Here is a 131,290-nt window from a genome sequence, read left to right as displayed (position 1 = left end):
CTTTGCCATGATGACAGTAAATAATATTTTACTAGATATTTTATAACACTTCTATACAGCTTAAAGTGACATTTAAAGGCTTAACTAGGTTAATTAGGTTAACTAGGCAAGTTAGGGTAATTACGCAGGATAATGTATAACAATAGTTTGTTCTGTAGACCATCGAAAATTACCATGCTCCGTTAAACATCATTTGGAAAATATTTTAAAAAGAAAAAAAAATCAAAAGGGGCTAATAATCCTGACTTTAATTGTATAATATACCTAAAACTGGTCAATCAAACCCAGAACAAATGTAACGATTATGTAAAAAAAAAACCACACAAAACACAAACCCATGCCAAATAAACCCATTGAAATGAAATCCATAAGGTGTCAAACGGTACTTCAATTAACTGTTTAAAGAAACATGATCTTAAAAGTTCTGAAAATAGCTTTCAAATAATTTAAATACCAATGAGGAATTCAGATATTTTGAGGTAAACAAGTTAAATTAGGCTTAGGTTTTTTAAGGTAAGACACCTTGAGAAGCATATTTGATCTTTTATCAAACATTATGATATAATAAATGATTGATTAGCTTATGTTATTATTTTACATTCTGAAATTGCCTAATGGTGACATCTGACTACATTTGTTGTGCCTAATACTCTTTTTTTTATCTTATCACTCTTTTCTGTTTCTTACAATATAACAATATATAAAAACAATTGAATGATTTTCATACTAACCTACTAAAATGTCAGTTAGTATAACAATAATTTATACCATTCATTCATTGATTCATTCATTTTCTTTTCGGCTTAGTCCCTTTATTAATCAGGGGTTGCCACAGGTGAATGAACCGCCAACTTATCCAGCATATGTTTTACACAGCAGATGCCCTTCCAGCTGAAACCCATTGCTGGGAAACACCATACACTCTCATTCACACACTTACACTACGGACAATTTAGCTTACCCAATTCACCTATAGCACATGTCTTTTGACTTGTGGGGGACGCTGGAGCACCCGGAGGAAACCCACGCGAACACAGGGAGAACATGCAAACTCTACACAGAAATGCCAACTGACCCAGCCAGGGCTTCTTGCTGTGAGGCAATCATGCTACCCACTGCACCTCCATGATGCCCTATATATATATATATTCACACACACACCAAATTCACATGTTTATATATAAATGAAGAGTTCAGATGCAAACCTGAAATTTTCATCTAATTTTAGCATTTTTCTCAGGCTCCTGTTTAGGTTTAGGTAAGAATAGGTTATTTGAATCTCTTTTAATGTGAAATAAGTGAACATTAACATAAGGGGCAAGAAAAAATGCTCATTGTAGAAGAAAATTCCACATGCCACTTAGAGGCGTTTGCATCTGAACTCTCTGTCTCTCTCTCTCTCTCTCTCTCTCTCTCTCTCTCTCTCTCTCTCTCTCTCTCTCTCTCTCTCTCTCTCTCTCTCTCTCTCTCTCTATATATATATATATATATATATATATATATATATATATATAAGATTTAAACATTTCAACCAAATATCAAAGTTTACAAATTTATTGTCAATCTGTCATCTTTGTATTCATGGGTACAGTCATCCCATTGGTATCCTATCATTTCCTCACTATGCAAATTAAAGCATGATGCAAGTATTTATGCTGCTAAATCAAGTGATGCTGTAGAGGCTCATCATTGCTCACAAGATGAGGAAAATAACTTTATTAATGCTTTTGTTCAATCTTAATGGTGAGTTCTTAAAGTAAAATTATAAACAAAATATGTAAGTGTAAAACAAAGCAAAAATCATCCGGCTTCTCTTTTGCAGGCTTATACTGTCAAAGTATGGAGTCGATTGAAAGCTCAGTTCAGAAAAAGCCTGGAGAAACTCTGACTCTGTCCTGTAGAGGATCCGGGTTCAACTTCGGCTGCTGTAGCATGCACTGGATCAGACAACAAGCTGGAAAACCTCTTGTGTGGATGGGTCTGGGCTACAGTGATGGAACTGGGCATAAGGCAGAATCCTTTAAGAGGAGGCTGGAAATCAGCAGAGATGATTCGAAAAGCATGATGTATATGAAACTGTCTGGACTGACAGAGGAGGACTCAGCTGTGTATTTCTGTGCAAAACAAGCACAGTGACACAGATGTGTGCAGCAATGATACTAAAACTGGTCTATAAAGATCTGGCCGACAGTGTAAAGCTGCAGTTCCCCTTATATGTCAGTAGGGTGTATATGGGAATACAAGTAAAGTTGTCCACTAAACAGTCCACCTACACAAAAACTAAAAAAAAATTAATTTTCAATCAATACTTTGTCACTGTCCTCCAAACAACTAGTCTAAGTGGAACATTTAAATGACATTACATTTATACCTAGCATGTGAAGCGGCAACAGCAATAAGAATTATGGTGACAATAGTGACAAGGACGGCACTAATATTGGCAGTCAAAGCTAAACAGCTGAATTTCTTTGCTCCTTTGATATCTCTCTTTAACTTTCTGTTCAGTGCCTGGAAAGTATAACACACACACACGCACGCACGCACGCACACACACACACACACATTAAATATTTATCTTTTCACAATAATTCAACAAATAACATACATTTTTTAACATTATTGATTGTTACATATTTCTTACCTTTAAGGAGAAACACATTGCAGCTGTACCCAGAAACAGGCAGTTGAACAAGGTGACGCTCAGCACAGAGAAGCGCAAGTAGTCCTTTACATTTACTTTGCGAGGACTTTGACTTTTGTGCTGGATTTTTTGGTTTTTATTGCGAGCTGTTTGACGAGAATGTTCTTTATTCTCAAATTCTACTTCAATGCCCTCCATCTCACAGTCCACGTCCATTTCCTCACAAAATTCCACTTCTGGAACTTCAATTTCTGGAATTTCAATTTCTGGAACTTCAATCTGAAAATCCATTGTCTGACTTTAAGGAGCAGAATTGTTCTTCGGGTTTAGGGACAAGTGGCTCATATAATACCATAAATCACTTTGTATGGTATACATGACTTATATAGAGCCCAAACAGCAGGAGACCTATTTTAGAGCCAATAGGACGAAAAGACACAGTTGTGGTACAATGAAATGCATTGTTAACACAACTAAAACAGGGATGTTATATTTTCATGACATGTCTGTTATAAGTTCTTTTAAACCAATTTTACTAATACTAATACTAATACTGAAATTGTACTTAATGCAAAAAAAGAAGATCATTTCAAAAATGTCTTATATTTTTTGTTTGTTCAGGTGTCCGTAATTATTGTGGGTATTTTGGTTTTCAATATGTTGATGAAAACATCTGAAGTATTCTTAACAAACTGTTTTACTTATGGCTAAAAGAAATTTGAAAAAAAGTTGAAGTTGAAGTTGAAACCAAGCTGACAAGAAGAATGGACTGAATGGTTGCATGTCAAGGTTGACCATTGCCCCTTCCAGAAACACAGACACTCTGCCAAGGGGGGAGGGGGGCTATCTTTTACTACTGACCTGTATTGTTGTTAAACAGAGAATACATTTACAAGTAACTTATTTTATGAAAAGGTGTGAAGCACCAAAAGCAGCCCATATTAAAGCTAATTTTAATACTAATCAGGCTATTGTTATCCATGAATTTTTAATGTAACTTATTAAGAAGAGAAAAATCTAGAAAAATTGTGAAGCTAAAATAAATTATTCTTATTATTGTTTATCTATTTGTTTATTTTTTATTAAAATTGCCAAGGATTCAAGGGAAAGTTAAATGTGCTGGCCAGATTGTTATTTTCTTAATAAAGAAAAATAAGCTGCAAAAAAAAAAAAAAGTAAAAATTAATAAATAATTTAAAATTAATAATAAATCATGCAATAAATTAGTGTTTTAAAGTTTGTTTTTTCAAAATCTTTAAGCAAATGTTTTGGTACATCAAAAAGTTTGGCTCTGATGACCAGCCGACAACCTATCTAAACAAAAAAGTGCTTAAAATGTCATTACAATGCAAAGCTCATTATTAAATAGAAAATGAGGCAAATAACTGCAAAAATGTCCACTTTTTTGAGAAAAAAGAACCACCCAATTCACCAGGCTGGCTACGGGCCTGTGTAATATTTATTTTTCATAGTCCACATTATTCTACATCCACATTATATTTATGTAATTAAACTGAACAATAGTTATTATGAGAAAGTATGTCATGCTCCTAATGTGGTAAAACATTGTGTGCTTGTTTTTATTCCTGTCCCAATTAAAGACAAAAGGGAAAACCTATAAAACCTCAACCTTGTTCTAACCTCACATCTATGGTGTATGTAGAGTTTCAAACATGCGGTATGGTTTATAGTTTAATAAGTTAAGCCTATTATAGTGTAAGCAGGAAATGATTGGCAGTCATCAGAATAACTCTCAAACAATGTACTGCAGTACATACAAAGTTGTGGAATATCTAAATTTAATATTACTTTAATAAATCAAATAATAATCAAGAATCTCATCAAAAATCTTTAACTATGACGTGAAGAGTTCAAATGCAAAAATCTCTAAGTGCCATCTAAAAAAGTCTACTAAAATGAACATATTGTTCTCAGACTCATGTGTGCAGATTCAGTAATTTCACTTTTATGGTAAAGAATAGGGTATTTTCATTGTTTTTATTGTAAAATATCTGAACCTAAATTATGGAGACTGAGAAAAATGCTCATTTTAGAAGAAATTTTCAGATGACACTGAGGTTTTTGCATCTGAACACTTCATGTCATATATTCCTGTGTGAATCCTCCCTCAAAGTGTTAATTAATGCATTAAAAACAAACAAACATGAAGATGATCATTATTCACACATGAATAATGTGTATTAGTCATAAAAATCTATACTCTGAATTTTATGTAAAAAAACACTAATCACAGAAAAGGCTTACACGCATTTAACCTGTTGTTGAGCTGATAGAATGGAGTGCTACATTGGTAATATATTTAATACACTGTTAAAACAAGTGGCACGGTGGCTCAGTGGTTAGTACCTCACAGCAAGAAGGTTGCTGGTCCTGGAATAGCTGGTTCATGTGGGATTCCCCTGGGTGCTCCAGTTTCCCCCACATCCAAAGACAGGTATCAGTGAATTAGATCCACTTAGATGCCCATAGTGAATGAGAAAGTTTGTGGGTGTTTCCCAGTACTGGGTTACAGCTGGAAGGGCATCCGCTGCATAAAATAAATGGTTCATTCCACTGTGTTGATAGATAAACCAGTGACTAAGGAAAATTTATGAATTTAATTAAATACTCTGCAATTCCGTCATAACCGCACTTTTAAACCATCAAAATGCAAATCTAATCAACCCTGCTCATCAGTTCAGTATTTATGTGCTTCTGATTGGGTCAGAGTCATTTACATCACCAGCTTCAAGATGAAGAATGCTCTCTGCTTACTGCTGCTCTTATTCAGCTTACAGCGTGAGTATTTGTATGTAACACACATCTATTATTAGTTCTAGGATAAACTAATTACAAATTAATTTTGTCTTTTCTTTTGTAGATATAAATTGTGAAAGTATGGAATCGATTGAAAGCTCAGTTCAGAAAAAGCCTGGAGAAACTCTGACTCTATCCTGTAGAGGATCCGGGTTCACCTTTAGCTTCTATAGCATGCACTGGATCAGACAACAAGCTGGGAAACCTCTTGTGTGGATTGGATATGCTTCTGGTAGTGGTAGCCAAAACTATGCTGAATCCTTCAAAGGAAGAGCTGAAATCACCAGAGATAATTCAAAGAGTATGACATATCTGAAACTATCAGGCCTGACAGCAGAAGACTCAGCTGTCTATTACTGTGCAAGAGAATCACAGTGATACAAAGATCTTGAAGAGCTGAACAAAAACCACTGTGAGTGTTTCATCTCTCGTCACTGGGGCTCAACAGGTGGCAGCAGAAAATAAAAAATACATAAACCACAACCCAATGAGAAGATACACCAACACTGGCCCTTTCACTACATCACGAACCTATAGCATTACTTTTAAAAATACAGTGTACAGGGCAACACTATAAAAGATAAAATTGTACACAACACAAAAACATACTGCATGAACTACAACATGACTACTAACTATGCATTATATGTAGATTACAGTGGTCTATAGACATTTTACATATATTTGAAGCAAGCAAAACATGATGATAAAGTGATGATGAATAACACAACAGTCTTATTGTGCATGAGAATGAGGTTGTGTTCATTTTGTGTATCAATTCTCCATACACAAAACTGCTTAATCTTGCTGTTAAATGTTGTTCATCAATGTATTAGACATACCAACACCTGAAAAAGTATAAGAATGTGAGGAAAACAGTAAAAAAAAGTTGAGTAAGATTGAATTGTGTGTAGAGTTCTTATTTCTCTAATAATATAAAAACATGATATGACACAACACATTTTTTAATCATGTAGAGTTGATTTAGCAGCTGTGTGTTTATGTAAATCATCTGTTGCATATTTATACACTGATCTGATCACTGGAGGAAGAGAAGATTCACTTCAGTTCAGTCAAACTGTGCTGTGAAACACCATGATCTCTTCATCTCTAGTGCTATTTCTGGCAGTAGTTTCCTGTGAGTTTTGGTCGCTAAAACATGTTAACAGTCTTTAAACTTGACACTGTCTGCCTAACTGTATTCTTTCATTTGATACAGGTGTTGATTCATATGAACTCACTCAGCCTGAGTCTCTGACTGTCCGTCCTGATGATTCTCTCACTATCAGCTGCAGAGTCTCATATTCAGTCACAGGCTACAGCACAGGCTGGATTCGTCAGCCTGCAGGAAAAGCTCTGGAGAGGATTGGAGTTATCTTTTATGATGGAGACTTAGTCTACAAGGATTGTCTGAAAAGCGAGTTCAGCATTAGCAGAGACACTTCCAGTAACACTGCAAGGAAAAATTATGAAAGCTGAGGACGTCGCTGTGTATTTTTGTGACAAACGTACCCAGTGATAGAGGACAACAGCCTCCCTTTGCAAAAACATCATATCATTGTACATATAAATTAGAGAATATAATGTTTTTCTTTGTTTTAAAATGGCCTTTTAGATATAAAGTATTATTTGTGTCAACAGAAAGTCAATAAAGGCATTCATCTGTCATGATATTGACCTTCCTTTAAGTGTGTGTCAGGCTCAAAAGTGTTGTTTGAATTGCTGTGCCTGATGTTCAATAGAGTTGTTTTTTTCCACTTTTGATCTTGTTACTGTTGCCTCACAAGTGAGTCAATGAGAGACTCATTTGCAGATCTGTGTCAATCAATGAACTAAAGCGCTTTCAGTCAAGGGATGTTCTATGTGAGTTAGCTACAACAGTATTGCACAAACAACAATAGATGGCAATAATGCACCATTTAAAATGTTTTATATTTCATTCTTCAACATTTCAGAATTTTATTCTATGCATATTTTAATATTTTATGATTAAAACAATTAATATCCATTCAAAAAGTAAAACAATTCACTAAGATATATTTTATTTCCTAATAGAAATGTAAAAAAAAGTTATCCTCATTCATGCAGATCTCAAATATTATCCATAAGAAAAAAATAATCTGGACCAAACACACATCAGCCTATCATACTGTATCACCAGTTCTCTGATTTTAATATATGCAAATCAACCTTCCTTCTTTAAATGTCTCATAGATTCTTCCTGAACAGACATTCTGGAGACAAAGTCAATCTTTCAGGTTTAAAATGTTTCGTATATTTGTGATTCTGAGCATTTTATCATGTAAGTTTCTGCATAAAATATTCATTAAGAGTGCAAACAATGTCATATTATAATATGTTCATTGATGCTGCTGTTTTTATCTACAGGTATTGAATGTCAGACATTCACTCAGTCTGAAGCCGTGGTTAAAAAACCAGGAGAGTCTCATAAACTTACATGTTCAATAACAGGATTTACATTCAGTGGCCTTTATTTACACTGGATCAGACAGAGCCCTGGAAAAGCACTAGAGTGGATTGCATACATCAGCACATACAGTAATCCCATCCGCTATTCTCAGTCAGTCCAGGGAAGGTTCACAGTGTCCAGAGATGATTCCAGCAGTCAACTGTACCTGCAGATGAACAACCTCAAGGCTGAAGACACTGCTGTCTATTACTGTGCCAGAGAGACACTGTGAATGAGTTCAAGCTCAAAGCAGTACAAAAACCACTTCCTCATTTACATAATCAAGACAAACAGGCTGAAGGAAAATTTATGAATGAATGAATGAATGAATATAAACTGAGAAATGCTGTTCTGGTCCCAGAAATTATTTAATTTCTCCAGCAAATGCTCAAGACTGAGCTCCATAATACTAAACACAAAGACACTCAATCTCACTTAAGCTCTCCAATGGGGATAAATGCACTTTAAAGAGCAATGATTATATGCTTGCGACACTGAAAAGTCATTCAAAACCAACGTGATCAAAGCTGCTCACTTCACAACTAACAGAAACTTTTCAGAGACTAGTGGCAATATTTGAAAGAATATGAATAATGGATGAGATCAGCTTCATTTTCACCTATTTCTTGAGTAAATCTTATTAATGCAACACCATTGTTTCTATTTAATTATGAATACAATTTAGCATCCCACTCCTGGACAACCAAACATTTACCATGTTATAGATAGTAAACTTGCTGATGATTCCGGGATTTTAGTCAAATACAAGCTATTTTTTACGACGTATAAAAGTGATCTATACTCTAATGATTATTCATATGTACTGTAAATATACACAAAGTTTACACTGAGATTATGTAGCGGTTGTGAACAAAACAAATAAAGAAAACCAGTCATGACAGCAATAATATTCTCCAGTCTGCCATGTTTAAGGCTTGTGGCTTAATAAACTAATGTATTTTTTCTTGTAATTTAAGCATATTTAAGTCATTATGGCTCTGATGAGCTAATGAGGTACTGAGATATGCAAAAATTAATATGCAAATATTTCTTCTCCTCTATATATCAGTAGTGTATTTGAGTTAAGATGGAAAGAAGCAGTTGGTTCTCACTTAACACCTCTAACCATGGTCTCCTCATCCTTTTGTCTATATCTGTTGATGGCTGCTGGCTCTTGTAAGTCTTAATATTTTTTATTATGAAGATACTTAAATGATAAAAAAGGCTTTTCATTAAAGTCATTAAAGTCCCTTTAAACATGCAATTTCCCCCCAGATGTCCACTGTGTTGAACTGACCAAGACAGGTCAGGTTTTGACACTGTCCTGTAAAATCTCTGGATATTCAGTGACTGACAGAAGCTACTGGACCCACTGGATACGACAGGCTGCAGGAAAAGCTCTAGAATGGATTGGAGAGATTGGTGCTGACAGCACCACATATTATAGTGATAAACTGAAAAGTAGATTTAAAATTACTAAAGACACTTCCAGCAACACAGTGACTCTGAGTGGACAGAATATGCGGACTGAGGACACAGCTGTGTATTACTGCGCCAGAGAGAAATCCCACAGGGATACAAAACACAAGAAGATCTGTTCAACAACAGAACATCCTCAAGATAAACTGCACTACTGGAATACGAACACTCATCTTCAACTCATTCCTATTATTATTATTAAACTTTTTTATACAAGTCTGTATGTGTTCATTAATATTGCAAATTTGTAACATTAAGTAACAAATAAGAAACTGACATATGATGAGAAATGACTTATGGACCTAATTGTGTGTATATTTGGTGTAATCGAATAGTACAATGAAGAGCTGTAATCTTTTGCAATGTGCAAAGTAAGTCAAGTTAGTCAAGCATTAATTTCACATAAAACATCAATAACAGGTGACGCGGTAGCGCAGTAGGTAGTGCTGTCGCCTCACAGCAAGAGGGTCGCTGGTTCGAGCCTCGGCTGGGTCAGTTGGCGTTTCTGTGTGGAGTTTGCATGTTCTTTCAGCGTTTGTGTTGGTTTCCTCCAGGTGCTCCGGTTTCCTCCACAGTCCAGTTTGTGTGTGTCCTGCAAACTTCGTAACAACATTTGTGTGTGGCTCATTGTTGCAGAAAGGCTTGAATAAACTCCATCACAAATACATCAAATAAACTGACTTGGTATTTTTGACTAATGAGTTGGATTTCTGCTTCATCTGTCTCTGTCTCTGACTGCTGTTTGAGGTAATGCAGTAAAAGCAGACGCACATGTGGGAACGGGATGGAGAGAAGCAGCTCATTTGTATTTAAAGGCACAGGTTACAATAACAGCTACACATTGATTTGAGCTCAAAATGGGCATAATCTGCATCTTATAATAATAATCTGAAAGCTTAAGAGCTGAAACTTTATAGACATGCTCTGGAGACAACAAAGACTTATCTTACATCTTGTAAAAGGGATAAAATAGGAGCCCTTTAATATAAGTTTGTGCCTGTGTTCAGTCCCTATGCACAGCACAATCTAGTAACTGTGATGCAGAAAACAAAAAAGCAGCTGCAATCATTCTATAAAATGCACATATTCTCCTTTGTGCAAGAGACATTTTAAGGATGTTTTAAGCATTTTTAATTCCTGTGGAAAATAGAAAAACAACATTAGAGTTTAACAGACACAGGATGCACTTGTTCTCACATGAGGCCTCTATTTTCTGTTTGTTTTTTATTACTGTTATCTAAACTGTTTGATTCAGTTATCAGAATACGCATCACTTTTCATAGCTGACACTGCAAACAATTTGAGAACACGTGGAGGCAATATCTACAAATAATAAAAGTGCCAATAACACATTTCTTAATTTGCATCTAATTTTCATAGAATTCTGTATTAATCATACAAGTCAACAGAGGGTCAACAAAAAGACTGAAATTTGTTTACTCAAACTCGTACTGGCCCTTTAAATACTTTGTCCTTTAGTCATGACTGCACTTTGTGATGCTCCCAATGCAAATTCAATCAACCCTTCTCATCAGTTCAGTATTTATGTGCTTCTGATTGGATCAGGATCATTTACTTCAGCTTCAAGATGAAGAATGCTCTCTGCTTACTGCTGCTCTCATTCAGTCTACATCGTGAGTTTTAAACACACATCTATTATCAGTTCTAGTATAAACATTACAAATGAATTTTGCATTTTCTTTTTAGGTATAAAATGTGAAAGTATGGAGTCGATTGAAAGCTCAGTTCAGAAAAAGCCTGGAGAAACTCTGACTCTGTCCTGTAGAGGATCCGGGTTCACCTTTAGCTCCTATTTCATGCACTGGATCAGACAACAAGCTGGAAAACCTCTTGTGTGGATTGGAGGCACTGGCTATGGCTATGCTGAATCTTTTAAAGGAAGAGCTGAAATCACCATAGATAATTCAAAGAGTATGACATATCTGAAACTATCAGGCCTGACAGCAGAAGACTCAGCCGTGTATTACTGTGCAAGACAATCACAGTGATACAAAGATCTTGAAGAGCTGAACAAAAACCACTGTGAGTGTTTCATCTCTCGTCACTGGAGCTCAACAGGTGGCAGCAGAGAATAAAAAATCCTTGTTCTGTCACAGTGAACCGTTGAAGTTACAGAGAATAATAACACAAAAGATCAAATATTAAAAAAATGTCAAAAGCAAATCTGTATACTTTTCTTTAACTCTATTGTCTAATGTGTAGATTTGCAGTTCCAGGTAAACATTATTCAGTGTGTTTATACTTTATAAGCAACAGCAGTGACTAAAAGTACAGAATATGATGACAATTTTGAAAGGATGAAAATTATCTCATGCATTTGTTTCTGTTGCAAACCATGTCTTTTTTCTTTAAAAGGGCCCAGGCAAATACCAAATGCACAGAAGTGTTTATAAAAAATGGCTGAAATGTTTGTGGATTTTTTGGGGGGAGGGGTTTGCAGCGTGGTTACATATTGATGAAGCTCTTTCTTGATTGGTCAGTTTGAGTGTCTCATTTTTTTTTGAGATTTGGTCACATGGTCAAATTGGATTCTTACGTTTATGTCTATATGTTGATGTGGTTATGATGATCAATAAAACAGGAATGGGAAGTGGAGTTACTGAAATGCTCAGTCATCTTCAAAATAATAATGAAAAAAAAACATTGAAGCTTCGAAAGTTCTCATTCCAGGATGATTTATAAAATTGCTGCAATGAACATTAAATATTCCAAAAATGTAGAAGGGATTGTGTTTTAACCCAGTGTTTCCCAACCCTGTTCCTGAAGGCACACCAACAGTACACATTTTCAACCTCTCCCTAATCAAACACACCTGAATCACCTAATTAGAACATAAGAAGAGACTCCAAAACCTGAAGTTAATTAGTCAGGTAAGGGAGACATCCAAAATATGTACTGTTGGTGTGCCTCCAGGAAAAGGGTTGGGAAACACTGTTTTAACCCACAGTGCTGTAAGATCTTAATATTGGACTTTGAAGCTCAACCCAAATGTAAATGAGACTATATACAGTATTTCTACCAGCAGCATTCACTGACATTGTATCAGTTTGTTTTCCTGCATCATTTGCAATGGCAAACATTTCTCTTTTCTTTTTTCTCCTGCTGTGCTTTACTAGTATGTATAGACAGTCTATTTTATATATTAATATTTCATTCTGGCCACAGATTTCTGTAATAAATGTACTGTATATGATTATGCTGACAGGTCATTGTAATTTTCAGTTGTTGTAGGTGTAAGTGGTCAGAGTCTGGAGTCCATCCCGTCAAGTTCTGTGACTAAAAAGCCTGCAGAAACTTTAAATCTCTCTTGTAAAGGATCTGGATTTGATTTTGGACAGTATGGCATGCACTGGATCAGACAGTCTACAGGGAAAGCACTGGACTAGATTGGGGCTATCTGGTATGATGCCAGTAAAACAGTGTATGCGAAAAGTGTTGAGGGACGAATAGAGATCACCAGAGACAACTTAAACAACATGGTGTATCTGAATCTCTCTGGTCTGAAAACTGAAGATTCTGTAACAGAGAAAAAAAACTCCCTCAAAACCAGCTGATGATGCTTGAGCACAACTTTTATATTAAAAAGAAAGACCTGCTGCTGAAATATTGTATTTAAAAAAGAAAAGCTATTTGAAGGGATAGTTCACCTCAAAATAATAATTAAAAAAATGACTATTTACTGTCATCTCATGTGATTATAAACCTTTTCTTTTGGACACAAAAGAAGATTTTTTGAGGAATGTTGGAAACCAGTAGCCATTGATGTCAATAAAGGGCAAAGGAAATTATGGAAGTCACAGTTTTCACCATCTAAAAAAAGTATATCATTTTTTTGTGATTAACGGAAGAAAAAACAAGTGAAGGATGAATAAACAATGAGAGATTTTTTTTGTGTTAACTGTCTCTTTAAATGCTACTTAATTAAAAGCCAATAAACATGCCCTCATTTTGTCTTCATAAACAATCCACCCATATAATCATGTCAACTTCATCATATGAAGAGTGTAAAACGAGAACAAAGCCCACAATGTACATACTTAAAATGATACTGTGGATGTTTATTTACTGTTTTGCATATGCATAACTGTATGCAAATCTTCCTCTTCCTCTTTCATTGAGTGTTATAATGGAATGCAGCATCTTGTTCTCAAACGTCTGAAACCATGACCTCCTCATCTCTCTGCTTGTTTCTGCTTCTTGCAGCTGTCTCCCGTAAGTCTTCAGTGTCTATAGAAACTGTTAAATTATACAAAATGTTTTCACGTCTCAGGACATATTTCTTCCTCAGGTGTCCATTGTGTTGAACTGATCCAGAATGATTCTATTGTCTTGAGGCCTGGTCAGGTTTTGACTCTGTCCTGTAAAATCTCTGGATATTCAGTGACTGAGACCTACTGCACAAATTTCATACGACAAGCTGCAGGAAAAGCTCTGGAATGGATTGGAATTATCTGCTATGATGGAAGCTTAGCCTACAAGGATTCTCTAAAAAGCAAGTTCAGCATCACCAGAGACACTTCCAGTAACACAATAACACTGCAAGGAAATAATATGAAAGCTGAAGACACAGCTGTGTATTATTGTGCCAGACGTACACAGTGACAGATGACAGCAGCCTCCCTGTGCAAAAACACTATTGTACATATAAATTAACAAATATAGGGGGTTTTCTTCTGCTTTTAGATATATAGTATTATTTGTGTCAACAAAGTCAATAAAGGCATTCATCTGCATGGTATTGACTTAGCTTTAAGTTCATGTCAGGCTCAAAATTAGTTGTAAATTGTCAGAGTTACTGTGTCTGATAGTCAATAGTTTTTTTTTCACTTTTGATGTTGTTACTGTTAATTGGAGTCAATGAGAGTCTCATTTGCAGATGTGAGTCAGTTAATGAACAAGTGTTGAACAGTATTGCACAAACACCAATAGATGGCAATAATGCACCACAAAAAAATAGTTTTATATTTCATTCTTCAGCATTTCATAATTTTATTCTATTCATATTTGAATATTACGTGATTAAAAACATTAATTAATATCCATGAAAGAAAGTAAAAGCAAAACAATTCACAAAGATTCATTTTATTTCTTAACATAATTTTTTTTTAAAGTCATCCTCATTCGTGCAGATCTAAAATATTAACCATAAGAAAAACCTAATCTGGACCAAACACACATCAGCCTATCATATCACCAGTTCTCGGATTTTAATATATGCAAATCACCTCCCTTCTTTAAATGTCTTGGAGATTCTTCCTGAACAGACATTTTGGAGATAAAGTTAATCTTTCTGGATTAAACACACGCAGGTTTAAAATGTTTCGTATATTTGTGATTCTGAGCATTTTATCATGTAAGTTTCTGCACAGAATATTCATTAAGAGTGCAAACAATGTCATATTATAATATCTTCATTGATGCTGCTGTTTTTATCTACAGGTATTGAATGTCAGACATTCACTCAGTCTGAAGCTGTGGTTAAAAAACCAGGAGAGTCTCATAAACTTACATGTTCAATAACAGGATTTACATTCAGTGATCTTCGTTTGAGCTGGATCAGACAGAGCCCTGGAAAAGCACTGGAGTGTATTGCATACATCAGCACATACAGTTTTCCTATTTACTATTCTCAGTCAGTCCAGGGAAGGTTCACAGTGTCCAGAGATGATTCCAGCAGTCAATTGTACCTGCAGATGAACAACCTCAAGGCTGAAGACACTGCTGTCTATTACTGTGCCAGAGAAACACTGTGAATGAGTTCAAGCTCAAAGCAATACAAAAACCACTTCCTCACTCACATAATGTACACTCAAGTTGAAATCTGATTTGTCACCTGTATTATTTCTCCCAAAATATTTTATGTTTGCAAAATTAAATTTATGTATGCAGTTTTTAAGTTCTCCCGTTTTCCTCTGGGAGCTCAGGTTTCCTTCACAGTCCAAAGACATGCGCTAGATGAATTGAATAAACTAAATTGGCCATAGTGTAAAAGAGTGTGTGTGAGTGTGAGTGTGAGTGTGTGTGTGTGTGTGTGTGTGTGTGTGTGTGTGTGTGTGTGTGTGTGTGTGTGTGTGTTTCCCATACTGGGTTGCAGCTGGAAGGGCATCTGCTCTTGTGGTGGAGTGGGGTGAACTCTCAGCAGTGGGTCTCAAAGCCCCTGAGACAGGCGCTATGTCTGTTACAACACACATACCTGACAGTGGGGCAGTCAGTTGTCCAATCAGTCCAAACATTGACGGAAACACACACACAAACCAGGCAGGCTGGAATGCAACACAGGATCAGCATTCACCCTCAGCCACGAAACAATTAGCAAACCGCTATGCTAACGGCACCTTACCTGGAAGCCACTGCCGGCGCACACACACACCCACACAGGAAGTGGAATTCAGAGCATGCCTCATGACAGGCTACAGCCCTTAACACTAAAGGGAGTACCCTGCACTGATTGGTCATTGCAGACATCAATCACCATCACTTACCTCATGCATTTTATCACACTCTGTAAAACATTTGCAGGAATAGTTGCAAGTTCATTCTGCTGTGGTGACCTCTGATAAATAAGGGACTAAGCTGAAGGAAATTTTATGAATGAATGAATATAAACTCAAGACTGAGCTCCATATTACTAAACACAAGACTCTCAATCTCACACAAGCTCTCCAATGGCAACAAATGCACTTTAAAGAGCAATGATTATATGCTTGCAACACAACTTACTAATAAAAATGATATGATTACTCTAATAATTACTCTATACTCTAATGATTATTCAAATTTACTGTAAATATTCACGAAGTTTACACTGAGATTATGTAGCGGTTGTGAACAAAACAAATAAAGAAAACCAGTCATGACAGCAATAATATTCTCCAGTCTGCCATGTTTAAGGCTTATAGCTTAATAAACTAATGTATTTTTTCTTGTAATTTAAGCATATTTAAGTCATTATGGCTGTGATGATTTAATGAGGTACTGAGATATGCAAAAATTAATATGCAAATATTTCTTCTCCTCTATATGTCAGTAGTGTATTTGAGTTAAGATGGAAAGAAGCAGTTGGTTCTCACTCAACACCTCTAACCATGGTCTCCTCATCCTTTTGTCTATATCTGTTGCTGGCTGCTGGCTCTTGTAAGTCTTCATATTTTATACTATGAAGATACTTAAATGATTTTAAAAAAAGGCTTCACTAAATTTCATAATCTCTTTAAACATGCAATTTCCCCCCAGATGTCCACTGTGTTGAACTGACCCAGACTGATTCTATTGTCTTGAGGCCTGGTCAGGTTTTGACACTGTCCTGTAAAATCTCTGGATATTCAGTGACTGACAGCAGCTACTGGACCCACTGGATACGACAGGCTGCAGGAAAAGCTCTAGAATGGATTGGAGAGATTGGTGCTGACAGCACCACATATTATAGTGATAAACTGAAAAGTAGATTTAAAATTACTAAAGACACTTCCAGCAACACAGTGACTCTGAGTAGACAGAATATGCGGACTGAGGACACAGCTGTGTATTACTGCGCCAGAGAGAAATCCCACAGGGATACAAAACACAAGAAGATCTGTTCAACAACAGAACATCCTCAAGATAAACTGCACTACGGGAATACGAACACTCATCTTCAACTCATTCCTATTATTATTATTAAACTTTTTTTTTATGCAAGTCTGTATGCGTTCATTAATATTGCAAATTTGTAACATTAAGTAACAAATAAGAAACTGACATATGATGAGAAATGACTTATGGACCTAATTGTGTGTATATTTGGTGTAATTGAAAAGTACAATGAAGAGCTGTAATCTTTTGCAGTGTGCAATCAGTAAAACTAATAATGAAATAAACTAATAATGATTTAGTAAAACATTTATAAAGACATTAAAACATAATAAGTGTTTACATAACTAAAACAAAATAATAAAAAATAAATCTAAATATTTTACTGAGCAGATTAAAAAAAAAGAGCAGGATGATTGATTTTTACATTAATTGGATGCTTGATACTTTTTGAACTGAGAAATTGGGTGATTCTTACGTCTATGTCATTATGATGATGTGGGTATGATGATCGATAAAACAGGAATGGGATGTGGAGTTACTGAAATGCTCAGTCATCTCCAAAATAATAATGAAAAAAAAAACATTGAAGCTTTGAATGTTCTCATTTCAGGATGACTTCTAAAATTGCTGCAACGAACATTAAATATTCCAAAAATGTAGAAGGGATTGTGTTTTAACCCACAGTGCTGTAAGATCTTAATATTAGACTTTGAAGCTCCACCCAAATGTAAATGAGACTATATACAGTATTTCTACCAGCAGCATTCACTGACATTGTATCAGTTTGTTTTCCTGCATCATTTGCAATGGCAAACATTTCTCTTTTCTTTTTTCTCCTGCTGTGCTTAACTAGTATGTATAGACAGTCTATTTTATATATTAATATTTCATTCTGGTCACAGATTTCTGTAATGAATGTACTGTATATGACTATGCTGACAGGTCATTGTAATTTTCAGTTGTTGTAGGTGTAAATGGTCAGAGTCTGAAGTCCATCCCGTCAAGTTCTGTGACTAAAAAGCCTGCAGAAACTTTAAATCTCTCTTGTAAAGGATCTGGATTTAATTTTGGACAGTATGGAATGCACTGGATCAGACAGTCTACAGGGAAAGCACTGGACTGGATTGGGGTTATCTGGTATGATGCCAGTAAAACAGTGTATGCGAAAAGTGTTGAGGGACGAATAGAGATCACCAGAGACAACTCAAACAACATGGTGTATCTCAAACTCTCTAATCTAAAAACTGAAGATTCAGCTGTTTATTACTGTGCAGGAGCACAATGACCCAAAATAAGCACCCAACTGTACAAAAACATGCCACAGAAAAATAAAACAGAGAAAAACACCCTCAAAACCAGCAGATGACGCTGGAGCACAAGCTCTTAAAAGGGTTGTTCACCTCAAAATTATAATACAAAGTCGCCATTTACTGTCACCTCATGTGATTATAAACATTTTCTGTTGGACACAAAAGAAGATATTTTCTGGAATGTTTCTAACCAGTAGCCATTGACGTCAATAGTAGCATAAATAAAAAATATCTTCTTTTGTGTTAAACGGATGAAAAGACTCAAACATGTTTGAAACAAGTGGAGGATGAATAAACACTGACATAATTTTCATCTTTTGGAGACATTGAACTGTCTTTTTAATTGCTACTTCATTAAAGGCCATTACATGTATACTGTTTATATAACAGGCATTAATAAAATTGGTCTCAAGTTGTCTTAATAAACAATCCACCATCTAATCATGCCAACTTCATCTTTAAAAAAAAAAAGTAAAATGAGAACAAAGCCAATCATGCTAAATTTGATATACTTAAAATGATATGCTTATTTACTGTGGTAAATACTGTATGAATAACATATGCAAATCTTCCTCTTCCTCTTTCATTGAGTGTTATAATGGAATGCAGCATCTTGTTCTCAAACGTCTGAAACCATGATCTCCTCATCTCTCTGCTTGTTTCTGCTTCTTGCAGCTGTCTCCCGTAAGTCTTCAGTGTCTATAGAAACCGTTAAATTATACAAAATGTTTTCACATTTCTAACCTTTCAGGACATATTTCTTCCTCAGGTGTTCACTGTATTGAACTGACCCAGCCTGATTCTATTGTCTTGAGGCCTGGTCATGTGTTGACTCTGTCCTGTAAAATCTCTGGATATTCAGTGACTGACAGCAGCTACTGTACTAACTTTATACGACAGGCTGCAGGAAAAGCTCTGGAATGGGTTGGAGCAATATGTGGTGATGGTAACACATATTACAGCGATAAACTGAAAAGTAGATTCACAGTTAGCAGAGACTCTTCCAGCAGCAGCGTGACTCTGAATGGACGGAATATGCAGACTGAGGACACGGCTGTGTATTACTGCGCCAGAGAGACACAGTAACACAGAGCACTTTCTGCCCTGTTCAAAAACCACACTAACACTGATCCAGATTTTATTCAGTGTTCACAAACAATAAATAAACGAGTCCTGTAAAACTGTACATTTAGAAATTTGAATAAAATTAAAGAGGTTTTACACATGAAATGAATTGTTTCTTTGGTCCCACTTTATGTTAGGTGGCCTTAAAAAATATGCAGTGGAATAAAAAAATACAATCTACACACAGTGTTCATAATGTATTGCAGAACACTTCGAGTGCTTTTGAGGTAGGATACGGGTAGGGTTTGAGAAGGGATCAGTGGGTTTAGATCTAAGGTAGGTTTAAGGGTGGGTTAAGGTGTAAGAAATGGTCAACAGTGTAATTAAAAATGTTTACAGAAATGAATCACAGATGTAGTTACTTGCAGATATTTCATCATCCATAAGTACAATGTAAAACACGTATTACACAATAAATACTACATTGTAACAAATGATTAGTTTCAGTGTAAGTACACATTAAGAGCACTTAATATAGAGTGGAGCTGTTTATTTCATGGGATAAAATTGTAGGCTCCTCATGATTTTCTTTCAAAATAGTATGAATTATTCATTTTGTTGAGACTCTCTGAATCTTTTCTGATACCCAAACTTGCAGTCTGTTGACATGACTTACATTACATTACTCCACTTACATGATACATTTCCACAAATTGGCCCAAGTGTTCATGAACTTAAGTGTGAATAATTTCACAACTACAACAGAACACATTTACAACAAGGTAAAGGTTACTAAGCCTTTTAATTTGTAGTGCTTTGCACATTCAATATAAGCTAATAGTGTCTGTGTGTTCAGTCCCTATATAATACACAGCACCATCTAGAAACTGTGATGCTCCAAACAAAATGGAGCTAAGGTGAAATATACCATCAATTTTTGTTTTTCTAAATCGATTTCTTTTTACCTGAACAAAACAATAAGCAATAAAAACAAAGCATGTGAATATTTCTTTAATCCTGTGGAAAATAGGAAAACAGTTTAACAGACACAGGATGCACTTGTTCTCACATGAGACCTTTATTTTTTATTATTGTTATCTATTCTGTTTGATTAAGTTATCAGCATCATGTTTTCTAGCTGACACTGCAAACAGCTTCAGCACAAGTGGAGGCAACATAAAACTACAAATAATAAAAATGCAGAGAACACATTTATTAATTTGCATCCGATTTACTGAACATTCTGAAATAGAATTCAAACTAGCACTGGCTCTTCAAATACTTTGCCCTTAAGCATGACTGCACTTTGTGATGCTCCCAATGCAAATCCAATCAACCCTGCTTATCAGTTCAGTATTTATGTGCTTCTGACGGGATCAGGTTCATTTACATCATTAGCTTCAAGATGAAGAATGCTCTCTGCTTACTGCTGCTCTCATTCAGTCTACAGCGTGAGTTTTACACAAAGATCTATTGACAGTTCTGGAAAAAACATACTGAAAATTAAATCAGTCTTTTATTTTTAGGTATAAAATGTCAAAGTATGGAGTCGATTGAAAGCTTAGTTCAGAAAAAGCCTGGAGAAACTCTGACTCTGTCCTGTAGAGGGTCCGGGTTCAGCTTTGACTGCTGTAGCATGCATTGGATCAGACAACAAGCTGGAAAACCTCTTGTGTGGATTGGACGTGTTTCTAGCAGTGGTGGTAGCCAAAACTATGCTGAATCTTTTAGAGGCCGAACTGAAATCACCAGAGATAATTCAAAGAGTATGACATATCTGAAACTATCAGGCCTGACAGCAGAAGACTCAGCTGTGTATTACTGTGCAAAACAATCACAGTGACACAAAGATCTTAAAGAGCTGAACAAAAACCACTGTGAGTGTTTTATCTCTCGTCACTGGAGCTCAACAGGTGGCAGCAGAGAATAAAAAATACTTACTGTCACAGTGAACAGTTGAAATTACAGTGAATTACACCATAAAATATCAAATATTAAAGAGGACAAAAGCAAATCTGAGTATTTCAACTCTGTTGATTGATTTTACCATGTACATATTTACACTGAGGTTATACTTTATTTCAGCAGATACTTTATCTCCAGCAGTGACTAAAAGTAATGAATATGGTGAAAATGTGAAGATGAAGAACACAGCATTGTCTCATGGTGCATGAGAGTGAAGTTGCATTCATCTTAAATGGAAAATTAAAAGAAGTCATCTTACACAAAACTTTTTGCTGTTAAATGTTAATTAATACATTATTAGACTCAAATCAACTCTGGAAGAGATTGGAAAAGACTTAAAAATAATTATAATAGTTATTAGAAAAATAATACAGTACTCAGATCTAGTAGAGAAATGGACTTTAAGTGTAAAGTTTTGAATCATGATACAAATATTTTTTTCACAGTTGATTTAGCTGAGGTGTGTGTTTATGTAAATCATCTTTACGTATTTAAACAGTCAGTTTGATCACTGATCTGACCACTGGAGGAAGAGAAGACTGACTTCAGTTCAGTCAAACTGTGCTGTGAAACACCATGATCTCTTCATCTCTTGTGCTGTTTCTGGCAGTAGTTTCCTGTGAGTTTAATCTATTTCTCTTTGTGATACATTTATCTGCTGTTTATTCACAGTCTTTAAACTTGACACTGTTTTAATAACTGTATTATTTTATTTGATGCAGGTGTTGATTCATATGAACTCACTCAGCCTGAGTCTCTGACTGTCCGTCCTGATGATTCTCTCACTATCAGCTGCAGAGTCTCATATTCAGTCTCTAGTGAACACACAGCCTGGATTCGTCAGCCTGCAGGAAAAGCTCTGGAGTGGATTGGAGTGATCTACTATAATGGAGACTTAGCCTACAAGGATTCTCTGAAAAGCAAGTTCAGCATCACCAGAGACACCTCCAGTAACACAATAACTCTGCAAGGAAAGAATATGAAAGCTGAAGACACAGCTGTGTATTATTGTGCCAGACGTACACAGTGATAGACGACTGCAGCCCCCATGTACAAAAACACTACTGTATATATATATTTTTTCACTTTAAAACTGCATGAATCACTTAACTCTGTAATGAAAATCAAATAAATGCATATAGTATAGTATAGTATGTAGTATAGTATATTCATATTCTGTTGTTTGAAAAGAGTCCATTGTGCTCCATACAAACACCATATTATTGATGTAACAATGTAATGATCAGAAGAATGTCAGGATGCAGGACTAAAAAAATATTTATAAATATTTATAAATATTTAGCACTGAATAGCAAAGAATTCTCTTGTCACCTGCACAACGCCAACAGAACAGAACATGAGCACACACTCCGGACCTCTCTTGATGAGTACACAGACTTGCTGTAAAAACTTCTTCTCACATCGCACTCCATCTTAACACAGGAACAATACATAATGTTCAGGCATGCTACACTTTACAAAAAAATAAATAAATCAAATGTTGAAAATGCATTTATTAATTTGCATCCTATTTACATAATATTTTATAAAATAACAGTCAACAAAAATGATGATGATTCTGAATTGTACATAATTGAATTGATTTTGATTAACTTGATTATTTTTAATGATCACTTACACTGGAAATAGTTTATCATTTTTTTGTGTTAAATTCTTTGCTCCTCAGTCATGACTGCACTTTAAGACCATCACAATGCAAATTCAATCAACCCTTCTCATCAGTTCAGTATTTATGCGCTTCTGATTGGATCAGGATCATTTACATCACCAGCCTCAAGATGAAGAATGCTCTCTGCTTACTGCTGCTCTCATTCAGTATACAGCGTGAGTTTTTGTATGTAACACACATCTATTATCAGTTCTAGTATAAAATAGTTACAAATTAAATCAGTCTTTTCTTTTTAGGTATAAAATGTGAAAGTATGGAGTCGATTGAAAGCTCAGTTCAGAAAAAGCCTGGAGAAACTCTGACTCTGTCCTGTAGAGGATCCGGGTTCACCTTTAGCTCCTATAACATGCACTGGATCAGACAACAAGCTGGAAAACCTCTTGTGTGGATTGGAGGCACTGGCTATGGCTATGCTGAATCTTTCAAAGGAAGAGCTGAAATCACCAGAGATAATTCAAAGAGTATGACATATCTGAAACTATCAGACCTGACAGCAGAAGACTCAGCCGTGTATTACTGTGCAAAAGAATCACAGTGACACAAAGATCTTGAAGAGCTGAACAAAAACCACTGTGAGTGTTTCATCTCTCGTCACTGGAGCTCAACAGGTGGCAGCAGAGAATAAAAAATACATAAAAAACAACCCTATGAGAGGATATACTATCCTTAGCAATAAATTGCCTAATAACATTTTATATTAAAGGGCACCTATGGTGAAAAATCTACTTTTCAAGCTGTTTGGACAGACATACTGTATGTGCATGTATGGTGTATAGACCGCCATATTGGGGTGATATAAACACACCCAGTCCTTTTTTTCAATTTTGCAACATAGAAACAGTGGACCAATTGGAGCGGTTTTCAGACCGACCGCAACTTTACGTAGAAGTGCGGTCCCCCCGCCCACCTAATTGATTGACAGCTGCGTGTATTAACATGTCCCTGTAGTCACGTGTATAATCATATAAACAAGACCAGACGTGTACAAAGCAGCCGGGATTAAAAGGTGTATTCAGTTCGCTAGGATCCTCAATCATCATCAAATGTGATCAAGAGTAAGTTTCACATGTTTAAAATGTTTTAAAACAGAGCATGTGTGTAATGAATTACAGCAATTTAGCTTAGCTTTACTTCATCAGCACAGCTGCGTCTCAGAACAATTATAAAGGAAGACGCTTCAATCCCGGTTTGTGGACGTTAAATCAGGTTTATTTTGTACATTAATATAACAGATATCCATACAACAGTGAATATTAACCTGTATCATGTCACATTTGCGTGCAAAAAAAAGTGCAAAGCTAAACGGGTGCTCTGTCTGTCTGTCTCTGTGTGTGTGTCTACAGCGTTGTGTGTGTGTGCGTGTATCTGTGTGTGCGTGTGAGCGCGTGAACTTTGTGTGACTCTGCGATGCAACTGCACATCAAATACTCATTGGTAAAGTTCTTACTGTAGTATTTCTCACAAATGCTAAGTGAGATCTGCTTCCTTTAAGTCTGTCTGTTGTCTGACGCAGTCGAGGGAGGAGATTAAGGCATGCAGAAAGGCACATAGAAACGGTGGGCGGGGAGGACTAGCCTTAAAGGAGCAGTACACCAAAACCGCCACCCAGTGAAAAAATGTATAAATAGGAACTTAATAAAAGGTATAATAAAAAATCTCATGGGTGTTTTGAGCTGAAAACATTACAGAAACATTCTGGAGACGCAAAACACTTATATTAAATCTGAAAAAAGGGCTAACCTAGGTGCCCTTTAAGTAATGATGTAAATTCATATGTTAATTATCCTATAAGTCAAAGTGTATGTATTTCAACTTCCACTTCTCTGCTTTAGTTAATCATTAGATAAAGATTGGTGAAGGTATCATTATGTTATGACTATACTTGTTGACAAAGATGACTGTTAACCAATAGCATAAATATTAAAAGTAGTTTGTTTAGTCTGTGCATAAACAAAGTCATATATCATTAGTACACCTTTGCAAATCATTAGTTAATGATTATTAAATCAAACTGGCAGTTTAAATACATGGGTTCGACTTTGACCAAATATTACTTGACCTGTATTGTTGTGTGCAACTGTAAGTTACCAAACTTTTTGATTTAGATACAACAGAACTGTACTTACTGCAATCATTAGTGTAAAATGTTCATTATCAGTACTGTATATCAGTTTATCAAACACTTCATCAGAGTTGAGAAAGAAAAAAAAAGAAAATATGTTCTTGTCCATTATGTCCATTTTTTTATGTCCAAAGCATGTTTAAAGATAAGTGCAGTAAATTATATAAACACTAACATAAATATTTTTAGCATGTTTAAATGAGTAGCAGCTGTGTGTTTATGTAAATCACCTGTTGCATATTTATACACTGATCTGATCACTAGAGGAAGAGAAGATTCACCTTAGTTTAGTCAAACTGCTGTGAAACACCATGATCTCTTCATCTCTAGTGCTGTTTCTGGCAGTAGTATCCTGTGAGTTTTTGTTGCTAACGTTAACGTTCTCTAAACTTGACATGGTCTTACTAACTGTATTCTTTCATTTGATACAGGTGTTGATTCATATGAACTCACTCAGCCTGAGTCTCTGACTGTCCGTCCTGATGATTCTCTCACTATCAGCTGCAGAGTCTCATATTCAGTCACAAGCTACAGCACAGGCTGGATTCGTCAGCCTGCAGGAAAAGCTCTGGAGTGGATTGGAGTGATCTACTATGATGGAGACTTAGCCTACAAGGATTCTCTGAAAAGCAAGTTCAGCATCACCAGAGACACTTCCAGTAACACAATAACACTGCAAGGAAAGAATATGAAAGCTGAAGACACAGCTGTGTATTATTGTGCCAGACGTGCACAGTGACAGACAACAGCAGCCTCCCTGTGCAAAAACACCATAATAATTGTAGAATGTACAGGATTCTTTTTCTTTTCTCCCCAAAGATTTTTACAAATTTTCACAAATAAAATGTCATTTGTTTAGTTAGAAGTCAATAAAATCCTCTCGTCCACGTGACAATGATGTGGAAATGCACCTACAGTTGCATTGCCCAAACATCTTAGATGATTAGATTTGTTTTCATAATTCCCTATTTTATCATATGCATGCTGGAATATTGTATTGCAAATAAAAACACTCATTAAATGAACTAAAGAAGTAAAGTGTAATATGGCTGCATTTTATTTGTGGCTGCTCTTCAGATTCCAACTGTGCATACTGTAGTAATTTATTTAAAACAATTTAACAACGAGATATTGCAAATCTACAAACATCAAAATGTTAATTAGCAAATTTGACTTGTCACACTGTGTGTTAATAGTCTTCAGAAAATTAAGACAGGGCTGTCCAGTGAATTGAGCTTTTACCTCTTTCACCCTAAAACCTTCATTTATTCTTTTTACCAAACCTCAAGTCAGTTTCTTTATTTTCCTGGATGGACACAAAAGGAGATATTCTGAAGAATTATGGAAACTAGCAGCCATTGACATCCACAGTAGGAAAACTACACAATCAACCTATCTATTTTTGTCAGTCATGTCAATCTAGAAAAGTAAAAACAGAAAAATGCTTATAATACAAAATTGTTTATTAAAGAGTAGTATAAATCAAGTGTGAATAAAATTAGTCATTTACTGGTACAAACTGTATGCATAACTGTATGCAAATCTTCCACTTCCTCTTTCATTGAGTGTTATAATGGAATGCAGCATCTTGTTCTCAAACGTCTGAAACCATGATCTGCTCATCTCTCTGCTTATTTCTGCTTCTTGCAGCTGTCTCTCGTAAGTCATAGGGTTTATAGAAACCGTTAAATTATACAAAATGTTTTCACATCTCTAACCTTTCAGGACATATTTCTTCCTCAGGTATCCACTGTATTGAACTGACCCAGCCTGATTCTATGGTCTTGAGGCCTAGTCAAGTGTTGACTCTGTCCTGTAAACTCTCTGGATATTCAGTGACTGACAGCAGCTACTGCACTCACTTCATACGACAGGCTGCAGGAAAAGCTCTGGAATGGATTGGGGAGATTTGTGGTAGCGGTAACACATATTACAGCGATAAACTGAAAAGTAGATTCACAGTTAGCAGAGACTCTTCCAGCAGCAGCGTGACTCTGAGTGGACAGAATATGCAGACTGAAGACACAGCTGTGTATTACTGCGCCAGAGAGTCACAGTGACACAGAGCACTTTCTGCCCTGTTCAAAAACCACTCGCCACTCAAACATACAGCAGCACATTAAAAATCATCAGTGCTTCTGGTCCAGATTTAGTGTAGGATTCAGTGTTCACAAATATTCCATTTTTTCAGCGTACAGTTTGTGTTTGTGTTTGTGCATGTTTGTGCGCAATTCATGCAATATAAGTATTATCTTTGATTGAGCTTCTAATTTTTAGTTTGTTTACTATCTTGTTTGAGAAAGATTAAAAGAAGAGTTGCATCAACTGTGAGGAATTTGAACCTATGATCGGAAACTGAAAATGTTTTTTCACCCAAAAATATTTAAATTAATTTGCAATTTAAATGCTAATGAAAAACAACAAAAACAACACTTTGTTACTATACATCTCTGCTTATATGTTTCTACCTACTAGGATAAAAGATAACTTTCAGAACAAATCAATAAATTCTCACCAATCATACACAGACAAGAGAAGAGCTAAAAATAAAGTTCAAGTGCTGCTGGACTGTATCCCATATCTGTAAAAAAATCTTACTGGATTTGAACTTGTATTTATATAGACATCTTGCACAACCAAATGTCTATGCAAATCTTCTACCTTCCCATTATACAAAAGTGTAGTGTGTGTGGATCATCAGAGGAAGTAAAACACATTTAGTTCAGCCCTAATCATGATCTTCTCACCAGCTATTCTCCTGCTGGTGGCAACAGCATCCTGTGAGCTTCATTAATCGATCTATACTTCATACATTTATTTAAGATTTTAATATTCAGAAAATTCAATTTTTTTGTAATTTTCAGGTGGTGTTTACTGTGTTGAGCTCACTCAACCTTCATCTTTGGTCGTGAAACCTCAAGAATCATTTTCCATCTCCTGCATGATTTCAGTATCAAGCTACTGCATTCACTGGATCCGTCAATCTGCTGGAGGACCTCTGGAATGGCTTGGATATCTCTGTAGTGGTGGAAGCACTAACATTAAAGATTCAGTGAAAAACAAGATCAGTTTCACCCAGGACACATCCAAAAACACAGTGTTTCTGCAGGGACGTAATTTTCAGACTGAAGACACAGCTGTGTATTACTGTGCCAGAGAGACACAGTGACTAAACAAACCACAGCTCTGTACAAAAACCTGAACAAGTTAATCAGAAATACAGTACATTCTACCAAAACTCATCATCCATCCTTCCATCCATTACAATCTAGGTCCAGGTCCATTATGGTATTCAATATTCTACAATGATTCAGTATTCTACAATCTTTCTAGAATGTATTTATTTGTTTATTTTGCAAATGTCTTTTTCGAACACTCATCAAAATCAAGTAATGGCAGGCTGGAGGAGGAGTTAATGCAAATCTGTTATGTATGTTTCTCATAAGTTATCTGTGCTGTTGAAGTGTGTCTTTGTTCATTGATTGTTTATGTGGTCCTTGTGGAGGAGAATCATCAGCAATGACACCAATAATCAACTCACTCCTGCTGTTACTGTTAATAAATGGTTTGTTATTTAATAAATAATAAGAAAACGTTCATCTAAATAATTCTAAAACACATTACAGCCTGTTTCTATGCACATACAATATGTTACATTTCTTTCTCTCTTCTACAGGTGTTCACTGTCAGACCTTCACTCAGTCTCAAGCTGAGGTAAAAAAACCAGGTGAATCTTTTCGTCTGGTCTGTACCGCATCTGGATTTACATTCAGCAGCTACTGGGCAAGTGTGGTGAGACAAGCTCCCGGTAAAGGATTGGAGTGGGTTGCAACTATTGGCACATCCAGTTCTCCTATCCGCTATTCTCAGGCAGTCCAGGGAAGGTTCACAGTGTCCAGAGATGATTCCAGCAGTCAACTGTACCTTCAGATGAACAACCTTAAGACTGAAGACACTGCTGTCTATTACTGTGCCAGAGAGACACTGTGAATGAGTTCAAGCTCAAAGCAGTACAAAACTATCAGGCCTGACAGCAGAAGACTCAGCTGTGTATTACTGTGCAAGACAATCACAGTGGCACAAAGATCTTAAAGAGCTGAACAAACTGAGTGTTTCATCTCTCGTCACTGGAGCTAAACAGGTTGCAGCAGAGAATAAAAAACACTGTCACAGTGAACAGTTGAAATTACAGTGAATTACACCATAAAATATCAAATATTAAAGAGGACAAAAGCAAATCTGAGTATTTCAACTCTGTTGATTGATTTTACCATGTTCACATTTACAGTGAGGTTATACTTTACTTAAGCAGATACTTTATCTCCAGCAGTGACTAAAAGTAATGAATATGGTGAAAATGTGAAGATGAAGAACACAGCAGTGTCTCATGATGCATGAGAGTGAAGTTGCATTCATCTTAAATGGAAAATTAAAAGAAGTGATCTTACACAAAACTTTTTGCTGTTAAATGTTAATTAATACATTATTAGACTCAAATCAACTCTGGAAGAGATTGGAGAAGACCTAAAAATAATTATAATAGTTATTAGAAAAATAATACAGTACTCAGATCTAGTAGAGAAATGGACTTTAAGTGTAAAGTTTTGAATCATGATACAAATATTTTTTTCACAGTTGATTTAGCTGAGGTGTGTGTTTATGTAAATCATCTTTACGTATTTAAACAGTCAGTTTATACACTGATCTGACCACTGGAGGAAGAGAAGACTGACTTCAGTTCAGTCAAACTGTGCTGTGAAACACCATGATCTCTTCATCTCTTGTGCTGTTTCTGGCAGTAGTATCCTGTGAGTTTAATCTATTTCTCTTTGTGATACATTTATCTGCTGTTTATTCACAGTCTTTAAACTTGACACTGTCTGACTAACTGTATTATTTTATTTGATGCAGGTGTTGATTCATATGAACTCACTCAGCCTGAGTCTCTGACTGTCCGTCCTGATGACTCTCTCACTATCAGCTGCAGAGTCTCATATTCAGTCACTAGTGAACACACAGCCTGGATTCGTCAGCCTGCAGGAAAAGCTCTGGAGTGGATTGGAGTGATCTACACTGGTGGAAGCTTAGACTACAAGGATTCTCTGAAAAGCAAGTTCAGCATCACCAGAGACACTTCCAGTAACACAATAACACTGCAAGGAAAGAATATGAAAGCTGAAGACACAGCTGTGTATTATTGTGCCAGACGTACACAGTGATAGACGACTGCAGCCCCCATGTACAAAAACACTACTGTATATATATATTTTTTCACTTTAAAACTGCATGAATCACTTAACTCTGTAATGAAAATTAAATAAATGTATATAGTATAGTATAGTATATAGTATAGTATATTCATATTCTGTTGTTTGAAAAGAGTCCACTGTGCTCCATACAAACACTATATTATTGATGCAACAATGTAATGATCAGAAGAATGTCAGGACTCAGGACTTAAAAAAAATAAATATTTAGCACTGAATAGCAGAGGATTCTCTTGTCACCTGCACAACACCAACAGAACAGAGCACGAGCACACAATCCGGATCTCCCTTGATGAGTACACAGACTTGCTGTAAAAACTTCTTCTCACATCGCACTCCATCTTAACACAGGAACAATACATAATGTTCAGGCATGCTACACTATACAAAAAAATTAATAAATCAAATGTCGAAAATGCATTTATTAATTTGCATCCTATTTACATAATATTTTATAAAATAACAGTCAACAAAAATGATGATGATTCTGAATTGTTCATAATTAAATTAATTTTGATTAACTTGATTATTTTTAATGATCATTTACACTGGAAATTGTTTATCATTTTTTTGTGTTAAATACTTTGCTCCTCAGTCATGACTGCACTTTAAGACCATCACAATGCAAATTCAATCAACCCTTCTCATCAGTTCAGTATTTATGTGCTTCTGATTGGATCAGGATCATTTACATTACCAGCCTCAAGATGAAGAATGCTCTCTGCTTACTGCTGCTCTCATTCAGTCTACAGCGTGAGTATTTGTATGTAACACACATCTATTATCAGTTCTAGTAGAACTAGTTACAAATTAAATCAGTCTTTTCTTTTTAGGTATAAAATGTGAAAGTATGGAGTCGATTGAAAGCTCAGTTCAGAAAAAGCCTGGAGAAACTCTGACTCTGTCCTGTAGAGGATCTGGGTTCAGCTTTGGCTGCTGTAGAATGCACTGGATCAGACAACAAGCTGGAAAACCTCTTGTGTGGATTGGACACGTTTATGGTGATGGCAGTGGCAATGACTATGCTGAGTCCTTTAGAGGAAGAGCTGAAATCACCAGAGATAATTCAAAGAGTGTGGTATATCTGAAACTATCAGGCCTGACAGCAGAAGATTCAGCCGTGTATTACTGTGCAAGACAATCACAGTGACACAAAGATCTTGTAGAGCTGAACAAAAACCACTGTGAGTTCTTCATCTCTCGTCACTGGAGCTCAACAGGTGGCAGCAGAGAATAAAAAATACATAAAACACAACCCTATGAGAGGATATACTATCCTTAGCAATAAATAACCTAATAACATTTTATATTAACTAATGATGTAAATTCATATGTTAATTATCCTATTAGTCAAAGTGTATGTATTTCAACTTCCACTTCTCTGCTTTAGTTAATCATTAGATAAAGATTGGCGACGGTATCATTATGTTATGACTATACTTGTTGACAAAGATGACTGTTAACCAATAGCATAAATATTAAAAGTAGTTTGTTTTGTCCGTGCATAAACAAAGTCATATATCATTAGTACACCTTTGCAAATCATTATTAAAGCAGACTGGCAGTTGACATACATGGCTTCGACTTTGACCAAATATTACTTGACCTGTATTGTTGTGTGCAACTGTAAGTTACCAAACTTTTTGATTTAGATACAACAGAACTGTACTTACTGCAATCATTAGTGTAAAATGTTCATTATCATTACAGTATATCAGTTTATCAAACACTTCATCAGAATTGAGAAAGAAAAAAAAGAAAATATGTTCTTGTCCATTTTGTCAATTTTTTTAATGTCCAAAGCATGTTTAAAGATAAGTGCAGTAAATTATATAAACACTAACATAAATATTTTTAGCATGTTTAAATGAGTAGCAGCTGTGTGTTTATGTAAATCACCTGTTGCATATTTATACACTGATCTGATCACTAGAGGAAGAGAAGATTCACCTTAGTTTAGTCAAACTGCTGTGAAACAACATGATCTCTTCATCACTAGTGCTGTTTCTGGCAGTAATATCCTGTGAGTTTTTTGTTGCTAACGTTAACGTTCTCTAAACTTGACACTGTCTTAATAACTGTATTATTTTATTTGATGCAGGTGTTGATTCATATGAACTCACTCAGCCTGAGTCTCTGACTGTCCGTCCTGATGACTCTCTCACAATCAGCTGCAGAGTCTCATATTCAGTCACAGACTACAGCACAGGCTGGATTCGTCAGCCTGCAGGAAAAGCTCTGGAGTGGATTGGAGTGATCTACTATGATGGAGACTTAGCCTACAAGGATTCTCTGAAAAGCAAGTTCAGCATCACCAGAGACACCTCCAGTAACACAATAACACTGCAAGGAAAGAATATGAAAGCTGAAGACACAGCTGTGTATTATTGTGCCAGACGTGCACAGTGACAGACAACAGCAGCCTCCCTGTGCAAAAACACCATAATAATTGTAGATTGTACAGGATTCTTTTTCTTTTCTCCCCAAAGATTTTTACAAATTTCCACAAATAAAATGTCATTTGTTTAGTTAGAAGTCAATAAAATCCTCTCGTCCACGTGACAATGATGTGGAAATGCACCTACAGTTGCATTGCCCAAACACCTTAGATGATTAGATTTGTTTTCATAATTCCCTATTTTATCATATGCATGCTGAAATATTGTATTGCAAATAAAAACACTCATTAAATGAACTAAAGAAGTAAAGTGTAATATGGCTGCATTTTATTTGTGGCTGCACTTCAGATTCCAACTGTGCATACTGTAGTAATTTATTTAAAACAATTTAACAACGAGATATTGCAAATCTACAAACATCAAAATGTTAATTAGCAAATTTGACTTGTCACACTGTGTGTTAATAGTCTTCAGAAAATTAAGACAGGGCTGTCCAGGGAATTGAGCTTTTACCTCTTTCTCCCTAAAACCTTCATTTATTCTGTTTACCAAACCTCAAGTCAGTTTCTTTATTTTCCTAGATGGACACAAAAGGAGATATTCTGAAGAATTATGGAAACTAGCAGCCATTGACATCCACAGTAGGAAAACTACACAATCAACCTATCTATTTTTGTCAGTCATGTCAATCTAGAAAAGTAAAAACAGAAAAATGCTTATAATACAAAATTGTATATTAAAGAGTAGTATAAATCAAGTGTGAATAAAATTAGTCATTTACTGGTACAAACTGTATGCATAACTGTATGCAAATCTTCCTCTTCCTCTTTCATTGAGTGTTATAATGGAAAGCAGCATCTTGTTCTCAAACTTCTGAAACCATGATCTGCTCATCTCTCTGCTTATTTCTGCTTCTTGCAGCTGTCTCTCGTAAGTCTTCAGTGTCTATAGAAACCGTTAAATTATACAAAATGTTTTCACATCTCTAACCTTTTAGGACATATTTCTTCCTCAGGTGTCCACTGTATTGAACTGACCCAGACTGATTCTATTGTCTTGAGGCCTAGTCATGTGTTGACTCTGTCCTGTAAAATCTCTGGATATTCAGTGACTGACAGCAGCTACTGCACTCACTTCATACGACAGGCTGCAGGAAAAGCTCTGGAATGGATTGGGGAGATTTGTGGTAGCGGTAACACATATTACAGCGATAAACTGAAAAGTAGATTCACAGTTAGCAGAGACTCTTCCAGCAGCAGCGTGACTCTGAGTGGACAGAATATGCAGACTGAGGACACAGCTGTGTATTACTGCGCCAGAGAGTCACAGTGACACAGAGCACTTTCTGCCCTGTTCAAAAACCACTCGCCACTCAAACATACAGCAGCACATTAAAAATCATCAGTGCTTCTGGTCCAGATTTAGTGTAGGATTCAGTGTTCACAAATATTCATTTTTTTCAGCGTACAGTTTGTGTTTGTGTTTGTGCATGTTTGTGTGCAATTCATGCTATATAAGCATTATCTTCGATTGAGCTTTAATTTTTTAGTTTGTTTACTGTTTTGTTAGAGAAAGATTAAAAGAAGAGTCGTATCAACTGTGAGGAATTTGAACCTATGTTTGGAAACTGAAAATGTTTTTTCACCCAAAAATATTTAAATTTGCAATTTAAATGCTAATGAAAAACAACAAAAACAACACTTTGTTACTATACATCTCTGCTTATATGTTTCTACCTACTAGGATAAAAGATAACTTTCAGAACAAATCAATAAATTCTCACCAATCATACACAGACAAGAGAAGAGCTAAAAGTAAAGTTCAAGTGCTGCTGGACTGTATCCCATATCTGTAAAAAAATCTTACTGGATTTGAACTTGTATTTATATAGACATCTTGCACAACCAAATGTCTATGCAAATCTTCTACCTTCCCATTATACAAAAGTGTAGTGTGTGTGGATCATCAGAGGAAGTAAAACACATTTAGTTCAGCCCTAATCATGATCTTCTCACCAGCTATTCTCCTGCTGGTGGCAACAGCATCCTGTGAGCTTCATTAATCGATCTATACTTCATACATTTATTTAAGATTTTAATATTCAGAAAATTCAATTTTTTTGTAATTTTCAGGTGGTGTTTACTGTGTTGAGCTCACTCAACCTTCATCTATGGTCGTGAAACCTCAAGAATCATTTTCCATCTCCTGCATGATTTCAGAATCAAGCTACTGCATTAACTGGATCCGTCAATCTGCTGGAGGACTCTTGGAATGGCTTGGATATCTCTGTAGTGGTGGAAGCACTAACATTAAAGATTCAGTGAAAAACAAGATCAGTTTCACCCAGGACACATCCAAAAACACAGTGTTTCTGCAGGGACGTAATTTTCAGATTGAAGACACAGCTGTGTATTACTGTGCCAGAGAGACACAGTGACTAAACAAACCACAGCTCTGTACAAAAACCTGAACAAGTTAATCAGAAATACAGTACATTCTACCAAAACTCATCATCCATCCATTCATCCTTCCATCCATTTAAATCTATCCAGGTCCATTATGGTATTCAATATTCTACAATGATTCAGTATTCTACAATCTTTCTAGAATGTATTTATTTGTTTATTTTGCAAATGTCTTTTTCGAACACTCATCAAAATCAAGTAATGGCAGGCTGGAGGAGGAGTTAATGCAAATCTGTTATGGATGTTTCTCATAAGTTATTTGTGCTGTTGAAGTGTGTCTTTGTTCATTGATTGTTTATGTGGTCCTTGTGGAGGAGAATCATCAGCAATGACAACAATAATCAACTCACTCCTGCTGTTACTGTTATTAAATGGTTTGTTCATTAATAAATAATGAGAATACATTCATCTAGATAATTCTAACAAACACATTACAGCCTGTGTGTATGCACATACATCATGTTACATTTCTCTCTCTCTTCTACAGGTGTTCACTGTCAGACCTTCACCCAGTCTCAAGCTGAGTTGAAAAAAACAGGTGAATCTTTTCGTCTGGTCTGTACCGCGTCTGGATTTACATTCAGCAGCTACTATGCAGCTGTGGTGAGGCAAGTTCCCGGTGAAGCACTGGAGTGGATTGCATACATCGGCACATACAGTTCTCCAATTTACTATTCTCCATCAGTCCAGGGAAGGTTCACAGTGTCCAGAGATGATTCCAGCAGTCAACTTTACCTGCAGATGAACAACCTAAAAACTGAAGACACTGCTGTCTATTATTGTGCAGTAGAGACACTGTGAATGAGTTCAAGCTTAAAGCAATACAAAAACCACTCGTTTTCTTGTTGACTTCCCTTATGCTGCAGATGCTGTTATTTTCCAAGAGGTGGCGCTCTTGTTAAGCAGTTTTAGCAGACTGCTTCAAACATCACTCAATGATTATTTGTTAGATGAATTCAATTCAATTCAATTCAATTCAATTCAATTCAATTCAATTAATCTTTATTTCTATAGCACTTTTACAATGTAGATTGTGTCAAAGCAGCTTCACATAGAAGATTATAGTAAATTTTCACTGCTGAGAGTTCACTTAAGAGCAAATCCATCGATGCGCATGAAAATAGAAATAGACTGTCCAATATTGAAATTCTGCAGAAACACAAATCATTCATTTAAGTCTGATATTATATAGATGTTTTATATAGGTAAATTTACAGGTAAATTTCATTTTTTATTAATACAATAGACATCCAAACAAACAAGAATATATACATTTTTTTAAGGATCATTTCAATAACAACAAAATTATATAATAATAATAACAATAATAATAAATTTAATCAGTTAAATAGGCACTGACGCAATTTTTCTTATGTAAACTTATGTAAATTAGATCATAAAGAACTTTTCCAGACCTGCAGTGCAGAGAGTCACAAGTTCCACCTGAGAGACTGCAGACAGACAGAATCATGTACTTTATACTATTGGGATAATTTTATCTACTGTGTCCAGTGAGTATCGTCAGCCTCATCATGACAACGCTACTATTTCAAGAGTTCCCACTTAGATATGCTTGGCGTATAAAGCAGGTTTGGCATGCTGTCCCGGGAGAGAACCCTGAGCTCGGAGATATTTGAGCCCAGGGCTCCCACCCAGTCTATAAGCATATCAGGAGATCCGAGATCAGGTAGGTCTCAAGAGCTCCCCCTTTTAGAAAAGGGAGGAAAAGGAGGAGAAGGGGGGATTCTTCCAAACGAAGATAAACATTAGGGAGAAAATGATCCATTTATAGTAAACTAGGATCACTCTGATTGGATTATTACTGATTACAGATGAGTGGCCAGACGTGCTCAATCATATCACGTGCTCCTCTCGAAATTAGTGTATGAAACTTCACTTCAAGAGTTCCCACTTAGATATGCTTGGCGTATAAAGCAGGTTTGGCATGCTGTCCCGGGAGAGAACCCTGAGCTCGGAGATATTTGAGCCCAGGGCTCCCGCCCGGTCGATAAGCATATCAGGAGATCCGAGATCAGGTAGGTCACGAGAGCTTCCCAAAATGCTATCAACTCGGGAAAGCAGCCGTGTATTTCAAAGAATTTCCCCCCAAAAAGCTAGAAAGTTTTAGCTATATCCGGCTGCTGGATATAGAGGTTATGGAAAGGGAAAGAGATTAGGGAGCTCCAGTTGGAGCAAAGGGTGAAACAGACTCCTGTTGGAGCCTGAGCGGGGGGAAGGGGGAAAGGTGACTAGTGGAGGGGGGCCAGAAAGGGGAGGCCAGGGTTGACTCATTAAGAATCAAAACAAAATAGGGTCTGGCAAGAGTCGGGAAATGGGAGGGGGCTGTGAAGACTCCTGCAGAAACGGCCGGGGGTGGCGGGGTGACGAGGGGGCTTGTATGCACCTTCGATTTACTATGTGACTGGGGTAGAAGGTTGAGTGTTACTCAGTTTAAAAGTAAGGGAAAGGAGGAGGGAAGGTGGCTGGGTCATGCCCTCGCCCTTGAGTAGCTGTGGGTTGATGGCTGGCGAGAGTCATCTGGGCTTCTTTGAGGTGCCTTTGGCGAAGACGTATGTATGTCTTTAAGGCATTAGATGACCACCTTCCCAGGGTCTGGATCTGTTGTTGTAAAGCCCTTTGGGCTTCTGTGGTGGCTGCTCATATTCTGAAACAGAGTATATACAGGAATCAGAAAGTGTAATTCAACACCTTTAAATACCTTTAAGACTCTTTCAATACGTTTAAAGACCTATAACCACTTTTCAACCAGAAATACTTGCGATATTTATCTTACAATATATTTACTAAATATTAAAATGAAAGAAATTAATCCAAACGAAAACATACATATGGAATATAGATCTATAAAATCTAGCCGATTCAACATGTCCCTATAGAGCTGCAGAAATAATGGTGTTGCCTTGGTAACTGTGGTAAATAAGCAACAAGCTGTCAAATCTACCAGGATTTTACTGATTTCGTAACTACACAACATCCTGATATTCACAGATTTAATACAGTCAAATTTTACCATACAATGATACCTTGTATGAAATAGATAAATTTAGTACGTTGCAGGAATCTAAGACTATCTAAACTTTTAATGTCCTCTAACTTTTCTATATTGACTTAACTCCTTAACCCCTTGCAGAGGCCCTGTGAAAAGGGGGACTGGAGAGTGAGTGGGAGCCTGAGAGGCGGAGAATGCTATGAATCATCTCTAAATTCGGAAAAGTGTTACTGGGCGATTGTCAACTATAAATGGGGAGGGGGAGAGGGGAGGAGGCAGGGGGAAGGCAGAGGGAAAATAAGGCTCGGCGGAGCGTCTCTGCTGTTGCAGAGGTGCAGTGGTAGTCAGCATTGGAGCATTATGAGTGCTAAATATTGTCAGTAACGATATGTAGAGATGAACAGAGGGGCTCAGCTAGAATGCCGGTGCAGTGGTGCTATGGGTGAATGTAACATGAAGCGTCTCTGCTGTTGCAAAGATGCAGTGGTAGTCAGTATTGTATAGTTATGCATGTTCATGTAAGAAAGAATTTACTGTCATTAGTGATAAGTAGAGGTGAGGTGAGAGTCAGTAGTGATATGTAGAGATGAAGTAAAAGGGGGGCTTAGCAAGAGTGCCAGTGCAGTAGTGCTATGGGTGAATGTAACTTGAAGCATCTCTGCTGTTGCAAAGGTGCATTGGTAGTCAGTATTGTATAGTTATGCATGTTCCTGTAAGAATAAAAATACTGTCATTAGTGATATGTAGAGGTGAAGTGAGAGTCAGTAGTGATATGTAGAGATGAAGTAAAAGAGGAGCTTAGCTAGAGTGCCAGTGCCATGGTGTTATTGGTGAATGTAACTGGGTGGAGTGTCTCTGCAGTTGCCGAGATGCAGTGGTAGTCAGCATTGGATGGTTATGCATGTTCCCGTAAGAATGAAAATACTGTGTTAGTGATATGTAGAGGTGAGTGAATAAGGGGTCGGTTAGAATGTCACTGCAGTTTGCGCTATAGGGGGGGGGGGGGGGGGGGGGGGGTGTAGCTCAGTTGAGCGTCTCTGCTGCTGCAGAGGTGCGGTGGGCCAGTATGGAGACAATATGTGCTCCCGCAGAAGCATCTATTACTGTATCTATTACTCATATGGGGGTGGGGGGGGGGGGACGATAGTGGTATTTGAAGTGTAAGTGTATATGACTTGTTTAGAGCATTGCTGCTACATCAATTGACACTTGGGTGACCTCTAATGGGTTAGAGCTGTGGTGAAAAGAGTAAATGGAAGTATGGGATAGTTTGAGTTTGGAGGGAAATTAAAGGAAGAAAAGAGGGGAAGAGGGCTAGAAATGCAGCTGATCAGCTGGGCTTCCGTGATGTGGTATTGTTCTCTTGAGGTGTAAGAAAGCTAATAGTGTTTTGAAATGGGTGTATGTTTTTTTTTTGTGGGGGGGGGGGGGGGGGGGGGGGGTGGGGGGGGGGGGGGGGGGGGTTTGGCTTATTAATAAAGAAAGGCAGAGCTTCCTCCTCCTGCCTAGTTAGATCAGCTATGATGGGATGGAATGTGGGAATGAAATTATGTTAATTCAGACTTTTCAAAAACCAAAAAAGGGGCTAGTGTGAATATGACCTCAAGTGTGTGGGCTGTATGAGGCAAAAAGGGGCTAGTGTGAATATGGCCTCAAGTGTGTGGGCTGTATGAGGCAAAAAGGGGCTAGTGTGAATATGGCCTCAAGTGTGTGGGCTGTATGAGGCAAAAAGGGGCTAGTGTGAATATGGCCTAAAGTGTGTGGGCTGTATGAGGGGAAATGCATCTTTGTGAAGAGTGTGAATACATTTGGAAATGGATGTAGAGTGTGATGGGTTGAATAAGGGTAGTTTCTGGAGCCGGTAGCCATGACTTCTAAATGAGAAAACAAAAAGAATTAGAGATTAAATGGTCACAACATGGTACATGTACAGCAGACATAATTAAATGTTTTAGCTGATATTCGTGCAACGTCACTTCGTAAGAGCGTGGGCAACTGTGAATGGAAGCGCCTTTGTTAATACATGTTACAATAGCTTTGATGTCACAATAAGCAAGGGTTGTAGAAGTGGACATTCGTCCCCCTGCAGGGTGGCAGATGGATGGAGAGCTGAGGATATGGGCCGTGTCTTGGCTGGTGGTCCTGGAAGTACCTCTTGAAGAGCAGGTGAGGTGATAGTATGGTGAAGTGGAGTTTAACCCCTTAGTGATATAGAAGTTTGTTTAAAAGCAAAATGTATCTAACGGAGTCAGTGGATGAAACGTTATTCTACTGCCAGAAATGTCCTCTTTGTTCGTAGCAGTCAAGCAGGAAGTTGTTTCTTTTCCGTTTCTCATCCCACTGACTTGCCTGTATAAGCATGACTATGGCACTCATGTGTATTGATATAAGAGTAGCTATTGGCATGTTGCAAAAGAGCTTCAATGCTTTGTGTTGAATGTTTTCACTGGCTGGGTAATACTCTTTCCGTTGGTTCCATGGCTATCAGATTAGATGTGGCAGAGGGGTTATTATGTATTATTTTAATTTTTTTTAAAAAATTTTATAAATAAAATATAAATAACCAACTGCCAACATCAAACCTTTAACTTCAAAAACGATGTCGCCACTTAGTAGGAACTGTGTGAATGTACTGTTTTGTCATGGGCTTTTACTAAGTTCAAGATAAATATCATCACGTTCGGAATCTTAATGTGATTGAAAAATCTCAAGCGTATCTGGCCCGATTCATTCACAAAGTCTTAGCACTCAGTCCATTCATGAAACTGTCAAGAGATAAGGCGGGGTCATCTAAAGTTGGAAAGCTCATTGGATGGTGACACTTCTCCTTTTGGCGATTGGCTCCTTGGAGTATCCGTCAGAGTGCAAAAGGTCGGCGGCCATTTTGTCAAGCAAAAAAAAAAAAAAAAAAAAAAAAAAAAAAAAAAAAAAAAAAAAAAAAAAAAAAAAAAAAAAAAAAAATCGCTATAGTGTTTGTGCCTGAAAGACTAGTCTGCTGCACGCGCTCCAGCAGCTGGCTTTGACTGAAAACAGTGCATTCTTCCATGGACGTTTATCAACTTATGAATATGTTGTGGACTAATGTTTGTGGAATAGATTGCTTGGTCAGTTGCAATCGAATTACTTCTACAGTCAGAAAGTTATGGATCTGTGGACAGGCGGGAGGTTGAGAGGTGAGTTCTTTATTAAAATCATTTGATTCACGCTGGTCTCATCTTTCAAAACTTTTATAAATGTTTAGTCTTTGTTAGAGTGTAGTTATGTAACGAAGCTTCCGCTAAAGCATGTACGTTACCGAAAGTGGACCTCTAGGATATCAGTGAGAGTCCGGCTTCATAGAAATGGCTTGGATCACTGGCGTCTTGAGTTTAATGGAAGGTGTGGCTTGCGTTGTGTGGAGCAGTTGGAGTAGAAGTGGAAGAGCTGGTGGGCCCGGCGTCTTGCGGTAATTCAGCTTGATGGCGAGGCGGCGGCTGAAGTTTTGGGGAGAGGCGGGATTCTGGCTGGAGTTGTTGTTGTTGCTGTTGTTGTTGTTGTTTGTTCTTCCACGTTTGAAAGGTTAAACAATGCTGAAGCCTAGGTTAACTGCTGGAGCGTTTGTAGCGGGAAGCATTTTTTCCAAACGAAGATAAACATTAGGGAGAAAATGATCCATTTATAGTAAACTAGGATCACTCTGATTGGATTATTACTGATTACAGATGAGTGGCCAGACGTGCTCATCATATCACGTGCTCCTCTCGAAATTAGTTTATGAAACTTCACTTTATTAATGTCACCTCCTTAAGGTGCTATACTTTTAAAACCAGTCAGTCCCAAACATTTTCAAGTTGAATTGAATTATATTTCAGATCATTTCAGCTGTACCATTTCACCAATGTACCATTTCACCATTATGGAAATACATAAAATTAGAACAAGTTTCTTAAACATATAATGTTTCACATTTTGCACAATTTAATAAATAAAACGGTAAATTGACTGAACAGGCATTCTTCGAATCTTAGAGTTCTTCTACCAATTAATTAAAATTGTTTTACAATATAAATTGTTAAATAATTGAAAATAATTTCAATTACTTTCCACACTATTTTGATCTCTAGGAATCATTTTTAACATCTTGCCCAGCCAAAAATGTCCCTGATATAAAAGCCATTTCAATTTGTCCAAGATAGAACTATTATTCTAAATTATATAACTTTTTCATAAATGAACCATTCCATTTTTTTGTCATTTGTTATTTATTCACATACACATTTATATGTACTAATATGACTTTGAAATTGAAAAATCCTGGAAAGTATCTCTTTACTAACATATGCTGTATTTTTGTGATTCACTTGAGTTTTCTGTTTATTTATGTGGAGGATTTGTATTATGGGACCTTGATCTCTGCCTAGTCAACTTTTTCATATAGAAATCTACAGTAATATATGGCGATATATGCAAATCGTACCAGGTCATGTTTAAAATTTACATATATAAAAATAGATGTAAAATATATACAGTTGAAGTCAGAATTATTAGCTCCCCTGAATTATTAGCCCCTTCTTTATTTTTTTTTTTTACCCAATTTCTGTTTAACGCAGAGAAGATTCACAACACATGTCTAAGCTTAATAGTTTTAATAACTCATTTCTAATAACTGATTTATTTTATATTTGCCATGATGACAGTAAATAATTTTTGACTAGATATTTTTCAAGACACTTCTATACAGCGTGAAGTGACATTTAAAGGCTTAACTAGGTTAATTAGGTTAAGGTTAGGGTCATTGTTATTGTATAATGATGGTTTGTTCTGTAGACTATCGAAAAAATATAGCTTAAAGGAGCTAATAATTTTGACCTTAAAATGTTTAAAAAAAAAAAAAACTGCTTTTGTTCTAGCCGAAATAAAACAATTAAGACTTTCTCCAGAAGAAAAAATATAATCAGACACACAGTGAAAATGTCCTTGCTCTGTTACACATCATTTGGGAATTATTTAAAACAGAAAAAACATTTTAAAAGGGCAAATAATTCCGACTTCAACAGTACATATATGCAACATGTATTTCAAAAGATTGCAAAAATGCCCGTGTAAAATTGACAATTTACAAAGTAATAAATCAAGTATACACAATCAGACGCTGTGTCACTGTTAATAACTGCCATAAGAATTATTATTGCATGCATTTTTACATCAATGCAAATCTCCGCCCTTTGCTCCCCCCAAAAAACAGAAGCACACAGATATGATAAAGGCTCACTGTGTGTATTACAGAGCCAAAGTAAAGTGTAAACAAGCAGAATCATGGACTGCATTTCAGTTCTGCTGCTTTTGGCAACAGCACATTGTGAGTATCTTCAGTTCAACGATAAAAGAAAATGTTTAAGAAATCAAATGTGCTGCTCAGTCTGTATGTTTTGATTTTTCCTAGGCTGTTTCTGTATTGAACTGGATCAGCCTCCTGTCATGGTAGTAAAGCCAGGAGAAACGTTTCACCATCGCCTTGTAAAATCACTGGATATTCAGCCTCAGATGGCAGCACCTGCACCAATTGGATCAGACATTCGGCTGGAAAACCCAGGAATGGATTGGATATTTCTGTAGTTCAGTAGCAACCGTGTCACAGATTCACTGAAAAATAAAATCAGTCTCTCTTCTGAATCCTCCAGCAATGCAGTTATTTAACAGGAAGAAACTTCAACACTCAGGACACAAGCTGTGTATTATTGTGCTCGCAATACACAGCACCACAAACTGCCTCAGAACCTGTACAATAAACTCTGCACTGAACAACTTTTTCAATAAATCATTCATTCATTCATTTTCTTTTCAGCTTAGTCCCTTTTTTATCAGGGGTCACCACAGCTCAATGAACCGCCAACTTATCCAGCATATGTTTTACTCAGCGGATACCCAGCCGCAACCCAGTATTGAGAAACACCCATACACTCTCACATTCACACACATACACCACGGCCAATTTAGCTTATTCAATGCACCTATGCCACCCTCAATAAAATTAATAGATTATTTTTATTTTAAACTAATAGATTTTATTGGATTATTTGACATAATAATTGTGTTCCTTGTCTTCTTTTGTCATCCCCATAGAGTAGAACGTGATTCTTTTTTAATAAATATGATTTCAATTTTTTACTATGACATACAGAAGACAACAAACAAAATGTCATTCACCGTAACAATAGCTGATATGGCAAAAAATGTTGTGGTCAGAATAAGCTTGTTTCATTCACATGCATGCACATATTTTGTATTGAATTATAATGAAACAATATTTAATCCATATTTATTTCCCGAAAAATTATATAGATACATTTATGATATATATGCTTTATTTGCATTCCATGTGCATTTTATGTAAAATCACTTTTTTTTTTTACATTTAATTTGTATTTCAGCACAAGAATGTAATATAATGTGTATTTATATAGCACATTTATTGTGTATGGCCAATATACCCAAAGCGCTTCACAATCATGAGGGGTAGGGGAGGGGGGCTCTCCACACCACCACCAGTGTGCAGCATCCACTTGGATGATGCGGCGGAAGCCACAGGACAACGACGCCAGCACGCTCACCACACACTAGCTATTGGGAGAGTGGAGAGACAGTGATACAGCCAATGGATGATTGGGAGACTATGATGAGTAAAGGGCCGATTAAGGGAATTTGGCTAGGACACCGTGGTTTCACCTCTACTCTTTTCAAGAAGTGCCATGGGATTTTTAATGACCACAGGGAGTCAAGATCTCGGTTTAACGTCTCATCCGAAAGATGGCACTCACTGACAGTATGGTGTCCCCTTCACTTTTACTGGGGCATTAGGATTCACACAGACTACAGATTGAGCACCCCCTCGTTAACACCACTTTCAACAGCAACCTAGTTTCCATGTGGTCTCCCATCCAGATACTGACCAGGCTCAGCCCTGCTTAGCTTCAGTAAATAACCAGTCTTGGGCTGCAGGGTGATATGACTGTGACATACACATAAATGTCTGTTTATACACATAAATCTATCTGGTAAATAAATATTATCATTCATTACTCTCCTCAAATATATCAAAGTAAATCAATAATTTAATGATCCCTAAATGCTTACAAGCTAATGTTACATTGATGTTTTCGTTTTGTCTAAAAGTTTAATGCAAGCAATAATGGTGTGCAGTTGAAAATAAAGATTATCAAACACAATTAGAAATTGCTATTCAGTAGCAATTATTAGCAGTTATTAACAACCACCATATAACTATCATCAGACAGATTTTACATGAATGCAAATCTCTGTCCTCCCTTATGTTAGCACTCAGACATGATAAAGGCTCTTTGTGGGTTACAAAGCAGGAGTACAGTGAAAACACAAGCAGAACGATGAACTGCATTTCAGTTCTGCTGCTTTTGGCAACAGCACACTGTGATGAGTATCCTCAGTTTAACCAAACAAAGAAAATGTTTAAGAAATCAAATGGGGATCTCAGTCTGTATGTTTTAATTGTTCATAGGCTGTTTCTGTATTGAACTGGATCAGCCTCCTGTCATGGTAGTAAAACCTGGAGAAACGTTCACCATCGCCTGTAAGATCACTGGATATTCAGCCTCAGGTGGGGGCTATACAAACTGGATCAGACATTCAGCTGGAAAACCCATGGAATGGATCGGCTGGTTTCATACTTCCAGTAGTAATGGTGTCACAGATTCACTGAAAAATAAAATCAGTTTCTCTTCTGAATCGTCCAGCAATGCAGTCATTTTAACAGGAAGAAACTTCAACACTGAGGACACAGCTGCGTATTACTGTGCTCGCAATACACAGCGCCTCAAACTGCCACACATCCTGTACAAAAAACCCTGCACTGAACACCTTTTTTATTAAACAGTTTATTTGCTATCATAATATTAGATTTTTGGACACCAGATAAACCTGATGATGCACATTATCTGCCTTTGTAAATCAGTAATCTTGAAATGTCTTAATGATCAAATCACCATTCCATATCTAGCAATAAATAAATAAATAAATAAATAAATAAATATTCCATAAGAGGGCACCATTACTCGTTATACAGTATGAACAAACTGGTGCCTGTTTGTTTGAACACACCTACACTGTTAGTCCTCGACATGCATGGGTAAATACTAATACTAATGCAAACTTAACTGCCATGTTTCCTATATAAACTGCTACAAAATGAGGGTTGGATCTGAACAGGAGAAATAATGTTCTGCTAAAGATCTTTCTGCAGTTGGCAGCCGCACACAGTGAGTGTTATATTTTAGAAAGCATATGTCTGGCTTATTAAAACAGAGGGAGGGTAAACTACAGAAGTCAAATCTTATTTTATCAATAAATTTGCCTCTGTTAAACATTGTATTTTTTGTGTTTAGGTGTTTATTCTCAGATTGTGCTCACACAGTCTGAACAGTCAGTAAGTGTGTCTCCGAGCGGATCTGTTAAGCTGACCTGTGCATGCAGTGGATTCACTCTCAGTAGCTACAGGATGCACTGGATCCGTCAGGCACCAGGAAAAGGACTGGAATGGATTTTGCACTTTTATACAGATTCTGACAATGGTGCAGCTCAGTCAGTGCAGGGCAGATTCACGGCATCTAAAGACAGCTCTAATTTCTATCTGCACATGAATCAACTGAAGACTGAGGACACTGCGGTGTATTACTGTGCAAGAGAGACACTGTGCTTGTTTTCATTCATTTACTCTTACATAAACCATCAGGGGAGAACTGAGGAATGGAGATCATGGTCAGACTATTTTATATTGGGGACGTTAAATGTCTTCATTCTCAAAGTAATTTATTTCTGTACAGTTTTATTTTATTTTCAAGTGAATGCTTTATTCTGATACCATATCTCTTTTATTGTTTATTGTTTCTTCAAGTTATGAAGTTGTATTAAAATGCCAACATCTCAAAAGTGGAATTTAAAATGTTGATTCTGATTAGACGTCTTTTTAAAGCAGATTGTTTCATATGAAGGCATTTGCATTGAATCGTCTTAGCAGACACTTTTAAGCAACATGAGGACAACAGAAGTTACTAAACCTACAAAAAAAGAACAACAAATTTAAGTTCTGTGACAAAACTTTGTTATTGTAATGCATTTTCTTTAAAAAAAAAATAGGGAATGCTAGTGCTAAACTCTTATGTTGGTCATGAAAAATCTGAATCTTTAGACATTTATGTTAATCAGCTTGAAATGACTTAGGCAGGTCATTTCAGTATAAAATATATTATTACAATCAATCAATCAATAAAACAAAAAATTGTGGCAAAACCTGTGATGTGATTTTCTTTCAAGAGCACAAAAGAAAAATGCAGAAAGTTTAATGGCCATTAATATATTAGATGTTATTTTATGTATTTTTATTTACTTTTTATTTCATTTTATTGTCAATTTGGAGTGTGACAAACTTGCAGAGCCTGATTTTACCAAGTGCAAACATGTTCATGTTTTGGAAAAACTGTCAATCAGATATGAGGGACAAGTTTAAAATTCATGATTAGTTTTACAATCAGAATTAGATGTGCTTATTGTTATTCACTATCATTTGCTTTGATTTAAGGTATAATTTACAGATGACACATTTTTAATTGTTGCCAAGAAAATATTATATTACATTTTAATTTTAATTAAAACTAAAATCTGGACAATTACAGACAACAAACAAACAAACAAGCAAACTGAGAAAAATGCAAATACCCCCATTAATACAACACGTTAAACCACAACAATCACATTTAAAAACACTTTTTTTCCTGTTAATTTGTAATGTGTACGGCAGTGTGGGAAACAACCAAGCAAGCATATATTATATATATAATATTATATTATATTAATAAGACTTGCCTATATAAATATATCATACAATAATTTATAGCAAATCCCTGTCAAGCTGTACAAATGTGCATACTGCCATTTAAAACAAGGACACCCAACCGAATATTAATTGTGTTCATGCAATGAAGGTTCTGCTTAAAACCTCACGTTTAATTCTGCCATCACTGTATAGCTCAAGAATTTCATCACACAAATATGGAGCACATAATCTTAGGGTTTATAATATTGTTACTGGCTTCCCAAGTATGATTCAAGACATCACTGATCAAAATATGAGTATTTTTATCTGAAACCTATTGATCATGTTCTACTTTGCAGATTGTTGGTGTCAGACGCTGACTGAGTCTGAGGCAGTGACAATCAAACCTGGAGAATCCCATAAACTGACATGCACTGCTTCTGGTTTTAGTTTCTCTGCTCCTGGATGGCTTGGATCAGACAGAAATCTGGAAAAAGAGCTGGAATGGCTGGCATTGATCAGATATGATAGCCAGGAGATTTATTACTCTCAGGTCTGTCCAAGGACGATTCACCATCACCAGAGCCAACAGCAGGGCAGCAGGTATATCTGCAGATGAGCAGCATGAAGAAAGAAGACACCACTGTATATTATTGTGCAAGAGAGCCACAGTGACTGAAATGACTACAGCGCTGTGCACAAAATAAAGACAGTAGATGGATTAACATGTAAAAACAGGACACAGGTCTCTAGAGTCAGTCTTTCCAAATAATATTGAAGTGAAAAACACAGCTGTGGTTGTACATTCTTCCATGACTAAATACAGACCTGTACCCACTTTTACCAGAACATGTCACTGTTCATCTGTCTGAAGAACTGTAGGTGAAATTACACAGTTGTGCAAACAAATCCATACATTTGCATTGTGGAAGCACATTTTTGATATATCAAGAGGTTTACTAAATATAAATCTCAATAAACCCAAAGCACCCCAGACTCCACAGGTCTTAACTCAAGTTTATGTAATTAAACTGATGGTCATGTCATACTTAAACAGCTGCACTGTTTGAGGGAGAAATCCTCTCTCATCATGTTGACTTTTGTGTCTCTTACTGCTGCTGACTGCTTGTGCCTTGTATGTCAAACATTCTCTCATCAGACTGCACTCTGTGTTAGTTAAATAGACACTTATTTTAACTGTTTGTCAATGTTGTGTTTATCCACAGGTTTTTGACTGTCAGGTGTGGCTCACACAGTCTGAGCGGTCAGTAAATGTGGCTCCAGGTGGTTTCCACAAACTGACCTGTGCCTGCAGTGGATTTGGTGTTAGTGCACTAGCATGCACTGGAATCCGTCAGGCACCTGGAAAAGGATTGAATGGATTATTTATTATTATCAGATTCTCGATAAAAGCACAGCTCAGTCAGTGCAGGGCAAGATTCACAGCATCTAAAGACAGCTCCAATTTCTATCTGCACATGAATCAACTGAAGACTGAAGGACACTGCTGTGTATTACTGTGCAACACAGACACTGTGACAGCAAAAATACAGGCAGCTGTTCAAAAACACATGGTGAACAATGGGGTGAACAGGATTGAGTTACACAAGATGCAAAGGAGAAGAGCCGCATAAAGTTACATTAGGGCTGTCTGGAGAGTTTTGAAGGTATAATACTTAGTTAAAATCTGCATTTCAATCATACTTGCTTTCTCAAGTCAGTAAGTGTATCATAAGTGGTCCATTTTTTCCACAGTATTTTTCAGGATGAAGGAATCGTCTACATAATTAATTCTCTAACTTTAATAATGAACTGAACTCTTATTTCTTTCTAAACTTTTTTACCATTGTAAGTCCATTAACTGTTATTTTTCCAGTAACGTTTCCAGTTAACGCAGTATCTTCAAGCAGCCAAGCAATACAGAATGCTAACAGCAAAGCTAGTAGGTTTGATTCTGACTGAAGCAACTCATACTATATGATAATGTCCGAAAACAACTTATCTTTCTATCATAGATTGCTACCATCTACTATCTCTGATGCATAATAACAGCATAAATACAGATTAAAGGTAATCACTTATTAACCTTATTCATCAATACAGAAGTGCGCTCATTTTGCGATTGTTTTTAGAATTTCTTGATTCAGTTCGCTTATGGGAGAAATGAGTAGGAATAATTAACTGCAAAAAAACAGTCAAACTATTTTGCCTCCACAAGCAAGTGTTGGCATTATTACAGACAAAGCAGAATCATATAATACGGAATATCAGTTTGCAACATCAAGCAGCAGAATAAGCTGTTTTAATGTCAAAAATGAATGAAGTGAATGATGACCGGAAAGTCTCGAGCCAAAAGATTTAATGGCTGCGCCTGTTCAACACGAAGACTAAGGTGAATAAAACAATATTTCAGACTGCAACTACATATTTTACCACAATGTTTTTTGTGCGTACAGAACCAACATTCAAGTAATCTGCATTAAAATACAGAAATGCAAAGATGCAAATGATTCAGGGGAAAGGGCCAGGTCTCCCAAAACTCATGAAGTAGTGGTAAACTGAACTGTCTGCTAGTGAATGTTTGTCCCCTGCATTAAATAGCTGCACTTTAATCTACAAATGTTTTATGTCTTTAAGTTTGATAGTTTGCAGTGGCAAAAGAAATAATGTGGACTCCACACATGCTGTATTAGAGGACTAAAGTATAAAGACTTAAAGGGAGTAGTTCACCTAAAAATTAAATTTACATCATAAATTTACTCACTCTTCACTTGTCACAGATCTGTTGTAGTTACTTTCTTCTGTTAAACACAAAAGATATTGAAAAGCACAGGATTTTTATTTCTATGAATCATGATGGCTACTGGTTTCCAGCATTCTTCAAAATATCTTCTCATAAGGCTTGAAACAACCTGAGAGAGCACTTCCATTGTTGGGTGAACTACCTTTAGGTTTTAATAAATATTTGAGTTTGTGCATAAAGTACTTCAAGTACACTGAAGAAACATTGAACATACTAAATAGGCTTTAGAAGCAGCTACAAACATTCTTATTAATGTTCCAGAATATGTAAATTTGTCTTTAGAGGGCAGCATATGCAAACATACTTCTTTTCTCCCCTTTATAAGCCCCCACGCGGAGACACAAAACTTGTTTATGACTTTACTGTGTGAAGTTCCTGTTTTTATAACATGACAATGGATATTGTGTCCACACTGACTTTTATCATGTTTGCTCTAACAGAACGTAAGAAGAAAACTGTTGACAGTCATGTTTCTTCATGTGTAATAATGCTGTAAAAGTTCATGTTTAATTGTTTGTTTTTCAGTCTGTTGGTGTCAAACACTGACCGAGTCTGAAGCGGCGGTCATTAAACCTGGAGGATCTCACAGACTTACCTGTACAGTCTCTGGATTCAGTGGTGATCCATATTTGGCTTGGATCAGACAGACTGCAGGAGGAGGTCTGGAGTGGCTGGCGTACATCTCAGGTGGTGGTACTGCATACTACTCTCAGTCGGTTCAGGGACGGTTCACCATCTCCAGAGACAACAGCAAGAAACAGATGTATCTGCAGATGAATAATATGAAGATTGAAGACACTGCTGTATATTATTGTGCAAGAGTGTCACAGTGATGAATACAACTGCAGCACTGTACAAAATCTGAAAACAGCTATATAAACAGCTCTTTATGCTATCAACATATTGTATCACAGAAAACATTAAGGAATAACAATTTCAAGATTTACAAATGTTGAGCAGGAAGATTTGTTTATACATATAAAAAATACATATAAAATAGTTCTCTCTTACACCAATTCATATTTCAAGCAAAACAATGTGTACTTGTACACGTGTATGTGCACTTAACCTTGCCAAAATTAGTAATATGTTGATATTATAAATGAATTGCTTGAAAATAATGGAAGAGTAAAATTATTTGGGCATCACGGTGGCGCAGTGGGTAGATTGCCTCACAGCAAGAAGGTTGCTGGTTCAAGCCTTGGCTGGGTCAGTTTGCATGTTCTCCCCGTGTTGACGTAGGTTTCCTCCGGGTGCTCCGGTTGCCCTACAGTCCAAAGATATGCGCTTAAGGTGAATTGAATAAACTAAATTGGCCATAGTGTATGTGTGTGAACATGAGAGTGTATGGGTGTTTCCCAGTGTTGGGTTGCAGCTGGAAGGGCATCCACTGCGTAAACATGCTGGATAAGTTAGTGGTTCATTCCGCTGTGGTGACTTCTGATGAATAAAGGGAATAAGCTGAAATAAAATAAATGACATGAATAAAATCTTATTTTTTCCAGCTTTTCAGTTAATTGTGCAATTAGATTTTTTTTCTATGAATCATTACAATCATTCAAAAAAATGTGCAAACCCATAAAAACTCACAAATGTAATGTGACTTTTTTTGTGATTTTTCTTCTTTTGCCTTTCTATTGCAGTTTACAGTTGAAGTCAGAATTATTAGCCCCCTTTTGAATTTATTATTGTTATTTTTATATTTCCCAAATGATGTGCAACAGAGCAAGGACATTTTCACATATGTCTGAAAATATATTTTTCTGGAGAAAGTCTTATTGTTTATTTTGGCGAGCATAAAGCAGTTTGAAAAAAAAAAACATTTTAAGGTCAAAATTATTAGCCCCTTTAAGTTATATATATATATATATATATATTTTTTTTATTGTCTACAGAACAAACCATTGTTTTACAATAACTTGCCTAATTACCCTAACCTGCGTAGTTAACCTAATTAACCTAGAAGAGTCTTGAAAATTATGTAGTCAAATATTATTTACTGTTCATCATTGCAAAGATAAATAAATCAGTTATTAGAAATGGGTTATTAAAACTAATTATGTTTAGAAATGTGTTGAAAAAGTCCTCTCTCTGTTAAACAGAAATTGGGGGAAAATAGACAGGGGGGCTAATAATTCTGACTTCAACTGTATATATACAAAAAAAAAAAAAAAAACCATGATTCAGACAGAAACAGTTTTACCTAAATTCTCAAAGAACTGTATAAAAACAAATTTTCAATTAGTCGTTGTTTGTAGTTTTATCATCATCTACAGCCTCCTAAATTAATGTTTACTGCATATGCTTAAGTTTCTGACAATAAATGAGTTAATTGATGGCAAAGTATTTATTGTAATTATATCAATATTTATCAATCGCAAAATATAAAAATTGAGACAGAATGTATGAGAAATACTGTTCACAATGAGGAAGATATAGCCAAGGCTTTATGCAAAGCAGTTTATTTTTTTGGTGTCTGTCAACCTTTATGGAGGGAGTCTGATGGAGGATCAGCTGTGCAAATTAACTGTATTTTCTGTTGTGTAAATACATATTTAATTAATTTTCAGTGTTTATCAGTGAGTCTCTTCAAAACTGCAGCAAAAAATAGACCTTAAACTTACCTGTCTGTTAGCATTATAGTCTGTATAGACCATGAATATGATTTAGAAATGCACTACTATTTGTTACACCAAAATCTTTTTTATACCAGACTGCTGAGAACAATGGTCTAACTTTTATTTTACAGAGTGCAAAGGTCAAACACTGACTGAATCGGAGTCAGTTGTCATCAAACCAGGCAATGAACACAAACTGACCTGTACTTTCTCCAGGATTGATGTTGGAAATGCAGATTTCATAGATAAAGGCTGAAGGGAAAGTGCTGGAGTGGATCTCACATGTTTCTGCTCCAAGTGGCAGTAGCAAATATTACTCTAAAGCCGTTGAAGGAAGATTCAGCATCTCCAGAGACAACAGTAAAATGCAGGTGTATCTGCACATGACAAGCTGCAGGACTGAAGACACTGGAGTGTATTATTGTGCTAGAAGAAACAATGACAAAAGAGGCTGAAGAGCAGAACATAAACTGTTCGTGCACATACAGTGTATGATCAAAACAGTTCAGACAGGGGTATCATTCATTGATGTCAGTAGAATGTAAAATACCCACAATCCCTAAAACATCTAAACACACTTGATTATTTACAAAGAACCATCTTCATAAAATACAGCACAGCAAAAGCAAAAAAAAAAAAAAAAAAAAAATGCTTTGAGGCATATTTTGAAATATATTGCAGTGTGGGGTATATTCATATTTTGCTAAATATACAAAAAAAAGGCCAAAAATATATTGACTAAACTACATTTTGAAATGCATATTGATATCTGAAACTACTTGAAAATAAAAAAAACACGTTATAAATCAAGTAGTTTCAGTTCCCCCAGATTGGAATTAACTGCAAAATAAACTGTGGACATTTCTTTCTGTTCTTTAATGCAATGTGTTTGTTTGTGTAATGTGTTTGTGTCATCATAAATTACTTTAAAATAAGTGTCATTGTCATTACAACAGAATGAACATGGATTCATATTAATTCTTGCTAAACATTTGGCTCTGTTTTGTTTAAATTGATTTAAATACAATTTTCATTTTTACTCTTAGATCTAAGTATAATCTCACTTTGGAACAACCTAAAAATGACTGTAATTTGTTACAGCTAAATGTATAAATTACCCTCAATTCAGAGTTTTGACTTGGTTGAAAATGGAAAATGTAACTTAACATAATCAAAATATTTATAATGTCCAAGAAAAAAATACATTGACTCAGAAGTAAATTATTGTTTTTATAAACAATAAGTTAATTTAATTAATTGTTTCAAATGAAAACCCAAGAAAAACAGTATGTTGAACTAAACTATAATAAATATATAACGCTAGGCAATGCTATTGCTTTTTTATTTTCAGTAATGAATTAAACTCTGTGCATTCAGTAGGGCTATAAATGTCACACAAGATGATACAATTCAACTCACATTAGGAATACATAAAAACTGAAAGCATATAAAACTAAAAGTTTATTAAGTTCAAACACAAGTAAATATACCTTTAGAGGGCAGCATATGCAAACAGACTTCTGCTTGTTCCCTTTAAAAAGGACCCGGTCAGTTTATCTCCATTCATTAAAGCTGTTTTTTGGCTACTGCATCACATTCTTTATTTTGTAACATGAACATGAATATTTGGCATCTCCTCTGTGTGGTGATTGTCTTTCAGCAAGGTAATTTTATCACTTTCTTTCTTGACAGCATTTTAACATGTGAGAAGCTCATCACTGAAGGCTTTTTTTCTTTTATTGCACAGGTATCAGTGGTGATGAAATTCGATTAGATCAGTCACCTGCTGTGACAAAGAGACCCGGAGAAACAGTGAAGATCTCCTGTAAAATATCTGGGTTTACAATGACACGTTACTTGATGCACTGGATACGGCAGAAGCCTGGAAAAGCTCTAGAATGGATTGGGAGAGTTAATACTGGCAGCAGTTCTAGCTCTGATTATCTTATCTATGCAGACTCTATAAAAACCACTTCACGATGAGTGAGGACGTTTCTCAAAGTACACAGTATCTTGAATCCAAGAGTCTGAGAGAAGAGGACACTGCTGTTTATTACTGTGCTCGACAAACACAGTGACTCCATCTGATGAAGCAGCTCTACAAGAACTCAGAAATACAGTGACAAGAGAGCAGTTTATTATGAGGATATGAATAATAGTTGCTCTTATTATCATAATTCTAAAATTTTAGTAATCATTGTTTTTATAGATGCATCATTACTATATAAGTATTCTTTCTTTTTTTAATATTCATGATATTTATACAGCCAGCATAATTTGACTTTTTATATCCATTAACATGTGATGTGAGCTTTTATGATGAAGAAAGGAATTAGATATTGAAGTTCAAATTATTTTTTCTTTGATCTTGGTTTTCTTCTCCAACACATCCATCAGACACATGATGACAACAGATCTACTGACTGATATCACGCTGAAAACAATCTAAAATGACCACAACAACACAAGCATTCAACACAAACCATCAGCAAAATGCTCTTTAACAGAGTCTGGATTTTACCAAATCAATATTTTTTTTAAATGCATAACTACAGCAATTCATTCTTAACTTGAAAATTAAATGTTATTTCTGGTTTATTCAGTATTCTTCTGACTTGAAATCTAATATAAAGAGCATTGGGTGCTTTACAATTTCTGTGCTTTTCCGTTCAATCATGGCTTAGAATTTGTTGATAAGGCTACTGAATCTACATTTTGTTGTGAACAAGCTAAAGTCACTCACTCACTCACTCACTATCCTTGTCACTCACTGTGCCTGATTTCTCAGGGGTTACTACAGTGAATGAACTACAATTGTTTTATGTGATGCCTTTCCTGCCGCAACCCAGCACTGGGAAATACCTATAACAAGTTCAAGTCACTTAAACATAAAAGGTGTTGGTTATAATGTGCATCATCTGACTATGTGTTCATTATTTGTCCTTGAGGTCTGTAACTGTGCAGCTGTTACCAGCCTCAGACAGTGAAGTATGACAGCCAGTAACTGTAAGAAAGAGCAATACATTTTTGCATACATTTTTCAAAATAAACAGCAAGTTCAAAACGTTTAGTCAATAACTATTAACATTATTCCTTCACAGGTTATGCTTTCTGGACAATTCAAATGACAGTATTACAATTTTCATCCATGAAGTCAATAAACGTAATACCTTAACATTTCTCTTTATACATTTTAAAGCAGCAATAACATCTGTATATGATTCAACACGTTTTGTGTCTTACCACCACCATATGCCTTCACTTGACACATAAATTTATCTTAATGATACACTTATCTATTTAGATATGGTGGAGGTATTATACAAAGGAAAATCAGCTTTACTAGAGTACAACAACATTATAAACTTGATTAAATAAACAATTAATCAAAATCTACAGTCTTCATTTATCTATGTATAATGTGTTTAACCCTTCCAGACTACCAGCAGTTTGTGTTTTCCCTTTTACACCTTAACTGCAGTGAGTAACATCAGTATAGCACATTATCCAGTTTAACAAATCTACCAAGATTATACAGGAAATACAGAAAAGTTGTTAAGCATCTTTCATTAACACAGTATATTTCTAAAATATGATGCAGTGTAAACTCTATTACTCAACTTGTGATTGCATATAAAGTACTCGTTTTTAGAACTCAACAATCACATTAACTGCACAACCATCATCTATGATACTTATGAACCTCGTAGTTTTCAATATAAATGAGTATTGGGTTATAAAACCGACTTACCTGTAAGAAAGATGCAATACACACAGATTAGGATCTGCTGCGTTCTGGCGCTTTCTTTAATAGCTTTGCCCTTTAACCAGAACAAACTTCCTCATTGCGCTAGTGTAATGCGCCCTCATCTTACTGAACACACTTCAGTTCATATAACAGAACACATTTATTATTGAGGTCTTTTCAAATAAAAACTAAAAGAAAGTAAAAAAAAAATAATAATTTGGGGTGCTCTATTTTTGCTTAAACTTTTATATTTTACTGTTACATTTACAGTCTGTCACACAGCACTTTAATAAAGATATGAAGAAATGGTGGAATACTTAAATAATCAAGCTGAAACAACCACAATAATTTAACAGAAATTGAAATTTGAAAACAAAAGCCTATCAAATTTAAACTAAAATCAAATGAATTTGTAAGTCTTTTCAGAAGTGCAGGTATAGAACTTACACTTTACTTTCAGTCACATGACTTTGTGCAATTAGACGCTTCTTACACCTGCAGGTCTCTCTGTATGCAAATGACTTTAGTAAAGAGGAGGATCAGTGTCACTTAAATTCTCACAGGACGGTGTTATAAACTGAATCATCAGTCAGTGTTTATGTCCAGCAGTTATCTTTTTTATTTGAGGTTATGATGGACGTGTTACAATTTGCAGTTCTGCTGATGATTGTTTCAAGTGAGAATGATTTCACTTCTGTTATTTTGGTCATTTCATTCTGCCGAAATCAACTATTGTTTTCATGTTTTTCAGCTGTTAGTGGCCAGTCTTTGACCTCCTCAGACTCTGTGGTGAAAAGACCAGGAGAATCAGTCACTCTGTCCTGTACTGTGTCTGGATTCTCAATGAGCTACCACATGCACTGGATCCGCCAGAAACCAGGCAAAGGACTGGAGTGGATCGGGCGGATTGATGGTGGCACTGGCACTATTTTTGCTCAGTCTTTACAAGGCCAGTTTACCATCACCAAGGACACGAGTAAAAACATGCTGTATTTAGAAGTGAAAAGCCTGAAGAGTGAAGACACAGCTGTGTATTACTGTGCACGAGGCTCACAGTTGCACAAAACACTGCAGGACTGAACAAAAACAATGCATGCAGAAAATCACTGAAAATGTCAAACTTCCCCACTATTCAACAAGTCAACTGATTATTACTGTAGTAGTGTGTGGAGCATTTAAATACAATTTTATAAACAGTTTCACAAATAAATGTCCGGATAATATATCAAAGAGATTATAAAATTCATACATTCATACAGTTCTTAAGCACTTGCTGTTTAATGCTGAAAATAATTTAGATTATTTTTAACTCTCAAACTAGTCTTTAAGCATTTAACACTTTAATTCCTGTACTGACTTAAAGTATTAAAGTCCAGCACAGAGTGCGTTAGTTGTGAGCCTATGCAACCAAACTCTACACATTGCTTAATACACACATGATGTACAGCAATACACAAATATCTTTACATATGAAAAAAAAAAAGGATTAAAATGTTACAAAATATTATTTTCTACATGAATATAAAATCACTGCCTCAATGCCTTCTTTATCTTGGGGGCACTATTTCATTTTATTCATAACAATTTACATTTGTATAATGTTATTATTATAAGCAGTTTTATTTATTATATGCATATTTATATTTGTTTTAATAAAACAAGTTTAGATTTGTCCACCTGTCAGGTGCATATGGGGCATAAGAATAGGACGTGTGGATATAACTCCGTTTTTTGACCACACTTCATTATTATTGTTCATTTATTAGTTTGCTGAAATTAAAACTGAATTTAGAAATAGTTTTGAAACAAATCTTTGCGCTTAACAAATGAAATTAAATATGTAGGCTATGGATGCTTTCAGTGGAGGTGCGTACAACAATGTTTCATTACTTCATGAAAGTAAAGGAGTAAAGTAAAGAGTAACGAGTAACAGTGAAGTAAAGAGAAAGTAAAGAGGCCAAATGGAGGAGGCAAATTTTTTATCCTCGCGCTGGAGATGGTCTGTTTATCTGTTTTCTCATTAGTGAAGTGTTCAGTTTTTACACTTACAAGGTCTGTCATGTAAATAGCAAATGCACCATTGCGCAATGCAACTGACTCTTAAAGGGAATGGAAGATGAGACTCTGATTGGTTTAATACGCATTATGTTCAAACACACTCATAACTCATTAAGAGAATAAGCACAACCCTGTTAGACCATGCTCCAGGGTGCAGAGTGTATGTTTCCATCCATAAAATAGCAAAAGTGGATTCGACACGCCCTTAATGCTTTTGCGCCGTGCACTTTAGACTTTGCGCCTAGATCATTAAAATAGAACCCTACGTGTTCAAGGTTCATTGCTGGCACCTAAATCAGACTAAACTTTCACTTTTTTTCATTTTTTGGCAGTGTGTAAAATTTTCATAATTCTGGGGAAAAAATGTAGTTGAATCAATTCAAAAGTCACTTAACTTACATAATTACCTACAAGTCTGAGCTTATAAATTAACAGCACCAAAAAAGAGAACTAAAACACAAATGTGCCTTTAGAAGGCAGCATATGCAAACAAGCGTCTCGTCCCCTTTAAAAGCCCCCACACTATTCATCAAGAGACACAAAACTTATATATGACTGTCCTGTATGAAGTTCCTGTTTTAATAACGCTACAATGGATATTGTGTCCAAACTGGCTTTTATCATGCTTGCTCTCACAGAATGTAAGAAGAAAACTGTTGACAGTCATGTTTCTTCATGTGTAAATAACACTGTAAAAGTTCATGTTTAATTGTTTGCATTTCAGTCTGTCAAACACTGACTGAGTCTGAAGCGGCGGTCATTAAATGTGGAGGATCTCACAGACTTACCTGTACAGTGTCTGGATTCAGTAGTGACTATGCTATGTCGCGGATCAGACAGACTGCAGAAGGAGGTCTGGAATACATCTCATCAGGCAGTGGCATAAAATCATGAGTCATAGATTTTTGGTGCCATGTATCATCGGTGGAGCTTTGCTGTTTGAAACATCAACAAATGAACAGTTACAGATTTGCTGTTCAGCAATACAGTGTAAATATTTCACCTTAAAATATCCTTAATTCCTGAGAAACAACAAAAGAGAAGAATCTTATTTGTCCATGTTTAACTTAATTTGATTGTTTATTGCAATTTGTAATTCATCATTGCAGCCATTCACTAAAATAAATAAGTAGAAAATGTTATGTGGCTGTATAGCATCAGATGATTTAGGATTAAACAAAAATAAATATATAGATACTGCCAAGGCTTTAAGCAAAGGTTTTTGGTGTCAACTTTTTATTGATGGAGTCTGATGGAGGAGAGGCTATGCAAATTAAACTGTGTTTTCTGTCTTATAAAACCCATTTAATTTAATAAAAGCATTTTATCAATGGCAGTTTCAAAACTGCAACAAAATAGACCCTAAACGTACCTGTCTGTTTTTAAACATTATAGTCTAGTGAGCATGACTTAGAAATTCATAATTTGTTATACTATTTTATACCTGATTGCTGAAAACAATGCTTTAACTTTTATTTTTACAGAGTGTAATGGTCAAACACTGATTGAATTGGACTTCTACTTTCACTGGATTAAGCATATCATGGATAAGACAGGCTGAAGGGAAAGCGCTGGAAGGAATGAAGGGCTGAAGGGAAAGTGCTACTCTAAAGCCGTTGAAGGAAGATCCAGCATCTCCACAGACAGCAGCAAAATGCAAGTGTATCTGTACATGACAAAGCTGCAGACTGAAACACAGGAGTTTATTATTGAGCCTGAACAATGCAGTAATACAAGAAGTTAAAGGCCATTAACATAATTAAACTGTTCATGCCCACATTTGATCAAAAACTAGGCGTTCTCATTCATTGATGTCAGTATTAGAATGTACAAGGGACCTATTTGAGGATCGTCTTCACATCTAAAACACGTGCACAACAAAGTAAAATACTTTGTAAAATAAAGTAACCACTGTTTGCTCAAATAACACAGTATACCTGCTATACAGCGTATAATAAAGCTCTTTGCATAATCTGTACATTTTTAAAGCCAAAACAGTTCAAATGGGAATCTGAAAAACTATTAATCTTTAATTTATTGCCATTATTAATGCATTTAGAAATGTTCAGCTATTTCAATTTTGTCATTGTCTCTGATACATTTAACAACACTTTACTCAAACTTACAAGTGAAGGGAGTCTATTATTATCTACTGTATATGTGAGATACTGTGTTTCAGCTAAAGAATAACAGATTTAAAATTTGATTACAAATAAACACTTACTTAATATATAGCTTAAACTGTGACTCTTAGCGTGATGAAAAAAACAGCCTGAATGTCAGGAAACGTTACAAAGATTATTCAGAACACACACAAACACAAAGTAAATATACCTTTAGAGGGCAGCATATGCAAACAGACTTCTGCTTGTTCCCTTTAAAAAGGACCCGGTCTGTTTATCTCTATTTATTTAAAGCTGTTTTTGGCTACTGCATCACATTCTTTATTTTGTAACATGAACATGAATATTTGGCATCTCCTCTGTGTGGTGATTGTCTTTCAGCAAGGTAATTTCATCACTTTCTTTCTTGGCAGCGTTTTAACATGTGAGAAGCTCATCAATGAAGGCTTATTTTCATTTATTGCACAGGTATCAGTGGTGATGACATTCGATTAGATCAGTCACCTGCTGTGACAAAGAAACCCAGAGAAACAGTGAAGATCTCCTGTAAAATATCTGGGTTTACAATGACAGAGCACTACATGCACTGGATACGGCAGAAGCCTGGAAAAGCTCTGGAGTGGATTGGGAGAGTTGACTCCGGCTCTGGTAGTGCTGAATATGCAGATTCCATGAAAAACCAATTCACTCTGAGTGAGGACGTGTCTCAAATATGCAGTATCTTGAAGCCAAGAGTCTGAGAGAAGAGGACACTGCTGTTTATTACTGTGCTCGAGAGTCCACCGTGACTCCATCTGATGAAGCAGCTCTACAAGAACTCAGAAACACAGTGAAAAAAGGTTTATTATTAGAACATGAATAATACACTTCCTCTTATTGTAGTTATAAAGTACCAGCTGTCAGTTTTTGGAGCATCATCAGAACTGTATAAGTCTTTCTTTTTTGGTCATAGCCATGACTCTTTAAAGACTACCAGTATATATATTTTATCCATTACCTTCTAATGCATGTGAGCATTTGTGAGGAAGAAAATAATTCTATATTGAACTACTGTATTTCAAATTTATATAATTTTCCAGCATGTCCAACAGACACCTGATTCCAACATACCTACTAACTGATATCACACTGAAAACACTCTAAAACAATAAATCATACAAGCACTCAACTTAAACCATCAGCAACATGCTCTTTAACCCATCATCTCTCACTCCTAGATCTATCTTTGAACAAATAATATCTAGAATATGAATCTGTATTCTTATACATTCTTAACTGTCAAGGGGGACAGAGGGAGTTCTTGAGACCTACCTGAGATCAAACGCCCCTCTCACCGTGCAAACGGCAGTGAGCCCCGGGCTCTCTCCCGGGACAGCATGCCTACCTCGCTTCATAATCAAGCATCAGAAAAGTGTGAACTCTTAAAAATCTAATGTTACAGCTATGTGCAGGATAATTCAATATAAAGTATAAAGTGTTTAATTTCTGAATATTTCCCATTAGATCTCTGACTTCAAAGCTGTATAAATGAGATGAAGAAAACTACATTTTGTTGTGAGCAAGTTAAAGTCATCTGAATTGAAATGGTGTTGGTTAATGCAGTGTTTCCCAACCCTGTTCCTGAAGGCACACCAACAGTACACATTTTCAACCTCTCCCTAATCAAACACACCTGAATCAACTTATCATAACATCAGAAGAGACTCCAACACCTGAAGTTAATTGGTCAGAAAAGGGAGACATCCAAAATATGTACTGTTAGTGTGCCTCCAGGAACAGGGTTGGGAAACACTGGGTTAACGTGCATCATATGTCTGTGTCCATTTCTGTGTCCTTGATATCTGTGACTGCAACACTTTAAGAAATAAAGAAGCAACAAAATACTGAAATAATCATGAACACAAAACAATAAATTTCAGTCTGTTAAATATAAAGTAAATTCCGTTGAGTTTTTTAGTCTTTACAGATACAGTATGCAGGTAAAGACCTTCATGAATTCAGCCATTTGTGCCATTAGGTGCTTCTTACACCTGCAGGTCTCTCTGTATGCAAATGATTTTAACAGAGAGGAGGATCAATGTCACTCTCACAAGACTGTGTTATAAATTGGATCATCAGTCATTTTTTGTGTCCACGAGTTATCTTTTTCTTTCTCTCTATTTCTTTTGAGGTTATGATGGACGTGTTACAATTTGCAGTTCTGCTGATGATTGTTTCGAGTGAGAATGATTTCACTTCTGTTATTTTGGTCATTTCATTCTGCAGAAATCAACTATTGTTTTCATGTTTTTCAGCTGTTAGTGGTCAGTCTTTGACCTCCTCAGACTCTGTGGTGAAAAGACCAGGAGAATCAGTCATTCTGTCCTGTACTGTGTCTGGATTCTCGATGAGCAGCTACTGGATGCACTGGATCCGCCAGAAACCAGGGAAAGGACTGGAGTGGATTGGACGGATTGATACTGGCACTGGCACTATTTTTGCTCAGTCTTTACAAGGCCAGTTCACCATCACCAAAGACACCAGTAAAAACATGCTGTATTTAGAGGTGAAAAGCCTGAAGACTGAAGACACAGCTGTGTATTACTGTGCACGGGACTCACAGTTGCACAAAACACAGCAGGACTGAACAAAAACTCTTCAAACAGAAAATCACTAAATATGTCAAACTTTCACACAACTTTCAAACAAAATAGTTGTTCAGTGTTGCTTGCAGCATTTAAATGCATTTTTATAAACAGTTTCACAAATAATCGAAGGTATAAAGGTCTGTATTAATCATCATAAATATTATAAAATTAAAGCCTGGATGGTTAATCATTGAGCAAGATTCATAACCCATACAGTCTCCATATACAGTTCATAAGCACCTGCTTATTAAATCTGAAAAAAATTTAGTAATATTTGACTCAAACTCAATATTTTGATCATGAAAACTATGAAATACATGATACATTTCCACATAAGAAACAATCATTTCTTCACAATGAGTTAATGTTTGGGGTTGAGCATTTCATGCAAATCGTTAAGAGGATGGGCTATGCAAACTGAAATTACATTATAGACTGAGTGCCTTAAATACACTTCATATTTTAAACCAATTTAGTGTTTTGTCAGTGAGATTTTAACAAAAACTGCAGCAAAATGTTTCTTAGATTTACCTGCTGTTTAATAATGATATTAATATCTCTAAACAGTAAGATTTATTTTAAGAACATCAGTTGATATATTTTATTAATGTTTTCTTAATTAATTGCCATTTATTTATTTATTTATTTATTCATTTATTTATTGATTGCTAAAACTGTATAATTTCATGTATTTCTAACTTCTCAACAGAGTGCAAAGGTCAAACACTGACTGAATCGAAGTCAGTAATAATCAAACCAGGGAATGAACACAAACTGACCTGTACCTTCTCTGGGATTAATGTTGGAGATGCAGATATATCATGGGTAAGACAGGCTGAAGGGAAAGCGCTGGAGTGGATCTCACACATTTCTGCTCCAAGTGGCAGTAGCAAATATTACTCTAAAGCCGTTGAAGGAAGATTCAGCATCTCCAGAGACAACAGTAAAATGCAGGTGTATCTGCACATGACAAAGCTGCAGACTGAAGACACTGGAGTGTATTATTGTGCTAGAAGAAACACAGTAACTAAAGAGGCTGAAATGTAGAACATAAACCTAAGGGGTATAATGCAATATTAACAATCTGGCAACTAACAAGATTAACAATTTTTTAAGAACACAAATTCAAATGGCACTGGTAGATTACGAACTAAGCAGCAATATAACTGCTTTTTCCTGCTTTGCAGAGGACTATCCTGTAAGGTATAATTCACCCAAGTGTTAAAAGTTCTAAACTTACAGACATTTTTTTCGTCAGATGAACACAAAAGAAGATATTGTGAAGAATGTTGGAAACCAGCAGTCTTGACATCCATATAGTAGGAACAAAAATAATATGGAACTCAATGGGCTGCTGCTTTCCAACATTCCTTAAAATATCTTAATTTGTGTCCAACAGAAGAACTCAAGCTGGTTTGGAACAATTGGAGAGTAACCACATAATGTACTTTGGAGAAAATATTAATGTCATGAACAAAAAGATTTTAAAAATTTCAGAAAGGGATCTTTTTTTTTTTTTTCTTTAGTATTAACTTCAACTACACACATTTCATAGCCCTCATTAACATGACTGGGAGACGGAGATCTTAACAACTAACTCAACTCTTACCCATTAACATGTTATAAAACTCAGTAACATTTTATTAACTTCATTAAAGAAACTATAAACAGAAATATCAAAATATGCCACAAACTATGAAATACATCAAAAGTGGTAATCTGCAAAACTAGCTTGTGCCTCAATGGTGGTAATGAAACATAAAAACACTCACTCATCTAACCTCTAGATTTAATGTAATGTTTAATTTAATGTAATCAAGGTTTAATGCCGGCACTCAAATCAGAGTAAACTTCCACTTTTTCTATTGTTGGGGGTGTGTAAATTTTCATGATTCTGGAAAAAAAATGTAGTTGAATCAATTCAAAAGCCACTTTACTTACACAATTACCTACAAGCCTGAGCTTATAAATGAACACCACCATAAAAAAGGGCAGAATATGCAAACAAGCTTCTTGTCCCCTTTAAAAGCCCACATACTATTCATTGAGACACAAAACTTATGACTTTACTGTGTGAAGTTCCTGTTTTTTTCTTACATGACAATGGATATTGTGTCCACACTGGCTTTTATCATGTTTGCTCTAACAGAACGTAAGAAGAAAACTGTTGACAGTCATGTTTCTTCATGTGTAATAATGCTGTAAATGTTCATGTTAAATTGTTTGTATTTCAGTCTGTTGGTGTCAAACACTGACCGAGTCTGAAGCAGCGTTCATTAAACCTGGAGGATCTCACAAATTTACCTGTACAGTCTCTGGATTCAGTGGTGACTATGACATGTCTTGGATCAGACAGGCTGCAGGAGGAGGTCTGGAGTGGCTGGCGTACATCTCAGCTGGTGGTACTACATACTACTCTCAGTCGGTTCAGGGGCGCCTCATCATTTCCAGAGACAGCAGCAAGAAACAGATGTATCTGCAGATGAATAATATGAAGATTAAAGACACTGCTGTATATTATTGTGCAAGAGTGTCACAGTGATGAATACAACTGCAGCACTGTACAAATCTGAATGCAATAATCAACATGTTTTTACTATTTTGTCTGTGTTTGCTGAACTCTTTCTGCAGCTTTACTATTGTATTATTGTAGTTGTTGTTGTCTGTATCAGATCACCGACATGAGAATAATCATGTACTGTAATATTTGTTTTATGAAGTTCAAATATTTATAACCATATTTATGTTTTAGGATAAAACTGTTGGACTTTTTTGCCAGACGAGTATTGTAAAAGCTTACCAAAATAGAAAAAACAAATCGTAGCAGCTGTGTGACAGCTAGAACATGAGACATAAATTATTACATCTATGGAATGCATTAACCATATTTGTAGTGGAGTTTTCCATAAATTTGATTGTATTTCCTCCTATCTTTAACCCGTTATCGGGGAGGAACTATATATATGATACCAAACTTTATTGACACTGATTACAAAGCATCATATTCCTTTTTAGGCATAACAGTTAAAATTGTCTTGCAAAAATGCCCAGCGAGTGCCATAGTGAGTGCCCTATAAAGAGTTAAATAAAAAAGGGACCAACGAGTTTGTTTAAATGTATTAATTTAAGTAGCTCTTGGTGGCAATTGCAGAAATATAAGTAGATTTTGATTATGATTTAGATTATACATTTTTTTTCATTGCTTTGAATGATTGGTTAGATTTGTATGCTTCATCTTTTTACCATATGCAAAACTACTCTGTTTTTCCTGCCCCTCACTGTTAAAAAGATTTTCTTTGTATTGTTCATAGCAGTGGAGTAAAGAGCTGAAATCAGCAACAATCATGTTCCCTGCAGCTTTACTTCTGCTTTTTTCAGCAATGGCCTGTGAGTTTCTTTATCAGCAGGTCATATCACACAGATATTTGGCCACCAGATGTTTAACTTCTCCAATGTGTGCATTGTTATTTTCTCTTTCACAGGTGTGGAATGTAATATCATTCTCACTCAGCCAAACTCTATAGTTCTGCAGCCGGGAAACTCACTTACTCTCACATGTGAGGTGTCTGGATATTCTGTTGCGGATAACAGTTATGCAACAGCCTGGATACGACAACCTGCAGGAAAAGCTCTGGAGTGGATTGTGCACATATGGGGAGGTGGAGGCATAACTAAGAAAGATTCACTGGCAAACAAGTTCAGCATCTCCAAAAGTGACTCCAGCAACAAAGTGACTCTTCAAGGACAGAGTTTACAGACTGAAGACACAGCTGTGTATTACTGTGCAAGACTACCACAGCATGTGAAAACAGCACACACACTTACAAGAACTACAGTCAACGTTTATATGTACAGAGAAATATCTGAAGATTATTCACCTTATTCTCCGCGTACGAGTGGGCGCAGCCATTTGAATCATTTTGGCACGAGACTTCCGGTCTCATTCACGTCCATTCATTTTTAGACGTTAAAAACAGCTCTTTTTGCTGCTTTATGTTGCAAACTGATATTTTCTTCTTATATTATTCTATTTTGTCTGTATTTTCATTCAAATACTTGTTTGTAGAGAAAGTAGTTCAACCGTTTTCTGCCGTTTATTATTCATAGTCATTTCTCCCATTGGCAGCTGAATCGGAAGTTCTAAAACAATCGCAAAAACGAGCGCACTTCCGCATTGAAGAATAAGGTCAATATTGTTGACCTTGTAATGATACATTGAAATATGACTTTTTAAAATATATTTTAACCAAAAGCTCATCATTTACTTAACCCCATGTTGTTCTAAATCTCCATTTGTTCTGAGAAGCAAAAATAAATACAGAAAGCAGAATCAGAAAGTTGCATTTTTAAAATAGCTTTCAACACTTTCATAGAAACAAAGATGCTCAAAACACATATTTTGAGTAAGAAAAAATAAGTCATAAAAGTATGGAATGACAAAAATGGTGATTTATCTTTTACGAGTGGCTTTTCTGCATATTGAGTTGCTGAATTATAATGTTATGAACTCCAGAAAATAGGTTTTTGCAAATCAAAAGCACAAACTGCTTCTAAAAGCATTTGTTTAGCTCACTGAATGTTCAAAATCACATCCTTATTTAACTCGGATTATAATATGCAAATATTCACCATCGACATGAGAGAATAAGAGTCACCATTTCCTTTAATACAGAGACAGACCACTAACTACAGGCTAAAGCTGTGTGAACGTCTGTCTAAACCTGAAATCAATCATGAGTCAAACTCTTCTCCTTTTATTTGCCTTTTTTCCATGTGAGTGGATTCATTTCAGTCACATCAGTAAAGTGAGAATCTTTTGTTGCTTATCATACAAACGTTAGTTAGAAACATAATTGTTATTGTCTTTTACAGATGTTTCTGGCATCTCCCTGACCTCGTCTCCTGCACAGACTAAAGCTCCTGGTCAGTCGGTCAGGTTGTCCTGTCAGATTTCTGGATACGCTCTTACAGACTGGGGCACAGCTTGGATCAGACATCCTCCTGGAAAAGCCATGGAGTGGATCGGGATCATATGGGGTGGTGGATCAATAGACTCTGGGAACTCCTTCAAGAGTCGCTTTACCATTTCCAGAGACACAGGCAGAAATGAGCTGTACTTAGACATCAGCAGCCTGCAAACTGAGGACACAGCTGTGTATTACTGCGCAAGACAGCCACAGTGGCTCAGTTCAGTGAGAGAATCTGACAAAAACACATCTACACTTCATCAACACAATTATCTATACTCACATGATACCTGCTTATGCAAACACTATACATTAACATCATATATTTTGAGGGCTGGAAGTGTTTATGTATTCATTTTACAGATTTAGAAATAGGCTATTGTGATAATAATAAAATATTTATTGCATATTATTAATGTTACCACATGTTTTTTTGTCTACTACAAGAGGGAGTCATTTACAGTAAAGTCAGAAGTATTAGCCCCCCCTGAATTATTAGCTCCCTGTTTATTTTTTCCCCCAATTTCTGTTTAACGGAGAGATTTTTTTAACACATCTCTAATCACTATAGTTTGAATAACTAATTTCTAATAAATTATTTATTTTATCTTTGCCATGATGACAGTAAATAATATTTGACTAGATATTTTTCAATACACTTCTATACAGCTAAAGTGACATTTAAAGGCTTAACTTGGTTAATTAGGTTAACTAGGCAGGTTAGGGTAATTAGGCAAGTTATAATATAACAATGGTTTGTTCTGTAGACTATTGAAAAAAATATCTTAAAGGGCCTAATAATTTTGACCTTAAAATGGTGTTTTAAAAAATTAAAAACTGATTTTATTCTAGTCGAAATAAAACAAATAAGACTTTGTCCAGAAGAAAAAATATTATCAGACATACTGTGAAAATTTTCTTGCTCAGAAAAAATTCAAAGGGGGCTAATAATTCTGACTTTAGATTAGATTAGATTAGATTCAACTTTATTGTCATTACACATGTACAAGTACAAGGCAACGAAATGCAGTAACTGTACATTTTAAACAAGCTGTTCCTGGTTTAAGCAATTATCAGGCAATTGTATTGAAACATAAATTCTGATATATAATAAAAAACCAGCATACTTTTGATGAGGATTAGTTCAGAGAGCTGGATCCTAAGGCCAATCAACATTACATACATAGAAAACCACAGTAATGTAAAAGACATTAGGAAACTCCAAATAAACAGAACTGAGTTCACCAACAGGAACTCCTCCCTCTCACATGATCAGCCTCATTACTCACGTTATTTTACTTTCTCAGATCATATATTATATAAGGCAAGAGAAATCAGCCTATGCAAATGTGCTTATTTAACTGTACTGTATTTAACACACAGATTCAGCTTAACTGTTCAATGACTGTGGAAAAAATATCTAATGAGCTGCCTTTACATCTAGAAAACATGTTGGAAAAGCAGTCAAAAAGCATTTTGTTTATCATCTTTATGTTGATTCGTTCACTGCATGGTAATTTGACATTTATTTTTCTAGTTAGCACTTTGATTGTTTAAAGCTGTTCTTTGATGAAATGTGGTCTTTTATTACACAGGTATCAGTGGTGATGAAATTCGATTAGATCAGTCACCTGCTGTGACAAAGAGTCCCAGAGAAACAGTGAAGATCTCCTGTAAAATATCTGGGTTTATAATGACAAGCTCCTACATGCACTGGATACGGCAGAAGCCTGGAAAAGCTCTGGAGTGGATTGGGAAAGTTAATACTGGCAGCAGTTCTAGCTCTGATTATCTTATCTATGCAGACTCTATAAAAAACCACTTCACGATGAGTGAGGACGTTTCTCAAAGTACACAGTATCTTGAAGCCAAGAGTCTGAGAGAAGAGCACACTGCTATTTATTACTGTGCTCGAGAACCAGGGCACAGCGACTCCATCTAATGAAGCAGCTCTACAAGAACTCAGAAATACAAAGTGAAAAGTTTTCTTATAGGTTTATGAACATTTATCATCCTTATGTTTTTCATCATAAATTTTATCATCATCATCATCATCATCATCATAATCATCACACAAACGACAATACTCACATAATATAAATTATTATTATTATTGTTCCTAATTCAGATACGTTCTAGCTTGAAATCCACACACAATTGAAATTCCAACTTCTGTTAATAACTTGAATTATTCTCCTTTCATCTGTCTTTTGGTTTCCAAAAAAGGGATTAATTTATTCTGAGGTACTCTTGTAGGACACTCTTGTTCTGACTGCTGTAGTGATATATATACATAATTTACCAGTGATCAGAAATAAACAAATTATCTTGAAAATCCACCATTGTTAACAACACGAAATACCACAATGCCTCACTCTGTCCACCTCACTGACCAGACTTACCCAGACCCTTCTCAAGACGCCACATCCAAACACCTGTCATATACCTGTAGAATTAGTATAGCTAAAACATCACCTAAAAGCTCAAAATACTAATCAAGCAACATTCACTATTTACTACATACACACCAGGATTCTGCTCATGAAGCTTGCTGCTATTGTTATTGCTTTAGATATTTTACTTGACAAAACCTTACCAGTTTTGTTTGATGATTTGGGTATGAAAACATCAGAACATGTATAGAGTGGCATTTTAATAAATTTAGTAGGAGAAATCAAAACAGACGTACAAGATCACACTTCTAATATGAGACAAAAATAACGTGAAAAACACATTTGCATATACTCTATGCAAAAAAAAAAAAAAATGTAGGAAGGGAGGATCGGCATCATTCAAAATACCCAAGGGACTTTGTTATAAACTGAAACTGGAGTCAGTTTCTGTGCTTAAAACATTACAGTTTTATGGTGTGTTTAGGCTGACAATGGAAATGTTACTTTATGGAGTTGTGTTGATGATGATTAGAAGTGAGAAGCTCTTAATTGTGTAGTATAATATGAATATAATGTCAATGTCTGTTTCATTAATTAGTTTTCATTCTTTTCACATTAATTGTCCATGTTTTTCAGCTGTTAGTGGTCAGTCTTTGACCTCCTCAGACTCTGTAGTGAAAAAAACAGGAGAATCCGTCACTCTGTCCTGCACTGGGTCTGGATTCTCAGTGGGTGACTACTGGATGCACTGGATCCGCCAGAAACAAGGGGCAGGACTTGAGTGGATTGGGCGAAGACATAGCTCAACTATAAATTTTGCTCAGTCTCTACAGGGTCAGTTTTCCATCACAACAGACACCAGCAAAAATATGGTGTACCTGGAGATAAAAAGCCTGAAGACTGAAGACACAGCTGTTTATTACTGTGCACGACAGACACTCTTACACAAAAGGCTGCAGCGCCTATCAAAAACCTGCATTGTGTTTGTGAAGTCAGTCAGACGTGACTAAACCATTTACAGGAAATTAAAGCATTACTCTCCTTTAAGGTGGATACATTTCGCCGGATTTGCTACAACAGGAAAAAAAAACACAAAAAATTACATAAAAAGACATTTAGAACACTGCATTTACTGTTAAATTAATGAAGGAGCATCCTGGGTGGAAATACACAATAGTGAATAACACAGTTATATAGTGCAAGCTGTGAAATGATTTAAAACATTTTAAATGTCTCATTTAATTTGATTTAACTGCTTTCATTGAAGAGAAGCTTTTCATTTGATTAAAACTATTCATTCAAGTGAATGCACTGCACGTATACATCATCAAATATATGACAACTCCATAAGCACAGAGCAAATGCTGTTCTGACAGATTTCATTAAGTTTTGCCAGCAGAAAAATTTGCTTTGTTGAGGAAAAACCCCAGTGCCTTTTATTGCCCTTTTTTGTATTTGAAAAAAATATATTGACTGGGTTATTGGGTTAATGTTAAAATGAATTAATAATAATAAATAATAATAATAATCAAAATTAATAATAATAATAATAATAATAAATATTACTACTACTACTACTAATAATAATAACAAGTACTAATAATAATCATGATAAATTAGATATGTTATGATTAATAAAACATTATGATTCATATAAAACATATTGCCGAGACTTATTGATCATATAATTTTTACAGTGTACAATATATAGTTTCAAACTACTAAAAAGTCAATAAAAGGTCACATTATCAAACTGTAGAGCTTAACATCAAAGGTCCCATAATGTAATATGAAGTGTAAATAAATGAAATACACTTGTCAATCAAATAATATGGGAAGCTGTGTTATTAACAGATATGTTTTACAGTGTTGGCAAAAATAAGACGTAAATTGCAGGTGGTTCATATTTCTCTTTATATTTCAGCCAATAGAGGGCACTACAAGTATGCAAATCTTCATCTGTTCATAAACACACAAATACCTCCACTCCTCCGTCTGTATGTTTTCTACCATAAGTTTCTATGACAGAAAATCCAATATGAAGCACAGGATGATCTTTATTGTTGTGCTAATGATCTATTTAATACAGGGTAAGACAACAAGGCTCTTTAAACCTTTGAATTCAGTGGGAAAGCTTTAGCACACTTATTTACAGTTTTGATTGCAAATGTTATTTTCTCATTTTCAGAATGCAGGAGTCAGACACTGGTTGAATCTGAGGCTGTAGTGGTTAAACCAGGAGAATCTCATAAACTGACCTGTACCGCTTCTGGTTTTAACTTTGGTGGCTCTTGGATGGCTTGGATCAGACAGGCTGCTGGGAAAGGGCCAGAATGGGTAGCAACACTTTCCAGTGGCAACAGCTATATCTATTATTCTGACAAGGTTAAGGGAAGATTTACTATTTCACGAGATGATAACAAGAACCAGCTGTACCTTCAGATGAACAGTCTTAAAACCGAAGACACTGCTGTTTACTACTGTGCCAGAGACACAGTGAGACAAAAGGATGTGGTGTTGCACAAAAACAGAAGCAGACAGCTGTACAAAGTGTTCGGTACTCTGCCAAAATAAAGATTTGGGACATTTAACCAACTAAATAAGTTACAGACAAAAATATGATATTCTCTTCATTCCAGACACTAGGTCCAAAAGTACAACAGACAAACAAAACAATGCAAACCACACAATATACATTTTAAAAGACAGTTATGCCAATATTTTAATCAAATGTGACTGATATTGCACCTCAGTACACCTAGGGTTTATCAACAACATTAAAATGCCATTCTGAGACTCCTTCAAGAGACAGATAAACTTATAGACCAAATTTCTCAAAGAAAAATATTCGAACTCTTACCTTACAGTATACAGTATACTTCACTTGCACTACACCATCTATGTTTTTTTCAAGAATAATCATCATACAATCATTGAATGCAACCTGCAGCTTATGGAGACTCTCTTTTTTAAAATTATACCACAGAGGAGCTGTGTTTAAAGAACTGCATTAAGTTCTAAAGAGGCTTACCTTAACCTGCTCTGAACACAAATAAAACTCTCACCAGTATATTTGCTTGAGCATACAGCTAACAAAGTAAAGCAAAATGTCAATTTTAAGGTTTACAAATTTTTCACTGATAGATTTACTGTGATTTTGTGTGCTTTTCATTAAAGCTGGTCAAATTGTGTCACAATTAAAAATGATTGTCAGTCTGACCTATAGATAAATTCTGCCAGTGAAATAAATTTGAATGCAGATAAATAGTAAACAACTAAAAAATAACAAAAATACATATAATTCAGCCTGCAAATTTAACCAAGCAAAGATTAGACTCAACAGTTCATTTTATTGAAACATAAGTTGACGGAGCTTGATGAAATATTGACCATTAACAGAATCTTTGGCGACAATAAAGTAACCATGTGCATTTCAAAAAGAATGTAAGACAAAAGTGTAAGAAAAGGTTTATCTGGTAAACTTTCTGTTCTTAAGCTGCCATATAGAAATAAACGATGATCACCAAATAAGAAGAAATGTCACAGATCTACACGAAAAGTATCATTATTGAGAATGTGATCAAGGGATGACCAACAATATATTCATAGATCTTTCTACATAAAGGATTAAACTATAGTCACTGGTTTTAGCTTAACACAATTTTAACCCTTTTTGTCTATTTTAAAATCATGCAAATGTAACTTCCCCTTCCTCTTATGACTGATATAACTATCTGATGTGTGTTTCATATGCTGTTCAATGTTTCAGCTTCATCTAACCATGTACTTCACATTTTTTGTACTGCTGATCCTGATATCTTCATCCTGTGAGGGTTTTTGTTGTTGTAATTAACATATAAAGACACTCATTACAATAAATATATGATTTACACTAAATTTTACAACTGTCTTCTCTTTTTCAGATGGAATTGAGCTCACCCAGCCGGACTCTGAGGTTGTGAGGCCCGGGGCATCATTGTCTCTCTCTTGCAAGGTGTCTGGATATTCTGTTACAGATGATAGCTATGCAACAGGATGGATTCGACAACCCACAGGAAAAACATTGGAATTTATTAATTACATCTGGGGAGGTGGTAGCATTATTCAGCAAGATTCTTTGAAAAGCAAGTTTAGTATCATAAAGGATGCCTCCAGCAACACAGTGACTCTACAGGGGAAGAATCTGCAGACTGATGACACATCTGTGTATTACTGTGTCAAGAGGAGCACAATGTTTAAAGCACACTGAACTCAGTACAAAAATCTATGGAGGTCACTCAGCAGTATTTAGTATTTGCACAAAGAAATAAATATACAAAAGATATCACTGGTGTTGCACTTTTTCAAGAGGTACAGCATATTTGCACCTTAAGGCTCCATGATGTTGGTGCATAAAATAGTAAATCTATAACTTTTTTCTTTTGTTTTTATTGTTTTCTTTACTTGCACAAAAATACAAAATTGTTAGAAAAAAAAAAAAGAAATAAATAAGCCATACTGTTCAGGAAGAATCATTCCATAATTGAAAACCCCTAAATCTAATTGAGTATTGTGCTGCACTTGTATGAACTTTGGAAAAATGAAAGCTTGAGAACTAATGAATAAAATACCACAATGAACTTGTGAATTTACATTGACATACCTTCTGAAATGATCAGGCATGTTTAAAAATACAACTAAATAAAACTAAAAAAACAATAGTGAAAGGTACTGACGCAATGATTTTCTGAGCATGTATAATGCTGTACAGCATTTATAGCCTGAAAATGTCTGAAACATCAAAAAAAAAAAGTTAATATGGTTTGTACATACATATGATAAAAATAAAGTATAGGTTGATTTAAGAATTTAATTGCAAGATAGTGTTGGTGTTACTATTCATTTTGCATGCAAAAACTCTAAGTGTCATCTGAAACTTTGTCTAAAATTATATTTTTTCTCAGGCCCTTGTTTTATATTCAGTTATTTCACTTAAAATAAAAATAAACCAATATTTGCTATAAATGTAGAATTTCTGAATCCTGAGAAAAATGCTCATTTAGGAAAAATTTTTTAGATGGCACTTAGAGGGTTTTTCATTTGAGCTCTTCATATAAAACATTGTTTTATTGCACTCAAACTAAAACAAATAAGACTTTCTCCAGAAGATAAATATAATAGGAAATGCTGTATAAAAAAATTAATCATTTTGTTTTCAATTGTATAATGTATTTAGTTTTATATCACATAATATGTTTTCAGATTATCATTCTTCATAAAAAACTATGAACTCTGACACTGAGATCAGCACAGCAGATTTTGCTCAGTTTTTAAGACCCTCCTTTATTCAAATCAAGTCTTAAATATACAGTCCATTCTCTGTGTAATGAATGCTTGGAGGCTTCTTCACACACCAGACACATTACTTTACATGGAGCAGCACTCAACATAGAACAAGATGAATCTGCCTTATTTTACCCTCCTTGTACTGATTTCATGTAAGTTAAAATTTGTTTACCAAAAGTGCTTAAACACTAAGTTTTTTCTAATTATTAATAATCATTTTGTGTTTGTTCCAGATGCACACGGCCAGTCATTGACCTCTTCTGGTTCTGAAGTCAAGAAACCCAGAGAATCAGTCACACTGTCTTGTGTGGTTTCTGGAATCTCCCTTGCCTGGCTGCACTGGATCAGGCAGAAACCGGGGAAAGGCCTGGAGTGGATTGGGCGGATTGACAGTGGCACTGGCACTATTTTTGCTCAGTCTCTACAAGGCCAATTTACCATCACTAAAGACACCAGCAGAAACATGGTGTATTTGGAGATAAAAAGCCTGAAGGCTGAAGATACTGCTGTTTATTACTGTGCACGAGAGACACAGCTGCACAAAACCCTGAATCATGCTTCAAAAACATTACTGACTTTAAGAAGTTCAGTCAAATATGACTACAACATAAATATTGACAATAAAGGAGTTACTTTCTTATTCTCGTCAGTTTTGTTGTTCATTTTTCAAATTTAATTTTCCCATTAAAAATAAAATCATATGAAGAATGTACCAGTTCAAAACAAAAACATTTAATCTTCCTATCCTAAAGCAAATCATTTATATATTGCAAGGGTTACATTTGTTAGTTTAATTTTTAATCATTATTGCGAGAGGCATGACTTTTGAACATTTACACACTTACAGAATATTATTTTAACACGTGGAGAAATTTCAAACTTGTTTAGATTCTGAGATATTTCAAAAATTATTGTCTGCAAAAACACAAAATTGTTTATGTTTTGTGTTTTGCTTTGAAACATTCTTTTTTACTTAGAAATTATTAGTACATTTATAGAAAATTACAAAGAAATAACATTAAGAGAAACTGAAATTTTCTTGTAAAGAATGACAACATAAAAATATGTTATGTTTTAGTAACTCCAGTAATAATTTAAACAATATACCTTTACAGGGCATAGTGGAAACATTTAAATAAAAAAAATAATAAAAAAAGCTATTTAAGATTATTTATATTCACTCATTCATTCATTCATTCATTCATTTTGTTTTCGGCTTAGTCGCTTTTTTTAACCTGGGGTCGCCACAGTGGAATGAACCGCCAACTTATCCAGCATATGTTTTATGCAGCGGATGCCCTTCCAGCTGCAACCCGTAACTGGGAAACACCCATACACTCCCATTCACATACATACACTACGGACAGTTTTATTATATTAACCTAATTATTTAGGGCACACAAATGTTCTGTTTAACATTCTTTCTCAGTGTAAACATTTTGAGCACAAAGCAAGGTGCTATGAAATATTAACCACTGTATATGTTAAATCACATATATTATATATATCTGGTGATAAAAACACACACACACACACACACACACACACATATATATATATGTGTGTGTGTGTGTGTGTGTGTGTGTGTGCGTGTGTGTGTGTGTGTGTGTGTGTGCGTGCGTGCGTGCGTGCGTGCGTGCGTGCGTGCGTGCGTGCGTGCGTGCGTGTGTGTGTGTGTGTGTGTGTGTGTGTGTGTGTGTGTGTGTGTGTGTTTTTATCACCAGACGTTCTGTCATGCTAAAAGTTTCTAACAATTGGATAAATGTCACTCTTACTTTCAGAGAATTATTTTATTACAGACACCAATAAATAGCCCCTTTACCTCACGAAATAATCTACTACACTGTGGTATTAAATTATACAGTCCCTGAAAAATGTCTTGTCGCTTGTCTACAAACTGACCTGAAGTTCCTCTAAAATATATTTTTAATCAAGATATTTTTATTTATTTATTTATTTATTTGTACAAAAAAGTGGCTTTTTTTAAATCTCAACAGCTTTTGTATTAATGTTTTAGTGCAAAATGAAACGCAAAAAGTGCAAAAAGTATTCTAATATTCCCAGCTTTGTGTAAACCCATTGAGTCAATTTTTGCAAAGACATAAATGTTGTCGCCTTGTCATATGAGCTTCACCTATGACTAATAATGAATCAATTAGGTGTGTATAAAAAGAACCCCAGTACACTAGACCTTCACATCAACTGCAACTAGACCTCGGTAAACATGCCTAAGATCTAAAGTGTTGATTATCAAGAGGCTGAAGACCAGATCCACTGTTGTTGTGGCAGTCACATTCAATGTGTCTCAGCGTCAAGTACAGAGGATAAAGAAATCTAAAGAGACTGAAGACGTTTTTGACAAGCCCAGGTCAGGCAGACCTTGCAAGACAACTGCTCAAAAGGAACATTTGTTGGCTCGAAAATCCAAGGCTAGCCCATTTTACACTGCAGTAGAGCTCCATGAAACCTGGTCACCTGAAGTCACTGTGTGAACCAGGGGTGCGTTTCCGAAAACCATCGTTAGCCATCTAAGGTCGCAAGTTGTGTCGTTACAAACATAGTTGGTAGATTTGGTGTTTCCCAAATCCATCGTTCCAACGAACATTCGCAAACTGCGTCGCAAACTTCTATTCTTGCAACACCTCTGGAGCTGTGGTTAAAAAACATAGTTCCTGGCTGTGTCCTATTCCCAGTTATCTCCCCTATGCCCAATTCTTTTAGAATATTCTAACATTTACACTTGGAATGATTTTAAAGCAATAAAGGCATGCTTCTTTGGTGTAATTTTCGTTCAAAGTATTTACAGTTCAGTTTTAGCGATCTTCATGTTTACAGTTGCGCTTCCTTTGCAGTGCACTTTGAAAACATTGATGCCATTTGGAATAAAGTCGTGGTTCATGGTGAAGCTATAGGCGATCTATTATCTAAAAGCTGAATTTATTTTACAGCTCCAAAGCTTGTGAAAAAAAAAAAAAAACATAGCATACGTTAATGCTTATAATTTATAGTTGGTTATTTATTAGGTATCTGTACTGAATATGACAAAAATAAAATAAACAATATCCTACTACTACTACTAATAATAATAGTAATAACAGTAATAATAATAATAATAATAATAATAATAACAACAACAGTAATAATAATAATATTATTAATAATAATAATAATCGCCATTATCATTAATATTAAAATTATTATTAAAGAATGATTTTTTCATTTCCTAATGAATAATAAATATTAGATTTCATTTCTTAATAAATTCTTAATAAAGATTAGAATACGTGTATTTTATGTTAATTTAGAATAGAATATGTAATGTTCTCAATAATATTTGTAAAGGAAACACAGGCCCTATATGTGCCGTTTACATATATTTCAATTAATATAGAAAACGAGTGCATGTTTTTACCAAAACTAACATTGGATTTTTTTATGCGTGTGCGTAGAACAATATAATTTGCACAAAGACATTATGGGGTTCTTCTCTAAAGAAGTTGTTTTTCCATCCCGTTTAGAGCATCATTATGGGTGTTTTACGTTATAAATATATGACTCAAACTATAGATCTGCGACAAAGAAACTACGAGTTTTGGGAAACACTTGTCACTACATCGTTCTTTTCCCAAACGATGCATCATACTATGATAGTTCAGCCGCGAGTTACATCGTTGTTTGGGAAATGCATGCAGAGCAGTTTGTGGATTCTGTCTCGAGATGGCCTCTATGGCCAAATCAGTGCCCAGAAGCCAGCACTAAACAAAAAAAAATTAAAAACCGTGTGACATTTGCCAAGGCCCACAGCCTGCTAAAACGATGGACGCTGGAAAAGTGGCAGAGGGTAGATTTTTCAGATGAATCTTTTGTTTAATTACACCAGTCACTGCAAATATTGCAGGAGACCTACTGGAGCCCATATGAATCGGAGATTCACCCAGAAAACTGAAGCTTGGTGGTGGAAAAATCATGATCTGGGGTTACATCCAGTATGTGCAAGAAATCTGCAGGGAAGGCAACATCAATAGTCTAAAACAGTATTTCTCAACCACGTTCCAGGAGGACCACCAACACTTCATGTTTTGGATGTCTCCTTTGCCTGTCACACCCATTACAGCTCTTTCAGTCTCTGTTAATGGGCTGATGATCTGAATCAGGTGTGTTTTGTTAAGGAGACATGGAAAATGTGCACAGCTGGTGGTCCTCCAGGAACATGGTTGAAAAACATTGGTCGAAAATAATAGAAAATCTAACTAATTCTTATATGCCCAACCATAAAATAAGCCAAATTCTGCAGCAAGGTGCTGCTCCATTGCATACTTCCATCTCCACATCAAAGTTTCTAAAGGCAAAGAATATCAAAATGCTCCAGGATTGGCCAGCTCATTCACCATACATAAACATCATTGAACATATGTGGGGTAGGATGAAAGAGAGAGCACGAAACCAGAGAATATTGATAAACTCTAGGAAACATGCAAGACTGCTTTCTTTGCTATTCCTGATGACATCATCAATAAATTGTATGAACCCTTGCCAAACCACATTGATGCAGTCCTTCAAGCTCTTCAAGATAATACATTTGGATCTCACAGAACCACTACTTAATTTGTTGGCATATTTTTGTATTTGCAGTAAATTTGTTGAATTTCTGTATACACCAGAGAACTTTTGTCTTCTCAAAATTTGACTTTTCTGCCTTGGTTAGATGATAAATCTTTTTTCAGTAAAACTAATTTATTTCAGTGCATTAAACATCATTTGGGAGGGGGTTCGCTTTTCATATGAGCTACTTCTAACACCAATTGACTAACTAAAAGTCAGGTTAATAGAAGGTGTTTCTACAAAATAGATAAGCGTCAAGACTTTTGTCAGAGACTGTAGACACGGGCACAACTGGATATTATGCTCAGTCTCTTCAAGATCAGTTCACCATCACCAAAGAGGTGAAAAGCCTGAAGACACAGTTGTTTATAACTGTGTGATTGACGCACTCTTATAAACAAACACAAACAAACAAACAAATTAATTAGTTATAGATTAATTAATTAATTAATTAATTAACAAACAAACAAACAAATTAATTAATTAATTTGCATATAAAAGGTTATTTTTTCATATCTATATTTACATTTTTAGACAAAAAAATGCACCAATGTTTAACCTGTTTTTCAGAACAGTTAGGGAAATCAATACTTGGTTGAATATCCCTGATTTTAAATGACAATAAATTAAAGAATTTTCTAATGTGACCATGATTTTTTCTGTAAAAATAAATAAAATAAAAAAAGCCAACTGACAATATTTTCATTTAAAATTTGAAATATATATATTTTAGACCTTTATTGAATAAAACAATTATTTGCATTTTAAATAATGGTAATAAAGAGCAGCAAAATAAAGAACACCCGTTGAAATTAATTCACCTGTTAATTTTCACCTGTTTTTTTAAACAGATGCCCACAATTCATTAAGACTGGCATGCAAAACCGTTCATAAACGCTAGAGGGCAAGAAAGCAACATCTTAATGTCAAAATTACAGGACTTGAAAGCAAACGATGATGACTAGAAATTGACTATAAATACAAATATAAGAAAAGAAAAGAAAAAACTAAACGAAACTAAACTAAAAAACAATAAATGGCTAATAAAAATACCTTTGTTTTCTGAAAATGGGAAAGTTTTTTAAAATCAAAAGCGGACAGAATTCTACAGAATTAGCTGAGAATAATACATTACTGTAGTTCTTGCACTCATGTGTTTCACTGTGCCCGGTGGGCTGGCACGGTGATAAAATCCCATACAAATACGTATGTACTAATGGAGTTCCATAATTCCTGAGATCAATATGATTTTAAACACAATCTTATGAAAAACATATTATAGAAATGACATATTACAGAAATAGACAGACAATATGTAATTACCTGCATGGTACTGATAAGATACCTTTGTTTTATGTCCAATCGGTTGCAGTTAAGCAACAGAGAGTAAAGCCTTCAGGGGTGTTCTTTCTCAAAGAACTGGAAATCAATTACTAAAAACCAAGTAATTAATATTAGGATAGTATTTATCAGTTTCTGAAAATATCCTTTCATATAAATACTATGTACAGTAAATAATATCGCACACACTTCCATGACGTCTGTTATTGACATAGAATTATGCTGATGCATATCACTGTGACTATATGGGTTGGGGGGCACAGTATAAAAACATAATACAAAAACCCCAGTGCTCTGAGACTCTGGGACTGTATAAGAATAAAGTTTTAAATAGTCAGATCTGGACTAAAATAGATTTTCATTCACTGTGAATGCTTCATTATAACGTGAATAAATAAATTGTGCAAATTAAGTCTTCTTTGGGGTACAGAAGCTCCAGCAGTTCTGGCTTTAACCATTGCTGTAGATTAGGATTTGTATGAAATTGTGTAGTGCAAAGATTACAGTAAGTTACAGTAAGTTACCCATTACAGGTAGCAACTGTGACAACAAATAATAAATTACTGTTCAACAATCAATGTGTCATACGCTGATGCTTTATGTTGCTATTTATAGAGAAGTGCATTTACAGTGCTCAGCATACATACAGTTGACGTCAGAATTATTATCCCCCCTTTTTTCTCTTTTAAATATTTCCTAAATGATGTTTAACAGAGCAAGGAAATTTTCACAGTATGTCTAATAATATTTTTTCTTCTGGAGAAAGTCTTAATTGTTTTATTTCAGTTAAAATAAAAGTTTTAGTTAAAATGTTTTTAATTGTTTAAAAAGGACAAAATTATTAGCCCCTTTAAACTGTATATTTTTTGATAGTCTACTGAACAAACCATCATTATACAATAACTTGCAATATATGCATTATACAATAAATTGAAAAATTTTGTTGAACTTTTGTAGGTTGTAGTGTTTTTCTGCGATATTTTGCTTGAATTTAATTGTATTACCTTTCCATTTCTAAATATGTTTGGTGACTAAAATATTATTTTAATAAATAAATCTGTTTAATAAATCTGTTTTGTTTTAATGCACCAAAATACATTGCCTATATTCCCTGAGAAATGGATAGAAAATATTCATTTACAAAATGGGGTGTACTCAATTATGCTGAGCACTCTCTTAAGACAGAAAACAAAAAAATTAGGCAATAACACACACATACACAGGTTGTTTATTCTAAACAAAGGTGTTAACCCTTTAAGGGAGCCAGTGGGCTGTTCCATATACCAAGCTTACAGAAAAAAGCCAGGCTTATTTTGGTAAGTCAGGTTTAGTAATGGCGGATTCGGTTTCATAAATCAAATTTACGATAGTTCAAACTTCTAAAAGTCTAAAGTTCAAGCTTAATCAAAGTAATGGTAACATTCACCCTTTTAATAATGATTAAAACTTTAATACCTTAATAGTAAATTAGATAAATATAATATATACACCAAACATCTTGTAGAATAGAACAATAATATTTTAGAATTCAAATAAGTTATTGCAAACGAAACGAATACAAAACATTTCAACTAAATTATATATATATTTTTTATGTTTCTGTTGAAACTCAATTATGCTGAGCACTGTTGTCACGATCACCAGCGATCATAACTCCCAGATCGCTGGATCTCACACACAAACAGACATGGATTACAATTCCGCCATTAATGGACTGCATATTCCGTCATGCCACACACATACTCACACCTGCTCGAAGTCTCTACTGATTACACTCGCACCACCTGAGGATCCTCAAGGACTGATTACAAACACCATTTTAGCAGCACACACACTCATTCACATTGCCGAGTCTTGTTTTCTGTAAAGTGACATTACAACGCGTTTCTCCTAGTCTTGTTTCTCCGTGTTTTGATCTTTGTCTTGTTTACCAGGTCTCCCTGTCTGCCACCTGCCTCCTGACCTCTCGCCTGTTACATTTGACTACGATTCTGGACTGCCTTAATACATCTGTTTGCACCTGTGTTGACCTTTGCTTGCCTGACTTTGATTAAACCTGCACTTGGATCCGAACTTCAGTTGTATGTGTCACTCCCAGTGTTACAACTGTATTTTAAATTATTAAATGTGTATCTAATTTATTCCCCAACATAATAAATTGGGTGTACTAATTTTTGGATTGTGAATTTGAATCAATTTCTTTGGTACTTAATAATCTATTGTACTGTATATGCACAAAAATAGTATTGCAATATATAAGCATCCTGTAGAAAATATAAATTTAATAGAGAGATCTGTGAGGGATTGTACTTAGCTATATATATATATATTCATTCATTCATTTTCTTTTCGGCTTAGTCCCTTTAATAATCTGGGGTTGCCACAGCGGAATGAACCGCCAACTTATCCAGCATATGTTTTACGAAGTGGATGCCCATCCAGCTGCAACCCATCTACGGGAAACATACATACACACTCATACACTATATGGACAATTTAACCTACCCAATTCACCTGGGGCCTCATGTATCAATGCTGCGTACGCACAAAAACTTTGCGTACGCCAGATTTCAGGCTCACGTTTGTAATTATTAACGTGAGAATGTGCATTGGTCCATGACAACTTTATGTCTGGCGTACTTGCATTTCTTGTGTGTGTTTTATTTTCATTGGCGACTCCTAGAGGCAATTGTGTTAAAATGCACACTACAAGTATCTTTAAGCTGTGCAATGGCAGCTGTATGGGACGGGATCGTCCAGATGTCTAGCAGGTATAGGGTTTCCATACTATGCAGTTGACCAGCCAAACATTAAAGAGCAATTTGCAGCGATCGCCGGTTTTCCCAACGTAATCGGCACGATCCACTGCACGCACATTGCTATAAAGGCGCCATCTGAAGATGAATTTGCATACGTGAATCGAAAACATTTCCATTCAATAAATGTGCAAATAATATGTGATGCTCAAATGGCCTCAACATAATACATACACTTATTCTTGATTCCTACTTGTCTTCCTTGCATGATGAGTAGGCAAAATCTGATATGTAGTTGGGAATTCGAACCAGGTTCATGATCGATAGTGTCAAAACATGTGCTATTTTCACTTAACCTAAATAGGCACTACAAAATTTAACACCTTTACATCGGACCATTTTTTTATTCACTCACAGTGCGACGTACAGATCCCACTGCGTTAACTGCATCAGCTGAACTCTCCCACTCTATTTTTTTTCTTTTGTTATTAATTCTGGAGGACAAACTTGCAAATAACACCATTTCCCCACCTAGGGAACTTCAACACTACGTCTAACCAGAACGCTAGGGTGGAACACCCTACCCTCTTTTATACTCGCATTGAAGCACATGTGAAATCAATCTAATGTAATTAAGCACTGTCGTCAGACCAGAGAGTATAAAAGCCTGCACTGAGCATTCAGTGTTAACTTCTTTGCTTTCAAGAAGCACGGACGTGAAAAAAACACCCTCTTTCTGTGACCATTCCTTACTGATTTTGCACACACAAAATACAAAAAAAAATGACAAACTCAATTTTTTGTTTTGATATGGCAGAAAAGAACTTTAAACGCTGTGTGCCTCCATGTCCCTGTTTTATCACGGCTGGTGACTCCCATGATTTGTGCTTAGAGTGTTTGGGAGAGGAGCATGCACTGGCAGCATTTGAGAAAGCATTTGAGGCACTGTGATGCTCTCTCCCACAAAGTGCTGCGTAGTTGGAGGGAGTTCTTTAATAAAACTCCCGCGGCTCGCGCTCCTTGCGGTTTGAGTCCTGCTCATGCTGAGGTCGAGCGTCGACTTCAATCGTGGGGTTAGCAGCTAGATCTGGTGGACGAGATGGAGACAGACTCTATACTTTCTCTTCCTGTATCCGCGAGATCTAATCCTCCCTTGGGAGTGTCAGAAGCACGTTCTGCGGTTTCTTCTGCGCCTCGTGGGAGGGCGGCGTCATCCGTTTCCGAGGAAACAGATGCGCCACTGCAGCAAAGGCAAAGAGGGTCGGGAGATCTGCCGCCCCAGTCAGCAGAATATCAGGAGTTAGTGGAGGTGATTTCACGTGCTGCTGACAGGTTTGATGAAATAGACTGGCTGCCAGCACGTGAGCAGCAGCAGCTGTGTCTGACAGGGATGCTGGATGAGAGAGAATTACCCAGCAGAATCGATCCTCTACTGAGGGACCTCTCCTTCTGTCCCGAACTACATAATGCTGTTTCTAAATCATGGAATAATCCATATTCAACTCGTTTAATGACACCAAAAACGGTTATTTATTCAGCAGTTCGTGGGCTTGGGGAAAAAATGCCAATAATAGAAGAGGATTTAGCGTGTCATCTTCGTCCAGATTTAAAATCTGCAAGGGTCCCTCCTTTGTCGTCTAGACCATTAAGAGTCACATCTAGTCTAGTCGGCAAAGCATATATGACGGCTGGTCAGTCTGTTGGATGCCTGCACACTATGTCAGTGTTGCAGGTATATCAGGCTGACCTAATTAAAGAGTGCTTAGATGGTGGTGGAGCGACACCCGAACAGCTTCGAGAAGCTCTTCGGGCGTCGGATTTAGCTTTAAGAGCTAAAGAGGCGGCCTCTAGTTTGGGGCGGTCTATGGCAACCCTGGTGGCTACTGAACGGCATCTCTGGCTGACGCAAGCAGAGGTGTCAGAAACCGATAGAGCTATTTTTCTGTCTGTCATCGCTTCATGCTTATGACACAGATGCTTCTCTCAAGGGCTGGGGAGCAACCATGAGGGGACTTCCCCCAGCGGGACAATGGGCAGAACATCATCGTTCTTGGCACATAAACTGCCTGGAGATGATAACCGTGTTTCTGGCCTTAAAACACTTTCTCCTAGATTTAAGGGGTCATCATATCCGGACAACACATCGGGGGTCACTTACATCAACCATCAGGGGGGTCTGAGGTCTCGATTGCTATGCAAGCTGGCACATCGGATCCTCCTGTGGGGCCAGAACAAAATTCTGTCCATAAGGGCTATGTGTTCAAATGTGAACATGGAAGTAGATCTCCTGTCGAGGCAGGGGGTGAGATCCGGGGAATGGAAACTTCACCCCGAGGTGGTGGAGACCATTTGGGAAAGTCCCCTCCAGGACTGGATGCCATGGTGCAGATGTGGCCGAGGCTATGTCTGTATGCTTTCCCCCCGGTCTCTCTGCTCCCAGGAGTCCTGGAGAGGGTCCGTCAAAAGGGAGTCCAGTTACTGCTGGTAGCCCCGTTTTGACCTATGAGAATTTGGTTTTCAGACCTCATAGCCCTGCTGGCAGGTCTCCCCAGGAAGGACCTTCTGTCCCAGGCGGGAGGAATGATACTTCATTCGTTCCCCCCTAGATGATGGGTCACTAGGACAGGATCCGCTAATTCGTCGCTTCCTACGTGAAGCCATATAGGTAAGGCCTGTCAGCACACAAAGTCCAGACATGGGATTTAACATTGGTGCTCGAGGGCATCTCTGTTCCCCATTTGAGCCACTGCAGGAGGTGTCGGCTAAGTTTCTGACAATAAAAACTAAAAGCTTTTTTATTAGCTATTTCTTCCCTAAAAAGGGTTGGTGACCTCCAGGCTTTGTCGGTTGCACCTTCATTTCTGGAGTTTGCTCTGGGCATGTCTAAAGTCTTTCTTTATCCCAGACCGGGGTATGTGCCGAAGGTTCCCACTCATGTGGCGAGACCTGCTGTGCTGCAGGCCTTTAATCCACCCTGTTTCAATCGTCGGACCAAGAGAAATTGAATTCACTCTGCCTAGTTAGGGCTCTGGATACATATGTTAACAGGGTTATCAACTGGAGAAAGAGTGAGCAGTTACTGGTCTGCTTTGTACCCTCAAAGAGGGGGAGTCCGGCAAATAAGCAGACAATAAGTAATTGGATAGTTGAGACTATCTCAATTATCTATCAGGCTGCTGAACGCTCCGCACCTAAATTTGTTAAGGCCCTCTCCACAAGGGCTGTAGGGGCCTCCAAAGCTTCTATTTCGGGTCCTGCCCTTTCTGACATTTGTTTGGCAGCAGGATGGTCGATGCCACATACATTTGTGCGTCACTATCAACTCGATGTAGACCCCTCACCAGGGTTATCTGTTCTCACTGCGTAGTGTGCGTTCACAGTCAGCAGTGAGCCTGGCCTAGTGGGTATTGCGTTCCCCTAGTGTTCTGGTTAGACGCAGTGTTGAAGTTCCCTAGATGGGGAACGTCTCGGGATACGTATGTAACCATAGTTCCCTGGGAGGGAACGAGACACTGCATCTTCCGCCATACTCTCCTCAGTTTCCTCTCAGTTTCACGTTAATTCGGATGTACAAAGAGAATATGCGTGGGATTCCGCATACGCAGTGTTTCATACAGTGTATTCTCTAAACGACTTTTATGAAACAGCCCCCAGGTGTTTGATTTGTTTATTTTTGAGTGTGCTTCCTCTATCAATTCAGAAGCAGAGTCTGACATGTTTTAAGCCTTAAATAATAATCTACAATGAGAAAGTAAAAAATGGATTGGGAAGATGGTGGGTTTATTTTTTGCTTTCTGAAACAACAAACCCTCATTTGGAAGAAGGGGGGTCCCTGGCACGACTAAGTCCGTTTGGGGGATGGTAGGTCTTTCTAGCGAGCATCTGTAACAAGCAAAGTCCAGTTGGAAGATAGGTGGTCTCTGGAACGACTGGTGGCAACGGTAATGACGCTCACCGGTGGAGTTATTTAGACCCAGGCCCAAGCCTTTCCCAGCCCACCTGTCGGGACGTCCCGCACCTGGAGGTTCGTGCCTGACGCCAATTGTCTCTGACCAGGCGTTGAGGTTTCGGGGAAGGCATGAAACTATGGACTTAGCCTCTGACGGTTTGGCAGTTTAACGAACCAGGGGGTCTTTGGCCAGACTGTATACCCGAACAAGTGCGTCCTTGATATCCCCCCACGAAGCAACCTTGGAAGATGTCCTTGGAAGATGCCACCAGCCAAAGTCTTTTATCCAGAATCCTCATCGGCATTACCTGGCAGTGTGCGCAGCTTTCAGCATACTTCATATCCATACATGCCATGCACAATGTTTTCAGAGAATCCAAGTCTTTTTTAATTGTGAGCTTCGTGAACCTCTGACTGAATGGGAAAGAAGCAGGGGTCTGAGGCCAAGCCGTCTGCCCGAGCTGGGGCTTCCATTTCCCATGAGCCTCTGGCTCAATGGGAAAGAAGCAGGGGTCTGAGGCCACGCCGTCTGCCCAAACACCCCTGGTAAATCAGATCTTCTTTGGTTAGCCAAAGCATGGATGTGAACAGCAGGGCATGTGGTGTTGGCTAACTGGCCTTTCTATGTCTCTTTTCCAGGAGGGAATCAGCAGGAGGACACTGCCATGGCAGTCTGCAAAGGAAAAACGCCAGGCACACCCACTCGAACCAACAAAAGACTCTGAATCTTCCTGAATAAATAATATACAATTTTCTAAAACAATAAAGGTCATGTGGTGTTCAGTGTCTTTATTATTCCTGTATCTGTGTGTTAAAAATTGCTTCAATCGGGACAAATGATCCCTGTCTCGTGTGTTAAAAGTGTCGCGTGGGATGCCCGGGTCCAGGTTCAGCCTTGGTTCATAGCGCATCCAGAGAAATGATCTCTTTTGCAGCACAAAGAGGTGCTAGGCTGGATGAGACTGTCCAGGTCTCCGCCTGGTTTGAATGGCCATGTGGCCTGTGGTCCAACTCTGGGTATTAGCAGGCGATTGGTGAATCTTAAATTGAATAATGTGGGGCTGTCTGCAAGCAATCATAAACATGTGATCCTCTCAAAATTTGTTTATAAATAAACTTCACTTCAGTGTATTTGCTACGGTATAAAGTTACTTGATAAGTGCATTATAAAGGTAAGAATATTGAGAATGTTTTATAACATATTTGGTGTAATATGGTGAAAATGATAAAGATAAAACACAAATCTCTAGTCATTTGTCTTCCTCTGTTCTGTATGTGTGTATTGCTTGCTCCTCAGTATGTATTGATTGTGTGCAAGTCATTGGTTAAATTGTTTATGAGGCACTAACAAGCATAATAATATTTTCTGGACTATAAACTGAAGATTATTGATAAATGCTTTAGTAAATATTTTTCACATTGTGCTTACTGTGCACAAGATTTATTTTGTGTGTTTGTTTCAGTGGAGCCTCTTGAGCCAGAGACAGGTTTTGCTCTTAACTGCAATGAAGATGTTCTGGAGGAGGACGAGTTCAGAAGTCTCTGGTCCACTGCCACCTCCTTCATCTTCCTCTTCCTCTTCTCTCTGACCTACAGCGCTGTGCTCAGCCTCTTCAAGGTAAGATCGGTATGAATAAATCAAGAGTTTATACAAGGAGTTGCCTTTTTTGCTTGTGTTATTCATACTGTAACAGATATTAAGGCTTCACTTTGGTTTGTGTATGTGATTTTTTTTCTAATTATATGTAATTAGATGCTTTTTTCTCTTTCAGATGAAGCAGTGATGGTTTGTTAAAAAAGCTTGTAAAAAATAACCATAAAATTCTGATTTATGCTTCCTAGAAACTTAGAATATTTCTGCAGATTTTCTGTAGGTTTCAGTTGTTGTATTTAAATATTTTGTCTCTGGAGAGCCGCTACTGCAGATGTGCATTAAACAGGGTGCAGGTGCAAACTGTTCTCAAGGAACGTTTTAAATGATAATAGCTTATATGTTTTAGACCTGTAATATCATTTCAAACAAGCTTAAATAGCAACACTTTGCCATACTGTAAAATAATTTTAAAAAATGTTTTCTTTGAGAATTAAATTTTTTCACATCCTCTTAATGTATAGGCTACATTTCTAAACAACACTTTAGTTTTCTACGTTACATTTTGAGTTTCAAGATAGTGTTGCCTAAGAATTTGGAATGTTGCAATAAAACAACAACAAAAAATATTCAAACTAATAATGTTACTGTTTACATGTAAATAGTCTCTGTTTACTTTGACTAAGAGCTCTCAGAGGAATTTCAGTATGTCAAAAATAGATCTATTCTAAAACGTCTTTTCAATTTTGTATCTGGGGCATTGCTTTCTTCCTCTTTTTCCCTTACATCTGCTGAAGTAAAACTGCATTTATGTTCATGATAACGACTCTTTGAAACATTCAAATTTAAAATCAAAGCATGCAAGATCAGTACAACTGTAATTATAAAAAAATAATACTTTAGTACAAAAAGTATTAGTGCAATTGATTTTACACCTTCAAGGTGATTATCCAATACATTTTTTTTTTTTTTTTCTGTAGTATTTCACTTCCTGACATTTTAGAAATTTATTTCGGAGCACACCTATCTTTATGTGCAGTGTTGTACTTTCTCACAGAAGTTAACCCCCGCTTTTGGGCAGCCCTCATCCGACCTCTTTATGCAGCCCAAAGGACCGAGCCGTCCCGGGAGACACCTGCAAATACCCAGAGTTGGACCATGGGCCATATGGCCATTCAACGCCGGCGCAGACCTGGACAGTCTCGTCCAGCCTGGCACCACTTTGTGTTTAAAAAGGGATCATTTGTCCCGATGGGCTTTCAACCAAGGCTGAACCTGGACGCGGGTGTCCCACGCGACACTTTTACCAGAGGAGACAGGGATCATTTGTCCCAATTGGGACTTAGCAAAGGCTGAACCTGGACGCGGGCGTCCCACGCGACACTTCTAACAGAGGAGATAGGGATCATTTGTCCCATTCGAAGCTATTTTTTATCAATCACAGATAAAGACACTGAACACCATATGACCTTTATTGTTCAATTTTTATTTAGGAAGATTCAGAGTCTTCTGTTGCTTCGAGGGGGCGTTTCCCCTTCGAAGGCGGCCATGGCAGCGTCCTCCTGCTAGTTCCCTCCTGAAAAAGAGAAAAGGCCAGTTACCTAACACCACACGTCCCTCTGTTGAGGTCCATGCCAAAAAGGAACTGATTTACCATGGGTGACCCGGGACTCTCTGCCCTCTGGCGCCCCTTCCTTGAGTGGCGTTCTCTGCCCGCTGCCTCCTCCTCCTCCTCCTCCTCCTCCTCCTCCTCCTCCTCCTCCTCCACCAAGGCCCTCTCGAAGAGTCTGCGGTGCTCACGTGCTTGGAGAGGGCCTAGGTGAAGCGCGTAGAACTTGTCTGAGGTTGAGGTATCGTGGCACATGAATTGGGCCACCTTCCTGCGATCCTCGGAAGAATGTGAATTCTTTGCCTGCGTCAGAGACAGACAGAGACTTTTTGTGGTCAAAGCCGCTGGCAGTCATGGGGGTCAGCGGGGGGGCACTGGCATAGATACTCACGTGGGTCGCGATGGCAGTTCGGACGTCAGTGAAGGTGGGCTTGCCGGGAAGCCCCATGCTGGTCCATGCAGATTGAAAATATTTGTTCAGGGTTCGACAGGGACTGGATCTGGAAGTAAAAAAAAAATAGGAGGCCTGGCTCCCCCCGGGGAGGCTAGCCCGCAGCTGCAAGAACCTCCTGAACCAGCTGTATTCTTCCTTGTTGAGAGACAGCTGAGCCGCGCCGAAGGCTCGGTTTGTCTTATGCGTGGTGATCTGGGAAAAACAGAGAAGATGAGTGAGCCCTACCCCTGGTGGCCCCCACATGCAACGTTCCACTCACGTTTATGACATAGGCGGACTCGTCCGGGCTTCTGGAAGCCTCTTGGACCTCCTGGATGGTCAGGTTCTGGAAGACCCCACAGCGATGGCCCGTGATGCAGGTCAGGTAGCCGGTCAGGTAGCCGTAGAAGCGCCACTGCTGCCTGGTGTCTGGGCTGGACTCGAGGCCGTCTGACGGAGGGAAGTTAGGCGTTAGACTTTTCCAACAAACCATGTTACACCACCAACGGTTTAAACTTAGCGATAGCCGCTGGTGCCCCAAGGCAAAAAGATAATGTCTGCTCCGGGGCGCCAGCGGCTCTCGGTCAAACCGAGCCACATCAGCGTACCCACCCCTTAACCCCCATTCGGGGGTTAAGGGGTGGGTACGCTGACGTGGCTCGGTTTGACCGAGAGCCGTTGGTGCCCTGGAGCAGAAGGGGGAAGAACGGAGAGAAGGTCAGCGTTTCCACCGCCACTGGTGGAAACGCAGACCGGCGGGACCAAACACTCACCTAGAAGGGCAGGTATTTTTCTCCCAGCCGTCCGATGACAGCGTAGCAGGGTGGCTTTGGAGATGAGTCTGCCTTCTTTGGCCTGCTTGGTCCTAACCTCGTGTACCACGACGCGGCGGCGTATGCCGCGAATGAGAGCTCGAAGCTCCCTGCGAATCAGCACCAGGGTGGTACTGGAGAGGCGGCAGGAGGCCGGCGGGGTTTCGGAGAGATAATCCAGGAACTGCGCCACGTTCTTCAGGTAGTGCTGCCTCGTGGGCTCGGCCATGCCCGTTTGGCCTAGCAGGGCAGACCAGGCTCGGATGCGCGCCGGTTGGTTGAGGAAGGACAAGGTTTCTGGGTCCGCGTGGCCTGTCGCCATGAAGCCTAGGAAGGCCTTGACCCTCGCCAGTTTGGAGGCCACGTTATTCCGCAGACGGGCGGTGGGCTCGCTCCCCAATTGGAAACCCTCGAACTCTGCCAAAAGCAAGTCTGCAGAACGGGGGCGAAAGTCAAAAGTCAGCCTAGACGACATACACCCACCACCAGCCCAACAGAGAAGTGCCATAACCATACTCAACTCAAGGCGCGGGCGTGGTCCGGGTACGGGTACTTTGTTGGATCGTAGGCTTCCACAGGCCCGGAGGCCGCCCGGAGACCTCGGGCCGGCCCTCGCCCGGGGGCGGGGTCGGGGGATGGTGCCGGCGGGGCAGGACACGACCTTGCCCGCCTGCTCTTCCTCCCCTCTTCCCCCCTCCTCAACTCTCGATAGCGGCGGGCGAATTGGAGCTGGGCGGACCTCACCTTGTCCACCTGCTTGCGGAGCTCTGAGAGCTGGGCCTGTATGCGCTCCGTTGCGAGCCTGCAGCGGGGGTCGGCGCAGGGACGCTCGGCTTCCGGGCCGTCTGGTTCCCGTTCCTCCTCGGAGGACGACGCCAGCCGAGACACCACGGGTACCGTCGGTTGAGTGGACCGCAACCACCGCAACTCTCGAGCCACTTTCCGACGCCTCGCTCGGCCCATAGCCTCCTTCCTGGCCGAGACGGAGAGCTCGGCGTGCTGCTTCAGGTGTCTGTCTAGGCGGGCCGGCGTCCTCCGGCAGCCGGGCACCGGGCACGCCGTCTTCCGCATGTCCACGCGCCCAGCGGCGAGCGCCAGCAAAAGCTTCTTCTCGCCCGCGTTCGACACCTTGTGAACCGCAGACAGGTGCGGCGAGAGGCGGCTGTAGACGTTGAAGCAGAGCGCACATTCGGCCATGACCGTCCAAGACCAAGGCTGGAGGGAGAGAGACCCACATGCCGCGTGGAGCGGTTTAAAAGATGGCGGACGAAGCGTCCGCTTCCGCGTCAGCGACGCTGGTTCCCCCTCCCCCTCTTAAAGGGGAAGGACCGATACCTACGAGATCCCTTTGATCCAACTTGTATGGAAGCAGTTGTTACGACTTTTGGTGGATTTTTGTCCCAGGAACAACGCACCATTTCAGGCAGCCTCACCGTGCCAGCAGCGGGGACTTTCGCTGCTTTTTGATTTATTCCCCTTTTCCCACACAAAGGGATGGGCATGAGCCCCGCCGAACACGCACCGTTTTGGGCAGCTTGTACTGCGCCAGCCCGCAGGGGGCTTTTTTGCATAAAGCTTTTTATAGTTCCCCTTCTCTGCCCCCACAAAGGGATGGCATGAGCCCGGCCAAACACGCACAGTTTTGGGCAGCTTGGACTGCGCCAGCCCGCGGGGGGCTTTTTGAATAAGCCTTTTTATAGTTCCCTTTTCTGCCCCCACAAAGGGATGGCATGAGCCCGGCCGAACACGCAACGTTTTGGGCAGCTTGGACTGCACCAGCCGCGGGGGCTTTATACATGGCTTTTTCCCACTTTCAAAGCAGTGTCGTAGAACCCCATCGAACACGCACCTTTTCCGGGGCTCACCGCATCATGAACCGCAACCATCAAAAAGGAGGGGCCAGACCGTAAGCCCGGACACCACTGACCCCGGCTTGTTTCACCTCGCCAGAGACTACTAGCGGCCACCCTCCGCCTCCACCAGCCACCCCCACACACCTCCGGGGGAGAGGGGTAGGGGGGGTCAGGTGGGGCAGGGGAGACCGCCGAGGGCCGGCAAGGATAAACCCGAAGGGGTGGGCGTGCTTGCGGACGGGCAGGAGACGCAGCACTGGTCACGCACACACACAGGGGCTGGAGCCAGCACCAGCCCGTACCCCACACGGCCCCTGGGCTCGACACACCACGCTGGAGACTCTACCGAGCCCACCTACCACCCCCAGCCCTTGTTCCAGGGCGAGGGCGGCGCGGACTGAGAATCAGCAGGGGGGGGGACAAAGCACAGGGGGTCAGGCGGGCGGGCTGGCGGGCAGAGCGCCGGACATGCTCTTGGTCAAAACCAGACGGGCCATTTGAGTTTTTTTTCCTCCCACAGATAGAGGCGGGAAAGGGGGGGGTTGAGTGCGGAGGGACACCCCCCCACGCCTCCCTCACAGCACGCCCGAGGCAGGGAGGAACCAACCACACCCATAGAGGCCGACCCACCCATGTTGGGGCAGGTGTGCCGGGCAGGGGCCTAACCCATGGGGCGTCAAAACAAGCTCCTATCGATCAGCGTGCTTGGTGCAGGCGCGAAATGGTCAAAACCTAAGTCCAACTTTCTCAAAGCTGCCCAACCGTCAGAACCTAAGTCCACATTTCTTCGCCGTCGCCGAATTCTCGATGGGAGGTCAGAGACAATCGGCGCCGGACAGGCACCTCCAGGCGCGGGACGTCCCGAAAAAGGGGTCTCCCTTCGGGCATGGCTTGGCGGGCTGGGGCCTGGGTCTCATAAAGTACCCCGGTGAGCGTCGCCAAGCCCTTGCCACCGGCCGTTCCCGAGACCAACCATCTTCATCATGGCCCCAAATGGACTTTGGTTTCAAAAGCTTGCTGGAAAGACCTACCATCATCCCAAATGCTGATGCTGACACCCAGGGCCACCGCTCCCACCCCCTTTCCCCCAGGGCCCACACCCTTTCCGGGGGCAGGGGCCCACGTCAGAGGGGCTGGAGCCCCTGACTCCCAAGGCCACCACTGACAGCCCCTTTCCCCCAGGGCCCACACCCTTTCCGGGGGCAGGGGCCCAGGTTACAGGGGCTGGAGCCCCTGACTCCCAAGGCCACCACTGACAGCCCCTTTCCCCCAGGACCCACACCCTGTCCGGGGGCAAGGGCCCACACCCTGTCCGGGGGCCGGGGCCCAGGTTACAGGGGCTGGAGCCCCTGACTCCCAAGGCCACCACTGACAGCCCCTTTCCCCCAGGGCCCACACCCTTTCCGGGGGCAGGGGCCCACGTCAGAGGGGCTGGAACCCCTGACTCCCAAGGCCACCACTGACAGCCCCTTTCCCCCAGGACCCACACCCTGTCCGGGGGCAAGGGCCCACACCCTGTCCGGGGGCCGGGGCCCAGGTTACAGGGGCTGGAGCCCCTGACTCCCAAGGCCACCACTGACAGCCCCTTTCCCCCAGGGCCCACACCCTTTCCGGGGGCAGGAGCCCACGTCAGAGGGGCTGGAACCCCTGACTCCCAAGACCACCACTGACAGCCCCTTTCCCCCAGGACCCACACCCTGTCCGGGGGCAAGGGCCCACACCCTGTCCGGGGGCCGGGGCCCAGGTTACAGGGGCTGGAGCCCCTGACTCCCAAGGCCACCACTGACAGCCCCTTTCCCCCAGGGCCCACACCCTTTCCGGGGGCAGGGGCCCACGTCAGAGGGGCTGGAGCCCCTGACACCCAGGGCCACCACTCCCACCCCCTGTCCCCCAGGGCCCGCACCCTTTCCGGGGCAAGCACCGGGCCCAAAGGGTCTTCTAGTTTGACACCTGCTCACCAGCAGACCCCGGGCACCCCACACTTAAGCCACGAACATTGACTTAGCTAGTGGCACTCGCTACGCAGACGTGCCGTTGGTGAACCATCTGGATGTGGGGAACCACCCTCTCCATCACCTCGCCCGTACTGTGGTACAGATAGCTCGGGGGCACCAGCCTTTCCCACTACCGCCACCCGGCGCAGTGCTCAATTTGTTGAGGCGGCTGGGGTGCACCAGCGGCACGTAGTTCCAGGGGCGTTCAATATGGGAGTTTTGTGCTTGCCTTCTTCCAGTGTCGGACGTTCGCCCCGGCCAAGGCCAAGGCCAAGGCCAACAGCACTGGCCGGGTTCGGGGCACTGTCTTTGGGCAAGACTTAAATGTCTGAACCGCTTGGTTGGGGCGGGACCCCCACCCTCCAAGGCCAACGGCGCTGGCCTGGATCGGGACACTTTTGTGGGCAAGCCTTTAATGTCTGAACCGCTTGTTTGGGGCGGGACCCCCACCCCCCAATGCCAGCGGCGCTGGCCGGGATCGGGGCACTATCTCGGGGCAAGCCTTTAATGTCTGAACCGCTTGTTTGGGGCGGGACCCCCACCCCCCCAATGCCAGCGGCGCTGGCCGGGATCGGGGCACTATCTCGGGGCAAGCCTTTAATGTCTGACCCGCTTGTTTGGGGCGGGATCCCTACCCCCCAATGCCAGCGGCGCTGGCCGGGATCGGGGCACTATCTCGGGGCAAGCCTTTAATGTCTGAACCGCTTGTTTGGGGCGGGACCCCCACCCCCCAATGCCAGCGGCGCTGGCCGGGATCGGGGCACTATCTCGGGGCAAGCCTTTAATGTCTGAACCGCTTGTTTGGGGCGGGACCCCCACCCCCCAATGCCAGTGGCGCTGGCTGGGATCGGGGCACTGTCTTTGGGCCTGACTTCAATGTCTGAACCGCTTGGTTGGGGCGGGACCCCCATGCCCCAATGACAATGGCGCTGGCCGGGATCGGGACACTTTTGTGGGCAGCCAGCCAAGCCATTGACCCCCCTGGGTCGTTCAAACGCAAAGCCGCCAAAACTTAAGTCCACATTTCTACGCCTTCCCCGAATTCCAGATGGCAGGTCAGAGACAATCAGCCCCAGACAGGCACCTCCAGGCGCGGGACATCCCGGAAAAGGGGTCTCCCGTCGGGCATGGCTTGGCGGGATGGGGCCTGGGTCTCACCAAGTACTCCGGTGAGCGTTGACACTAGCCACGCGAATTCTCGCTCAATCAACTGTGTCACTGGTGCCCCTGGAACCCCCCTCGCCGCGCCAGAGCCAACAGTGCTTGCCCGGGGTCGGGGCACTGTTCCTGGGTAAACCTGCATGTCTCAGCCCCTTGGCTGGGTTTCCCCATGCCCACGGGCGCCCTCCAGCTCGCCCGGGGTCGGGGCACTGTTCCTGGGTAAACCTGCATGTCTCAGCCCCTTGGCTGGGTTTCCCCATGCCCACGGGCGCCCTCCAGCTCGCCCGGGGTCGGGGTACTGTTCCTGGGTAAGCCTGCAATGTCTCAGCCCCTTGGCTGGGTTTCCCCATGCCCACGGGCGCCCACCAGCTCGCCCGGGGTCGGGGCACTGTTCCTGGGTAAACCTGCAATGTCTCAGCCCCTTGGCTGGGTTTCCCCATGCCCACGGGCGCCCTCCAGCTCGCCCGGGGTCGGGGCACTGTTCCTGGGTAAGCCAGCCTGGCCATTGAACCCCTGGTTCGTTCAAACGCAAAGCCGCCAAAACCTAAGTCCACATTTCTACGCCTTCCCCGAATTCCAGATGGCAGGTCAGAGACAGTCAGCCCCAGACAGGCACCTCCAGGCGCGTGACATCCCGGAAAAGGGGTCTCCCGTCGGGCATGGCTTGGCGGGATGGGGGCCTGGGTCTCACCAAGTACTCCGGTGAGCGTTGACACTAGCCACGCGAATTCTCGCTCAATCAACTGTGTCACTGGTGCCCCTGGAACCCCCCTCGCCGCGCCAGAGCCAACAGTGCTCGCCCGGGGTCGGGGCACTGTTCCTGGGTAAACCTGCATGTCTCAGCCCCTTGGCTGGGTTTCCCCATGCCCACGGGCGCCCTCCAGCTCGCCCGGGGTCGGGGCACTGTTCCTGGGTAAACCTGCATGTCTCAGCTCCTTGGCTGGGTTTCCCCATGCCCACGGGCGCCCTCCAGCTCGCCCGGGGTCGGGGCACTGTTCCTGGGTAAGCCTGCAATGTCTCAGCCCCTTGGCTGGGTTTCCCCATGCCCACGGGCGCCCTCCAGCTCGCCCGGGGTCGGGGCACTGTTCCTGGGTAAACCTGCAATGTCTCAGCCCCTTGGCTGGGTTTCCCCATGCCCACGGGCGCCCTCCAGCTCGCCCGGGGTCGGGGCACTGTTCCTGGGTAAGCCTGCAATGTCTCAGCCCCTTGGCTGGGTTTCCCCATGCCCACGGGCGCCCACCAGCTCGCCCGGGGTCGGGGCACTGTTCCTGGGTAAACCTGCATGTCTCAGCCCCTTGGCTGGGTTTCCCCATGCCCACGGGCGCCCTCCAGCTCGCCCGGGGTCGGGGCACTGTTCCTGGGTAAACCTGCATGTCTCAGCCCCTTGGCTGGGTTTCCCCATGCCCACGGGCGCCCTCCAGCTCGCCCGGGGTCGGGGCACTGTTCCTGGGTAAACCTGCATGTCTCAGCCCCTTGGCTGGGTTTCCCCATGCCCACGGGCGCCCTCCAGCTCGCCCGGGGTCGGGGCACTGTTCCTGGGTAAGCCTGCAATGTCTCAGCCCCTTGGCTGGGTTTCCCCATGCCCACGGGCGCCCACCAGCTCGCCCGGGGTCGGGGCACTGTTCCTGGGTAAACCTGCAATGTCTCAGCCCCTTGGCTGGGTTTCCCCATGCCCACGGGCGCCCTCCAGCTCGCCCGGGGTCGGGGCACTGTTCCTGGGTAAGCCAGCCTGGCCCTTGACCCCCTGGTTCGTTCAAACGCAAAGCCGCCAAAACCTAAGTCCACAATTCTTCGCCTTCCCCGAATTCCTGATGGCAGGTCAGAGACAATCAGCCCCGGACAGGCACCTCCAGGCGCGGGACATCCCGGAAAAGGGGTCTCCCGTCGGGCAGGGCTTGGCGGGCTGGGGCCTGGGTCTCACCAAGTACCCCGTCGAGCGCCGACACCACCAGCCACGCTAATTCTCACTCACCCAACTGTGCCACTGGATCCCCAAATGGGCTTGATCGTCTTTTCAAAAGCTGGCTGGAAAGACCAACCATCATCCAAATGAGGCTTTGTTGTTCCAATCAATTATTTTACTTCCTCTGCAAATACCTTCATATCAGACCCCAAAACTGTAGAAATGCATAATGTAAGGCAATAAATTAAAAATGATCATGGCAATATTGCATAGTGCAGATACAAATTTATATTAAAGTATTTGGCAGATGCCAATTTTTAATGACCGAAGAGGTTTGATCTGATTTTAAATAATTAATTCTTTAAACTTTAAGCATTTGTGTTAAAAAGTTCTTTTTGTAAAGACATTAAAAATTAAAAAAGAAAAAAAACATAATGGACATGAAATCAGCCCAACTGGACATTAAATAACATTAATACACTATTTACTATTAAATTTGAAAAAAGCATGATTAAAAGGTTTTGTTTTTGTTTGAATTGTAGCTTGCTTTTTTAGTCCTATATTAACCATTGCATTTTAAATTTTTCTCTCTGTGTGCTCTTCATTAAAAAGCTCACAATTAAATAAGACTTGGATTCTCTGAAAACATTGTGCATGGCATGTATGGGTATGAAGTATGCTGAAAGCTGCGCACACTGCCAGGTAATGCCGATGAGGATTCTGGATAAAAGGCTTCGGCTGGTGGCATCTTCCAAGGACGATCCGGTACTCTCTGCAGTCCCGCCTTTGTCTTAAGACACCAAATCTAAGATCTTGCTTCGTGGGGGGGATATCAAGGAGTTAGAATCCTCTGAGGTTTAACTGCTGTTAGACCAGCAGCTGCTGGTGGATGTTAATGAGATGAAAGGGGATGAGGAGGTGGACGAGGAGATGCTAGCTCGTCTCCTCCAAGATGAGCAGGATGATGAGGAGAAGGACTGGCAAAACTTGCTTCCTGAGCTTTAGCTCCCAGCAAAACAACTGCTTCCCACTCTGCCAGATTGTGTCACTAAGATGAAGTGCTCATGGGATAAACACTTCACTAACTGTATGCCTGTCAAGGGTTACTTGTCACTCAATGTGAGCAAAATGGAGGGCCTTGGGATTTCAGGTCCCTCAATCAATAAATCAGATGAATTCGAGGAATCCAATTGAGATGTACAACCCTGTAACAAATTCCTTACAAGTTATTAAGTGAAGTTTCATAAACCAATTTCGAGAGGAGTACGTGATATGATTGAACACGTCTGGCCACTCATCTGTAATTAGTATTAATCCAATCAGAGTGATCCTAGTTTACTATAAATGGATCATTTTCTCCCTACTGTTTTATCTTCGTTTGGAAGACCTCAAGCTAAGAACACAATTCTAAGCTCTGCAAGCTAGCCAGCCAGCCCTCAAGCTAAGAACACAACTCTAAGCTCTGCAAGCCAGCCAGCCAGCAAACCAGAAAACCAACAAAACAACCAGCCAGCCAGCCAACAAACCAACCAGGCAACCAACTATAACGACTACGCCAGACAAAATGGACAAAAGCAGCAACAACAATAACAACAACAGCAACGCTTTGACCACCAGTGAGAGCTCCGCTCTCCCCGACACGCCCGCCGCGGCACAATGCCACGCAGCCCCGCAAACAAAGGGACTCAAGGTCGAGGTCCCAGTGAGAGGCCGCAGGCCTATCCGCATCGCAACAACTCAACGCCGCCAGAATTCACCATCTCCAACAACATCAAGCCATCACCTACCTTCACCAGCTTCCTCCTACGCCTCCGCCAGATCATCATCCCATGTCTCCAACAAAATCACCATCCCTGAACTCCGGAAAAACCTCTCGGGCGCAGGAATTCCCATACCTTCACGCTGCAATACAGCCGATCTCCTGAAGCTCTACCCCGCCATTGCTCCTCAGTCCCTGCCCACCATGGACACTGCAAGATTCTCCCGCTCACGCCACGCCCCCTATCCTCAACGTTCTACATCTCAAACTGAACTTTCTCAACCAGGACAATCTAAAAAAGCTACACAAAAAAGTACAACAACTAGCAGGAAGACATCCAGACCACGCATTCAAGAAAACCGGACCACCCCAGCTACATCATTGCAACTTACAGAAATTCCCCCAGACAATATTCCCTCTACAATGCATACTAATCAACCTTTTACAACCCCTCTCATTTGGCCTCCAGCTCCTCACTACAGCTCTACTCCCAGCCCCCCATTACACACCACTTCCATCAGCCACACTCATATTCAGCTCCCCATACCCAATAATCCCCCTAATACATCTACACAGTTTATTCATACCACCACTAGCTCCAACCCCAATGCTTATCCTCTCACTACCCCTTTTACTCTCTCTAGTATTCCCCCCTATAATCCCCCTTCTTCCCTTCACCAAGCACTCACTCACACCACCAGCACTGATCCAGCCCAACATACCACCATCACTTCACAAACTTCTTCAGCACGGACCCCGTACACCCTTATCACAGCCACTCCCCTCCCCGTGCCACACAACGCTATAGTCCTGGAACGCTATAGTCCCTATAGCCAACCAGACTCTACACCATAACTTTTCAATCCAGATGGATGGAGCAACCATCACTGCATCCAAAATGGTAAAAATCCTTGGAGTAACGATTGATGACCAACTGAACTTCTCTGACCACATTTCTAGAACTGCTCCTTCGTATCTGCTCTCACTTCTGCAGATATATGTGCCCACCAGAAACTTGCGTTCTGTGAATGAACATCGCCTCGTTGTTCCATCCCGAAGAGGGAAGAAATCACTTTCCCGAACTCTCACATTCAATCTGCCCAGTTGGTGGAATGAACTCCCTAACTACATCAGAACAGCAGAGTCACTTGCTGTCTTCAAGAAACGACTAAAAACGCAACTGTTTAGTCTCCACTTTCCTTCCTAATCTGCAACTGCCTCTGTGGCTATACCACTAACTGTGCTCTCTCTCTCTCTCTCAAAAAAAAAAAAAAAAAAAAAACAACATTTTTTTTACAAATTTTTTATAAATTTTTTCACATTTTTTACTAATGCTTAGCTTCTTAGACTTTACACACCTGAAACTTGTCTATAGCACTTGTTCACTGCTGCTCTTATAGTTGTGTAAATTGCTTCCTTGTCCTCATTTGTAAGTCGCTTTGGATAAAAGCGTCTGCTAAATGACTAAATGTAAATGTAAATGTAAACCACCCCCCGTCTCAAACGCTGCAAAAAATCTCATACTATCAGAGATTTCGGCAGTTGGCTCCAGAACTGCACATATCCCTCCATATTCAGAGATGATATTGCCTTAAATTACCCTATGCACAATTTACACCAAGCATCCATCTCACTAATTTTAGAAGCCATAGCCCCTAGAACCCTTCAGTCATACCTCTCAGCATGGAATGCATTTAAACATTTCCACACCCAGTACAACACACAGTTTTCCAACTTTTCCCTTCTCACCATTACATCCTTTATCACACACCTACACTCCTCAAAAAACATTCAAGCCAGCACCATTAAGAGTTATTTAAGCGGGATTAATTTCTTTCACAAATTGATCCACGGCTCCCCAGCAGACTCCATTTCCAACTCCCAAACCTGCCTTCTTATTAAAGACATACAGAAAGCCCATCCCTCCTCCCCAGACTCCAGGCTACCCATCACACAAAGCGTCCTCTCCAAATGCATGTCCACTCTCCGCAAAGGTTACATTGCCCCAAATACTGACCGTACTCTTGACGCCATGTTAAATCTTTCTTTTTTTGGATTTCTTAGATGCTCAGAAATCACCATAGTATCTAAATTTAATCCAAGCATTCACCCTACCATCTCAGATCTTACTGTGTTAGATAAGGGAACTCTTTCCTTCCTCATAAAACAAAATAAAACAGACCAGGCACGTAAGGGACATTTCTTCTACATATTCAACCTCCCCTCACCCACACTCCCATTCCAAACACTCACAGCATTTCTACATTTTAGGAAAACCTAAAAACCAAGTCCCTCGTCCCCCTTATTCGTATATGACACAAACCGCCCAGTAACGGGATTCTGGTTTCAAAGACACCTCAAAGCAGTTCTCAAACTATCAGGCTTTCCCTCAGATTCATACTCCAGCCACCACAGCAGCACAAAAAGGGCTCTCACAACAACAGATCCAGACTCTGGGAAGATGGTCATCCAATGCCTTCAAGACGTACATACGCCTTAGCCAAAGGCACCTTAAAGAAGCCCAAATGACCCTCGCCAGCCATCAACCCACATCTAATCAAAGGCGAGAGCACAACCCAACCACCTTCCCTGCTTCTTTTCCTTCCTTCTAGACTGAGCAACACTCAGTTTTCTTCCTCAGCCAAGTAGTCAATCGAAGTTTCAGCTAAGCCCCCCTTGTCACCCGCCACCCCGGCCGTTTCCGCAGGAGTCTTCACTGCCTCCACCCATTTCCCGACTCCTGCCGGACCCTGCCCCCCCAAAGGCTCTGACTCTCGCAGGAGTGTTACCCCGAGCTTCGACTCCCGCAGGAGTTATCTCACTGCCCCCCCCCCCAGGCCTTAGCAAATTTCCCTTATATGTATGTGTGTATATATATCTGTATGTGTTTGTGTATGTATGTATGCATGTATATGTGCGTGTGTGTATGTGTGTATATATATGTATATATGTATGTCACCCTCTAACAGGAGTCTTCACCATCCAAATCCCCTTTTCCCCAGACTCCTGTCAGAGTCGGCCAGCTTGCCCTGGGGGAAATTCTTCGAAATACACGGCTGCTGTCCCGAGTTGATAGCATTTTGGGGAGCTCTCGAGACCTACCTGATCTCGGATCTCCTGATATGCTTATCGACCGGGCTGGAGCCCTGGGCTCAAATATCTCCGAGCTCAGGGTTCTCTCCCGAGACAGAATGCCAAACCTGCTTTATACGCCAAGCATTTCTAAGTGGGAACTCTTGAAAAACGCTTGATTGCAGTTGTTGTTAGTTTTTAGTTTTTAGGTTTAGGAAGCCAACTTTAGGGAGCAAAACGTTTTCACTCATAGGGCTAGGTAGTTTTGTATTTTGTTTCCTTAATTTTAAAACTGCTTGATGTGTTTACTTGTGCTATCTTTGACTAAAATTTAAGTTTGTTTGATGATCTGAAATATTAAGGTGTGACACATATGCAAAAAAGAAATCATTAAGGGAAACACAGTAACAAATTTTCACACCAATGTACATTATTCCTCCAGTTATGTACTTTAGATATACCTGGACCCTGTCTTACATTGTCAAATATTAAATGTTTAGCTACTTACATCTCACAGTTTGATTTAAATCTGAGGTAAATTTGTGCTGGTCAACTCTAAATTGTATCGATATTCTTGTCTATCTTTGCTTTGATCATTTTGACGATGATGTGTGGTGTTAGACTGCTGGACAGCTCAGATGAGGAAGTCAGAGATCTTGATGTTTTTAAACTGTGAAACAACAATTCAGTTTTGACACCTACAGTACTAGACAAATTAGTGCACTCTGAAAAGTATTTATTTATTTTGCAATTTTTTTTTTAAACACTCGTCAAAATCAAGGCTGAAGGAGGAGTTAATGCAAATCTGTTAAGTATGTTTCTCTTAAGTTGTTTGTCCTGTTGAAGCATCTTTGTTCACTGACTCACTTGTGTGGTCCTTGTGGAGAAGAATCATCAGCAATGACAACAAGAATCAACTCACTCCTGTTGTTACTGTTATTAAATGGTTTATATATTATAAAAAAAGAATACATTCATCTAATTAATTCTAACACATTACAGCCTATATGCACTCACATACATGAACTCTGTTTATGCAGCATTTAGTATTTGCTCAAAGAATTAAATGTACAAAAGATATCACTGGGGTGACCCTTTTTCAAAAAGTATAGCATATCAGCACATAAAGAGTCCATATAGTTACCTAACAATATTAGTGCATAAAGTGAATATATACGGTTTTTATTTTATTTCATTTATTTGCACAAGAATACAACATTTTTTTGAATGAAACAGAAAAAAATTTGTCATAATGTGCAGGAAGAAGCAAAAAGCCTAAAAGGCTTATTTAGAGCTTTTATCTAAATAATAATAATAAAATAACAATGACAAAACAATTACATTACAGGTGAATAATGAAAGGGTGTCACGGTGGCGCCGTGGGTAGCACGTTCGCCTCACAGCAAGAAGGTCGCTGGTTCGAGCCCCGGCTGGGTCAGTTGCCATTTCTGCATGGAGTTTGGATGTGGCTTTCCTCCAGGAAAACTCCAGTTTTCCCCACAGTCCAAAGACATGCAGTATTGGTGAATTGGGTAAGGCCGTAGTGTATGTGTGTTAATGAGTGTTTCCCGTGTGTGTATGGGTGTTTCCCTGTGTTGGGTTGCGGCAGGAAGGGCATCTGCTGTGTAAATCATATGCTGGATAAGTTGGTGGTTTATTTCGCTGTGGCAACCCCTGATTAATAAAGGGACTAAGCCGAAAAGAAAATGAATGAATGAAGTGAATAATAAATACACACAAATTAAATTACAAAGACAAATCTTTTCTGTAAATGTAAAATTACTAAATCCTGAGAAAAATGCTCATTTTAGAATAAATTTTCAGATGGCACTCAGAGGCTTTTTCATTTGAGCTCTTCATATAAAACATTGTTTTATTACACCCAAACTAAAACAAATGAGACTTTCTCCAGAAGATAAATATAATAGGAAATGCTGTATAAAAATAAACTAATAAATAATTTTGTTTTCAATTTTCATCACAATTTTCAGTTTTATATCACATGATTTGTTTTCAGATTTGTATTTTTCATGAAAAACTGTAAATTCTGACACTGAGATTTTGTTCAGTTTTTAAGACCCTCCTTTATTAAAATCAAGTCTTAAATATACAGTCCATTCTCTGTGTAATGAATGCTGGATTTTTTAAAGCTTCTTCACACACCAGACACATTACTTTTACTTGGAGCAGCACTCTGAATCTGACTTATTTTACGCTCCTTGTACTGATTTCATGTAAGTTAAAATTTGTTTACCAAAAATGCTTAGATACTAAGTTTTCCCACCCGCCCACCCTATCCCCACCACACACACACACACACACACACACACACGCACACACACACACACACACACACACACACTTTTATGACATCTGTTATGGACATATTATGCTGAAGCATATCACTGTGACTATACGGTGGGGCACAGTAAAAGAACATAATACAAAAACCCCAGTGCTCTGAGACTCTGAGACTGTGTGAGAATAACGAATTAAAATGTCAGAATCTATTTTCATTCACTGTGAATGCTACGGAAGACCTAAGAGGCAATGTATTAAAATATTTTTCTCTCGTTTAGTCGTGATCTCTACATAACAAGAGTTAATGAAAATTAAGTCGTTAATTGTCCAGTGGCGTAGCGCAATCTGCATGGGCCCACCAGCAAAAATGAAGGTGGAGCTCGCATAGCCCATATAGCATGTACTGTAAGACGCGTGTGAAAGAATCTAAAAAGCGTTTAAAATGTCCATATCGTCCTTTTCTTTATGCATTTTTCTGGACAAAGTTCACAGAGTAGAATACCTATTAGGTGTGTGACTTCAGAGCTGAAAATATTACGCTTTTAAAGCCTGTCTGGCTTGTTTATGCTTAGTTCACTCTAATACTCAACTATCACTCTATATATCAATGAATCTCAGACACGCAGGTTTTCACTGTGCTTCCTTTACTTCACATGCATGCGCATAACAATGACGTCATACACTACAAACCATACATGGTCTGTCACATCCTCCCATCCTGCTGTCTATATACATAACATATTGTAACATCTTTTTTTTTTTTTTTACAATTTATATACAGTATTATGTGCACTGTATGCAAGAAACAACATAACATTACAACGTGTGCACAACAGCATAACACTATGCTCTTATTTTCACTTCAGTGTCATAAGAACAATTACAGATGTTTAAACAAAATCTCTCAAGTGTGTTGGTCTTTTAACTATTCTGCCACTTCTAGTTATCACAACACTGTTGCTGGTGTCTGTATGGTGTGTGCGTGTGTTGCGTGTCTCTGGAACTTCCTTTGTATGTCCCTCATCTGGATGATTAGTCTGAGCAAGCTTGACAGTATTCCCTTTGTCTGCTCTCTGTGGTCTTCCAGGCACAGTCCTGAGATGTTTCCGATTTCTCCGTACAACAGTTCCATTTTCCAGCTTGACAGTGTATGATCGATTATTGGTCATTCTTTCCACCTTTGCCGGTGTCCAGTGTGCTTTACGTTTTGTGTCCAACTGGACTCTTACTTGTTCTCCCTCCTGCAGAGGTCTAAGATCTTTCGCCCCTCTGTTGTAGTAGTAGGCTTGTTTGCGTTGGTTGATTTCTACAGCGTGCTCTGTGTTTACAACACCTGGCCGCAGGAGGCTGTCCCGTGTTGGCAGTAATGTTTTAGTTCTTCTGCTCGTGAGTCTTTGGGCAGGACTGGCATTAAATCCTTGAGATGGAGTGTTCCTGTGCTCTAGTATAGCCAGGTATGGATCAGCTTTTGCTCTCTTAGCTTTTTCCATGAGATGTTTAGCCGTTTTCACTGCTGACTCGGCTTTGCCGTTGCTTTGCGGATATGCTGGAGATGACGTCACATGCCTAAATTCCCAAGCTATGCTGAATTTTTTTAAATTCCTGAGAGCTGTACTGTGGCCCGTTATCAGAGATAACTGTGTCTGGGATCCCGTGTCGTGCAAAATGGGCCTTTAGTTTGTGTATCACTGTGCTTGAGCTGGTATCAGTGAGATAATCAATTTCCCAGAAGTTAGAAAAATAGTCAACTGTGATGAGATACGCTCTGTTGTTGAATGAGAATAAATCTGTGCCTACTTTTGCCCAAGGCCTTATCTGGCCTTATCTAATGTCATGTGCGCACATTGTCTCTTTCTGCTGTCGCACATCTACAGTTCTGCAAACAGCACATTTCCCTATGTATTCTCTCATAGCAGCACTCATCCCAGGCCAGTATACACAGTCTCTTGCTCTTCTTAAACAGCTTTCTATGCCTAGATGTGATGCATGAATTCTCTCCATGATCTCTGTTCTCAGCTTTGCCGGTATTAGAGCTCGCTCTCCTCTAAAAATCACTCCACCTTGCTCACTAAGCTCTTCTCTTATAGAAAAGAATTGTCTCAGCTCTTCTTTCAGCTGAGTTTTCTCCTCTGGCCATCCCTGAGCTATCACTTGCTGCAACATCTGAAATTTCTCATCCTTAGCTGTTTCTCTCTGTATCTTTTGTAGAATCCCTTCTGATATGGGCAGGTACTGCAACATGTTGATTGTCTCAATTTCTGTCTCTACTGATCCTTCTGCAGCACATTCTGGTAGGTATGCTCTGCTGAGAGTATCTGCTAAGTGCATCAGTCGATCTGGCACATAGACAATGTTAATGTCATATCGTTGCAGTCTCAAAAGCATTCTCTGTAATCTTTTGGGCGCATTAAGCAATGGCTTTTTTACAATGGTTTCTAGGGGTTTGTGGTCTGAGTGTACTTCTACTTTCCTGCCATATGTGTACTGGTGGAATTTCTCCATTCCAAAAAGAATTGCTAGGCATTCTTTTTCTATTTGTGCATACCCTTTTTCTGTGGCTGTGAGGGCTCTGCTGCTATAAGCGACTGGTTGTCCTGCCTGCAAAAGTGCTGCGCCCAGTCCTGTCTCAGAGGAGTCACATTGAAGAACTAGGTCGTCCTCTGGATTGTTGTACTTCAAAACAGGTGCTGAGGCAATCATTTGTTTCAGTTTGTTGAACGCATCATCCTGTACATCAGTCCACTCCCAAATCACATCTGTGTGTGTCAGTTGTCTCAATATGTCACAGCTGTCTGATAAATGTGCACAAAATTTAGACAAATAGTTCACCATACCTAATAATCTCTGGAGTCCCTTCACATCAGATGGCCTGGGCATCTCCAATATAGCTCTCACCTTCTCTGGGTCAATCTTTAGTCCCTCAGATGTCAGTCTGTGTCCAATATATGGCATCTTTTTCTGTCTTAGCTTGAGTTTGTTGAAATTTAGTTTAATGTTTCTGTCTCTACAACGATCCAGGAGTTGTCTTAGCTTTGTGTCATGATCTTTCTCAGTTGCCTCATCATTGTCACCTTCACCACAGATAAGGATGTCATCCGTTATTATCCGTATTCCTGGAAGCCCCTCTAATGCCTGAGTCAACCTGTGCTGGAACACTTCTGGAGCCGGGCTGATTCCCATAGGAATTCTAATCCATCTGTACCTGCCACATGGCATTGCAAATGTAGTGAGGTAGCTTGACTCTTCTGAAAGCCTTATGTGCCAGAACCCATCTTTCCCGTCACACACTGTAAAGACTCTCGCTTTGGTCAGATCGGGGAGAACATCATCTATGGTGGGTAAGGGAAAATGTTGACGTCTCAGTGCTTTGTTTAGTGGTCTTGGGTCAATACAAATTCTGAGTTTTCCAGACGGTTTTTTCACCACCACCATGCTGCAAATCCACTCTGTGCTCTTTTGCACCTGAGCTATAATGCCTCTCTCTACCAGGCTTCCCAGCTCATCTTTTAGATGTTTCATTAGTGCCACAGGAACTCTTCGCTTTGGAAGCCTCACTGATTTCACTGCAGGATCCACTTCTAGGTTATATTCTCCTTCCAGGCATCCATCTCCTTCAAATACGTCAGCATACTCCCTATGTATGTCACTTTTGTCCCATGGTTCTTTTCCTCTGCGTCTTTCTGTGGTAACAATATCATCAATTGCCATAATATTTTCATGCTGTATTCTTACCAGATCCATTGCCTGTACTGCCTTGTTTCCCAGCAGGGGCACTGAAGAGGTGTCCTCCACAACAATAAACTCTAGCCGGTAAAGTTTTCTATTTCTCGGGTTTCTTATTTTTATTCTGCATTTTCCCACTGGTTTCAGGGTGCTCTTATTATACATGACCAGGATTTGTTCAGTCTTTTCCATCACGGTGTCAGGGTTTAACTGCTGAATGGGGATTACGTTACAACTGGCTCCACAGTCTAATTGAAATTTTACTGGTCTTTCTCCTATCAACATGGTTGCAAACAGTTGTTTTTCCTGTGTGTCCTCCCTCATTTGCGAACTAAGGCTTAGGATTTCCTGAAATGGTTCCTCTTCAATTTCTGCCACACTGTGTATTCCTTTTCTTTTAGTTTCTTTTGTTTTACACGTGGCAGCAAAATGGTTTAATTTGCCACATTTTCTGCATTGCTTTCCATAAGCTGGGCAACTCAGTTTTTTCCACTCATGCTGTTTTCCACAAAATTTACACTTTGTAGGAGTTTGTTTTGCACCCTGATTTTGTTTAATTCTCTGTACTGTGTGCACTTCTTCAGCTTTCTGTCCTTCTATGGTCATTACATTCTCTTTTGACAGTTCTGATGCTCTACAAATCCTTATGCATTTCTCAAGCGTCAGTTCAGGCTCTCTTAATAGACGTTCTCTCACATGTGAGTTCAGTATGCCGCAGACAATTCGGTCTCTAATCAGAGAATCTTTAGCTGATCCAAAGTTGCATGTGTCCGCTAGCAGTTTCAAATCAGTAATATACTTATCAATCATTTCGCCTGAGTTTTGATTTCTGGAGAAAAATTTGTATCTCTCTACAGTTTCGTTTGGTGCTGGATTGCAGTGGTTTCTGAACGCGGTTAACAGCCATTCGAGCATCAGTTCACAGTCAGCCGGGTGGGCGGCGCCTAGCGTCTTACAGTTCTCTCCCGGTTTCTCCGATTAAATACTGGAAAACTTTTACCTTCGTCTTGTCATCCGCATCTGTAAGCGATAAATCAATGTACAGGAAAAACTCTTCTTCCCATGCTTTCCAAGCTTTTGGTATATTCGTCGCATTCCAGTCAAAATTCGCTGGCGGCTTCAATCCGAAAGCACCCTCCATGATCGGCGCACGTCTCTCTTAATTACTTTCTCCGTTGCGATTTACCTCAGTCTTTCACTTTTCTTATTGTTAATTTACCGCTGCCACCATGTTTATGCTTAGTTCACTCTAATACTCAACTATCACTCTATATATCAATGAATCTCAGACACGCAGTTTTTCACTGTGCTTCCTTTACTTCACATGCATGCGCATAACAATGACGTCATACACTACAAACCATACATGGTCTGTCACATCCTCCCATCCTGCTGTCTATATACATAACATATTGTAACATGGCTGTGGTACAATTGATTAAACAAATCAAAATGAAATTGCACTGGCACAATGGATGATTTTGTCATTAACAGCAAAAACAAATATAGGATAAGCTACTGTTTTTTTTCATCATACAATTAACAATAAGACATAACTCATGAATATTTTACTTTTGTTTTGCCCTTTTGTTTTGGCTGCTGAAAGGAAGCAGTCTTTGAACGCAATTTCTTTCACCTTAAATGTTATTCGTTCTTCTTGTTTATTTTGTAGATAACTGACAGACAAAAAAAATATTAACAATTAATAAACTAAATATGATATAAATTATACCAAATGAAATTTGTTCTAAAAAGACAAAATGTTTTAATAAAAAAGTATGAAATTCCCCCAAAAATTGTACAGCACATGAATTATTAAGCATATCTGCAGATCTGTAGATTAAGATCTGTAATGCTTGAGAGCTGTCGCTTCCTGGATGAATTATTGCTGTGCCTTTGGGATAATTTAGAAATTGTGATGAAATATTTTCAGACCTTTATAAAACAAATATTTGCATTTTAACACAACCCATAATAAATGCAGTAAATCTAGAGTAATTTTACATTTTAAGTAGGCCTACTGTGTACTGTAGCTGTTTAGTTAATATTCAAACATGTGCCTGTAAGGATTGACATGCAATAAAGCATTCATAAATGCTAGGGTGCAGAAAAACAGAGGGAACAACATTTCAATGTCAAAATTACTTTTATAAACATACAGTAGATTGTGTATTTTGCCTGTGTGTTTGTGACATAAACACTTTATGCCTTAATTGTCGATTTAAAAAATTCTAACAAAACAACAAAACATTAAATCGAGAATAAAATACCCAAAAATTAGTTGTATTTTGAAAAACGAGAAAATAATATTTTTGAAGGCACAGGCAGTTTCATTTGTATAGATTTAATCTTAAGAAAAAAATATTAAGATATGTATGATGTTGCAGCGACTCTTGTGACCTGTTTCGTTTAATTTGCATAATTTAGCTAAATAATTAAAATGTGCTAGGCTACCTGATAACTGACTTTATTTTGGGTTAATGTCCCATAGCAAGCCTTCAGGGAGGATATCTAACTGCAAATTAATTGTTAAATACCAGGCGTCTTAAGCTAAAATTTACCCGTCCTGTAAATATCTTTTCTTGCAAATAGTTAGCCTACAATAATACACAATACGTGAAAAATAGGTGGTGTACTATTACCCACCTAAGTATTGAGAAAAACTCAAATACTCAATACACAAAAATTAGGGACGTCTAATCACCAAAACAAATGAGTATACCGAGAGTATGATCCTCAGAAGTCGTAATACCCAAACAGCTCGTGGAAAAATGTAGGCATACTGAGTATATGTGCGTATAGCAAGGACTACACCACTGGTAGGCTACAATAACACACACACACACACACACACACACACACACACACACACACACACACACACGCACACGCACACGCACACACACACACACACACACACACACACACACACCATTATTATTATGAAATGGAGCTACTACATCTATAGGTAGTCTATATATCTGTTACAACATGAATCCAATGACTTTACAAACGTCAATATATTTGTCCACATGCAAAAATAAGTATTTTTTTGATTCTACATTTAAAAAGAAAAAGTAAAAAAATGTTATCAGAAATTTATAGAACAAAACAAATATTAACATTTTACTCAAACTCACACACAATAAATCCAGTAAATGAATTGAAACTGAATTTTAAAATGGTGTCTTTTTTCCATTGCTGAATAAAATACAGTATAATTGGTTAAAAGCTCTAAAATAAAAATAGACTGATAAGCAGCGCAACCAAAAGAGCTATGAAAGGAAGAAAACAGACTATAGGAAATAATATAATAAACATTAATGGAATTAATGGAAAAAATAGGAAAATATAATACAAATTTAATTGGTGATTCTGATGTTTGGTCTGTGTTTGTGCCAGCAGAGAAGGCTTAGTTGGACCTGACGGCGTGCCATGGCCATTCAGTAAATATAACAGTACAGTAAAGAATACAATATCCATTTAACTGATGTTGTACCTTTTCTAAGCTTCATTGGGTTACAATTGAATATAATGTTTGCAATGCATTGTTCCTCGAGTTTCGTCTATTCTCTCAAGAGACAGAGAGCTCAACAGACACAGAGCAGCTGCAATTTATTATGCACCCACGAAATCTTGAGACCCAATAAACATCTGTTATGTGAATTTTCAACTACAGAATTAAATTCATGTTCATCTTCTCTCATGCTTATGTATAATTACATTTATTTAATGCAATTTATTTAAGGTTTGTTTTTAATTATGTTCTCGCTCCAAATTTGATCTGACTCCAATTTCAGGTTTGTGTTAAATTGTGTCTATAATTAAAACTGGTCACATTTATTAATTATGAATAAGTTTCCTATCTATCTATCTATCCATTCATCCATCCATCCATCCACCCCCCCCCCCCCCCCCCTCTCTCTATATATATATTACTTTAAATAACATATTCTTTGATATTATTGCAAGTGACTGGTACTTCGACAAAAAAGTTTATCCAGTCTTTTTCCTTGCAACTTGCTACAGTAGTAGTCAGGGGTCAAGAGGGCTACTAAATGATACTACAGTTTGATGTTCACTGACCGTAATAATAACATGCAAGGTAACAAAGACTCCTCATAATCTGCTAATGAATATTATTTTATTAGAATCCAAAATTAATCATACATGAATCACATATGCCAGTTACATAACTATACAAGAGAAGCCAATTCATAGATGATAAACACACAACATCAATTGACGATTCAAATATATGATTAATATTAGCATTAATATTGATAACAATAGCTAACTAATGGTAAATAATATTAATTTTATAAGTAGCTCTCACTGACTATTTTTTTTCTTTAGAAATGATCAAAAATTAATAAGTAACTACAATTGTCTTAAATTAGCTATCTTGCTTAGTTAATGTAGCTTATTAGATTTAGTGGTAATGTGTTATTAATACTTATTTACCATTTTTCTAAAGTGTTACCCATGTTTTATGTATGCATAGATTTACAAAACTAGATTGTCCAAAACTATTAATGAAAACCTGTTTTATTTTATTAATTATTGTTTGCATATTTAATTTAAGCTATTTTGTATTATAAATATTTTATTTTTATTAAGACGCACAATTTGTTATCTAGCCACAATCACTTTTCACTTTTTAACGTTTTTATGCTTTTAATAATAAAGTAGTAATTAGATCACAGTAATTATAACATTTGTAGTGATGGTGTCAGTTTTATTTTCGTCAGATCCAGATATTTCATATAGTCTACTTGTGCATGATCATGAAGTGGATTTAAAATGACAAAGGTTTTTGTAAACCAGCTGACGTCTAACGTGGCATTGTGATGCTTTTGACTACTGGGGTAAAGGCACACAAGTGACCGTCACAAGTAAGTTCTTAACTTTTTCAACTCTTTTAGTAGCCTCTAGCCTATTTTAAATTTAAGAAAAATGTTATGCAGACAAACCTACTTAGATGTACAGAAATAGGAATACTGTTTATGTTGTCGAGAACATCTGTAGGATTCAATAATTTGTTAATTGCATTTGTTTATTGCTTTGAAATCGCATTATTATTACACATGTAGACAAATTTTTATTGTGAGTTTAATTTATAAAAAATCGATTTAATCTTCATTGCATGCATAATAGCCTATGCATAACCTAAAAAGTATTTAGGATATAATAGTTAACACAGAAAATTGTAAGAATATTCTGATGAGGAGAAACTATTTGTATATAGCATAGCCTATAGATGAGATCAAGGCTTTATTAATGTAAAAGCAAAACCATTTTACTTTACTTTATATGAGTTTTTTCCCGAAATAACCTTGCGAGATGCAGTAGCCTAATTAGGTAATATAAGATCTTATACAGCTGATAGAAATAATGTAATGCTGTGAGCTACTTCGACTACTGGGGTAAAGGGACGCAGGTGACCGTGACAAGTAAGTTATTTTTGCTTCCATTTGAATTTGCTATTTCGTATTAATATCTGTAGTTAAAAAAAAGTTAAGCCTGTAGCATTATTGTGAGCTGTTAGTAATAGACCTTTGAGTCTATTAAAATTACTTTGGCATAGTCTTATGTGTGGCATAGCCTTCAGACTTCTGAATCTTTAAAAAAAAAAATTAAACGAAATGCCTTTCCTTGGGTCATTTGTCATGAAGGCATGTTTTAGGAAGTGATTATAGGCTTTTTATTATTTCCCTGTATTTTCTCAGAGTATTTTGCTTCTATAAATTATGCAAGCAACGTTTCAGTTTTGTAATTTATTCGTGCAAACGAGGTTTTAATTGCAATCTAAAAATGCTAGCTTATTTGTTTATTTATTAGTTTGTTTGTTTATTTAAAGTCTTATTATAGCCTAATTATTTCAGTACGTCATCTAAATACAGCCTATAGCATAAGATGATTTAGTGTTGTGATCGGTTAAACATGTTTATAATGTGTGTTCCGATGCAAAAAAGCTAATTGCCTTCTGAAATGTTCGTCTATTTTTTTTTCTCTGACTCTTGAGTGTAGATTAGTGTAGTGCAGTCATTTTATTTTTATGTTAAAGAACAGATTCAGTTTACTTTAAGTTTTTAAGATTTATTTTTTGTGTGTGTGAAAAAGGGAGACGGAAAAACCTGAATGAACCGATTTTGGTTGCACTTTACAGTACAGGCACACTAATATGTATTTTTAATGCTTTGCTAATGCACAGATAATTATGAGTTAATGTATGTGTTAAAGTAATGAAGAAATATATAATTTATTAACGAGTACGGCATGAGCAACAAATTAACATTCCATATAATTATTACATGTAGCCAAATTGTCATTAGTTAAATAAGCCATAAGCTCACACTTTAAAAAGTGTTGTTGTTATTTGTACTTGCAAATAAGGATAGCATAATAATTTTACACATAATCTTATCTTGCATGTTTACAATCTTATTTTGTGTTTTTTACTTCAAAATGCAACGTTTAATTCAATAAGCTTGAGGTTTCTTTTTATTTATTGTGCTGAAAAAACAAAGTAAATTCAAAAAGCTAGGCCTGATTAATATCTAGAGGGGGCTTCGTAATCTATTGAACTAAAGCAAAAAAATGACACACACGAGTAGTTACTTCACAAAGCTAGGAAATCGCATGCTCACTTAGACTGACACGTAATTTAATTCAATTTTGATTTACGTAAAATTAAAGAAAACACGTAATCACTTTGCACTTGTGTATTCGACATGATGTCAGTATAGACAAACGAGTCAATAAAACTGTGAATTCCCTAGTAAACATAAACATTTAACGTTAATAATAATTATGGTTAGGCTTTTACAAGCGAGGTTTTGAAGTGAATTCTGAGTAAAAATAGTTTCCAAGTTTTTTTTAAGAACCCTGCTCCACTTTTTATTTTAGTGTAATGTAATAGCATATTTTTTAACTAATGATGTAAATTCGTGTCAATTATAACAATAGTCAAAGTAATACTTTAACTTTCAGTTGACTGCTTTAAGTAATCATTAGATAATGCTTTAATGTTATGGCTTATTGAGAAACCTGAATGTTTTCTATAGACTATAATTAGCTAGTTCTGTCATTGCCTCAGCAGGTAAAATCATAACATAAAGATACCTTAGCAAATCATTAGCTAATGATTAATTAACACAGACTAATTTACATCATTGGTAAAATAATACTATAATATTGAATTAATACATGACAACACATTTAAATATTAACAATTTACAGTATAGATTGCTTAATGTATAAATCCTATAGAATGTTCATTTGTTGCTTATTCAGTCATCGACAAATGGTTTAGCTTTTTATTAGTTATACATTATCTCATGATTATCAGTTAAGCATTATTTAAATAATATTAGTGCACCCATATTGTAGTGTTACTTAGATGTCAGGTGATTTTTAAGTAAATTACAGCTACTGTATGTATGAAGTAGATTAGACAGTGAAATTACAATAAGATTGACAAGGTAGTTGGAGGAAGTATTTTATTCTCTCTCAGCAAATACTGCTACACCGCACATTCAACCATCAATCCATCCTCACCATACAACAATGCAAACAATTTAAATAAATATAAATTTTTAAATAATTAATATTATTAGCTTTTATTTATTTATTTTCCAGGTACATTGCTTATGATGAATTTATATATGTGTACAATATCATTAATGTTTCTATGTGCAGTCTACTATTCTGCATTTTTTTTTTTTTGTTTTCTCTCCCCTTTAGATGAAATTCCCACAGCACCAGTTGTGTTCAAAATGTCTCAGTGTAGTTCTTCTACTGATTCCTTAATTATTGGATGTCTGGCCTCTGAGTTTTCACCTAACAATTCCGTAAACTTCAGATGGAGTAGTGATGGAAACAACATTACAAATGTCATTCAGCATTCTACAAACAAGTTGAAATTCAGCTACATCACCATTACCAAAGAGCAACAAGACCAAAGTAAAATAACATGTACAGCAGATCATCCAACAAAAACAGTCAGCGAAACATTCAGAAAAAATCAAGGTAATGACAGACATTAACAGGTTGAGCATAACATTACTGTACAAATATGCTGTTGAGGTATAAAGTAAAAATGTACATTTGAAAAAAATATTACGTTTAGTATGTCTAAGCAAAAAAATGATTCATTATAGCTCCAACCCTGAGTTTGGTTCCTGTACCAACTGAGAAAAATACATTTGCCATGTGTGTTATTGAGGATTTCTACCCTCAAACCATCACTGTACAGTGGAAAGAAAACAACATTAACAGACAGAACCCAACAAAACTGGAGTACAAAATGAACATGGATGGTCTTTACACAGCTCTCAGTCTTTATAAAATAAACGAGAATGCGAATGCAAACACTGAGTATACCTGTGAGGTCTCACACAAAGGACAAACATTTCATAAAACACAGAACTTCAAAGGTAAACCATCTTCCATTTAAAATACACACATGAATATGCTCATCTAAACTTTTTTACAGTTCAAACATAAATCCATACACATTAAACATATTTCTTTTTCCATCTATTTAGCTAAATTCACACTGATGCTGAAGCCACCAATCGAGAGAGAAATGTTCATCAATAACAAAACTGTCTTGCAAGCTGTTCTTTCTGGAGATGTGCATAATGCAGTGAAACAAGCTTCCGTGTCATGCAAAATGGCCAATGTGCCTATAAATATTGAGAGCCAGGAAAATGTTTCAAATGACAAATTACAATATGTAAAAATTCACAATGTCACTGTTGATACAGGGAAATGGCTTAATGGTGAAAGAGTCACATGTACCACCAGTAACACGCTTACTGACATCGAGCAGGAGATCCATATTAATAAAGGAGGTAAGTCAACGTAAATCTTCAATGTAATCACCTTTTGATTCTGTTTATTCACAGATTATGAAAAAGAGACGAAAAACAATGAGCACTATTACTGTTCGGAGCATTTTTACTCTTTTAAAGCTTAGACTGGCTTGAAATATGATTATTATTAATTAATTTGAGAATCTTGAGTGACTGTTGAATATTTATCATTTTCTTCAATTCAGGTGGACAGACACCCAGTGTTAAAATTTACAAACCTGATAATTCCAGCACAGCTAGTATCTCTCATGTGTGTGAAGTCTCCAGCCCTAACCTCGGTGATGTATATATCATGTGGAAAGTGGGCGATAAGCCTTACACAGAGGGCAAATCTATTGGTCCCATTCAACAACAGGGCTTCACATCTGTTCTCAGCATTCTTACAATCTCGCAAAAAGAGTATAAGGATAGCAAAACCAGCATCACCTGCGCTGTCAAACACGCCTACATGAAGGATAAAGCATCTCCATTACTAACATCAACAAGCAAAAGTAAACAGACAGAAGCAAAAGCTTGTGGATTTGATTATAGTCGTTAACTTTTGTGTGTTCTGCATTTGCTAGTTCTTTTGCTTCCTGTTGCTCACCCGTTTAGATTATGTATTTTTGATGTTTTTGTGCATTTGTCTGTCTGTGTCACTATACATGGGTCAAACTTCAAAGCCACATTGTAATAAACCATAGTGTAATAAAACAATAGTTTTCAAGAGCAAAACGTAAATCTGACCTGTGTAAATGTGATACTTTTGTTAAAACTATTCTTGTATGTTTTGTCCTGTGTTTACTGCACCTCTGTAGCCTTTTATGTCTTCTGAAAAAAAAAAACATATTTCATTTATTTCCATATTTTATTTACTATACGATTCAAATTTGAAACAAAATTTTAATTTGAGATTTTATGTTGTTTCACAATAAATCTTTGTGTTTGCATGATTAAGTCCTGCGCTTCTGTGCTTTGCTTTCTGGTCTTGTTTTATTCTGTATTTAGAGAAACAAGGATACACTGCACAAAGGTAAAAGCACATAGTCATTTCCAAATGTGACTTTCAAAATCATCAGTAAATACTGGCATTTACAATCAGTGCAGTGTGCAGATGTTTTAAGAGGATGATATTTGTAAAGTGCATTTACAGTATATTAGTTTCAGTATTAAGTTACTTGATAAGTGCATTATAAAGGTCAAATATTGTAAATATTTTATAACATATTTGCTGTAATATTTTTAAAATGCACAATCTTTAGTCATTTGTCCTCCTCTGTTCTGTGTGTGTGTATTGTTTGGTCCTCAGTATGTATTGATTGTGTGCAAGTCATTGGTTAAATTGTTTATGAGGCACTAACAAGCATAATAATATTTTCTGGACTATAAACTGAAGATTATTAATAAATGCTTTAGTAAATATTTTTCACAGTGTGCTTACTGTGCACAGGATTTATTTTGTGTGTCTGTTTCAGTGGAGCCTCCTGAGCCAGAGACAGGTTTTGCTCTTAACTGCAATGAAGATGTACTGGAGGAGGACGAATTCAGAAGTCTCTGGTCCACTGCCACCTCATTCATCTTCCTCTTCCTCTTCTCTCTGACCTACAGCGCTGTGCTCAGCCTCTTCAAGGTAAGATTGTTATGAACAAATCAAGAGTTTATACAAAGAGATGCCTTTTTTTGCTTAATTTTGTTATTCATACTGCAACAGATATTAAGGTTTCACTTTGGTTTGTGTATGTGATTTGTTTTCTAATTATTTATAATTAGATGCGATTTTCTCTTTCAGATGAAGCAGTGACGGTTTGTTGTAAGAGTTTGTGAAAACTTCCAACACTTCTAATTTCTTTTGTAACTTTTCAAATATTTTGAAATTGCAAAAGAAAAATATTTCTGTTCACTCTTTTGCTCTGTAAGTTTGACTTTAAAAAAATGCACGTTTACTGAGATGTTGAAACTTAACGCCACCCCCTCCCCTTGAATATATTGATGTATTGTATATGTAAATATTGCTCACAGTCATCAATAAAGTATTTTATCTGTAAAGCTATCTAGTTGTTAATTCAAATGTTTTATCAGACTCTTACTACTAGTGACATTATGTAACAGTTTTAGCGAACAAAATTTAGTTTATTTACTTAAATGCAGCAGGGCAAACACATTTCAGATAAACTGTTAGATAAAAGAGCTTTTAAAAATCATTGGAAGTTTAAACATTTCTAGGAGATCTGTAATAACACACACACACACACGCACACGCACACGCACACACACACACACACACACACGTGTGTGTAATATTTGTCACAACATTCCAATGGCTTTATTGTTTTTTTTATAGCGTAATGTAGCAATTGTTTTGTCCAAGTGCAAAAATCAAGTTTTTTTAAATTCTACATTTTAAAAAGAAAAAGTAAAAGAAATGTTACCTGTATAGAATACAACAAATATTAGCATTTTATTCAAACCTATACACAATAAATCCAAGAAATGAATAGAAATTTCTATTTTTCCATGGTTGCATGCCTACATGCAGTTAAAGTCAGAATTATTAGCCCCCGTTTTTTTTCCCCCCAATTTCCCCAAAACAAAGAGAACTTTTTTCAACACGTCTAAACATAATAGTTTGAATAACTTATTTCTAATAACTGATTTAATTTATCTTTGCCATGATGACAGTAAATAATATTTTAGATATTTTTCAAGACACTTCTATACAGCTTAAAGGGACATTTAAAGACTTAACTAGGTTAAATTAGGTTAACTAGGCAAGTTAGGGTAATTAGGCAAGTTATTGTATAACGATGGTTTGTTCTGCAGACTATCGAAAAAAAAAATTGCTTAACGGGGCTAATAATTTTTACCTGAAAATATATTTTTTAATGAAAAACTGCTTTTATTCTTGCTGAAATAAAACAAATAAGAATTTCTCTAGAAGAAAAAATATTATCAGACATGCTGTGAACAATTTCTTGTTGTTACACATCCTTTGGAAAATATTTAATTTAATCAAAAAAATTAAAAGGGGGGCAAATAATTCTGACTTGTATACAAGCTATATTAAACTGTATATACGCTATTTTGTTTTTCAGTTGTTCAAAAATTAAGATTCATGCTTCCTAGAAATTTGGAATATTTCTGCAGATCTTCTGTTGGTTTCGGTTGTTGTATTTTAATATTTTGTCTCTGGGGAGCTGCTACTGCAGATGCGCATATTCTGAACAGAGCAGGTGCAAACTGATCTCATGGAAACTTTTTAAATCAATAAAAGCTGCAGTGCACAAACTGAACCAACGATAATATCATAATAACAATTTTTTTAGGGACAGTTTGCTGGTGTAATATAAAATAAAACGTTATCTTTGGGAATAGTTTAAATACCCACATCCTATCAATCTAGTCTACAGTTCTAATGCTTATTAATCAACACTTACGATATTTTTACGCTTACATTACATTTTGTGTTCCAAAGTCATGTCACTTAAGAATTTGAAATGTTGCAATACAAATTTTCTTTTTAAGGTCTACTAAGTAATAATGTCATGGTGCTTGCATGTAAAAAATGGTGGGGCTTTACTTTGACTCCGATCTCTCAGAGGAATTTCAGAATGTCAAAATTAGATCTATTCGAAAGCAACTAGGTATTTGGGGCATCGGTTTCTTCCCCTTTTTTCTTCCACCTGCAGAAGTGAAACTGCATTAATGTTGATGACGGTTCTTAGAAGTGTTCAAATTTAAGATTGTAGCCTGCAACAACCCAGCACATTTGGACGTCCGATTACCGTTGAAAAGACAACCCTCTGTCATGTCCCATCATGGTTGAAAAGTAGTACCAAAATGAAAATCCAACCGACGTCTTTTACGTCATTACGTCATTCATGGCTTACACTGAAATTGCAATTTAAATGAATATTTCTAGTCTGGCTGACAGCCTCAATCTGTACAAACATTTTAAAATCATCTGAACATTAAAACAGGCATGTCTATAAGGAGATATACAATGAGGAATAACAGATGAAATCTATAGTTTACATAATATCAAAGACTGGGTTAATTGTTGGGGTAGTATAATATATTTTCCGGTAATAATATGCAGAAATAAACACAAACAATGTAAGATAAATATATACCTGTTCATAACATTTTTACTCAGGCTTAAACAGAACATCCATCAACTCTGGACAGTTGCTGAACCTAAATGTGACACCAAAAAAAATCACAGTCAGAGCAATACTTCTAGACAGACAGAGATACACATTTTGTCACATTTCAAACTTACGCTGACCCAATTCTTCTCTTTAGCTTTGATGGACACTTCACAGGAGCTCGCTCTCAGAATCCAGTCTCTTGACAGAACATGTAGACATGCTGGAGTCCACATTGGCAATTACTGTAACAGAGCAATAGCTAACATCAGGCTTATGATGATGTTAACATTTCTAGTTGCAAATATTTACTAAAGCTTTTATCAGGATATGCAGTAATAATATCACAATATTCACCACAGGTATAAAAACTACTTTGTGTATTGATGTATTCTATAGACGTTTAAAAATCTAATCACAAATGGATTATAAAATACAGCTTTTAAAGGTCTAATTATTATTCTAACTAAAGAGTTATTCTCTTAAAGAGCACCTATGGTAAAAAAATCTACTTTTCAAGCTGTTTGGACAGACATGTGTGTAGGTATAGTGTATAGAGCGTCATATTGGGGTGATATAAACACACCCAAAGATTTTTTTTTTTTTTTTCAATTTAACAACATAAAAACGGTGGACCAATTGGATCGGTTTTCAGAGCGACCGCAACTTGACGTAGGAGTGCGTTCCTCCCGCCCACCAATATTGATTGACAGGCGCGTCATCATATTCTCAGTTTGCTGATTCACGTCCGCCATTTTCAGCGTGAGTCAAAGCGATATTACTGAGGCAACATCCTTGCTCTATTTTTAGATGCAAGGCTCATTGGGCTCAACACAAGATCAATATTCTCCACATTATCGCTCTAATCGGAATTATTATTTGTATCTTTAGGTAGGTTTGCAAACATGTGTACTTTTCATTGCGTCCACCTTATACTTCAGCCATTTGCATTTCTCACGATCACAGAAGCTCCCTGTGTTCTTAACTAGGTGCAGCTGGAAAAGTACAAGCGTGTTGCCTCATGTGCGCATCTCTCCACTGGAAATAAAATAACAAACTTGCCTGCAGGTCGCACACCAGAAGCGCCGCGCCATGCATTTTCGAATTCTAAAAATAGGTTTCTATCAGTGTACACACAACGCCGTTTGCGACGATTCGGGACCCTTCATGTTTCTGCCGCGTCAAGGTAAGTACGTAAGAATATTTAAGTAACTTTACAATTGTCATTGCTTGAGCGTCAAATACTTATTTTAATTCAATATAACACTTTAGTTTTGGGGGTAGAACTGCATTTAAATATAAACGAATCAACTTAGTGCCTATGGATTTCAGATTGTAAAGTAACTGGTTGTTAAAATATTATAAATACTTTTTAAATCTTAGTTACAACTTGCATTTGCTGATTTACTCACCCCCTGTTAGAGTACATTTTCAACTGTCCTTTTTCTAGAACAAATATAGATTTTTGTTGAAAACATTACATGAAATATTTTAAACCTTCAGACTGTAGCTTCATAAAACTGCAGTTTAAAAAAATATATATATATATATATTGGATGAGAAAGAGATGAGTAAATTATCAGTAAATGTTCTTTTTGGGAGTTAATGTTTTAAAGGTTCAAATTTCAATTAAGGTTTCTTATGCTCAAACTGTCATATTTCCATGCATGTAGCATTATAGTACATTTATTTTTACTTATTTTTTCTATGTGTAATATTTTTGCTGTATATACATATTTCTAACTTTGTCATTGCCAGCCAACCTGCATATAAGATGATGGAGACTGACCCAGACTGAGCACCATCTCTACATTTGGGCCACACAGATACTACACAGACAGACACTGCACACTCTGCAAGACAAACTAAGAGGAGGGAAAGAAAACCAACTCTGCAGTCAGCTGAAGATGTGGATGAACAACATGCAGAGGAGGAGACACGTGAGGTTGAAGATAGACACTGATGAGAAGACACTCAACACTAAGGAGGTAGCCGAGACAAACTGAGTGTGAATTGTGTATGGACAGATGTGTAGAAGTAAACCGCCTGTTGGAGGAGAACTGACAGCTACTGTGTGAACTTGAAGAATACAGGATGTCTGATGGATTTTGTGACAAGAATGATGCTCAAGTACCAAACAGTAAAAAAACACAATCTTAATAACAAGCACTGACCCATCAACATGATACTGCCTTGTGAAGGTGAAGATGTCACATTACAGCATAGGATTGTAACTGTCTGTTGTGCACAAACAAACCAATGTCCAACTGTGTAGAAGAGCTGTAGTTGTCAATAAGAGTTAAAAGCCCAGGTGTATAAATGCATTCTGTGCTTAATTGATGCATTCTTTGCAAATTCCTGCACATGTTTGTAACTTTGTGTTTTTCACTGTGTATGAGTGTGTTTAGCTGATGTTTCATCCTGTCTCATGTAAACAATATGATGCATTCCTCCAGAAATGACTTTTCCCTCAGTGCCTGAATAAAAATATCATGTGTATGAATGTAAATAAATGGAGGATGACTTAAAATTTGTTCTTAACTCTTTATTGTTCTTCACAATAACAAAACTGGTACATCAAACACAAGGTAAGCAGTTATTACTTGAACTAAATTATCCTTTAGAGAACTGAGACGAGTGCTTTTGCTCAAAGTTAAACATTAGATCAATCAGTAGTTTAAACTGAATATATATTTCACTCACAAATTTAATGTGCCTTACTATTTACTTGCCATCAAGTGGTTCTAAACCTTTAGGAGGTTATTTTTTTCTCTTTACACTAATAAAGATATGACGAAGGCTGAAAATCTGTAACCACTGACTCCATTGTAGGAAAACCAACAAATACAATGGAAGTCAATGGTTACAGGTTTTCAGCTTTCATCATAATATCTGTATTTGTGTTCAACATATCTTAATATTTGGGTGTATTATTTTTATTTAATGTTTTTTTTGTTGTTCTCTATGAACTCAATGTATTTGACTAAATAAAATCATAATAGTATTTGCATGTTTTGTTCTGTTGCTTTTATTACATTTATTGTTCATATTTGTAAAATATTTTGGATTCAAACATCTTTCCAATAGTTTGTTAATGTAAATATTGTTGTAACTAATGAAATAAAACGAAAAACTGCAATACATAATTAGAAATACTTACTGTGGTTTAATGGTGTTTAAACTAAAACAACGTATATTAAGACAATGATGATATACAGTTTGACATGTCAGCAATGGGTGGGCGGCAGCGCACTCCGGTGGTTTGCAGTAAATTCAAACGGATCTATATCCTGAATGTAAGACAGTTTATCAAAATGACGATCCCTGGCATCTTTGTTTAGTTTATTACTCTTGTGTACTCTCGATTTTCTTGTACTTCTCCAGTTTTACCTTTTTTGGGGCGACATGTATCTCTCTTGCGTTACACTCTATGGCAAGGGTGTCCAAACTTTTTGCACAGGGGGCCGGATTTGATGTTGTAAAATGTGGGGGGGCCGACCTTGCTGACGTTCATTACATAAAGCAACAATATATTTAAACACAGTTTAGCAAGCCATCCTGTGTTTTACATTTTCTTTTTATTTTCATTTTAACAATCAAACATGTATTTTGGTTCATTTGAACATGAATTATATTATCATGGGAGTTCAATGTTCACAGAATTTTTGAATAACAGAAACGATTATCCACAAGTGCAGGACTAATTTGATATATGACATATCATCAAATATAAATGTTGATTGAACGGTTTATTCTGGACTGAAAACTGACAACTTGTCTGAATTTGTGACTGAACAAAACAAAATTAAGTCAGAGTTATTTAAATGACAAATGACTTGCCTGCATTAATGTGACGGGTGATACTGAGATCTGTACTGCAGCACAACTGCCAGGTCTGGCTCAAAGGCAGAGGTATTGATGCGCAAGATGTCTCGCAGGTGAGAGTCTGTGAGCCGTGTCCTCACACGACTCTTATTTAAGTTCATAACCGAGAATGTCTTCTCACACAAATACATCGACCCAAACAAGCTCAGCATTTTCTTAGCAAACTCTCGAATCTCTTGAAACCTGCCTTTATCCAGCTGTCGGTAAAAGTTGGCGAGAGAAAGTTGCTGGTGCCGACTGTGGCTCTCGGCGTCACACTGCAGCTCAATGAGCTCCAGCTGTAAATGGTCTGGAACATTATCTGTGTCCACGGAGAAAGGTGAGGAAAAGAGAGCGATATCCTTCTCAATAGCTGCAAAATCCCGAAAGCGTCGTGTGAACTCTTCAGCCAAAGATTTAATATCTGATGCGTACCTCTTCGTTTGCGCATTGACATTGCTCTCTGGGAATCTGGCCATGATTTCTTGCAGCGCTGAAAAATGTGCAGTATTGGGATGGGTCTGCGACAGGTGTCTTTCAAACAGTTTGAGCTTGGTTCCAAAGGCTTTGATGTGTGAATATAGTTGGCTTATGACTACGTCTGGTCCCTGGTGTTAAGGACATTAAGGTGCTTTGTGATATCAACTAGAAAGCCCAAATCAGCTAGCCACATGGGGTCACTTAGTTCTTGCATAGGTTGTCCCTTTTCAGCCAAAAACTCACTGATTTGCTGCCTAAGAGAGTAGAAGCGCGACTGAGCCATCGCACGTCAGTGAAATAGACAACATCTCCATATTCTGCATGAATCTTGCTTAAAAACTGTTGAAACTGGCGGTGGAATAGCGCTCTGGAGCGGATATAGTTAATAGCCTTTATCACCGGTTTCATAACATGTTCGTATTGGAGATGTTTGGCACACAGAACTTGCTGATGAATGATGCAATGGAGTTTTACAGCTTGACCCCCTTCTTCACTTACTTTGTTGCATATTAGTGTTGCTAATCCACTTCGTTCGCCAGCCATGGATGGTGCGCCATCCGTAATAATCCCAGAAATTTTCTTCCACGGGAGTTTCATGTCATCCACGGCAGAGCAAACAGAAGAGAATAAGTCTGTTCCTTTCGTTTGGGCTTTCAGGCTCTGGAGGTCAAGTAGTTCTTCAGTAACGTTCATTTCATTGTCCACTCCTCTCAAAAAAATAAGCAACTGTGAAGTGTCCGAGGCATCTGTGCTTTCGTCGCAAGCTAGCGAAAAAAATTCAAACTCCTTTCCTCTGACTCCCAATTGTCTTTTCATGTCTGACGACACTTCTTCAATCCTGCGTGCCACGGTGTTACTTGCCAGGCAGACTTTGGCAAACTCTTGCTGCTTCTCAGGACATATTTTCTTCACCATAGTCACCACGCAGCCTTTGATAAATTCACCCTCAGTGAAAGGTTTGCAATGCTTCGCGATCAGTGTTGCTATCTCGTAACTAGCCTTTGTGGCATTCTCATTTGACTCTCGGGCTCTTGAAAAATACTGCTGCTGTGAGATTAAACTAGCTTCAAGTTGTGTCAATTTCTTGCTGCGTTCCTCCCCTGTCAAATTATCATACATGTCAGCGTGTTTCGTTTGGTAATGTCGCTTGATGTTGAACTCTTTAAAAACAGCCACTGTCTCTTTGTAAATGAGACAGACACAGTTGTTACGTATTTCTGTGAAGAAATAGTCCAATTTCCACCCATCTTTGAAGCGTCGACCCTCGCAGTCAACTTTTCTTTTCTTATTTATTGTCGCCATTTTAGAAAATTGGGGGTAAAAGGTTACACGGGGTGATGTCGCATAGAGTGCTCCTGCCTCTAGTGGGTAAATTAGGAACAGTATTTAGGAACAGCACTTATTAAGTATATGTGCTGGCCAGAAGTTATTAATTCTATTACAGAGGCGGCGGGCCAGATTAAGTTTGACCACGGGCCGCATTTGGCCCCCGGGCCGGACTTTGGACATGCCTGGTCTATGGTCTTCTTCTTCTGGTGTTTTATAGCGATTTGGCAAGCCAACGAATAGGTGCATTACCGCCACCTACTGATCTGGAGTGTGGATTGAGCATAATTGAGGTAAAGAGAAAACACTTATATATAAATTTAATAACTATATAATAATAATAATAATAAATAATAATAACAAAATAAACAAAAAAATAAATAAAAACTAAATTCTATGCATTATTCCTATATTTCCCAAATATTTCATTAACATTTCTTGAATTCTTGATTGTCTAAGCCCATTTCCTAGCAAGACTTTCAAAGAAATTACCTCACCTTCCAGCTGCCCTAATTCTTGTATAAACTCAAACCTCTCTTTTTCATACGCAGGACATTCTAAAATTATATGATTAACTGTTTCCAACTCTCCGCAATTATCACACTTCCCTGATTCATGCTTTCCTATTTTATTCAGGCTGTAATTTAATGATGTATGAGCAATCCTTAATCTTGTAATGATGACATCTTTCTTTCTATATCCGTGCCTTTTCCTCTCATTTCCAACAAATTCCTGAATGTCTTCCTTTAGTTTCCGTGTTCCACACCTGTTGCCATTTCTTATATATCTCAACTGCAATCATTCTTTTAATTTCTGTTTTACTTAAGGCTAATTTAATTTCTATTTGCAAATTATTTAAAGCGTTTTTTGCTAGCAAATCAGCTTCCTCATTCCCATCTACACCTACATGTGCCGGTACCCAGAGAAATGAAACCATTATTCTTAACTTCCTAATTCTAAATAAACTTTGTAAAATTTCA

At 38.1% G+C, this 131,290-nt stretch overlaps 1 protein-coding gene, 1 long non-coding RNA gene, 2 pseudogenes and 17 gene segments (V, D, J or C); 20 read left to right on the top strand and 1 right to left on the bottom strand.

The window, feature by feature from the left end:
* The first annotated feature begins 6,553 nt into the window (after positions 1–6,553).
* LOC130219222 (Ig heavy chain V region PJ14-like) lies at positions 6,554–6,937 on the top strand. The segment is given in 2 exon segments: positions 6,554–6,596; positions 6,678–6,937. Coding segments are annotated over 2 exon segments (303 nt in total).
* Positions 6,938–21,871: 14,934 nt separating this feature from the next.
* LOC130221337 (Ig heavy chain V region 5A-like) lies at positions 21,872–22,370 on the top strand. The segment is given in 2 exon segments: positions 21,872–21,959; positions 22,063–22,370. Coding segments are annotated over 2 exon segments (351 nt in total).
* A 3,058-nt stretch (positions 22,371–25,428) lies between these two features.
* On the top strand, positions 25,429–25,891 carry LOC130221340 (Ig heavy chain V region 5A-like). The segment is given in 2 exon segments: positions 25,429–25,506; positions 25,584–25,891. Coding segments are annotated over 2 exon segments (351 nt in total).
* Positions 25,892–27,868: 1,977 nt separating this feature from the next.
* LOC130221338 (Ig heavy chain V region 1B43-like) lies at positions 27,869–28,321 on the top strand. The segment is given in 2 exon segments: positions 27,869–27,932; positions 28,017–28,321. Coding segments are annotated over 2 exon segments (351 nt in total).
* Positions 28,322–28,650: 329 nt separating this feature from the next.
* LOC130220554 (immunoglobulin heavy variable 3-21-like) lies at positions 28,651–29,142 on the top strand. The segment is given in 2 exon segments: positions 28,651–28,717; positions 28,829–29,142. Coding segments are annotated over 2 exon segments (360 nt in total).
* Positions 29,143–29,874: 732 nt separating this feature from the next.
* LOC130221339 (Ig heavy chain V region 5A-like) lies at positions 29,875–30,371 on the top strand. The segment is given in 2 exon segments: positions 29,875–29,960; positions 30,064–30,371. Coding segments are annotated over 2 exon segments (351 nt in total).
* Positions 30,372–32,399: 2,028 nt separating this feature from the next.
* On the top strand, positions 32,400–32,828 carry LOC130221342 (Ig heavy chain V region 5A-like). The segment is given in 2 exon segments: positions 32,400–32,442; positions 32,521–32,828. Coding segments are annotated over 2 exon segments (351 nt in total).
* Positions 32,829–34,802: 1,974 nt separating this feature from the next.
* On the top strand, positions 34,803–35,255 carry LOC130220553 (Ig heavy chain V region 914-like). The segment is given in 2 exon segments: positions 34,803–34,866; positions 34,951–35,255. Coding segments are annotated over 2 exon segments (351 nt in total).
* A 10,586-nt stretch (positions 35,256–45,841) lies between these two features.
* Positions 45,842–48,500, top strand: LOC130220551 (Ig heavy chain V region 914-like). The segment is given in 4 exon segments: positions 45,842–45,905; positions 46,498–46,563; positions 46,690–46,996; positions 48,476–48,500. Coding segments are annotated over 4 exon segments (462 nt in total).
* A 2,782-nt stretch (positions 48,501–51,282) lies between these two features.
* Positions 51,283–51,752, top strand: LOC130220550 (Ig heavy chain V region 914-like). The segment is given in 2 exon segments: positions 51,283–51,362; positions 51,445–51,752. Coding segments are annotated over 2 exon segments (363 nt in total).
* A 3,365-nt stretch (positions 51,753–55,117) lies between these two features.
* LOC130221336 (immunoglobulin heavy variable 1-46-like) lies at positions 55,118–55,626 on the top strand (annotated as a pseudogene).
* Positions 55,627–57,879: 2,253 nt separating this feature from the next.
* Positions 57,880–58,365, top strand: LOC130220549 (Ig heavy chain V region 6.96-like). The segment is given in 2 exon segments: positions 57,880–57,961; positions 58,037–58,365. Coding segments are annotated over 2 exon segments (375 nt in total).
* A 3,411-nt stretch (positions 58,366–61,776) lies between these two features.
* Positions 61,777–62,770, top strand: LOC130220547 (immunoglobulin heavy variable 1-69-2-like). The segment is given in 3 exon segments: positions 61,777–61,851; positions 61,935–62,295; positions 62,750–62,770. Coding segments are annotated over 3 exon segments (434 nt in total).
* An 839-nt stretch (positions 62,771–63,609) lies between these two features.
* On the top strand, positions 63,610–64,092 carry LOC130220537 (Ig heavy chain V region 914-like). The segment is given in 2 exon segments: positions 63,610–63,685; positions 63,761–64,092. Coding segments are annotated over 2 exon segments (378 nt in total).
* Positions 64,093–66,196: 2,104 nt separating this feature from the next.
* LOC130220526 (Ig heavy chain V region 914-like) lies at positions 66,197–66,635 on the top strand. The segment is given in 2 exon segments: positions 66,197–66,245; positions 66,328–66,635. Coding segments are annotated over 2 exon segments (357 nt in total).
* A 2,140-nt stretch (positions 66,636–68,775) lies between these two features.
* On the top strand, positions 68,776–71,002 carry LOC130220514 (immunoglobulin alpha-2 heavy chain-like). Its single transcript, XM_056452771.1, has 3 exons — positions 68,776–68,866; positions 68,966–69,280; positions 70,656–71,002. Exons 1-3 carry the CDS (start codon positions 68,827–68,829, stop codon positions 71,000–71,002), a joined length of 702 nt encoding a protein of 233 aa, XP_056308746.1. The 5' UTR covers positions 68,776–68,826.
* Positions 71,003–73,491: 2,489 nt separating this feature from the next.
* LOC130220498 (Ig heavy chain V region 6.96-like) lies at positions 73,492–74,027 on the top strand. The segment is given in 2 exon segments: positions 73,492–73,543; positions 73,642–74,027. Coding segments are annotated over 2 exon segments (438 nt in total).
* Positions 74,028–75,234: 1,207 nt separating this feature from the next.
* On the top strand, positions 75,235–75,702 carry LOC130220486 (Ig heavy chain V region 914-like). The segment is given in 2 exon segments: positions 75,235–75,286; positions 75,377–75,702. Coding segments are annotated over 2 exon segments (378 nt in total).
* A 26,644-nt stretch (positions 75,703–102,346) lies between these two features.
* Positions 102,347–105,153, top strand: LOC130220477 (uncharacterized; annotated as a pseudogene).
* An 11,348-nt stretch (positions 105,154–116,501) lies between these two features.
* LOC130221335 (immunoglobulin heavy constant gamma 4-like) lies at positions 116,502–122,503 on the top strand. The segment is given in 7 exon segments: positions 116,502–116,532; positions 119,384–119,668; positions 119,800–120,075; positions 120,187–120,495; positions 120,702–121,007; positions 121,971–122,125; positions 122,285–122,503. Coding segments are annotated over 6 exon segments (1,311 nt in total).
* Positions 122,504–124,595: 2,092 nt separating this feature from the next.
* LOC130221343 (uncharacterized) overlaps positions 124,596–131,290 on the bottom strand; it is a 7,932-nt gene continuing 1,237 nt past the window's right edge. Inside the window, exons 2-3 of the long non-coding RNA XR_008836278.1 lie at positions 124,775–124,885; positions 124,596–124,689 (exon numbers count right to left, since the gene is read on the bottom strand). This is a non-coding gene — a long non-coding RNA (uncharacterized LOC130221343). The remainder of the gene's footprint in view (positions 124,690–124,774; positions 124,886–131,290) is intronic.

Source organism: Danio aesculapii, chromosome 3 (assembly GCF_903798145.1).
Source record: "Danio aesculapii chromosome 3, fDanAes4.1, whole genome shotgun sequence".
Lineage (NCBI taxonomy): Eukaryota > Metazoa > Chordata > Actinopteri > Cypriniformes > Danionidae > Danio > Danio aesculapii.
The sequence above is the reverse complement of the archived record's forward strand: the minus strand, read 5'-3'. Positions and strand labels throughout refer to the sequence as shown.

Excerpts from the sequence above, each read along its gene's own strand:
- LOC130220514 (XM_056452771.1), top strand. The coding sequence starts at position 68,827 with ATGAGTCAAACTCTTCTCCTTTTATTTGCCTTTTTTCCAT. Across the intron at positions 68,867-68,965 it reads TTTATTTGCCTTTTTTCCAT|ATGTTTCTGGCATCTCCCTG; the intron begins GTGAGTGGATTC and ends TGTCTTTTACAG. Across the intron at positions 69,281-70,655 it reads AAGACAGCCACAGTGGCTCA|GTATCAGTGGTGATGAAATT; the intron begins GTTCAGTGAGAG and ends TTTATTACACAG.